Here is a 113331-nt window from a genome sequence, read left to right as displayed (position 1 = left end):
GCTGGACTCCATCTTGGAAAAAAGTCGTGCATGTGTGTTGGGGAGGGTCCTAGGGCAGGGCAGGTGTGGAAAAAGAAACCAGATTAATTGGCCAAAGGTAAGCAAAGACCTGGAAGAAGTGCCCTGTCTAAATGACTTAACTGCCATTTTACTGCGCTCCTCCTCATTAGTGGGGACACCCACACCCTTTTTCTCTGGGTGTGCATCTCTGTCTTGCTAAACAAACTGTTTCTCTGTGTGCTCTCCCACTTGTTGTTGTGCTCTGTCTCTAATAATAAACTTTGTACCTGTTTTTATAGTTTTTGCCTCCATGAGAAACGCATTTTTCACTGGGGGCAAGAGGCAGGGGGTATGGTGGCTAGGATTCCTGGTTTTCATCCAGGCCGACCAGGTCCGATTCCTGGACAGGGAATTAGGATTTTGCTTCATGCCACCCCTCACTGCTGCCTCTGCAAGATCAGTGCTAAAAGACAATCAAGTTAATCTGCCCCCAATCAATATTAATTAAAATACTAAAAGAAACCAATAGGGTTACCAGAGCCCACACAATATGAAGCCAAAAGTGGGGGCTAATATTCAGGGGATAATAAAAACAATAATGGAGATATTTTCCCCCCTAGGGTAAACTGCTCTGGGTTTAACGTGTGCAGTCAGAAAGAGGGCCTTTGTTGAAAGCTTTGTGTAAACGTCTGGAAACATGATAAATTGAATCCTAAAGTTCTAGAACATAGAACTCCTGATTTTCAGTCTAGTTGAAAATCTACTTGCTGATATTAAAAAAAAAATCAAATTAAGAAAAATGTATCTGGGCAAATTAATTTTTGATACAATTTAGGTGGCAGACCAGTTCTTTGGGGGAATTAAAAGCAGGTATCTTTGTCTTGCAAATCTCTACAAATCAGAAATGTAAATATAGCCCACAATGACCTGAGACTGAGCCTAATTAGCTCAATCAGATAGAACCTGAAACCAAAGAGGGTGGGGGGAAGGGAAGAAGGTTTTAAAACTCAAACTATAGAAAGGATCCTTCACCCAAAATCTTAATTCACAGTCTCCGTAAAGATTTATTAAGGACAAATACAAACCTTAAAAATTTCCTCCACGGGACTTCCCTGTGGTCCAGTGGGTAAGAATCCATACTCCCAATGCAGAGGACACAGGTTCGATCCCTGCTCTGGGAAGATTCCCACATGCCACGGAGCAAATAAGCCCATGTGCCACAACTACTGAGCCTGTGCTCTAGAACCCACGAGCCACAACTACTGAGCCCATGTGCCGCAATTACTGAAGCCCACGTGCCTAGAGCTTGTACTCTGCAACAAGCCACCGCAATGCCTGCACACCTCAACTCGCCACAACTAGATAAAGCCCGTGCACGGCAATGAAGATCCAACGCAGCCAAAAATAAAATAATAACAATAATGCCTACATTTAAAAAGAAGCTTTAAAAAACAGCTTTAAAAAAATTAACTAGGTTTATTTGGTAAGCTTAATTATTGGGAAATGTCAAATAAATGGTAATAAACCTTCTTAGGTTATATTGTATTGGTAAATGTCATTAATATAGATACCCCCCAAATTATATGGAATTCAAAAAAATCTTGTATGTCCTGTTATCAGTCATAATTCTAGTTATTATCTTAAAGTGTTGTATGTCACAGAAGTAACCACGTTTCTTTGTTAATTGCATGTAGTCAAATCTTTAAACATGCCTTTTTAAGTCTTGTGTCATTTATAGATGGTTATTGTTTTACTCTGATGCTTCAAGATCTTCAAGAAGATTCATAAAGGGGACTTTTTGACAAATAAGGTTTCTAATGACTTTTAGATCATATCACTAAACTGAGTAAGGAATTAAAAACTTTATTGAAAAACCTGATGGCTTTTTCCAGATCAGCAGGAATGAGTTGCCTGGGACTGAATGAACAGATAAATATGATTTATAATTTTATGATTTTTGGTCTGAAACATCACAGGCTTTTAATCTTTGTTTTCTAGAAAACATCTTTCCTCTTACTCTGTGACCTACAACAAGTTGATAAAGTATATCTTTGTAAACAAAGATGAAATATTTATCTTTTTCTCTCCGCCTGATCCATCCAGAATTTGGCCTCTCCAGCTGGCTCCCCTCCAGACCTGATGGCTTATCATGATCCAGATTACAACTGATTATACGAATCATTGTTTTCTGTTTTTAAATTTTTAAAAAAATTTTGGCTGCATTGGGTCTTCATTGCTGCACATGGGCTTTCTCTAGTTGTGGTGAGCAGGGGCTACTGTTGCCTGTGGTGCGCGGGCTTCTCATTGCAGTGGCTCTCTAGGCGCACGGGTTTCAGTAGTTGCAGCATGTGGGCTCTAGGACACACAGGCTTCAGTAGTTGTGGCATATGGGCTTGGTTGCACTGCAGCACGTGGGATTTTCCTGGACCAGGAATTGAACCCCTGCACTGGCAGGCTGATTCTTAAACCACTGTGCCACCAGGCAAGTCCCTAATCATAGTTTTAAATTGTTCTTTCTTTGTTGTTTTCAAAATGTTTATGCTTTCTGTCTCTTTATGCTGTACTATGACTTTTTAATGTTACTAGCTATATTACTTATATCCTGTCTATTTTATAAGAGTATTGTCTTTTGCATTACCCAATGTGTAACCAGGCCTCTGACAAAATTAATGATGGCTAAATATCTTGAGGCAACTGATCACATATATAACTCTATATAAAATAATTGTAATAGTGCAACAAGGGAATAGAAGCAACAAGGGAATATACTTCCTGGATAATAATAGGTGATTCAGAGAATCTGTGGTTATCAACAGGGCCTAATCCAAAAAAATCATACACCGAGTAGCTTATCAACATAATCCTCATCTGACCTAGGAATGAGATTTCCTAGAAAAATGGGACAAACTGGTCATGAAATTGGTCCCAAACTTTGGTCAAACTTATTACTTACAAAGGGCACTGTAAACAGAGAATGTTGCCCACCATTCCAGTTCTACAAGAAACAGGCCATTAGCCGCTGCAGTCACCCATTGGCAGTGAGCTCTGAGGTGAACTCAGGAAGCATTCTGTGCTTTGGATATTGGCCCTAGACAGTTACGATGCCTATCTAAAGAACAATTTCAATGAACTCAGATTCTTGTATCTTCCCATACAAAGAAAACCACTAAAATCGTTGACTTGAGATGTGTGTTCTTTGTGACTAGCAGTATTCTTTTGATGTTTGACTACTTTTTTTTTCCCTAGCAAAAAAACTCATCATATACATCCTGGCTCCTCCTCCCTTAGCTCTTTGGAGCAGTTCCTCTGAGGTATCTGAGAGGCTGTCTCCCAGGCTATAGTCCACAGTAAGGTCCTCAAATAAAACTTAACTTGCAGTTTTTACGTTGTGTGTTTTTCTTTCAATCAACACATTGAACACCACATTCTCATTGTTCTCTGTCAAGGGCCTTAAAAATATCACTGTTATTTTCTAAAAGAAAGAACATTCCAACCCCCCAAAGCTGAGGGATGCATCGTAGCATAAAGTACGTTTTTACTGCTAAGAGCACTCCTCCCCTTTCTGGTAAGTTAAAGCTCTGTGCCTTGGATTCCTCAACGTGAAATGCTGATGAGGGCATCTGTAGTTTTCTAGGCAGGAGGGAGGATTCGATGAGAAAAGAGACAGTACAGGGCCTCGATCACAGTCAGTGTGCCTGACATGGGGGAGGTATTTTTATTATACCACTTTATTACCGGAAGGAACTAGAAAGGTCATCTCCTTGAGTTGTACCATCTCACCAACTGGGGAACTAAGCTCAAGAGGGGAAGGAAAAGAGTAAATTAAGAGTAATGTGCTATGCAGGACCAAGACTATAACCCAGACCAGGTCTGTTGCTTTCACCACTTCCCCGACACCCTGAAATGCAGTACAAACAGGAAGTTTCATTCATTCATTCAATAAATATTTACCAAATCTCTGCCACGTGCGGAGTAATATGGTAGGACTGGGAAGGAGAACCAACAAAACAAGTGCCTGTGTCTTAGCTAGAGCTGGACCACAAAATACCACAGTCTGGGTGGCTTAAACACAGATATTTTATCACAGTTTTGGCAGCTGGAAGCCGCAGATCAAGGTCTGGCAGGGTTGGCTCCTGGTGCGAGCTCTCTTCCTGGCTCATGGATGGCTGCCTTCTCCCTATGTCCCCATATGGGCTTCCTTGGTGTGTGGGGGCGGGGAGGGGGGGAGAGGAGACGTGAGCTCACTCTCTGGTGTCTCTTCTTACCTCCTTTAACCTTAATAACTTCCTTTAAAGGCCCCATCTCCAAATACAGCCACACTGGGGGTGGGCAGTGGTTAGGGCTTCAACATGTGACTTTTGGGGGGGACACAAACATTCAGTTTATGACAACCTGCCAGACAGCTCACAGTCTAGTGGAGGAGACAGACAATAAAGGAGAAACCAATGATGGCAAATTGTGGTAAATGCCTTGTAGGAAATGAGCACAGTGCAGGTGTGGGAGGGAAGAGGCAACACATAAAAATTTCAGGGAAGGACTTTGAGGAGTTGGTGTTGGAGCCAAGAACCAAAAAGAAGAGAAGGAACCAGCTGTAGGAAAACGGGTTAAGCGCAGGGTGAGGAGCTGGCAGCTATTCTGGGCAGAACAGGCTAGGGGAGAAGGTCCAGGGCAGGGAGTGGCCAAGGAGTGGAGAGGACGATGAGTGGTGAGTACTGTCACCTGAGTGGTGAGTGTGGGGGATGCAGCCTGAGACCAGGGCAGAGACAGGTCATGACAAAGAGCTTGTCTGTTGTTCTCAGTGTGCTGGGAAGTCACTGAAGAGGTCTGGAAAGATCTGTATGGAGGCAGAATAACAAGCGAGGAGGCAGGGTGGCCAGTGAGGAGGCAACAGCTGACCAAGTAAGGGATGATGGGGGCTTGGGTAGCTGAGGTGCTGGTGGAGACAAAGAAACGTGTGTGCGCGTGTGTGTGTATGGACAGAGACAGAGAAAGGCCTAGACAATGATTATCTTGAGGAGTTTTCACATAAATATTATACGTGTATTAGGTCTAATCTCCAAAAGTCCACCAGACTTACCATGGCATTTATAAAATTGAAACCTATCCCTCAGAACCCCAAAGTGGCCTAATGGTGTATTCACATATGCAGGTATGGGCTGGGACACATTTCCAGGTGACTGAACCTGTTGGGGAGGGTGGGGCTGGGATGGGGAGAAGACCAGTGGCTTCAGCAAGTGGCTTCTCCTGGTGAACAGGAAAGAGGACACAATGGGGCCTCTCTTGCCTGTGCAGGTGTCAACTCTGTTTATCCAGTATGAGTTTCATTCAGCTAAATGTGTTTACAGAAGAAGCTAGCGATGAAGAGGAAGGTGATGAAAATAATAATAAAATAATAACAATAACACCACTACCACCATAAACAGAGCTACTATTTATTGAGCATTTCCTATGTGTCAGGTACTTACCACTCCTTATGTTATTTAATGTTCACAGGAGTCCTTTATCCTCACCCCCTCTGCCTTCATCCAGCCAGCTCTCATTTGGAAGACAGCCCTCTTCCTTGCCTAAAATCTATGTCCTCATCGTAGCCAGTGATGATGCCTCTCCCTTGCCCAAAACCTCCCCCAAGATACAATCTAGACTCCTGACCATGGCTCACAGGCCCTGCAGGCTCTGGCCCCTGGCACCCTTCCCACCTCACCCTGTTCATCCCTAGAACACTGCACCCTAGCCATGCTGACCTCCTGTTTGTTCTCCAGCAAATTCTGTCCTTTCCTCCGTGGGTACCTGTATGCACTGCTTCCTGCACCTGCATTGTTTATCCCCTGCATTTTGCCTTGCTGGTCTTTAAGCTCAAATTTCTTCTCCTCCAAGGGCCTCCCCTGACCACGCTACCTGAGGCCAGTCATGTATGCCTAGTTACCCTCAGTCACTCACCCCGCTGTTTTCCCTCATGTTGCTTCTCCCAGTTTGTAATCATCTTGCCTTTATGTACTTGCTTCCCCGTTGTTGTTTATGTTCTCTCACTAGAATTTAACTTCATGAAAGTGGGAAGGCCTTGGTCACCTCTGTGTCCCCAGTAGTAGGCTCTCAAAAATATTTGATGAATGAATTATTCATCATTTAATGAATGAATGAATTATTCATCATATTATTATTCTCATTTAACAGATGAGGAATACATGTCAGAGAGGTGAAGTGTTTGCCTTTCCTACACTAGTTCACTTTGGCTACTGTAAGAAATTGCCACAAAGTTAGTGCCTTAAAACATTACAAATCTATCCTCTTACAGTTCTGGATGCCAGAGCCTAAAATCAGTTTCAGTGGGCTAAATTCATGGTCAAGAAGGACCATGTTCCCTCCAGAGGCTATGGGAGAGAGTCTGTATGCTTGATTTTCCAGCTTCCAGAGCTCCATTCCTTGCACTCTGTGGCTCATGGCCCCTTCCTTGGTCTTCATGTAGTGTCTTCCTTCTCTAACTCTGCTTCCATCACATGGTTTTCTTCTTTTTTGTCTGTAGTCAAATCTCCCTCTGACTCTTATAAGGATAACTGTGATTACATTTAGTGCCTACCCAAATAATCCAAGCTAATCTTTCGATCTCAAGATTCTTAATCACATCTGCAAAACCCAATATAAAGCAATACTCACAGATTCAGGGGATTTGGACATGGATATATTTGGGGCCATTATTCACCACATCACTGTTACATAACCATTCCTCCAACCCAGATCTGAGTTCAGAAGCAAGCTGTTGACCATTAGGCTGTGGTGTTTGCATACAAGTATTTATCTTACCTGGCTGGGTTAGACTACCTAGCACACAACAGTGCACAGGATTATTGCCCATTTCGTGCTCATCAGATACATATAACAATCTCCCTTGGGGCATCAGAGTTTTTCTTCCTCAGTGAGGACTAAAGACCCAGATGTGGCCCCTGGGCCAACCTACTTTCCTTTATATTTACCCAAAGAGGAGACCACTGATGGCTCTGGCTCAATAAGACTTCTTCCTTAGTTCCTTACCTACTACTCGATTTTGTGGGTTTTTGGTCCCTTTCTGCTTCCCTTTCTGCCTCTTCTCCCCCTATCCCTCTCCTTCTTTCCTTTTTTCTTCTTATTCTTTTTTTTTTAATATTTATTAATTTTTATTTTATTATTTATTTTTTCGCTGCATCATGTCTTAGTTGCAGCTTGTGGGATCTTTCATTGCAGCATGTGGGCTTCTCTCTAGTTGTGGTGTGAGTGCTCCAGAGCACACGGGCTCAGTAGTTGCAGTGCGTGGCTTAGTTACCCTGAGGCATGTGGGATCTTAGTTCTCCGGCCAGGGACTGAACCCACATCCCCTGCACTGGAAGGTGGATTCTTAACCACTGGACCACCAGGGAAGTCCCCTTTCCTTCCTTCTTTTTTTTACCTCTTAGATATCACAGATTTGTAGTACTTGGAGGCAGAGACTAGTCTTTTCATTCTACAGCTTATGAAATTGAGGTTTAGAGAGGGGCAGTGAACATACACAAAGATGCATTGTGTCTGGGATAGAGCCAGGAATAGAACCCAAAATATGGTTTCCAGTTTAGAAATTGTCTACCAAAACCTGACATTGTCTTTAAAAAACCTTTTTATTATTAATAGATTTTATTTTTTAGAACAGCTTTAGGTTCACAGCAAAACTGATCAGAAAGCAGAGTGTTCTCATATGCCTCCTGATCCCAAACACTCAGTCTCCAGCCTCCCCTACTATCAACATCCCTCACTGAAGGGGTACATTTGTTACAAGTGATGAACCTACATTGACACATCATCATCACCCCCAAAATCATAGTTTACATTAGGGTTTATTCTTGGTGTTGTACATTCTATGGGTTTGGACAAATGCAGAATGACACGTATCCACCATTATATCCTTAAACACAATAATTTCTCTGCCCTAAAAATCCTCCATGCTCTCCCTCCCGCCCTCCTAACCCCACAGCAATCAGACAAGAAAAAGAAATAAAAGATATCAAATTAGAAAAGAAGAGGTAAAATTGTCATTATATGCAGATGACATGATACTATAGAGAACCCTAAAGACGTCATACAAAAACTACTAGAACTGATAAATGAATTCAGCAAGGTAGCAGAATACAAGATTAACATACAGAAATCTGTTGCATTTCTTTACACTAACAGTGAAATATCAGAAAACACTGTTAAAAAATCACTTTAAAAATTGCATCCCAAAAAAAAAAAAAAACTTGGAATAAACCCAACCAAAAAGGTGAAAGACTTATATGGTGAGAACTGTAAAACATTAATAAAGGAAACTGAAGATTATTCAAAGAAGTGGAAAGATATCCCATGCTCTAGGATTGGAAGAATTAATATTGTTAAAATGGCCATACTAACCAATCTAAAGATTTAATATGATCCCTATGAAATTACCCATGACAGAACTAGAACAAATAATCCTAAAATTTATGTGGAACCATAAAAGACCCAGAATTGTCAAAGCAATACTGCAGAAAAAGAACAAAGCAGGAAGCATAAAAAGCTACAGTAATCAAAACAGTGTGGTACTGGTACAAAAACAGATAGATGGATCAGTGGAATGGAACAGAGAGCCCAGAAATAAATCCACACACCTATAGCCACTTACTCTTTGCCAAAGAAGGCAAGAATATACAGTGGAGAAAAGACAGTCTCTTCAGAAAGTGGTGATGGGAAAGCTGGACAGTCTCATGTAAATCAATGAAGTTAGAACACACCCTCACACCATATGCAAAAATAAACTCAAAATGGCATAAACACTTAAATATAAGACATCATACCATAAAACTCTTAGAAGAGAACACAGGCAAAACATTCTCTGACATAAATCATACCAAAGTATTCTTAAGTTAGTATCCCAAGGCAACAGAAATAGAAGCAAAAATAAACAAGTGGGACCTAATCAAACTTACAAGCTTTTGCACAGCAAAGCAAATCATAAACAAAACAAAAACATAACCTACAGACTGGGAGAAAATACTTGCAAATGATGTGACTGACAAGGATTTAATCTCCAAACTTACAAACAGCTCATACAACTCAATAACAAAAGAACAAACAACCCAATCAAAAAATGGGCAGAAGACCTAAATAGACATTTCTCCAAAGAAGACATACAGGTGGCCCACAGGCAAATCTGGAAAAAGATCTGACACTCAATAAGTAGGTGTTAAAGGAATGAGTCTGGAGGATTCTGGTTACTCAGAAGCTTTGAGGAACCCTCTCCTGTCACGTCAATCCATTGAGAATTGTAATACCAGACAGAGACCGAGCCATCATGCCTTGCAAACTGCTTCAGCAGAAAATGTGTAGGAAAGCACAGTAACTACCCCATAGCAAACGTCTGCTGTATAAAGGAAGCAAGCAATGGAAGTTTTTTACATTTATGAAGAAGACTTTTCCCAGAAGGTTTTTGTCTCCTCCCGTCAGATGTCAAATACTCACAAGCATATAACTGACCTATGTAAATACAAATCAGGTACAGACAGATGAGAAAATCCAAACAGCCAATAAACATTTGAAGAGGTGTTCAACTTTATGGAAACAATGAAATGAATTTTCTTTTTCTTACCAGTCAGATTGGTAAAAATAAAAAGTAAAACACAAAAGAGCTTTAACAATAGCAGGTGTTGGCAAAGGTGTGAGGAAAGGAGTCCTTTCATACTCTGTTAGAAATATAAATTTGTAGAGCCACTTTGGAGGACAATTCAGCAGTAACTTTTTTTTTCAAAAACTCTTCCAGAAATTCGGATGTCAAAGGTTCAGTTAGTCATATTGTCAGGGAACTCTTGCCCTGTCAACATGGGTCCATGCAAGGCTCCTACCTGGGTTTACTCATTTATCTTACCCCTTTATTTATACTAGTGGTTTGAACAGGGGGCAGTTTTGCACCTCCCAGGAACATTTGGCAATGTCCACAGACAGTTTTGCTTATCACAACTGCTGCTAGCATCTAGTGGGTAGAGGTCAGGGATGCTGCTAAACATCCTACAATGCACATGACAGTTCCCACAACAAAGAATTATAGAGCCCAAAACATCAATAGTGCTGAAGTACAGAAATGCTGATTTACACCAATCCTTTCCCTATCATAAGCAACAATTCTGATCTATTTAGTGTACATTGCCTCATATTTACTCTTCTAATGTGTCTGTTGCTGCTTTGTTGCTGTGTATGGTTAATGTAAATGGTATTATGTTAAAATCTCATTGTTTCCTGCTTTTTTAAAAAAATTTATTTATTTATTGGCTGCATTGGGTCTTCGTTGCTGCTCACGAGCTTTCTCTAGTTGCAGTGAGTGGGGGCTACTCCTCATTGTGGTGTGTGGGCTCCTTCTTCATTCATCTGCTGATGGACACTTAGGTTGCTTCCATATTTTGGCAATTGTAAATAATGCTGCTATGAACATTGGGGTACATGTATTTTTTCTAATTAATGTTTTTGGTTTTTTTGGATATATACCCAGGAATGGAATTCCTAGGGCATATGGTAGTTCTATTTTTAGTTTTTTGAGAAACCTCCATACTCTTTTCCACAGTGGCTGTACCAATTTACATTCCCACCAGCAATGTACAAAGGTTCCCTTTTCCCCACATCCTCTATGGCTGCTTTTGAGTTATAATGGCAGGGTTAAGTAGTTGCAGTAGAGGCTGTATGGACTGAAAGGTTAAAATACTTGCTATCTGGCCCTTTAAGAAAAAGTTTTACAACCCCTGGTTTAAAGCAAAAATAGCAGCAATGTATCATGAATTTATAGCATACATAAAAATAAGTATATGATGAAAGTGGCTCAAAGATGGAAGGGAGGACTTGGTAGTATACTACTGTAAGCTGCTTATACTACATATGAAATTGTATATTATTATTTAAAAGTAATCTGTGATTAAAGATGTATATTATAAACCACTGGGCAACTACTAAAAGAGGTAAACAGAATAAGACAGACCCTTAATAAATACTCAATTAATCCAAGAGGAAGCCAAAAGAAGAAATGGCAAAGAACAGATGAAAAAAATAGAAAACAATTAGCAAAATGTTAGATTTTAGTCCAACCATATCAGTAATCACATTAATTATAAATGGTCTAAACACACAAATTAAAAGACAGAGATAGTCAAATTGGATATAAACACAAGATCCAACTAAACGCTCCCTACAAGAAGCCCACTTAAACTATAAAGACATAAATCTGCTAAAATTAAGGGGTAAAATATATTTCATACAAACACTAAAGAAAACTGAAGTGGCTGTATTAATATTAGATAATGTAGACTCCGGAACAAGGAATATTGTCAGAGATAAAGAAAGACATTTTATAGTGATTAAGTGGCCAGTTCATCAAGACAAATCTAAGTAATGTAAATGTGTATGCATTGAACAACAAAACTTCAAAATATATGAAGCAAAAACTGATGGATTTGAAAGAAGAAATAGAAAATTCACAAGTATATTTGTAGACTTCAATACTCCCCTCCCAGTAATCCATACAATTGATGGAAAATCAGTAAGGATATAAAAGACCTGAGCAACGCTATGAATCAACTTGGTTTACTTAACATTTATAGTATGTTCAGTCTAACATCAGCAGAACACACATTCTTTTCAAGTGCACATGCATGCACCAAGATAAACTATATTCTGGGCCATAAAACCCACAAATTTATAAGAATTGATATCATACAAAAAGAATGTTCTCTGACAAAAGTGTAATTAAAGTAGAAATCAATACCAGAAAGATATCTGGAAACCCACCAAATATTTGAAAATTAAAGAACACATTTCTAAATAACCCATGCATGAAAGAGACAGTTGTAATCATAATTAGAAAATATTTTTAATTGAATGAAAAGAAAGCACATGTCAAAACGTGTGGGATCGGTTAAAGCAGGGTTTAGAGCAGCACTGTCCAATAAAAATGAGTCACAAGTGTAAGTCAGGTAATTTTAATTTCTCTAGTATCCAGGTTAAAAGAAGCAAAAAGGAAACAGGTAGAATTTATTTTATTTTAATTTTTATTATTTTTTAGTATTTATTCATTTGGCTGTATGGGTCTTCGTTGCTGTGTGCAGGCTTTCTCTAGTTGTGGTGAGCGGGGGCTACTCTTCATTGTGGTGTGTGGGCTTCTCACTGTGGTGGCTTCTCTTGCTGTGAGCATGGGCTCTAGGCACGTGGGCTTCAGTAGTTGCAGCATGCGGGCTCAGTAGTTGTGGCTCGTGAGCCCTAGAGTGCAGGCTCAGCAGTTGTTGCACATGGGCTTAGCTGCTCCGCAGCATGTGGGATCTTCCTGGAGCAGGGATCGAACCTGTGTCCCCTGCATTGGCAGGCAGATTCTTTTTTTTTTTTTTAAGCTCTTTATTGGAATATAGTTGCTTTACACTCTTGTACCAGTTTTTGAGGTACACCAAAGTGAATCAGCTGTATTTGTACATATATCCCCATAGCCCCTCCCTCCCACGACTCTCTCCCACCCTCCCTATCCCACCCCTCTAGGTCATCACCAATCATTGAGTTGATCTCCCTGTGTTATGCAGCAGCTTCCCACTAGCTATCCATTTTACAGTTGGTAGTGTATCTATGTCTATGCTACTCTCTCACTTCATCCCAGCTTCCCCTTTGCCCCCCACCCCAGCCCCATGTCCTCAAGTCCATTCTCTACATCTGCATCTCCACTCTTGCCCTGTCACTGGGTTCATCAGTACTATTTCTTCAGATTCAGTGTATATGAGTTAGCACACAGTATTTGTTTTTCTCTTTCTGGCTTACTTTGCTCTGTATGACAGACTCTAGGTCTATCCACCTCATTACATATAGCTCCATTTCATTCATTTTTATGCTCAGTAATATTCCATTGTACATTTGTGCCACATCTTCTTTATCCATTAATCTGTTGATGGGCATTTAGGTTGCTTCCACATCCTGGCTATTGTAAATAGTGCTGCAATGAACATTATGGTACTTTTCTTTTTGGTTTATGGTTTTCTCTGGGTATATGCCCAGGAGTGGGATTACTCGGTCATATGGTAGTTCCATTTTTAGTTTTTTAAGGAACCTCCAAACTGTTTTCCATAGTGGCTGTACCAACTTACATTCCCACCAACAGTGCAGGAGAGTTCCCTTTTCTCCACACCCTCTCCAACATTTATTGTTTATAGATGTTTTGATGATGGCCATTCTGACCAGTGTGAGGTCATACCTTATTGTGGCTTTGACTTGCACTTCTCTAATGATTAGTGATGTTGAGCATCTTTTCATGTGTTTGTTGGCCATCTGTATGTCTTCTTTGGAAAAATGTCTATTTAGGTCTTCCGCCCATTTATGGATTGGGTTATTTGCTTTTTTGGTATTAAGCTACATGAGCTGCTTGTATCTTTTGGAGATTAATCCTTTGTCCATTGCTTCGTTGGCGAGTATTTTCTCCCATTCTGAGGGTTGTCTTCTTGTCTTGTTTATGGTTTCTTTCACTGTGTAAAAGCTTTTAAGTTTCATGAGGTCCCATTTGTTTATTCTTGATTTTATTTCCATGATTCTAGGAGGTGGGTCAAAAAGAATCTTGCTTTGATGTATGTCATAGAGTGTTCTGCCTATGTTTTCCTCTAGGAGTTTTATAGTGTCTGGCCTTACATGTAGGTCTTTAATCCATTTTGAGTTTATTTTTGTGTATAGTATTAGGAAGCTGTCCAATTTTCCCAGCACCATTTATTGAAGAGGCTATCTTTTTTCCATTGTATATTCGTGCCTCCTTTGTCAAAGATAAGGTGCCCATATGTGCTTGGGTTTACCTCTGAGTTCTCTATTCTGTTCCATTGATCTACCTTTCTATTTTTGTGCCAGTACCATACTGTCTTGATCACTGTGGCCTTATAGTATAGTTTGAAGTCAGGAAGTCTAATTCCACCAACTCCATCTTTCCTTCTCAAGATTGCTTTGGCTATTTGGGGCCTTTTGCATTTCCATACAAATCGTAAGATTTCTTGCTCTAGTTCTGTGAATAATGCTGTTGGAAATTTGATAGGGATTCCGTTGAATCTGTAAATTGCTTTGGGTAGTACAGTCATTTTCACGATGTTGATTCTTCCAATCCAGGAACATGGTATGTCCCTCCATCTGTTTGTGTCGTCTTTGATTTCTTTCATCAGTGTCTTATAATTTTCTGCATATAGGTCTTTTGCCTCCTTAGGCAGGTTTATTCCTAGGTATTTTATTCTTTTTGTTGCAATGGTAAATGGGAGAGTTTCCTTAATTTCTCTTTCTGCTTTTTCATTGTTAGTGTATAGGAATGCAAGAGATTTCTGTGCATTAATTTTGTACCCTGCTACTTTACCAAATTCATCAACTAGTGCTAGCAGTTTTCTGGTAGAATCTTTAGGGTTTTCTATGTATAATATCATGTCATCTGCAGAGTGACAGTTTTACTTCTTTTCCAATTTGTATTCCTTTTATTTCTTTTTCTTCTCTGATTGCTGTGGCTAAAACTTCCAAAACTATGTTGAATAATAATGGTGAGAGTGGACACCCTTGTCTTGTTCCTGTTCTTAGAGGGAATGCTTCCAGTTTTTCACCATTTAGAACGATGTTGGCTGTTGATTTGTCATATATGGCTTTTATTATGTTGAAGTAATTTCCTTCTGTTCACATTTTCTGGAGAGTTTTTACCATAAATGGATGTTGAATTTTGTCAAAAGCTTTTTCTGTGTCTACTGAGATTATCATATGGTTTTTATCCTTCAATTTGTTAATATTGTGTATCACATTGATTGATTTGTGTATATTGAAGAATCCTTGCATCCCAGGGATAAACCCCACTTGATCATGGTGTATGATCATTTTAATGTGCTGTTGGAGGCAGGCAGATTCTTAACCACTGCACCACCAAGGAAGCCCCATAGAATTAATTTTAAATACTATACTGAACAGAATATATCCAAAATATTACTGTTTTATGTGTAACAATACAAAAATTATTGAGATATTTTACACTTTTTTACTGAATTCTCAAAATCTGGTGTTTATTTTACATTATGGTACATCTAAATTCAGACCAGTAACATTTCAAATGCTTAATAACCACATGTGACTACCATATCAATGCAGGTTTAGAGGATACTTTATAATATTAAATGCTTATATTAGAAAAGAAGACAAGTTTCTAATCAATGATCTAAACTCCCATGTCAAGAAAATAGAAAAAAAATTTCACCCAAAGTAAGCTGAAGGAAAGAAATAACACACAAAAGAGAAGAAATCCATGAAACTCAAAACTGTCAATGAAACCAAAATTTGTTTCAAAAAAATCAATAAAAGTGATAAAGCTCTATCCAGACTGATCTTGCTTGCACACAATTCCAGAAAGTTCATGGATTATTGTTCAGGATCTCAGATTAAGCCTTTTAAAAATAGAGGGCCGGGTGTTGAACTTACTTCCCATCCTGATCTAGAACTTTCACTGTTTTTAGTGCTTGAAGATATTATGATCATTTCTTTAAGCTGACTAACGTCAAATCTGATTCTCCTGGTTTCTGACAGTTACCCTCACCTGGGGACATCTGTCATCTGGATGGTGATGTTCATTTTCTATGTACATCTGTTGCTATTAACACCACCCACCCTCCATCAATTCCCTCTTCTTTTGGTGCAGATCCCCATTTTTGATTTGCGGTACCATCCCTCATTCACTGCATGGGCATCTTGGTGGCACTGTTAATCAGAATGCCCCAACCTTCCTTGCCCAATGGATGAGCATGTGGAATTGGACTCTCTCTCCGTAGAGTCTGTGTCTTGAGCAGAGAGGCCAAGGACAGAAAACAGGTGGAGGAAATTTATCCTAAAGACAGTCTCCTTATTCCTCTGACTTCAATCTTAGGCTCCACCTGGTTTCTGTCTTTTTCAAGATCTGCTTCTTTAGCTTTTCCTTTGCCTCTGTGAGCTACCCCCAAACCCCTCTGTTTTAGCTTAAGTTGGCCAGACTTTCATTCAGTTGTTTGCCACCAAAGAACCTAACTGATGAGGTCCTCTTAGGCTCAGCTTAATTCTACAAAGACATGCTCTGCCTGGAATTTTCCTAGGGAGGTCCTGGTGGAGTGACAGGAGAGAAGCAAGGCTGTCTGCCTTTTACTCACGTCAGACAGGTGACAGCAGTGCAGACACTTGGTATCTGGGAAACAGCGAAGTGCACAGTGATCTCCAAGGGGACACAGAACTGCAGCGGGCAGGTGGGGTAAATATCATCCAAGGAGTGGAGCTTGACATTCGAACAAGCTGTAAAGGCAAAGGAAATCAGGAAAGATCCATTTGCAGATACCAGCAGCCTCTGGAGGACCTGCTGAGGACTAGCAGGGAAACCAGAGCATAAGGCAGAAATTGGGAATTGCCAAAACTGTCTTGAATAATCCCTTAAACACCCTAAAATACAGTAATGTGTTTAGAGGCCACATAGTAGAAAATATTATAGACATGTCTCTAGGCACAAGAGTCTCACTCTGTAAAGGGCATGAAGGGACCAAGACCTAATAGAGAAGATGTGGATCGACATTTCCCATCTCAACTCCTTCAGAAACATCTATTCAATGAATGGGGTGATGGGTGAAACTGCCTGCACCTCAGAAATAGCTCCCTGTCTCTTTCATAATTGAATTTGCATGAGATCAGAGAATGTATAATGTGTATGTTGGAAAAAATGGATCGAGTTTCAGGAGACTTGAATTCTAACTAGCCTCTACCACTATCTAGATGACTTTACTTCCCTGAACTTCATTTGCCTCATCTGTAAAATCAGGATTACTCTGTATGTGCTAAAAAAGTAGGGGCTGGAAATGATGGTCATTGAAAGTCTATGATCACAAAATGCTTACCACGTGGAACTCATTTTATTGAGTAGAAAATATACATTGCTTTTTGGTGGACACGAGTCTGAGAAAAGATTGGTGACTATGTTACTGTAATGCTCAAAAAGCCTTTAATGGTATCTCAATACTACAGGAAAGAGTTCCAAACTTGAGCCTGGGATTCAAAGCCCATTGTATTTCAAGTCTAATTCCCACTATCTCATCTCACAATTCAGGTAGTCCCTCCCTCTGAATCCATCTCATGTTCTCAACACTGCAACCAGACTAGACAATTAAGAGGCATTCCCTGAGCATGAGATACACCTTCACAGTCAGTGTCTTTGCACATGTTCCCTCTGCTAATAATGCCCTGTCCCTCCATTTGTAACCTGTCACACTCCTGTTCATGGTTCAAGTCTCAGAGGCTTCTGTAATGCCTCTCTTTCTGTTCCCTGGTCAGGATTAATTCTTCTCCTTTTGAGTTCCCTTTTGAGGACACTTGGTCCTCACCCAGGTTACAGAGCATCTCACATGGACAATGAACTGGCTGTGTATGTGTCAGCCTTTCCATGAGGCTAGGGAATGTGGCCAAGTCATGTCAGGATCCCTTGACTTGGGCCTTAGCTATGATAAGGACAAATGAGATCAAGTAAACTACTTAGTACATGGGAAACACTCAATAAATACTTACTATTTTTTCATCTCCTTCTTATTAATGATGAGTATGAATTACTCATAAAACTAAGTCCAAGTGATCACAGTATATTTTTCTAAACATTATCTATTTACACATTAGATTAGGAATGTGAATTACTGTTCTTAGGGCCATTAACTTACAGTAGCCAAAAATCAGTTAGGGGGTCATTCACAAGAAAAAAATGTATTTGGTTGAGATTTTCCTTTTTATTAAAGAAAGAGGAATGATGTGTATGGTATTGCATTTTGGGGGGAGATAAAATTAAGAACTAACATTTACTGAGCTACTTCTATGTGACAGGCACTGTGGTAAGCAATTGACTTAGATTTACATAGGTTTTTCTTTTTTAAAATTAATTAATTAATTATTTAATTGCCTGTGTTGGGTCTTCGTTGCTGCATACAGGCTTTCTCTAGTTGTGGTGAGCAGGGTCTACTCTCGTGGTGCGTGGGCTTCTCACTGAGGTGGCTTTTCCCCTTGCAGAGCATAGGCTCTAGGAGTGTGGGTTTCAGTAGTTGCAGCACATGGGCTGAATAGTTGTGGCTTGCAGGCTCTAGAGCACAGGCTCAGTAGTTGTGGTACATGGGCTTAGCTGCTCCACGGCATGTGGGATCCTCCCAGAGCAGGGATAAAACCTGTGTCCCCTGCATTGGCAGGTGGATTCTTAACCACTGTGCCACCAGGGAAATCCCTACATAGATTATTTCTGACTACAACCCCATGAAGCAAGTACTGTTATTATTATTTTTTTAGTTGAAGTAAAGAAAATTTACAATGTTACTTTAGTTTCAGGTGTACAAGTGATTTGATATTTTTATAGATTATACTCCATTTAAAGTTATTATAAAATACCGGCTCTCATCCCTGTGTTGTAAATTACATCCTTGTAACTTATTTATTTTAAACCTAGTAGCCTGTACCTCTTAATCCCCTACTCCTATATTGCCCTACCCTCTTCCCTCTCCCAACTGGTAACCACTAGTTTGTTCTCTGCATCTGTCAGCCTGTTTCTGTTTTGTTATCGTCATTCATTTGTTCTATTTTTTAGATTCCACATATAACTGAAAACATATAGTATTTGTCTTTCTCTGTCTGACTTACTTCACATAATACCTTCCAGGTTCATCCATTTTAAGCAGCCACTGTTATTATCCAATTTTACAGGTGAGGAAGCTGAGCCTTTGATAGGTTAAGTAATATTACCAAGGTCATGCAGCAAGCAAGTGGGGCGCATGGACTACTTAGCTTTAGGTCTGACTGACTTCAGAAACCACACTCTTAATCATTTCATAAGGGCTCAGAGAGGCAGCCTCTCCATGTGGCAGAGTTCTGTTACCCACACTCTCCTTGTCAATGATGTGAAATATGTGAGAGAAGTTGGAGTATTTCCTGGAGCATCAGAATTTTGACCAGAGTGGTATGAGTCCACATGGACTTCCCTGTGGGCCCGGGAAAATTAATAGCAATCACCACCCGATCACATTTGTAGAGCTTATAAAGCACCTTCATAACCTTACCTCTCAGGATCCTCACACCAACTCCTGGCCCTAGGCAGACAGCTCTCAGCTGTAGCTTACCATTTGAAGCTTCCCGCATCAGTCTTTAAGGACCGAACACTTTCAGTTGTATTCATCCGATGCACAGGCAGCGAGGATGTTAATATAAGGGCATAAAGCAGGAAATAGAATACAAGAGGGGGTCCATGTGCCTGAGACCCTGAGTGCTTTTGGAAAGTCAAGATGGTGAGAAAAAGGGAGAAGTGGCTAGCTACCCTATAGTGATATCCACTCACCACCCTTTTTGATGAGTCCCATGCCCTGCCTGCTTACTGAGAAGTTGTAAGAATGTCTATTAAATGATCTGTGGTCCCCAGATTTGGCTATAATTATTATATGCTTTAATAGACCCCAGTTGGATTAACTGACCCAGCAACCATCACCCCTTCAGTTAATAGAAGTCCCCCTGTCCCCAGCCTCAGTTTACTAGGTTCAGGGTACCCCCTCCCACTCCAGCAAGGGATGTGATTCAGGCCTGGCCACTCAGCATATTTTATCTACAAGCCATAGGACTGGTTCAGAATGAACATGTGACCCTAGCTGGGGGGTCAGAATTAATCCCAAGGATTTAATGGACCATTTGACATAGAGAAACTCTTTACACAGGGGCTGATGAAAGAAAGGCCTATGACTGAGGTGTGCTGGCAGTCATATGCCACAGTATACTGTATGTGAAGAGTGTACCTGAACAAAGTCCATGCAGAAGAACAAACCTGAAAGATGGAGGGAGACTAAGTCCTTGAGTAGCTGGATCCAGCTGTGTCTGAAGTTGGATATATGCATGGACTTTTCTTTTTGTTTTAAAACTTAGGCCCATTTAGATGGGATTTCAGTCACTTGCAAAGGAAAGAGACCTGACTAAATACCAATCAAACCTCTTAAGAATCATTTAGTCTAATCCTTTTGTTTGGTAGATGGGGAAAATGACAGGAGAAATATCTTGCCCGGAACACAGGACATATAATCGCTATGTTGCACAAGAATCCAGGTCTCTTGAATTATCCAGCCCACTTCTTTCCATGGTGCAGTTTCCTGGCATCCCTTCTCTATGCAGCAGACTTAATTCTCAATCATGTCTTCCCTCTGATGAGGGGAAGCCAGCCCCACCCTGCACATCATCCTTCTGGCTCTGAGGCCTGGACTCACTCACTAGCAGTTGGGTAAGTGGATAGGGATGCTCACCTGGGTGGTGGCCCCAAACTTGATGTAGCCTGAGGCCCGGAGTCTCATGCACAGGGTGGCGATCACCAACACCCCTCCATACAGAATGAGTGGAAACTGAGCATGGTCCCATATCTTGTTTTCCAAAGGCAAAATCTGTGAATGGAGGGGCCATAATTACTCAGTGGTCCCCATTTATATAGAGACCCCATTTACCCATTGTTTAGCATTCTAAATTCATTCATTTCAGCCATCAAAAAGCTGGATAGAGGGAACAAAAAGAAAAAAAAGAAAGAAAGAAACTGAAACAGGGAATTCTCTAAGGGAGAGAGAGAAACAAACTCCAATGTGTGTCACCACTAGGTTCAAGACACTACTGCATTACAACAATATCAATTACTAAAAAGACCTTAGGGGTCTTCTAGTCCAGCCACCCACAGGTGAGTATCCTCTTCCATGCTCAGGAAAGGCTCTACTTCTGAGCAGCTCTGTGGCCAATGCATGATGACAATGATGATGATGCTAGTTGCTACAGAAAATTACTGTTAAAATGTATAAGCTGTGTCTTTGCAGTACTTGTGCTTCTGAGCTCAGACCGACCCAGGGGAGCACCATCCCTAATTTTAGGTCTGGAAAGTGACTTAGCAGCACAGGTGTGCAGGCTGCAGTATAAATTTGGATTCCTTTTGTGTAGGGGTAGAGGGGAGAGGCTCTTACACACCAGAATATACAGCAGCTCTTGTGCAAAGGATGGAAAAGGAACATAGATTGCACTGGCACCAGGACTGAAGAAGCCTGTTTCCTTATTTGTGGTACGAGTTAGTTGTCTAGAAAACTCTCTATGTGCTCATCCTTTATTCCAGCTCCAGCTGTCTGTGATCTATAATTCTGTGTCTCAGAGTGGGAATGTGGGGGCATCGGCTCTGAATAATGGTTCAGACAGCCTTGCTTGTGTGTGTGTGTGTGTGTGTGTGTAGGGAGGGAGCAGTGGGGGAGTTGGTGGTGGGGAGACCCAGAGACAGTCCTGTCAAAGGAGAACTGAAAAAGGAAACTGTTTGAAGATAAAAGAGGAAGACCAGAAGGAGCAATTGAGAGGCAGAATTTTGTCTGGAAGCTGGGAGATGAGGGCTTAAGCCTTGGCTTTAGAATTTAACAGCCTTATGCTCTTTGACAAGCTATGCTGCTTCCAGACATTGTTTTCATTATCTGAGAGTGGATGGGAGCACATGCATTTAGTGCTCATTTTTTTCCAAAATTTTTTCTCATGCTGGATTAAAATAGCTCTAGCACTCAAATGTGTCCGTTAAGAGCATACCATAAAGTAAACAGATTTTTTAACATGGTGTTTAATACGTTGTTTAAATAGGTTGACTTGGCAGGGGTTGTCATAGTAGAAGTCTTCACTTCTCCCATTTTATAGATGGATAAAGTGAGGCCCACTGAAAAGAAAAGATTTGTTCAACATCCCACATCTTTCCATCAGAGAGTTTTCTACGGCATGTTAGAGCATGAGGGAGCTAGGTGGCCGGAGGTGCTTAGCCCTCTCATCTGATGCCTTCACTTTATAAATGGGGAATGTGAGGCTCAGAGAGACTACCAGCGATCATATTAATAAGGTTCATCATCTAATACTGATAACGTGAGCAGCTAACGTTTCTTAGGTCTGTATGATGGACGAGGCAATGCTTTAAATGTACTGTTTAATTTTTACCACAATCCTACAAACCAGGGATTATTATGTTTATTTTAAGTATAAAAAAATAGAGGCTCAGGGCCTCTCTTGCTTTAGTTTCTCCTTCCATAAAATGAGGAAGCTGGATTGAAACAGCATGTCTGAAACTTCAGTCATTTATCATATATGTGTCCTACCTATATTATTTTTCTCATCAAGTCAATATTTAAAAATTAAATTTTAAAAAGAAGAATTACAGTGCAATTCTAAGTTGCCATGCATAGAACAATTAGCACAACTACATAATTAAGAAAGTAAACAAACATTACCCATCTCCCTGCTAAGTTCATCACATGTACCACCAGAGGCATGGAGACACTCTGGAAAACGACTAAAGTAAAGGGCTTCCAGGTGCAGTCCTATCTCTGACTCTCTATGAATACAGAATCCTGGAGACTGGTGAGGCCTGACATTCAAGAACAATGCTCTTTAAGAGACATCAGCCATGAAAGGGGACACCACTAAAACTCTGGTGTAAACAAGATGACCTCCAGGTTATGTACAACAAATAGGACTCCAGGAGCCTCCAAAGGTTCTTTATTCTTTCTAGGAACAGGAAGATACTTTCGCAGCCAGGGGAAAGCTAAGCAGCTGACCTTCTCCTGGGGGGGTTTCCATCGCTGCTCAGGCCGTGGGGTCCTTAGGAGATAGAGGCTATCTGAAGAGTTCACACACAGCATCCTTTCCTTACCTTGCTTTTGGCTCTTGAGAAGGATAAACAGTGGCAGCTATTTCAACTCAACTCTTTGGCATTCAACAGGCTTTGGGTCCAGTAGCATTATTGAGGGCTTGGAAACCATAACATGCAGCTATGAAGTGCTTTGGAATGTTGTGACTCAAAGTATTGTTGGAGGACCAGCAGCGTTGGCCTTACCTGGGGGCTTGTTAGAAAAGCAGAATCTCAGGCGCCACGCAGACTGCTGAATCAGAACCTGCACTGTAACAAGGCCCCCAGGTGATTTGTGCACACGTCGGAATTTGCTCTGAGTTGCTGCTGATGCTGGTCGTCTGAAGACCACACTCTGTATAGCAACACTTCAGAGTAGCCACCCCCATACTTGGCTGATCATCAACATCAGCCGGGGAACTCTAAAACCCCCAGATTCCTGGATTCCAAATTCCGAAGATTCAGATCCAGTACAACTAAGGCAGGGCCTGGGAGTCTATTATTTGGCAAGGTCTCAAAGTGATTCTGAAGTTTAGCCAGGTTTGGAGGAGACAGTTTACATTTAGGGAGAACTTACTATGTACCAGGCAGGGGCCTAAGCTCCTTACATGTATTAAGCCATTTGATCTTCACAACAGCCTTAGGAGATAGTTACTAGTATTAGTCCCATTTTCCAGATGGGAAAACTGAGGTTCGGAAAAGTACAGTAATTTGCCAAATCTTGACGTGGTGGAGCTATAAATAGAATCAGGTAACTTGGCTCTAGAGCAGGGTTTCTCAGCTTCAGCACTATTGACATCTGGGGCTATCCTGTGCATCACAGGATGTTTAACTGCATCCCTGGCTTCTATCCACTAGTTGCACCCCCTCCCACCTGTGACAACCAAAAATGAATTCACGCATTGCCAAATGTCCCGCAGGGGCGAACTCATTCCTGATTGAGCACCACTGCTCTGGAGTTTACACTTGTATTCACTAAACTCACTTTGCTGCCTCTCTAAGAACCACTGGGTTCTCACCAATAGTTTTTCACCACAACATCCTAGCAAAAGAGGACTTATTAGCCCCATTCTAAAAGCATGACTTATCCAGGGCCACACAGCTTGTGAGTTACGAAGCTAGGACTCACAACCACGTTTCAAGCCTCTCCAGACATGCTGGATGTCTGGGGTAAGTTTTTGTGCCTCTTGAAGGAGGAAAACTGAAGGCTAGAGATGGACTCTGCCCAATTTTTATTCCTGATTTATTTTTTCTTTCTTCAAGGCTTGTCATGGATGTCTACGGGATTATCTGCTCAGAAACCCTCCCCTCATACCTGAAGTGACCTGACTGCACTTCTGTATTAGTTGTGGTTCCTACCAGCACTTCCCCAGCTACAGTTCATTGGTTCAGGGGTGGCAACTGACCCAAGCTGAACGTAAGTCAATTCCTTCTCTAGATTATTGGCACCAGGCCGATCATCAGATTAGTTTCCTTCTGGTGCCTAAAATGGTAAAAGGTAAAACTTAAGAGCTGAGGACAGAGCTCGTTCACATCAAAAGAAAGGAATGAGGCCAATACCTAGAGCCAACCTGAGCAGAGGCACTGGAAGCCCCGATGTGACCTGACGCCTGGGTGTGTCTGCTACCACACCTACCACCTCAGGATCCTTCTTGGAGCTTGACCGTTCCATGAGCGTTCCCAAGATCCTTCTCATACAGTCTCCTTTTGTTCCCCAGTTACTTCAGGTTGAGTTGAATGAGAGTTCTTATTACAGTTTTCCCATAAAAACAAAATACCTACTTGTTGTGGGGGAAAACACCCTTCTTATTATCAGTAATCTGCTAAAATTTTGATCTGTACAAGCATGCTTGATAATCAAGTTCCTATTATTTTGAATTGGAAAGATTATGTCACATGACACATCAACCCCAAACACACAGCCAATTTTTGAAACATAACTAAAACTCAGTAAAATGTCTATATGTAAGTAATTAACTCATGTTAGGCTATAAATGCTTACAATGTAATATTGAACACAAGTTAATGTACTTGTTACAAGAAGTTGCTTTGTCTACAGTAACATCTTCCACATCTTCTTTGTGGACATTTGTTCTGTGTTCTAAGCTGTCTGTGTGGGATTCTAACATTTGGCTGTGTCTGGAATGTAGGACAATATAAGAAATACCTCAAGACATTTCTCACAGATTTTGTTAAACCTGTTGGACTGAGTCAGGGGACATAAATGTAAATGTTTCCTAAACAAACATTGTACAGAAATATTATAAGGGGAGAGATACATTTATTCTATTAAGTTTGGGCATTAAAAAATAGAGAAATGTTCTATTAGGTCTTGACTTAAAAAATTATTCACAACCGAAAAGTTGAGAGTTATGTTTTATTCAGTGGGAATTTTTAGGACTTCAAGCCGGGGAGTCCTACAAGCACCTCAAGTAACCCTGAGGAAACTGCTCCAAGGAGGTGAGGTGGGGAGCCAGATTATATAGAAGTTTTGCAACAAAGGGCAGGTAGTCTGAACATTGAAAGATTACTGTTAATTAAAGAAAACCAGATATCCCGGTTAAGGAATTTAGAACTTTTCTATGTATGAGAAGATGCAGGAGTCTGGGCTCACTGAACTAATTCCTTTGTTATGCACCTCAGCTACCTGGGGCCAGTGTCCTGTGTTTTCACACCCTGAGTTTCCTCAGGGCTCACTGTAGGGGTTGGCTACAGTCTGATGGCTGCTAGATGGCAGGCATTGTTTTCATCCCTGAGTCTCCTCAGGGCTCACTGGCTGACACTGGATGGCTGCAACTGTTGATGACTGTGACATCCTTTGTTTAAATATTACATTTATCACCAGTGTGTAAGCAGGCCTCCAATAAAACTGATGATGGCTAAATAGATCACATTTATGACTCTTCTGAAATAATTGTAATAGTGTGATTACAGGCATGCGAAGAAGCAACAACGGAAAACATTTCCTGCATCATAGTAGAAAGAGGCTCCAGAGAATCTCTAATTATCAACAGGGCCTAATCCAGAAATTTGCACCTGGAGTGGCATATCAATAGGAATTTTTGCCTGATCTGGGCCTCCCAGCACAGTAGGACAAGATTTGGTCATGAAATGTCTCCCAAATATTGGTTGAATTCCAGACCAAGAGGAGGATCTGAGAAATGGAATATTTCCTGCCATATCAGTAAACAGAGGATGTCACAGTCATCAGTGAATGCAGCCCTCCAGTGTCAGCCAGTGAGCCCTGAGGAGACTCAGGGACGAAAACAATACCTGACATCTAGCAGCCATCAGACTGCAGCCAACCCCTACAGGGAGCCCTGAGGAAACTCAGGATGTGAAAACACAGGATACTGGCCCCAGGTAGCTGAGGTGCAATCAAAGGAATTAGTTCAGTGAGCCCAGACTCCTGCATCTTCCCTTAAGTAGAAAAAGTGTTAAATTCCTTACTTGAGCTATCTGGTTTTCTCTAATTAACAATAATCTTTTGATGTTCAGACTATCTGCCTTTTGTTACAAAACTTCTATATAACCTGGCTCCCCCTCTCCCCTCCTTGGAGCAGTTTCTCACAGTTATCTGAAACACTGTCTCCTGGGCTGCAGTCCTCATTTTGCCCCAAATAAAACTTAACTCACAACTCTCACACCGTGAGTTTTTTTTAAGTCAACAGGTATGGGGACCATGAATAAGGGACCCAGAGCGGACTCCTCTCGTTTGCCTGAACTCTACAAGGAACCGGAGCCTTAGCACCAGCAGAGGCCCCTTGTGCCTATCCACTTCCTCGGAAAGTCCAGACGAAATTTGGGTAAGTCTCTCCTGGTTCTCAGATCTCTCATGTTGGTTGATGATCTTGAGTTTTGTTTGGTGGTGTATAGCAGGTACCTACCCCTGTCCAGTTGAAAGATACAGGGTGGGGCACTTGGCCGAAAAATACCAGGGAAATACCCACCCAGGTAAAAGATACTGGGGGGGGGGGGGGGGGGAGGGGGGCCTGGTTGAAAGATAACAGGGTTTGCTCAGTTGTAGGAGATTGAGTAGTCTTGGCTGAGTGGTTAGGTAAGAGGATGATCTGACGCTTTTCCTCAATTGAGCTGCCTTAACAGAATTTGTCAGGATAAAAGTGAAGATACTACATGAGAGCATTGCTCTAAAGAAAAGGGACAAGAGTCCTCCTGGCCAGTTATCGCTTTCTCAGGCCACTGACAGATTTATGGGAGTGGTAGAGGCAGAGGCCTCATAACATGCAGTGGTCCCATAGGGAAACCCACTCATTAATTAAAGCACGTGCCCATTCAGGGGTTGCGGATGAGAACTGGCCATTCAGCAATCCAAGTACCCACGGTGGTCTTAGACCACTGAAGAGAGGAACTAAACACGTAATGTTACTGAGTCCAAGCTCACTCTGCTCGCCACACAACAGGCCACTAAATCAGGAGACAAGGTGTTAAGGCAAGGAATAACGACTTTCTTTGGAAAGCCAGCAGACCAAGAATATGGCAGACTAGGGTCCCCCAAAAACCATCTTATCGAGGTCTGGATGCCAGTTTCTTTTATAGAATAGGGATGGGGAGGAGGTGAGGAAGTAAAGTAAAAAGGCCATTAGTTTTGCCTGGCTTGGCCAGCATCGGGGAGGGGATGTGTTAATTTCTTCTTTTCTGCAGCCATTCGCAAGTGGGCAGGGTCAGGCTCTCTCCTTGTTTAACATTCACGCATAGGGGCAGGGTTCCCTGAAGCAGGCCATTATATATATGATTATAATAACAACAGCAATGAAAAGCAAAGGTTAAAGTCAAAGAAACAGATTCAACATGCAGTCAAAATTAGCTCTTCCATACCACCAGAAAACTACTTGAGCTAATCAATGAACTTGGTAAAGTTGCAAGATACAAAATTAACACAAAGAAATCTCTTGCATTTCTACACACTAACAATGAAAGGTCAGAAAGATAAATTAAGGAAACAATCTCATTCACCATTGCAACAAAAAGAAAAAAATACCTAGGAATAAACCTGCCTACGGAGGCAAAAGACCTGTACTCAGAAAACTATAAGACACTCATGAAAAAAATCAAAGACAACACAAACAGATGGAGGGATATACCATGTTCTTGGATTGGAAGAATCAATATTGTGAAAATGACTATACTACCCAAAGCCATCTACAGATTCAATGCAATCTCTATCAAGTTACCAATGGCAATTTTTACAGAACTAGAACAAAAAATCCTAAAATTTGTATGGAGACACAAAAGACCCCGAATAGCTAAAGCAATCTTGAGGGAAAAAACTGGAGCTGGAGGAATCAAACTCCCTGACTTCAGACTATATTACAAAACTACAGTAATCAAGACAATATAGTACTGGCACAAAAACAAATATAGATCAATGGAACAGGATAGAAAGCCCAGAGATAAACTATGGTCAACTAATCTACGACAAAGAAGGCAAGGATATAGAGTTGAGAAAAGACAGCCTCTTCAATAAGTGATGCTGGGAAAACTGGACAGCTATATGTAAAAGAATGAGATTAGAACACTCCCTCACACCATACACAAAAATAAACTCAAAATGGATTAAAGACCTAAATGGAAGGCCAGACACTATAAAACTCCTAGCAGAAAACATAGGAAGAACACTCTTTGCATAAATCACAGCAAGATCTTTTTTGATCCACCTCTTAGAGTAATGGAAATAAAAACAATAATAAATAAGTGGGACCTAATGAAACTTATAAGCTTCTGCACAGCAAAGGAAACTATATACAAGATGAAAACACAACCCTCAGAATGGGAGAAAATATTTGCAAATGAATCAATAGACAAAGGATTAATCTCCAAAATATATACACAGTTCATGCAGCTCAATACCAAAAAAACAAACAACCCAATCCAAAAATGGGCAGAAGATCTAAATAGGCATTTCTGCAAAGATATACAGATGGCCAAGAGGCACATGAAAAGCTGCTCAACATCACTAATTATTAGAGAAATGCAAATCAAAACTACAATGAGGTATCACCTCACACTGGTTAGAATGGGCATCACCAGAAAATCTGCAAACAGTAAATGCTGGAGAGGGTGTGGAGAAAAGGGAATGCTCTTGCACTTTCGATGGGAATGTAAATTGATACAACCACTATGGAAAACAGTATGGAGGTTTCTTGTAAAACTAAAAATAGAGTTACCATATGACCCAGCAATCCCACTACTGGGCATATACCCAGAGAACACCATCATTCAAAAAGACACATGCACTCCAATGTTCATTGCAGCACTATTTACAATAGCCAGCACATGGAAGCAACCTAAATGTCCATCAGCAGATGAATGGATAAAGAAGATGTGGTACATACATACAATGGAATATTACTCAGCTCTAAAAAGCAATGAAACTGGGACATTTTTAGAGACATGGATGGACCTAGAGACTGTCATACAGAGTGAAGTGCGCCAGAAAGAGAAAAACAAATATCGTATATTAACACATATATGCGGAATATAGAAAAATGGTACAAATCAACCAGTTTGCAAGGCAGAAATAAAGACACAGATGTAGAGAACAAACATATGGACACCAAGTGGGACAAGCGGGGGCGGGGGGGGAGGGGTTGGGGGGATGAATTGGGAGATTGGGATTGCCATACATAACATTACTAACGAGAAAAAAAATATCAAACTGCACACTTAAAAAAAAAATTACCTCTTCTCTGTCACAATAAGAGGGTTGAAATGACTCTGGGGTAACGCCTAGAGGAGTTAAGCTCACAAGTAGCACACTGGCCCACCACACAACTTCATTAGTAAACTTTATCCCTGACAAATTCAGCTTAAAATGGGAAACAGAATCTCTCAAACACAGAAATGAGGGGCACCAGAAAACCAACCTCCGACTAACACCCCAGCCAGATTCATGTACAACACTGTACGGAGCTCATATTTACAAGTACCCAGTTAATTGGGGAAATTATACTAAAGGAGATCTCAACCTAAAATGGCCAAATTGGGGTTCTACTGATATTACAGAATTGCTATTTTTGTGCGCATGGTTAGAAAAAGCCAGCCGTAAGATCAACTAGACTGAATGAAATTGCTTACTTTGATTGGTACCTAGAAGCTTCTAAACGAGGAAATGATAGAGTAACATTTTGAAACTATCATAACTAAAAAAGGCTGCTAGCACTTTGTCTTTGACTCTATCTCTCCCTCTGCTCCTCCCAGGTATCCTTTACTTTCTGAATTGCCTGGCCCTGACACTCTCTTTTCCTCTTCCAACTCTTCTGCCTCCTGCTGCTCCCTCTTCCCCAGCAAAAGCAGATAAAAAATCAGTAGTGATTATACCTCCCTTTAAGGAGAAGACTATTACATGGAGAGGTGAACCATCTTCGGTGCTTTCCCACACACCCTGAATCTGAACAGAACTTAGAGCCTTGGCTAAGGAATTTCCCCATCCAAGTCAAGATCCATTGGGATTTGTTAAGGAATTTGAGATAACCATCTGGACCTAGGAGCCCAGGTTTTCAGATCTATATCAGTTAGTATTTACTTAATTGGAAATTAAAGGAAATCTCACCCTAAAAGTGAGGAGGCCCTTTCATTGTGTACGCAGTTAAGGTTAAAAAGCTGGCTTGATAAAAACACCTTTTCAGAATTTTGACTTTAAACAAAGGCCTTCTGGGAGAAACTTGCATTTTTCTTCCTGTGCCTTTGAGATGTAAATGCTCTACTTGATCTTCCTAGGATGTTCAGTATGTCTATGCATGTATGTACATGTTTTGAAAATTTGACCTCTGCCATGCTATTTTTGAGAATAAACTCTCCGGATTTCACTTTGGTTACATCCTCCCCCACTCTCTTATGGGGAAGGCTCTTGAATCTTAATGGTTTGAATCACTATAAATATACATATACTTCATTAATGGCCAAATGATAGATCCTTTTAAAATCAGAGAAACTAACAAATTGGTGAACCTAGAGCACTCTCATTATAAACAACTGTTTTATTGGTAACTATAAAAAAATCAAATTAAAGGTGCAGAAAAGAAATATATCTAATGATTAATTTAAGAAATTCTTTAGTTTAAAACGAGTAAGGAAAACTGGTTTGGGAAACATCATTCGTGGTCTTTGCTTTCCCTCAATGGGTCTTACAGATGCTAATAAAAACATTAGAATAATTAATGTTAACAGGAAAAATTTCCTGTAAGGAAAGTCTAGATACTATTTCCACAAGGTAGAAATTTTAAAGGAATTATCTCAAATAAAGAAATCTTTAGATGATTATTTAAAATGGGATAAATAAAATGAACATTTATGTGATTAAAACACAAGGTTTTGATATTACTACACTGCCTAAGGTTAAATGGGCCAAAAGGGACCCCCTATTAGTCCCCAACATTAAAAGCCAAACAAGTCTGTTCTGTTTACCCCAGTTTTAGAATACACTTAAGGGCTAAGAAAAAAAAAAATTTTTTTTTACACTGAGATCCTGACCAACAATTATTTGGCACAACAATTAGGGCAAAGGGTCTGAGTTCCTTGGCTCAACCCCACTCTAGGGATCCCAGAGCCTTTTATATAAAAATAGATTAAATGGACAGGGGACAAAAAAAAAGAGAAAATTCTAGAACTTCTCCTGTACGCTTGAGTGGATCCTAATAAAAAGTAAAGTTAAAGGTATAAAGTTGACAGAATTGAGATAAAAGTATATAAAACTGGTATATTTAAATGGGCTTTATATAAGATGGATACATCTCTTTTGTTTAATTAGATTGAGGGATAGGCATGTTTCACTGGAAAATACTTTCCCTACATGGTACTGTAATACAAGGCATATAAATCTGCCCCTCAGTTAATATTAACTGAACATACTAAAAGACATCAAGAGCGTTACCTGAGCCATACAAATAGTAAGTAAAACTGGGAACTAACATCCAAGGGCTAATAAAAATAAAAATAGTGATTTTGCTCTGGGTTTAACTTTAAACTTAGAAAGAAGGTCTTTGCTGAATGCCTTACACCAGGGCTCCCCAACCCCGAGGCCGCGAACTGGTACCTATTAGGAACCAGGCTGGAACCAGGCTATGCATACAGCAGGAGGTGAGTGTTCAGTGAGAGAAAAGCTTCATCTGCCTCTTCCCGTTGCTCTCTGTTGCTTGCATTACAGCCTGAATCATCCCCCCACCCCGTGGAAAAACTGTCTTCCACAAAACCGGTCCTTGGTGCCAAAAAGGTTGGGGACCGCTGCCTTATACAAATCTTTAAAGGCACGATAAACTCTAAAGTTCTAGAACCTAGAACTCGTAAAATAAATTTTATGAGTTTAGTTAGAAATCTTGTCATTGATAAAATCTTTTACTATGATTTAGGTGACAGACCTGTTCTTTGGAAAACTAAAAGCAACTGTCTTTCTCTTGCAAATCTCTACAAACCAAAAATGTAAATACAGGCCACAAGGATCTGAGATTAAGCCTAATTAGCTCAATCTGGCAAGATCTGAAACCACATGGGAAAAAAAAATGGCAAAGTGGCAGTTTTAAAATTCAGACCATTAGGAATACTCCCTCAGCCAAACTTTACGAATAGTAAAGCCTTAGTCATCTGAGCAAACATCTTTAATGTATTCCAACTGCTCTTTGTAAACTAGTAAATTTATATTGTAATACCTGATTCATAACTAAGTTTTTTTTTTAAAAGTGAAGCCATTAGATCTCTAGTTTTGCCTGTTTGTGTCTATGTACACATTACACATATGAGATAGCTCTACCTCTGGAAAGTATTATCAAAATTGAATTTCTAAAGAGCTCTATTTAATTTTAAAAGAAAGTGCTTACAAATAAAGAAACCAGCCAAAATGACTTTCAGGTTCATGAGAACTGGGACATATTCAATATTAAGTTGATATCTGGTGTTAAAGTTTATTTGTTGATCTAATTAATATAGACATGTCTTTAGAGTCATCAGCATTAAGTATAATTCTTTATTACCTAGGTTTAATAGAAGTCAAATAAGACCTTACTATATCTGTTGCAAGGAAAATAACCTGATATGCTGAAACTTTAAAGTAAATGTAAATGAGATAAGAGCTTTTGGGTAAACTCTTTAATTATATTTTAGAAATGTCTACTTAAGATGATCTTTACAAATATTTGGTAACAAAGTTCTAGAGTTGTGCTAATTTAAGTGATGGAAGTTTATTAAATAGCTAGATAATTTCCAAAAAAATAAGATACTGAGACAATTACTAAATAGAGAAACTAAAGGTATTTAGGACTACTAACGAAAACGTTTGGTGCCACCTTGAGATGTTCTCTATAAGAAAACAAATGTTTTTAGAAATTATCACTGGCATTTATGTCCACTAATCTACAGAATGCTAATGTAAAAGTTCAAAACTGCCTACCTCTTAACTTTCACTAGAAATTAATGTTTTTAAGAGTTGAGGATTCTAATTAAAACATGTAATTAAAGATAATAGGAATAATACGGAAACATTTTAGCGTACAGCAGGAAAGCAGAATGTGTGTTTTCAGTAAAGAAGGTATGAGGAATGGAATTACGTTTTATTGAGGGAAAAGAAAACAAATATGTCTTAGGGCTGGTTGGTTTATTTGGATAAAAAGATAAGGGACAGGCTGATATAAATACAGAAAGTGATGAAAGGTTGTGGGAAAAAAACTTCAGTGGGGAAGAAAAGTTTTATACATGGTCAGGATTAACCAAATTTAGACTGAAGGTAATTAAGTATATAGATTCTGTTGTTAAGTAAGCTAGTACAAGATTGGAATTTGAACAAAGTTTCTTAGAGTGCTCCTTTTTGATAACAGATTGTGTGAGTTTCTGTGCCCTTAAGTAATCTTTTTGTGACTTTGGCTAAATGAATAAGTATTGTTTCATAGTGACCTGTTATGTTTTAAAATATTTTTGATATTTTTAACAAAATTCCCAAATATTAAAATCCAACTAAAGCTCTTTTAGCCTCCAGCTGACTCTGGGATGCTTTGAAGGAACATCTCTGAGACATCTTAGGAATGTTAAACTAAGTTTATCTGGTATGTTTAATTACTTCAGAAACATTGTCAAGTGATTGGAGATAAACCTTAGGTTATAGTGTATGGATGAATGCCATTAATATAGATATTCCAAAATTTATATGGAATTCCTAACATCTGATATGCCCTGATATAATGTTACCAGTCATAATTCTAGTTATTCTAAAATGCTATTTGTCACAGAAATATCCAGGTATCCTACTAATTGCACTGTGCTCAAATCTTTAACCATGCTATTTTAAGTTTTGTCCTGATGCTTTTACAAAATGAAAATTTTCAAGAAGACTCACAAAAAGAACTTTTTTAAAACAAACATAAATTTCTGATGGCCTTTAGATAACACCACTGAACTGTGTAACAAATGACAGAAAACCTGATTACTTAATCCAGATCAACAGGAATCAATTACACGGGACTGAATGAACTGATGAATATGATTTATAACTTTTATGACTTTAGGAAATGTAATAGCTTTAATCTTCATTTTTCAGAAAAACCTTTTCTCTTATGCTATGACCTACAAGTTGATAAAGTATACCTTTGTAAACAAAGATAAAACGTTTATCTTTTTCTCTCTACCTGATCTTGCCAAAATTTGGCTTCTCCAGCTAGCTCTCTTGTGGACTTGATGGTTTATTACAACTGGATTATAACTAGTTATACTAATCATTGCTTTAATTTGTTCTTTGTTTCCAAATTGTTGATGATTTGTGTCTCCCTGCTGCACTATGACTTTGTCGATATTACTAGCTGCATTACTTATATCCTATTTTATAAGATTGTTGTCTCTTAGAGTACTCAATATATAACCAGGCCTCCAACAAATTTGATGATGGCTAAACATCTTGAAAAAATAAATCACATTTATGACTCATAAAATAATTGTAATAGTGTGATTCTAGGTATGGGAAGAAACAACAAGGAAAAATATTTCCTAGATCATAGTAGACTAGTTAGACAGAGGATCCAGAGAATCTTTAATTATCAACAGGGCCTAATCCAAAAATTAACACATGGAGTAGCATATCAACAAGAATTTTCTCATGATCTGGGATGAGCCTCCCAGCACACTGGGACAAAATTTGGTCATGAAATGTCTCCCAAACATTGATTGAATTTCTGACCAAGACGAGGGACATATAAATGGAATATTTAAACAAAGGGTGTCACACTCATCAGTGATTGCAGCCCTCCAACGTGAGCCGGTGAGCCCTGGGGAAACTCAGGATGTGAAAATATAGAATACTGCCCCCAGATAGATGAGATATATATCAAAGGAATGAATTCAGTGAGCCCAGACTCTTGCAACTTCTCATGCATAGAAAAGCTCTAAATTCCTTAACTCGGGATATTTGTTCTTTAATTAACAGTAATCTTTTGATGTTCCCAACTACCTGCCCTTTGCTGCAAAACTTCTTTATAACCTGGCTCCCCCCTTGCCTCCTCAGAGCAGTTCTCTCAGGGTTACTTGAGATGCTGCCTCCCAGGCCTGAAGTCCTAAAAATTCCCGCCGAATAAAGCATAACTCTCAACCTTTAGGTTGTGAATATTTTTTAATTAGACAAGTGATTGATGGAAACTAAACTTTTGGTGGTGAGCAGAAGTTGAAATACAATGTCCTATATGTGAAACATATAATATTATAAATCAGTTCCCTCAATAAACTGAAAAGAATTTTAAATAAATAAATTAAAGGAAAAAATAAATCTACCTCCTCTTTTTTTTTTTTTTTAAAGAGGGTTGAATTGAGAAGGAAAAAATAAGATTGTGATTCTGCTGTGTGGATCAGAGGACAATACCCAGAGGAGGGGGGCTTCCCCAAACTTCTCTGCTAATGATAACCTGTATTTACAGCCGCTCCCCAGCACTAGCACCACTGCCTCAGCTCCACCTCAGATCATGAGGCATTAGATTCTCACAAGGAGCGCGCATCCTAGATCCCTTGCGTGTGCAGTTCACAGTAGGGTTTGCGCTCCTATGAGAATCTAATTCTGCCACTGACCCCACAGGAGGCACAGCTCAGGCAGTAATGCGAGCGATGGGGAGCGGCTGTAAACACAGATGAAGGTTCACTTGCTCACCCGCTGCTCACCCTCCTGCTGTGTGGCCCAGTTCCTAACAGGGGGGTGGGGACCCCTGATTTAGATATAGAGAGTGGAGGAGGAAGGACACTGCGTGTGGGAAGAACAACAGAAGTAAAGGCTCAGCAGTGGGAAAGAGGAGATATATCTGGGAGCACTAGAGAACTCAGATGTTTTGGAGCATAGGACACATACAGAAGAGAAGTGGAAAATCAGGTTGGATGGTAGGTGGGGGCCAGGACAGCCAGAGTCTTATGAGCCAAATTAGAATATATTCTGTCCAATAGGGAGACCTTAAAGATTCTCAAGTAGAAAAGGCTTGCTTGGGTTTTATCAGCTGCTGCTTTGAGATAAGGACTGAATTGTTTAGGCTTTCAAAAGCAATGGCTCAATTGTTTAGACTTTCACTAACTTGGCTGACTGGGAGGGAGCTGCTCAAAGTTCAGTCTGGGGTATCTCCTGCCCTCTTGCGTTTCTGTTCCAGGGCTTTGCCCTACTTGTTTACCGTTACCTACCACAGACATGAGGAACACACAGAAGAATCCCAGCTAGTCCACAGGCAGGAGGAAGAACATGATTGTATGTGGGTGCTGGGAGGACACTATTTGTTATAAAAAGAGGAAAGGCAGAGAGAATATGGGGCCACCCATTGTGCTAGAGTTATTAACCTCTGCCTCACCTGTCTTGCCTGGGTGCCCTTCCCAGGGTAGCCCTGGCTACCCACAGCCACAGGTAGGAGGCCCTGTGGCAGCTTCAGACCTCCTGCTGGTCAAGAAGAGGCAGGAATGCCCTGGCAGGCTCTTTTCACCTGTGTCCCATGGAGAACCACTGTGTCCAGGGAGTGATGGAGCCGAGGCCCTGCCTTGGCCTCCCTATCCCATTATCTGCTGCCCAATCTCATCTGCTTGGAGAAGGAAGGCTCTGACCCCTGCAAATTCTGACTTGGACACTGAACACTCTGCTCAGTATTGGCCTTCCTTTCCCTCATGGAATGAATCTGTTTCTTCTCTTGGCTCTCCAACCTATGATCCATGCAGCAGCTAGAGTGATCTTTTAAAAAATGTTGATTATATCATGCCCTTCCTCTGCTTACAACCCTTATGGGGCTTTCCTCCACTCTTGGGATAACATTCTAGTACATGATTGGCTCCGGCCCACCTTTCCCTTCTTTCCCTATACATCTCTTCTTCCTCACTCAGCATGCTTCACCAGCTCCTGGAGGACTCTGAGCTCTTCCCACTTCATGGCCTTTTGCTGATACCACTCCCACACCTCTTCAAGTGGTTGGCTTTTGTCCTTCAGATCTTGGCTTAAACTTCATGTCCTCAGACAGGTTTTCCCCACCCCCTTGGAGCTCTTATCCTAATCCGTAATTATACATTTACTTCTTTTCTTATTTATTTTCTGTCTCTACCGCTAGGTCATGAAACTCCATCGAGGTAGGGATCATACCTGTTTCATCTCCTTAACGCCTAGCATGGTGCCTGGGCTATAGGGAGTACTCAGGTGACACCTGTTCAGTAAGTGGATGAATGAATTAATATGTGAATGAGATGCTGGTTTCTCAGTGAATGCACTGAGCTTCTAAAAAGTACACAGGATGCATCTGACTTTGAGTCCCTGCATGCTGTTCAGGGTCATGAGCCATCTTATACAGCCCTGGGCCTCCTGAATCTGGCCCCTCTTCCCTTTGTGCTTACCTGCACCTCCTAGCTTCTTGGTCCTGGCTGCTGAAGCCAGTGGCGCTGAAGGGCCTCCATCTCCCATATCCTACACTTTGGTCCCAGCTTGCCTTGGCCCTAGGCTCTTTTTGTTTAGGCCAGTCCACAAGTAACAGAGTCAATAAGGATGAGTCAAGATGTTTGCAGAGTACCTCAAATCACATGGCTGATTCAAGACCTGACCTCAGGTCTCCTGGCTCCACAACAGTGATTTTCCTATTATACCCTGCTGCTTTCCAGACACCACACAAAGCGCTGGTCTTTGTGCTAGCAAGGAAGATTATCACACGCGCTACCCCTTGGTACAATGGCTTTTACCAGGAGTGCAGGGGTTCATACTCCTAAGGGCACATCAGAATTTCAAGGAAATGAGAAGTAATGTGACTTTTTATATATCAAAAAATATAGCAGTGATGAATGCTTATTATATTGAATAAAAAGCTTAGAAGAAATGGTACAGAAGTATATACGTAAAAAAAGAACAGCCCTATTCATACCTGCCTCCCCACTTCATCCCAATCTGATTCTCCTTCCCACTTCTTTCCTACTTTTAACAGTGTGGTGTGATTAAGTCTAGACCTTTTAAATATATTTATAAACATTATGTATAATAATTTATAATATAAATAGGTTATTTTTAAAATAGGTTATTTTAAGACTCCTGTAGAGTTTTAAAAACATATTCAATAGTATTTTTAAAATTGTGAGTGTTGAAAGTGAAAAAAGGACACTACTTTTGTGATGGGACAAACTCTCGGCTGACGGATCACGATCCAGGGGCCTTGTTCTGGTATGTGTATAAAGAGAGAGAGCAGGACACCCAGCAAAACCTGGTAGGAGAACTAAAGCAAAGGAAGTCCTGTTCGTGAGATGGCTTGGAGGCTCTCACCAGCAGCAAAAGTGGTGGGCACAGTTCTCTAGGACACCCATGTGGTGCATGGCTACAGCCTACCACCTACAGGCAAACAGGACCAAGCTGGAGATGGGAATGTGGGCAGAAGGAAGGGGGTTGAGTAGGTATATTAGGATGAAAAACATAGGACAAAATGGATTTGTGAAGACAATAAGAAGACAAGCCACAGACTAAGAGAAAATATTTGCAAAAACATATCTGAAGGGACTTCCCTGGTGGCACAGTGGTTAAGAATCCGCCTGCCAATGTAGGGGACACAGGTTTAATCCCTGGTGCAGAAAGATCCCACATGTCGTGGAGCAACTAAGCCCATGCACCACAACCACTGAGGCCCGAGCACCTAGAGCCCATGCTCCGCAGCAAGAGAAGCCACCGCAATGAGAAGCCTGCTCACCACAACAAAGAGTAGCCCCCATTCACCACAACTAGAGGAAGCCTGCACGCAGCAACGAAGACCCAGTGCAGCCAATAAATAAAATAAATTTAAAAAACGCATATCTGAAAAAGGACTGTTATCTCTCTTAAAACTCAGCAATAAGAAAATGAACAACCTGATTTAAAAATGGGCAAAAGACCTGAACAGACCTCTCATCAAAGGAGGTATACAGAAAGCAAAAAATCATATGAAGAGATGCTTCACATCATATGCTATCAGAAAAATGCAAGTTACAAAAACATGGAGATATCACTACACACCTCTCAGAATCACAATTTTCCTTTTCCATGAGATAAAGAATTGATCCTCTCAGAGAAAAAGCAAACATTAATCATTAAACTTTGCCTACAATTTCATGAGGTTTATGGAATTCCTAAGAAGACCCAGGGAGACTGGTAAGATGAGAGTCATTGTTACCCAATAATTGTGCTAAAAATAATAGTGGAAACCAACCATTTAAGTGTCAAGTATTCTACTGTTTATAAAATAACTTTGCATACATTACTTAATCTTTCCAATAAGTAGGCTGTCAATCCCGCCCCCCAACCCTCCTTTTTTATTTGGCTGTGCCACGTAGCAAGCGGGATCTTAGCTCTCTGACTAATAGGGACAGAGTAGGATAGTTACACAGGTAGTTGTAGAAGTCCCAGTAGTAGGGAATTATAGATAGAGAGGGAAACGTAGGGAGCTTTGGGAGACCACTGTAAGTTAGTGATCACTCAAAAAAGCTATCAGAATGTCATGGAATGAGGCAGGCTTGCTTAACTATAAAGTCATAAATAAAAGCATGAGATATGCCCCAGGTCATTAAGTGAAAGAAAAAAATGAGGCCTGCATTCTGCTGGTAGCATTCAGAAAGACAGTGATCCTTAGGACCAAGGACAGGAATTTAAGGGAAAGGTGACATTCCAAAGTAGGAGACCCTCATTATACAGACACCTGAGATGATTCAACATGTTTTAGATACATTACCACCCTTCTCCTGATTTGAACAAGTGCTATGACAGTCCTAGTTTGACCTCATAGGGTCAAACACTCTCCTACCTCATACAAAGGAGGAGCCAGTGATGTAAGCCTGATGTCTACTCAAAGAATGAGGAAGAAGGCGGTCTTTTCCCCTCCCCCACTTTCCTTCGATTGTAAAAATGTAGCCCACTTAATCCACAGAGCAGAGCCCCCTCGCCTGCCTGCCTGCATCCCTCATAAGCATCCTACATTAACCATCTACTTCTTGCCTATCACTTTGCCTCTCACTGAATTCCTTCTGCTCTGAGACATGAAGAACCTAAGCCTCAGTAAGCCCAGACACCAGGTGAATGATTCTAATTAAAAGATCGTGGGTTCAAGTCCCAATCTGAGTTTTGCCTGGGTTTGAGTCCCAGCACGTAGGTTCCAGTCCCAATCAGAGGTGCGTGGTTTCACGACCAAGGATCAAACTCGTGCCCCCTGCAGTGGAAGTGCAGAGTCTTAACCACTGCACTGACAGGAAAGTCCCTCAATACCCATTTTTATAGGTGAGAAAACTGAGATTCAAAAGAGCCAGGGAAGGCAGTGACTGTGGCAGGTTTCTTTTAGGAGGGCCACGGGATATACACACACAGGCACTTACACCCCTTTATACAGTATTAAACTCACTTCTACCTTTATTTTTTTAAAGAACAAGATTGTGCCTATCATTGCATAATAGATGTGGCTCACTCTTCATTCTTTTTACAACTGTGGTAGCATTTGTTAGAGGCTGTATCACGGTTTATCTAGCCAGTCTCCTACTGGTCAGTATTTTGGTTGTTTCCCATCTTTTGCTACTTCAAACCGAGCCAAAGTGGGCAACTGTGCTCATATGATTTCTTGTATATATGAGAACTTGCCTGTGAGATACATTCTCAGAAGTGGGTTTAGGAGGTCAAGGGCATGTATTTTTAAAGTTTTGACAGTGACAAATTATACCCTCTAAGGGGTAGCACTCATTTGCTTTCCACAAGCAGAGGGTGAAAGGGACCGTTTCTGCCTGTTCTGGCAGGCACTGGGTGCCACACTTCTCGCCCTGGATCAGTCTGTGAAGAGTACGGGTGGCAGCTCCTTGTGGGGCTGCTTTCCTGGACTTGGTTCCTTATTCCTCACTTTGTCAAGGATCTTGTCAGACAGGAACCTGTCTGAAGGTGAGAGTTAAGAGGTCAGGGCCCGGGAAATTATGTCTTGGAGAAGAGCCTGAAAGGACTCTGTGGAAATGAGGACAGCCAGACTCATGTCCTGTCTCTCCTTGAAGGGCTGTCATTAAGATAAGGGAGCAGATGGTGCCGTGCATCCAGGTGGGGAGAAGGTCAACACTAGGTGGATAGTATGGTGTAGCAACTTTCATATTAATCTAAGAAAGCCCTCAGGGACATAGAGAATCCGCTAGTGGTTGCCAAAGGTGAGGGGTGGGGGTTGGGAGAGGGTTGGATTGGGAGTTTGGGATTAGCAGATGCAAACTGGTATACATAGAATGAATAAACAACAAGGGCCTACTGTACAGCACAGGGAACTATAGTCAATATCCTGGGATAAACCATAATGGAAAAGAATATGAAAATGAATATATATACGTATAATTGAGGCAGTTTGCTGTACAGCAGTAATTAACACAACATAATTAAACTATACTTCAATTAAAAAATTAAAAATAAAAAGCTCTCAGATCTCTCCAACATTGTCCCTAGAAGACTTCTGGGGTAGTGAGCTTCCTGTCAGTAAGAGTATTCAAGCAGAGATCAAGATATGCAGGAGCGGGTTGACTGGTAGTTTCTATTCCCACATCTTTTTGGTATGTTTTCCACTACTGCAGAGGCTGGAAAGGGAAAGGTTAGTTACATCTCCTACACTCTTGGAAGCTACAGTTCTGGCTATAAAACAGGAAGGTCAAAAGGTGGCAGAAGATATCTGCTGCTTCAGGCTGTTTTCTCCTGTCAAGAGAAACTGTAAAGAGAAGGGGTTTTTCTACAGAGTCATCCTGGCTCCGTTCTCAAGGGTGTCTAGAGGTGTGACACGGCAGGTCCCAGTTCCAATCCCTGGGACAGAGCTGCAGCCTTGGGCTGCTGACCACAGTGGTTCCAGGGGGGTCCTGCTTCCCTGCCTTCCTGATTTCGGGGGAGGTGGTGGCTCCCCTGGTGCCACTTCAAAGGCATTGCTCTGGGAACCCCTCCCGTAAGTCCAGTCTACATCCCCCTCCTCCAATCATCCTAATGGCTCTGTAAGCCCCTAATTCCTATTATGAAATCTATTTCTGGCATCTTCCAGCCTAAAAGACTAAGTTACCTACCCTAAACCCTGACTGATGGGAGGCAGGGATGTACGAAACCTCCAATGTAGTCTCCCACTCTCAATTTCTGTGACTTCTCCACATTGTCTCATGGCAGAAAAAGCAGCCCTCAAAATCCGGTGTTTTTACTGAGAGACACGTGGCAAGGCTGGCAGGAGAAAGGGTGGCCCAGCTCCCACCTCACTTCCCTGGCTGCATCTCCAGGCCCTGACTCACCCAAGCAGAGGTGAGTTTGTGTCCCATGGCTCTCCCAGATCTATTCTCTCTTGTTCACTTGGTACGGATGCTAAGTCTGGCCCTGACTGTACTCAGGGTTCCAGGACAGGTGGCCTGACCTTAACTTGGGAGTTTTCTGGGGATACGTAATAAAGAACATTTCCTTCCTCTACTGCCTTGTGGGCTTTTGAGGAGAAAGCTCCCCATGAAATGGGTAAAGTTGTGACAGAAAATTCACAGGATGCCAGAACCGGATTTAGCCCTGCCCAGGATCTGAGAGAGAAATCCCTGCTATAAGTGCTAACCACATGATGCTTAATATCCATTGTCTCCTTTAGCCCTCTCAACAACTCTAAGCAAATAGGACTTATTCTCACTATTTTACCTATGGCTCAGAGATGGGAAAAGCTTGCCCAAGGTCACACAGCTAACACGGAAGTTGCAAAAGCAGGATGGGAATGAGTGTGTTCTTCTGCAGTCTTAACAACACAGGTTGTCCAGCAACCTCAGGAGCCAAGTTCAATGTTCTCTACCCTCCCATAAAACGCTTGAAGGTTTCCTCCTCCTTGTTGTTTTACAATCTTTCCAACAGACAGTGGAAAATATGTACTACATGGAAATTAGCATATTTTCACTATTTTAGTTTTAGAAATTTACCTCTAGGATATAATAGGGAGTGTTCAAACATGTATGTAAACTCAAGGGTACTCATTACAGCCTTAGTTATACTTGTAAAATTATAAAGTAAGCTGTCTCTCAAGTCGTAATGCTAGGAAATTAATGATATATTTATCCAACTGAATTGTATTCAGGTATATACAGCAATTATATTGAAATTTTTAAAAAAATTTCATTTATTTTTTTTGGGGGGTACACCAAGTTCAATCATCTGTTTTATACACATATCCCCATATTCCTTCCCTCTCTCAACCCCCCACCCCCACCCTCCCCGTCCCAGTCCTCTAAGGCATCATCCATCCTCGAGTTGAACTCCTTTTGTTATACAGCAACTTCCCACTGGCTATCTATTTTACAGTTGGTAGTATATATATGTCTATGTTACTCTCTCACTTCATCTCAGCTTCCCCTTCACCCCCCGCCCCCCCAAACCTCGAGTTCTCCAGTCCATTCTCTGCAACTGTGTTCTTGTTCTTGTCTTGTCACTGAGTTCATCAGTACCATTTTTAGATTCCGTATATGTGAGTTAGCATACAATATTTGTCTTTCTCTTTCTGACTTACTTCACTCTGTATGACAGACTGTAGGTCTATCCACCTCATTACATGTAGCTCCATCTCATTCCTTTTTATAGCTGAGTAATATTCCATTGTATATATATATGCCACATCTTCTGTATCCATTCATTTGTTGATGGGCATTTAGGTTGCTTCCATGTCCTGGCTATTGTAAATAGTGCTGCAATGAACATTATGGTACATGTTTCTTTTGGGATTATGGTTTTCTGTGGGTATATGCCCAGGAGTGGGATGACTGGATCATATGGTAGTTCTATTTGTAGTTTTTTAAGGAACATCCAAATTGTTTTCCATAGTGGCTGTACCAACTTACATTCCCACCAACAGTGCAGGAGAGTTCCCTTTTCTCCACACCCTCTCCAACATTTGTTGTTTCCAGATTTTATGATGATGGCCATTCTGATCGGTGTGAGGTGATAACTCATTGTGGCTTTGACTTGCATTTCTCTGATGCTTAGTGATGTTGAGCATCTTTTCATGTGTTTGTTGGCCATCTGTATGTCTTCTTTGGAGAAATGTCTGTTTAGGTCTTCTGCCCATTTGTGGATTGGGTTATTTGCTTTTTTGGGATTAAGCTACATGAGCTGCTTGTATATTTGGGAGATTAATCCTTTGTCTGTTGTTTCATAGGCAACTATTTTTTCCCATTCTGAGGGCTGCCTTCTAGTCTTGTTTATGGTTTCTTTCGCTGTGCAAAGGCTTTTAAGTTTCATGAGGTCCCATTTGTTTATTCTTGATTTTATTTCCATGATTCTAGGAGGTGGGTCAAAAAGGATCTTGCTTTGATGTATGTCATAGAGTGTTCTGCCTATGTTTTCCTCTAGGAGTTTGATAGTGTCTGGCCTTACATGTAGGTCTTTCATCCATTTGGAGTTTATTTTTGTGTATGGTGCTCGGAAGTGTTCTAATTTCATTCTTTTACATGTTGTTGTCCAATTTTCCCAGCACCACTTATTGAAGAGGCTGTCTTTTTTTCCATTGTATATTCGTGCCTCCTTTGTCAAAGACAAGGTGCCCATATGTGTTTGGGCTTACTTCTGAGTTCTCTATTCTATTCCATTGGTCTTCCTTTCTATTTTTGCGCCAGTACCATACTGTCTTGATCACTATGGCCTTGTAGTATAGTTTGAAGTCAGGAAGCCTGATTCCACCAACTCCATTTTTCCTTCTCAAGATTGCTCGGGCTATTAGGGGTCTTTTGCGTTTCCATACAAATCGTAAGATTTCGTGCTCTAGTTCTGTGAAAAATGCCATTGGTAACTTGATGGGGATTGCATTGAATCTGTAAATTGCTTTGGGTAGTACAGTCATTTTCACGATGTTGATTCTTCCAATCCAGGAACATGGTACGTCCCTCCATCTGTTTGTGTCGTCTTTGATTTCTTTCATCAATGTCTTAAAGTTTTCTGCATACAGATCTTTTGCCTCCTTAGGCAGGTTTATTCCTAGGTATTTTATTCTTTCTGTTGCAATGGTGAATGGGAGAGTTTCCTTAATTTCTCTTTCTGCTCTTCCGTTGTTAGTGTATAGGAATGCAAGAGATTTCTGTGCATTCATTTTGTATCCTGCTACTTTACTAAACTCATCAATTAGTGCTAGCAGTTTTCTGGTAGAGTCTTCAGGGTTTTCTATATATAATATCATGTCATCTGCAAAGAGTGACAATTTTACTTCTTTTCCAATTTGTATTCCTTTTATTTCATTTTCTTCTCTGATTGCTGTGGCTAAAACTTCCAAAACTATGTTGAATAATAGTGGTGAGAGTGGACACCCTTGTCTTGTTCCTGTTCTTAGAGGGAATGCTTTCAGTTTTTCCCCATTGAGAACGATGTTGGCTTTTGGTTTCTCATATATGGCTTTTATTACGTTGAGGTAATTTCCTTCTATGCCCATTTTCTGGAGAGCTTTTATCATAAATGGATGTTGAACTTTATCAAAAGCTTTTTCTGCATCTATTGAGATGATCATATGGTTTTTATCCTTCAATTTGTTGATATGATGTATCACATTGATTGATTTGTGTATATTGAAGAATCCTTGCATCCCAGGGATAAACCCCACTTGATCATGGTGTATGATTTTTTTAATGTGCTGTTGGATTCTGTTAGCTAGTATTTTGTTGAGGATTTTTGCATCTATATTCATCAGTGATATTGCTCTGTAATGTTCTTTTTTTGTGACATCTTTGCCTGGTTTTGGTATCAGGGTGATGGTGGCCTCGTAGAATGAGTTTGGGAGTGTTCCTCCTTCCTCAATATTTTGGAAGAGTTTGAGAAGGATAGGTGTTAGCTCTTCTCTAAATGTTTGATAGAATTCGCCCATGAATCCATCTGGCCCTGGGCTTTTGTGTGTTGGGAGATTTTTAATCACTGCCTCAATTTCCATTCTTGTGATTGGTCTGTTCATAGTTTCTATTTCTTCCTGGTTCAGTCTTGGAAGATTGTATTTTTCTAAGAATTTATCCATTTCTTCCAGGTTATCCAATTGATTGGCATATAGTTGCTTGTAGTAGTCTCTCATGATCTTTTGTGCCGGGATCAACTCGGCGACTCGAGGTGAGTGACGGGTGCCGCAAGCTTGAAGAACACACAGACACAGACTGAAGAGAAAGATGGGACCGGGGGGCTCAAGACCTCTAGGATCAAGAGCCTTGCTGATTGATCCCATGTTGCTTTTATTGAGTTCTCGGCATAGTCTAAGGGTCTGACACTCCCAGGTTAATCCCATAAACAATCAAAGGCCTCACATGACTGGGGGCAATGATCTTTGTTTGCCTCCTGGGTCCTGATTTGAGCTGGGTGTGGAGAGCAAAGCAGCCCTGGGGGAAGGAGACCTCTCTCAGAAGGATTAAGGGTCTGTGCCCCACCCGTGTTGGCCCCTCTGTGACTGTGCCTGTCTTAGGTTGTTCCTCCCTTGAGGAATCTTACCCGTCTCTGGCTAACCAGTCATCCTCCAGGGCCAAACATGGTGATATAAGGAAGGCTCTATGCACCACCCCTGTTGGCCCCTCTGCGGCTGTGCCTGTCTTAGGTTGTTCCTCCTCTGAGGAATCTTACCCATCTTTGGCTAACCAGCCATCCCTCAGGACCAAACAGGGTGATATTAGTCTCCATGCCCCGCACCCTCAGCTCCTCCACTGCTCAAGCAGGACATTCTGAATCCCATCACTCGGCCCACATACTTCAACATTTTCAATGTTTCAAAAAGGTTCCAGAATGTCTTCCCACACTTTTGTATTTCTGAGGTGTCTGTTGTTACTTCTCCTTTTTCATTTCTAATTCTGTTGATTTGCATCTTCTCCCTTTTTTTCTTGATGAGTCTGGCTAATGGTTTATCAATTTTGTTAATCTTCTCAAAGAACCAGCTTTTAGTTTTATTAATTTTTGCTCTTGCTTCCTTCCTTTCTTTTTCATTTATTTCTGCTCTGATCTTTATGATTTCTTTCCATCTGCTCACTTTGGGGTTTCTTTGTTCTTCTTTTTCTAATTGTTTGAGGTGTAAGGTTAGGTTGTTTATTCGATATTTTTCTTGTTTCTTAAGGTATGACTGTATTGCTATAAAATTCCCTCTTAGAACTGCTTTTGCTGCGTCCCATAGGTTTTGGGTTGTTGTGTTTTCATTGTCATTTGTTTCTAGATATTTTTGATTTCCTCTTTGATTTCTTTAGTGATTTCTTGGTTGTTTAATAGTGAATTGTTTAGCGTCCATGTGTTTGTATTCTTTGCAGGTTTTTTTTTTCTGTAATTGATATCTAGTCTCATGGCATTGTGGTCTGAGAAGATGCTCAATATGATTTCAATTTTCTTGAATTTGCCAAGGTTTGATTTGTGACCCAAGATGTGATCTATCCTGGAAAATGTTCCATGTGCACTTGAGAAGAAAGTGTATTCTGTCATTTTGCGATGGAATGTCCTATAAATATCAATTAAGTCAAGATGGTCTAATGTGTCATTTAAAGCTTGTGTGTCTTTATTTTCTGTTTGGATGATCTGTCCATTGATGTAAGTGGGGTGTTAAAGTCTCCCACTATTATTGTGTTACTGTTGATGTCCCCTTTTATGGCTTGTTAGCATTTGCCTTATGTGTTGAGGTGCTCCTATGTTGGGGGCATAGATATTTACCATTGTGATATGTTCTTCTTGGATGGATCCCTTGATCATTATGCAGTGTCCTTCCTTGTCTCTTGTAATCATCTTTACTTTAAAGTCTAATTTGTCTGTTATGAGTATTGCTACTCCAGCTTTCTTTTGACTTCTATTTGCATGGAATATCTTTTTCCATCCCTTTACTTTCAGTCTATATGTATCCCTTGGTCTGAAGTGGGTTTCTTGTAGGCAGCATATAGAAGGGTCTTGTTTTTGTATGCATTCAGCCAGTCCGTGTCTTTTGGTTGGAGCATTTAATCCATTTCCATTTAAGGTGATTATTGACATGTGTGTTCCAATTGCCATTTTCTTAATTGTTTTGGGTTTGTATTTGTAGGTGTTTTCCTTTTCTTGTGTTTCCTACTTAGAGAAGTTCTTTAGCACTGGTTGTAAGGCTGGTTTGGTTGTGCTGAATTCTCTTAACTTTTGCTTTTGTGTAAAGCTTTTGATTTCTCCATCAAATCTGAATGAGATTCTAGCTGGGTAGAGTATTCTTGGCTGTAGGTTTCTCTCTTTCAGGACTTTCAGTATATCCTGACATTCCCTTCTGGCCGGCAGAGTTTCTGTAGAAAGGTCAGCTGTTATCCTTATGGGTTTCCCCTTATATGTTATTTGTTGCTTTTCTCTTGCTGCTTTTAATATTTTTTCTTTGTGTTTAATTGTCGTTAGTTTGATTAATATGTGCCTTGGTGTATTTCTCCTTGGGTTAATTCTGTATGGGACTCTCTGTGCTTCTTGGACTTGGTTAATTATTTCCTTTCCCATGTTGGGGAAGTTTTCCACTATAACCTCTTCAAATATTTTCTCAGACCCTTTCTTTTGTTCTTCTTCTTCTGGGATGCCTATAATTCGAATGTTGGTATGCTTAATGTTATCACTGAGGTCTCTGAGACTGTCTTCTATTCTTTTTATTCTTTTTTCTTTTTCCTGCTCTGTGGCAGTTATTTTCCCCATTCTATCTTCCAACTCACTTTTTCATTCTTCTGCCTCAGTCATTCTGCTGGTTATAGCATCTAGAGTATTTTTAATTTGTTATTTTGTTATCCATTGCTGTTTGTTTTTCTGAGTTCTTATGAACTGTTTCTTGTACTTTCTCTATTTTGTTATTGAGATTTTGTATCATTTTTACTATCATTACTCTAAATTCTTTTTCAGGCATTTTTCCTATTTCCTCCTCATTCATTTGGTCTTGTGGGTTTTTTTCCTGCTCCTTTGCCTGCATGGTGTTTCTTTGTTTCCTCGTGGTTGTCCAAATTTTTGGGGTTGCTTGTCCCAGTGATAGAAGTGTTTACAGAAGACTGTCCAAGCCTCAGACTAATGTCCGAATGTTGGGTTAAACAAATACTAAGTCTAGGAAACGCATACATATATACGACACACAATTACTGAATCCATTAGGACATAAGGCTCTGGAAAGACCTGACAGAAGAACCCCAGTATGCTATCAGATATTCAAAGAGAAACCCAACAGAAATTGACAACGGAAACAGAACAAATCAGAAACAAAAGCAAAAACAAACAAACAAACAAATAACACCTTACACATACAAACACTAATCCAGGGAGATTTTGTAAACTAGGATCAAATATAAAAAAGAGCTAGAGTACCACCAGACAGAATGGTGATTCTCAGAATGAAATTATACAACTGTACTAAGAACTAAGATAAAGACAAAAACCTAATATTAAATACCAAGGCGGTGTGTCATCTGGAGAATAGAGCAAGGAGTCTGAGCAGATCGATAGTGTTGCTTATAAGTATGTTAAGATAAAATAAACCGCCCCAGGCAGGTAGATACCTTACTCTTGAGCTCAAGCACCATGTGGGTGAGGGGTCAGGAGTGGCCATGGGTTCTGCAGGGGTTGAGCAATCACAGGTGTGGCACGCAGGAGCTGCAAAGCCCAGCTCTCAGCTGCTTGAGCCACAGCAGGCTCAGGAGCTGAAATGCTGCCCTGCCTGCCTATCCTGCTGTGATGTAGGCTCTGCTCCTTGGTAAGAGTAAATGGCCAAAAGCATGAATGGATGGACAGATGGGCTGCTCCTACCCGCCCGCCCCCCGCCCCCCCAGACAGCTCATAGTTGCTCTACGAGTCTGTTCTTTCCCTTCCTCCTTCTGGCCACAAATACTGATGAAGTACCCCTGTGCTGGCCACTCTGGTGGGTGCTGGGGACCCACGGGTGCCAGGGTGCAGTCCCTGCCTTCCATGAGCTTAGCTGGAAATCATGAATATCAATCAGGGTTTCCCATAAATAAGTGAAAAATTTTCAACTGTGATAAGTGCTCTGAAGGAAAATTTTAAAAGGCTGAGTGTGTGTAACAAAAGCAGCTACTCTTTTTTTTTTTTTTTTTCATTTTATTTATTTATTATATTTTTGGGGGGTACACCAAGTTCAATCATCTGTTTTTATACACATATCCCCATATTCCCTCCCTCCCTCGACTCCCCCCCACCCTCCCCGTCCCATTCCTCTAAGGCATCATCCATCCTCGAGTTGAACTCCTTTTGTTATACAGCAACTTCCCACTGGCTATTTTACAGTTGGTAGTATATATATGTCTATGCTACTCTCTCACTTCGTCTCAGCTTCCCCTTCACCCCCCGCCCCTCCAAACCTCGAGTTCTCCAGTCCATTCTTTGCATCTGCATCCTTGTTCTTGTCTTGTCACTGAGTTCATCAGTACCATTTTTAGATTCCATATATATGAGTTAGCATACAATATTTGTCTTTCTCTTTCTGACTTACTTCACTCTGTATGACAGACTGTAGGTCTATCCACCTCATGACATATAGCTCCATCTCATCCCTTTTTATGGCTGCGTAATATTCCATTGTATACATGTGACACATCTTCTTTATCCATTCATTTGTTGATGGGCATTTCGGTTGCTTCCATGTCCTGGCTATTGTAAATAGTGCTGCAATAAACAAGCAGCTACTCTTATAAAGGGGGTCAGGAAGGTTTTCCCGAGGAAGAGGGAAGTCCCCTGCACAGCAATGTGCTCTTCACCCTCCTGCGCTAACAAAATGTGGCTTCCCCCTGAGGTCGCTACTTCCTCTGAAGGCCTCCAAGAGAGGGCCGCTTTCTTCTCCCCACTCGTACCACGTGGCCAGGAGCCGGTGAGGATCCTTGCTCCTTGTTGCTTTCCTCCCTCCTCTCTAAGACAGCTGGCTCCTCTGGAACATGTGCCAGCAGACCACAGCACCTCTGCTTGCTGCGGCACGCACAGCCCTTGAGGCCACTCCCCTCTTCCATCTAGCATCTTCTCTCTCTCTCTTTCTCTCTCTCTTTTCCTATCTCTCTACCTCTACCATTTCCCTAGGATCATTCTTGATGAGTTTAGCCACATAAAGGAATCACCTGTGCTCCAACCTCTTACATCCTTGTCCACCTTTGCTTCCAAATAGTTTGTCCACCACACACCCGCTCCCACCATCATACCCTAGACTTTCTCATTATCAAAACCTGCACCACTTTTTTTTTTTTAAGTTTTATTGAAGTATAGTTGATATACAATGTTGTGTTCCAGCACCACTTTCAAAGTCTCCATTTCAAGCATCTCATTCTCTGGGTGGCTTGCCAACTCCTACTGGTCCATCTCACATCTGCTAGTCTGCAGACCCTAACAGATCTTTGACCACATCAGGGCCTCTAGTCTACCGATAGTACTCTGCAACCCATCCACTGCTCTTCGCCCCATCATAGCCTCACGCCCCTTTTCACCCAATGATGGGTCAATTGTGCAGTCTCTCTGCCATACACTCTCATCCTTCCTGTCTCTCTCTTTGTATTGTATCCACCTTCCAAAGCCACAACACTGACCGGAGGCACCTTTGCCTCTACTTTGAGACTACACCCGAGCAGTTGAAGTGGCTAGACAACAAAAGCCAGATTTGCCAACCCGTCACATCTTAAATTTATGAAAACCTCAGGTGGGTCCAAGCACCGCGGGGAAAATCTATTCTTTGTCTTATTTATGTTGCACTTCCACTCCTCAAGAGGACTATTTCCTACCTCTTCTCTCAGTTCAAACCTCCACTAATCTCCCTGTTTCACTGTCAGCGGATGACACTCTTCTTATTTCATTGAGAAAATAGAATTAATCAGAAGAGAAGTTCCTTATCCTCCAGCCACTAAATCTAACCACTGACCTGTGTCTGAATACATATACAAGGCTTTTTCTCCCATGAAAGTAGCTGAGCCATCCTCATCCTGTCCCAAGTCCCTTTACCTTGTGCACTGGATCTCATCCCCTTTCCTTCACCTCCTCAAGAGCCTTCCTTCTGCAATGATCCTTCCCTCCCTTTTGTATCATCAACCCTTCCCCTTCTACTGCATCATTCCCATGAACGTACAAACATATCATAGTACCTTTAACCTCTTATCTCTCTGCTCCCTTTCATAGCAAAATGCCTTAAAAGAGTTGTCTCTACTCACTCTCTCCAATTTCTCACTTTCCATCCTCCTGAAACTACCTCAGCTGACTTTCATCCTTATGACGTCACTGAAACTGCTCTTGCCGGGGGCAATGATGCCTCCTGCTGCCAAATCCAGTGGCTAAACCTCAGTCTTCTTCTCACTTGTCTTGACAGTAGACATTTCAGTCTCCCCACCCCCACCCCCCCTTTTTTGGGCTGTGCCACGTGGCATGTGGGATCTTAGATCCTCAACCAGGGATCAGGGATCAAATTCGCGCCCGTTGCAGTGGAAGCACAGTCTTAGCCACTGGACCGCCAGGGAAGTCCTCACTCCTTATACAATTTTCACTGCCATGGTGATAGACTGTAAGGTGCCACTTCCTTTGATATTTATGGTATTCATGCCCTGGTTTATCTCTTCCTCTTGAGTGCGGGTGTGACCTGTGCTTGCTTCTAACCAATAGCACATGGCAAAGATGATGTAATGTCACTTTCATGACTATATTATATCATGTAAGATTTTGTTTTACTAGCAGACTCCAGAGACTTCAGAGTCTAGTTGGTGTTAAAGAAGTGGTCATGTTAGGAGGCCCATATGGTGAGAAGCTGAAGGCCAGCAAGAAGCTGGAGCCCGCAGTCCTACAACAGCAAATGAACTGACTGTGACAAAAATCTGAGTAAGCTTGGAGGGATATTGTTTTCTAGTTGTGCCTTCAGGTGAGACTGTGAGCCCTTATAAGCACAGGACCCAGTTAAGCCATGCCTGTACTCCTGACCCACAGAAACTGTGAGCCAACACCTGGTTGCCAGGTTGCAACCTGTGAGCATAGGACCCAGTTAAGCCATGCCTGAACTCCTGACCCACAAAAACTGTGAGACAATAAATGTATGTTATTTTAAGCCACTAAGTGCGTAGTAATTTATTACACAGCAACAGGAAACTAATATAACTACTCATCTTTTTTATATGGTTATGTTTTTTCCATAATGGCATCTTATATTTTTAAAAACTCAGATACAATTTATTTGCATATTAAACGGGTACCATTCTGTACCTTCATATGGCAAATTATGACCACGGAACCCTAGGGTCTAAGTGAGGGGTCAGAGGAGAACCTAGAGGTCCTCACACTTCTTGCCAAGTGTGACCCTGACCATATATAAAATGAATGGGAGAGTTTCGTGGCGGTGCAGTGGCGGTCCACGGTGGTCCACTGCCGCAGCCTGGGTTCAATCCCTGGTTAGGGAACTAAGATCCTGCAAGCCAAGGGCCACGGCAGGAAAAAAGAAAAGAAAAGAAAAAAAGAGAATGGGCTGCAGCAAACTATCTCAAAGAAACTCTCAAGTGTAACACATAAAGATTCTGTGGCTGATTGAGGGCCCATCCAGTCATCTTTGGAGGGAGGGATGTTGCTGAAGCAGGGAAAAGGACTCACAAAGCTGAAAGATTTGGGGGATGAATTTCCTCCCCTGTTAATTTCATGGGTGAGAAGCTGAAGCTCGGATGAAAGGGACTTGCTAGTACATGGCAGAGCTAGCCTCAGCCCTTCCCTTTGGGCTCCTACATCAGTGTTTTTTTCCAGTGGCAACAGGAGGTACTTCTCTCTTCTAAGCTCTCCCAAGCTCTCCCAGGTCCTTTGTTACCATTGTGAGGTAACCCCAAGTTCTGCCTGCCCTACAAATGGGGCTTAGTGGGTTTGCTCCAGATCTCTTAGAGTGCCTGGACCCAACTCTGGGACTATCCCTCATCCAATGCTGCCTTTTCCTGCGTTATTTCAGGAGGACCTACCAGTTGGCGCCATCTTGTGCCAAGACTGAGATCAAGGAAGCTGTTGGATGAGTAAGTGGTTAGGGGAGGATCTGTGGGTAAGACGGAAGCTGTAAGCTGGTTTCATGTAGACTGGAAGCTAGAGCTTTGGGGAATCTGAGCCCAGTAAGCCCAGTAAGTGTGGAGGCTTCCCACCACACACTCTTACTTTAAAAATTAATATTCACATTTTAAAAAAGATGTCCATAGTTAAATCCTTAATTTTTTTTTAACCAAAAGGACTTTAAATCTAGAATCTCCTTATCTGACCCTCTCCATTTCTCTTTCTAAGGCTATCCTTTTTTTTTTTAATTTGTTTTTTGTTTTAGTTCTTTAGTTCTCCAGCTCTTTGTGTAACATACTTTAATGATATTTCTCAACAAATCAACATGATGTTAGATGAAAATTTACACCTGTCAACCTCCCCTTCTCCTCTCAATATAGTTATTTCACTTTTAGTTCTTTTATACTTATCTTTGTACTTTTTAAAATTATATAAGCATAAAGATAAACTTCATATAAATTATAAACAGTATCTGTGTTAGTTTCTTATTGCTGCTTTAGCAAATTACCATATATTTTGTGGATAAAACACCACAAATTTGTTATCTTACAGTGCTGGAGGTCAGAAGTCTTAAAATCACGATGTTGGCAGGGCTGTGCTCCTTCTGGAGGCTCTAGGGAGAATCTGCTTCCTTGTTTTTCCAGCTTCTAAAGGCCTCCCACACTCCCTTGGCTTGTGGCTCCTTCTCCATCTTCAAAGCCAGCAGAGTAGCATCTTCTCTTCTCTGATCTTCCTGCTTCCCTCCCATAAGAATCCTTGTGATTACATTAGGCCCAACCAGGATAATCTCTTCTTGTCAAGATCTTTAACTGAATCACACCTGCAAAGTCTCTTCTGCCACCTAAGGTAACATGTTCATAGGCTGTGGGGATTAGGACATGGACACCTTTGGGGGCCACTATTCTGCCTACTCCACCATACACCCCGGTTTACCTGGAATAGTCCCACTATATGCCTGGTGTCCTGGTGCAAATATTCATACAGCCCCTTTTATTCTCGAATATGTCTCCACTTGAACAAAAAATTATAAGAATGCCTTACTTATCCAATGTTTCCCAATCTCTTTTATACCATAACACATGTGAAAAATGATAACATTTATAGATCCTCAGGATAAAAGAACAACACTCCTCATGACGAGGTAATTGTCTCAGAAGCTCCAGCTACCTTAGGACCCACCTGGCTGCTCCAAGGGCAAAAGTATCAATATGTCAGTACCCCTATAACCCATTTATGGTACCCCACTGGCCACTGCACATCACTGGAAAGTCTTCCTTACACTAAAGCAATATAGTATGTTTTAAAGCCTCTTCTTTTGATATGCTCCCTTGTGAGCAGCATTTGATTCCAAGGAGTGTACCTGGGTTCTCATACACATGCCCTGACACTTTTGTCACTGCAATTATGCCTGCAGGTTAGTTCAGGTTGTCAGACTAAAGATGTCAGATTAAAGACTGAAAAGATGTCAGGTGGGCATCCTTTCCCATATGCCCTTTGGTTCTGTGTCCCCACAGAATTCCCCATCCCTTACGCATTCTCCCTGGTGTTGGTGTTGGTGGCAGAGCAGTCCCCTTGGATTCTCTGGAGGGGCTTTTGGACAGCTTGCAAAATGTTTCTCTGGGTCTTCAGAGTGCATGTCTCCTAACTTTGTAATACATTTTTTTGTTTTCCTTTAAACATACTTCACTTACCACAAAGAAACTGGGGTAAAACATTTTACCATTACCTCCTTTCTAATCATCAAAAGTCACAAGAGCTTGGCTCAGAAGCACAGGATATGGTACCAGCACTTTTCCTAGTACCTGAGCTGCTGTGTGTTCTCTGAGTGGGGTCCTTGCTTTAATGGCTGCTTTTTATTCCAACCGTGTTGCTAATCTACTGAAGAGGTTTGCACGCTCCTTGGTTATCAGCGCGTCACATCATGATGCTGTTTGGCTTTCTTTACAGCAATTTCTAATTTCTATAGCAATTTCTAATTTCCACTCCAAAATTAGGAATTTTTAAGTTAATTTCTTGGCACTGTGCCACTTAATGAATTCCTGAATCATACTATTATGGCTTATAGAATATTTTAAATTACACTAACAATTAGCTGCTAACCACAGCTAATAAATTACTCAATCCACCCACAGAAGTTCCATGTGAACAGCGGCATTTCTCTCTGGCTTCCGCCAAAAGCAGGTGGGCACTTCTGTGTCCCAGCCAAAGTGCAGAACAGTTTATAGTTCACTCTTCTGAACGTCCGTTGGGCCATTATGAGATATCTCATTAAAGTTTAAATTTGGGTAGGATTCTAAATACTCTAAATTCTGCATATGAAGTAGAACTTTATTAACATTTTTATACCGCACCATCTTAAATACATGTAATGCAGGTATGCATACAGATATATGTTGTATATCTGTATATGTATGTGTATATATATGGATATATTTATATGTATATATGTATATATGTTGTGTACCCTGGGTGTTTTTGTTTTTTCCTTAACCAAATGTGCTCATTCTACGTGTGCTACTTTGTAACCTCCATATATGCGGGGGCCAAGGGCTTAATGCGGGGGCCAAGGGCTGAGAAGTCAGAGCCAAGAGACACGTGATGTGTGTGACTCTGGGTGTGTTGTCCCTCCTCTCTAGGCCTCAGTTTCTCCACTAAGGATGACAGGTTGGACTCACTGACCCAAGGGGGGCTTTCCAGCTCTGATAATCTAGAGTCAAAAGAAGGCTCCCTGGAAGAATCCCTCATTCTCTTTATGTCTAGGGACGTAAATAGAAGAAAAAGAGAAAGGAGAAGGAAAAGAACAACTACACGAAGAAAATAGGAAGAAGCGGATACGTGTTGATAAAAGAAGCGGAAAGGAAAGCAGCAGCAAGATGCCTAGACTCACCCAGTGTGAGTATGGACTTAATTCATTAAAAAATAGGTTTGAACTCACGAAGTCTTTGAAGAACGCCCTCTGTGGAGTTATGCAGAATTTGACTCCTGGCTTTGTCACTTAACATCCGCCATAGTTTTCCTGTCTCCTTGCCTCAGTTTCATTTCTTAAGTGGAATTAAAAATAACGACCTCATAGCATCTTAGGGGGCAGTAAATGAGCTTGTAAAGCACATAGCAAGTACTCAGTGAATCAGAGATCTTACTACCATTGTCATCACTTTTCCTGGGGTCCTTCTGATACCCTGGAAACAGGGATTCTCCTTGCTTTAAGGTGTCTGTAGTTCCCACTGCCCCTTCCCATCCTCATGAGGCTGAACAACTCCAACTCCTGAGGGAAGAACCCAGGGAGGTGAAGCAGGCACGTTCCCGCCATGCTAACCAGGTCTGCCCCTCCACTGGATGCGGACAGTGAGAGTAGAGAGAATCACCTCGTGTGTGGGTATACTGATCTACAGTGCGCCAAGTGCTCTGACACCCGTCACACCCCCTTCTGGCTGAGAGATGAGGAGGCAGAGGCTCAGGGAGGTTAAGCCTCAAAAGGTCATGTTATGTGCCCAGGGCTGTAGGAGGCTGGGAAGCTGTATCTCAACAGGTTTGCCACAATACCCATAACCTGGGGTGGGGTTCACTCAGCTTCTCCAGGGAGGCTGGGCTCCTCCACGTCTCTCTGCCCTTCGATGGCACTCCCCACTCTCCTGTTTCACTAACCGGGGGTGCTGCTGAGTGGTAGGTGTGGTGAAATGGTTAAGTATGTGGTCGCTGGAATGCTGGCTTCGGCCCTGATCAGCCATGTGACCTTGAATGTCTTCAATCTTTCCAAAGCCCACTTCCCTCATCTGCAAAATGGGGATAATGCTTTATGCCTAGAATGAGAAACTGAGACAGGGTTTCTTGAGCAAGCAATGTACTGAGGGAGTGTTCTCAGGAGAAGGGGTGTGAGGGAAGCAGAAGTGAAGAAAAAGGGAAAAGCTAAGTGAGGATGCAGTCTCAGCTGGAGACTAGCTTCAGTCTAATCCCATGCGGAGCTCTGGAGCATCACGGAGCTGGTCCCACCTTAAGGTCAGGGGACTGACCTTTGGTTCCCATCCCCCTTAAGTAATTAGCTGTGGACTGCACTTCCCCCCATCAGTCATAGAGTGTGATGAAAATGGATTGGGGACTCAAGGGATCCTGAAAGAAGAGATGGAGAGGAAAAGGGGAAACAACAGGACTCATATGACATATACAATCAGTAAATGGGTATCTTCTCCTTTTTATGCAAAAGGCTGTATCACCATTCTCTTCATTTTTTCCCTTAGGAGCATAACTGGAATTTGCTTCAAAATAATTTAGGGTGCAGGGGCATTGGGTGGGAATAGATAATCGGCGGGGGGTGGGGGCGGGTGTTGGGTTGGGATACAGATAAACAATGTTGGCCAAGAACTCTCTCCAAACAAGAGTTGGTTTCACTCCCAGTACCCAATCAAATCTGCTCTTTTAAACACCATCAATGGTCATTTTCTACTAAATACAATGGTCTGTTTTCAGTCCTCATCTTATGTGACCAAGCAGTAGCATTTGACTAGGTAGTCCCTCCCCTCCTTGAAAAACTTCCTTCACTTGGTTTCCAGGACACCACCACTCCTGGTTTTCCTCCTAGCTCAGTGACCACTCCTTCATGGTTCCTTTTGCTCCCTCCTAGTTATCTTTCTGTCCTCCCCTAGACTTGATTTTTGGATTTCCTCTCATATTTATTTGCACTCAATTCCTTGGTGATCTCATCTAGTCTCTTTGCTTAACTACCATCAATATGTAGACAATGGGACCTCCTAGGTGGCACAGTGGTAAAGAATCTGCCTGCCAATGCAGGGGACACGGGTTCGAGCCCTGCCCTGGGAAGATTCCCCATGCCACGGAGCAACTAAGCCTGTGCGCCACAACTATTGAGCCCATGTGCTGCAACTAGTGAAGCCCACGCACCTAGGGCCCCTGCTCCACAACAAGAGAAGCCACTACAACGAGGAGCCTGCGCACCACAATGAAGAGTAGCCCCCGCTCGAAGCAACTAGAGAAAGCCCGTGTGCAGCAACGAAGACCCAACGCAGCCAATAAATAAATACATTTATAAAAAAATAAAATAAAAAAATAAACTTCAGGGGATGATTAAAAAAAAAAAAATATGTAGACAATGGCCAAATTGTCATCTTTAGGTTAGACCTCTCTCCTCTCCACAAGCATCCCAAGGCCTACCCGACCTCTTCCCTTGGATGTATAATAGACGCTTCACACACGACAGTCTCCCCTTGCTCCCCACCAAAACCTGCTCCTGCCATTGTCTTTCTGATCTAGCAAAAGGCAACTCTATCTTTCCTGCTGCTCAGGCCAAAGTATTTGTCTCCTCTCTCTCATACTCCACTTCCAGCCCATCAACGTGTCCAACCTATCACAAAACTATTTTCAGAAATTGACCACCTTCACTGCTGTCACTCTTGTCAAATCATCAGAATCTTATCCTGGCTTCCTGCAACTGCCTCCCTACCGGTCTCACTATTTCTGCCCTTGCCTATATCAACCCAATAGACAAAGCATCCTTTTAAACCCAAGTCAGATTATGGCACTCCTCTGCTAAAACTCCTCCAATAACTTCCCACCTCACTCAGAATAAAAGCCAAAGCCCTTAAAGTGGCTCACAGAGCGCTATACAATTTTCACCCATTCATTGTTGCTCTGACCTAATCTACTCTTTCCCTAGTTCTCTCTGCTCCAGCCCCAGTGACCTCCCTGTCATTCTTCAAATGGGCGAGGCACACTCCCACCCCAGGGCCTTAGCATACACTATTCCCTCTGCCCAGAATGCTCTCCCAAAAGTCCACATGGCCTGTTTCTTCACCTACTTCAGGTGTTTGTTTACATTTCACCTTCTCAGTGAGATTTCTTGACTATTTAAAAAGGCTGTAATCCCTTCCCTCTGCCCCCAGACTCCCTCTTCCACTTCCCTGACTTATTTTTTCCCATAGCAGATACACCTGCTGACATGATACATATATATAGTTATTCTTAGTTATTTTTGTTGACTGTCCCCTCCCACTGAAACACAGGCTTCACAAGAACAGGGATTTTTGTCTATTTTGTTCACTGTTGTATTCCTTAGGTCTGGCACAAGGATACTCAATAAATACTGATTAAAAAAAAATGAACATATTTTCTCATCCTCACCTTCTTGCTGTTCTATTTGATTCTTAATTTCTGTTACTATATTTTACATTTCATATTTTAATTTTAATTTAAAATTAATTTTAAAATATAAAATTTATATTTTAATCTTTCTCAGAATATTCTTTTTTAAAGCACATTGTTTTTATTTCATGACTGCAACCTCTTTTCTCTCTGAGGTATTTTAGGGCAGCATTTCTCCAACATGAGGGAGCATCAGGATCACCTGGAGGGCTTATTGAACCATAGATTGCTGGGTCCCACCCCTGGAGTTTCTGAGGCAGTAAGCGTGGAGTGGGACCCCAGAATTTGCATTTACATTAAGGTCCCAGGTGATGCTGATATTGCTGCAGGGACCACTGTTTGTACTTTTATGTTTTGCATAGTTTCTTCCAAGGTGCTTTCATGTTTTTGTGCATTTGATTATTCTTCTTAGAGGTTTTTCTCAGGTGTCTGGTCATTTCTTTAAAATTGTTAAATTAACCTTTTAAATACAACAAAGGTCACATATTTTAATTGTCCAGGTAATGGCTTTTGGCCAACGTATAAGTCTATGTGGCCATCATCCCAATCAAGATATAGAATTTTAGCACTGCCCCAGAAAATTCTCGTGTCCCTTTGCTGTCAGTCCTCACCCCACACATCCCAAGCGACCACTGATCAGCTTCTGTCCCTAGATCAGTTTTTGCTTATCCTATATGTTTATATAAATTGAATCATACAGCATGCAGTCTTTTGTGTGTGGCTTCTTGTACTTAGCATAATGAGATTCATCCATGGTTTTGCATGTATCAGTAGTTCCTTCTTGCTACATATGCCACAATTTGTTTACCAATTCATCTATTGATAAATATTTGAGTTGACTAATTTAGCTTTATTAAGCTGTTTGCTGTGAACATGTGAGTACAAGTCTTTGTGTGGCTCACAGCCAGGACCAGGGTGAGGCAAGCCAGGAAACCTAGGTCACAGCATTTAAGGAGGCCCTCACTCTTGTGTATATATAAGTGCCAGCTTTGCACTTGCACAACCCTGAGAGCGAGTCCCCCCTCAAATTTTCCATCCAAGGGACCAGACCCTTGGCCCAGCATGGATGTGTTTCTGTTTACCTTGGGAAAATACCTAAGAGTAAAACTGCTCCATCATAAGATAGCTATGTGTTTAACTTTACAAAAAACCACCAAGGAGTTTTCCAGAGTGGTTGCACCATTGTACACTCCCACCTGCAATGGATGAGAGTCCCAGTTGCTCCATATCCTCACCAACACACGTGTTTCCAGTCTTTTCTCCTCTGTTGCCGCAGATGGATTGCTGCAAACATGGCTCATCTGTGCAATTCTTTCTGTCGTCCTCATCTTCTTGGCTTTCCTGATCCAAAGGAGACTGAAGAGAGTTTTTGTTGTTAGTCTTGCTGAACTGTCCATGCGCGTTGTTTCAAACAAAACGGATACAGCTGTGCAGCTCTGAGCGAGCTCTTCACCTTCAGGAAGAGTTTTTATTGATGCTTTTCTGAGATCTGCCCCCGCCCCCGGGATCCCTTCACTACTCTCTGAGTTTCTTTCCCTTTCTCCCGCACAGCTTCTGTCTGATCTCAGCTGCTTTTGTTAGCCCTTACACGTATTTTGGTATCTGTGGATTCCATTTCTCTTCTGGCTTTGCTGTAAATAGAATTTGCACAGTTTTTTTCCTTTTTGCTTTTGTATAGTTTCTAAGAGTAAGAGTCAGAATGGTTATTTAGACAACCATTTTGCACTGGAAACCTTTATATTTCTGAGTAAACAGTGGGAGCAGAGGTGATTTGTATACTGGGGAAAAGTTATCTGGGAAAGATACAGAGATGTTACTGTATGCTAGTTTCTAATTAGGGTGGCATAACGATAAGGTTGATAGAGTCCTAACGGTATCTGAAAATTGTGCAGCCTTTTTTAAAGGGTCTCTCTAATAAGGGTGTAGTGGTCACTGCAGAATGAAGAACCTGATCTAGAGTCAATGCATCCCAGGTGCAGACGGGGAAGGCAAATTCCTACCTGCATCAGTAATTCCAACAGGTAGCTGTGTGGACAACACAATAAGCTCTGCCTTTCTGGGGTAAAAACATTAGGAGGAGCCTTAGAATCTATACAATTCGAGGCCCAGAGGTGACCTAAAGGGGGCATTCCTGGACTTGGGCTCAGCAGCATTCCAAGCACAGCTGCTGGCACTGAGCAGTCAATGGACTGGGGAGTTCTACCAGGGATGAGATGAACTCATTCCTCCTTGTATTTTGACCGAGCATGAATCTACATTCTTTTCTCTTTCCCTGATGAAATGAACCAGCTGGAGTAGATTTTTTAAAACATATAAATAGGTTATAGAACATATAGAGATTTTAAACATATAGACATAAAGTAATATGTGTTTATGAAACAATTTAGACAGTACAGACAGCAAAGAATAAAAGTCTTAAGCAAAACAGTAAGTACTGGTATTCATGATTCTAAATTTTACCACCACACATCTGTACATGCGTATATATAGATATTTCTATAAATACATAGAAGAGAGTTTGGAAAACAATACTCACATGCTGGTAACTGTAACTCTTTGAAGAGGAGAGTGGATTTGGGATAAAGGGAGTTTTCACTGTTTATGTACTTATATATTGCCTCACATTTCTAATAAGACTAAATTACTGTATTACATAATTTTTAATGAATATTTTAACAGCTTTATTAAGCTGTAAGGTATTAAGCCTTTATTAAGGTATAATTTACATATAATAAACTGCACATATTTAAAGCGTATAATTTGATAACGTTCAATATATATATTCACCTGTGAAACCATCACCACAATCAAGATAATGAACGAATTTGTCACCTTGAAAGTTTCATGTCCCTTTATAATCACCCTCTCCTCGCCTGACTTCCCCAAGAATTCCCAGGCAACCACTGATGTTTTCTATCTTTGTAGATTATTTTAAAATTTCTAGAATATTATATAAACAGAATATTTTTTTCCGGCTTGTTTCACTCACCATAAGTCCGATCTATCCATTTTGTATCTATATAGTTTGTTTTTGCTAAGTAATTTTTAAAAATAAAATCTGCTAGGAGGAGGAGGAGGAGGAAGGAGAAGGGTAGCTAAGACATACACCTCAACCATACTGAAATGTTGTCATTCAAAAATGTTACTTAAATTTTTAAAATATATTAAAAATATAGTGTCGCCTTACCTCACACTCCCAATTCCGGTCGCAGCCACACATTTCGGTAAACGTCTAAAAATATGACTAGAGTTTTGAAAAGATGTATTATTTCTCGATTATAAGAGCAACATATGCTCTTTAAGGATACAAATGCGCAACCTTTCACAAGCCCACAGCTCTGGGGACCGCGCTCTCCGACTCCCGGCTCGTGGCCAGGGCGTGGATATTCAACGCCCCAACTCCCACGAGCACCGTCCTTCCCGCAGTGGCAGCTCCCTGTCGCCAGGTGGTGCTGCGGGGCCAAGCCCCCGAGCCCGGCAGGAGGGGAGGAGCAGCCGCGCGCCGGAGCACGTGACCCGGGCCTGGGCGGGGTGGGGCGCCAGGGTCACGTGACGGAGCCCGGAAGTGGCTGCCCGGGCAGAGGAGAGTGGGGATGGCTCAGGCCCCGCGCTGAGGAAGGGACAGGTGCGCTGCGGCGCTGAAGCGGGAGCCAGAGCCGGAGTCGGAACCCGAGCGGTGAGTCCGCGCGCTGATGGGCTGGGGCTGGCGGCGAGTCGTCGCCTTCTGCTGGACCCACGTTTCCTTCCTCTGGGCTCAGGGGATGCTCCGGGTCGGGCACCGACCGGCCTGGGTCCGAGGCTGCTCTGCTCCCGGGTCACAGGTGCCGTGCGATGCGGGCACCCTTCCTGGATGAGGGGAGCTGGAAAATCCCTTGTCCTTCGCGCTGTGTCCCTTGACCTCCCCGTCCTGCTTGACAGGTGTGGAAACTGAGGTGCCGAGATGGAAAGGATCACCGAAGCGAGCAGCTAGGGCTTCTGCTGCGGTTCCTAAAAGGGTCCGGACGTCGCGGGCAGGTGACCCGCCAGCTGCGGGAGCCCTGCTAATAGCGGGTCTTTGGGTCATAGGATACCGGAACTACCAGGACTCTGGGAAATTATCTTTTGCAGCCCCTTTCTAGAGCTGTTGGGGACCTCTAGGTCTAAGAAGGGGTAGGGGTTTGCCTAAGGTCATCCAGTGAGTTAGTTGCACCTCTTGCGACTAGAGTCCAAGTCTCCCTGAGCTCCAGCGGCTTTTTGCTTTTCGCCACACTGCCTCCTGCAGAAAACTTGACAGCTGAAAAGGCACTCTGTTCCTGTCCCCTTCTCTTTCATTCCTCTCCCTTTTTTTCGCTCTGCATTCTCCATCGCCGCCGGGATCGGCTTGGCTCTGGGTGTGGTTCCCTGATTCTGTGTTCACCGATTTTTCTGCACTCTCATCATTCTGAAGGTTTTGTTTCTAGCCGTCCTGCGATTTTGTGTAAGTCATACCAAAATATGAAATAAGCGGAGTATGCTCCTGGGAGGGTAGGTTGTGGAGAGCCCTGGCATTAACTTGAAGAATGTTAAGACCTTTGCTTTGTTTTTAATGTAGCTTGTCAGAGTTGGGGAATGCTGATTATTGGGATGGATGTTTTGCAGTTATTTGAGGCTTGCTGAAACAAGTTATAAGCGTGATATAGTGGAAAGAACAGAGGTTGGGGAATCAGGAGATTTTGTTCTAGTTCTGACACTTGCTTTGCAACCTTGGGTGACTCCCATCTTTGCTTGGGTTTAGGTTTCCCAGTTTGTACAGTGATGGGGTGGAATCCCTAAGGTCTCCTGCTCTGACATCCACTGCATATCAGTCTGTTTGTTTTCTAATCAGAGAGATTTTTCCCCCCTGTGCATAGTAGTATTTGCTTTGCAACAAGGCTTAATACACTTGTCCAGGAAGCGGTTTCCCTGCTTGTTTCTAGGTTGCCATGAAATCCACCTCCTCTTTCTTCCTATCTCTGTGTTATATCTAAGCTAAATGCTGATAGCTGAAAATAATTTTGGCTTTTATTATTTTAAATATGATCAAGGTCCTCTTTGATTCTTGTCAAGAGACTAGTCTACAGTAATTAACGTGATTGTACGTTTAGAGTGTGTTTTTAAAAAAGATGTTCTTGAAGTCAAGGGGACACAAAAGGCTTCATCATTCGCTCTGAGTTTGAGACTGTTTGGGGTGGAGGCCTCATGCAACAGAGCCTGCGCTGATGATATTAAGTCTCTCTCCCTTTGTCTTCTGATTGTGCCATTTATAATTGTCTGCTCTTGAGTCCGTGTTTTCCCTTTAAAGCATGTATCTGTTCATTTGGCCTCAGCCCTGTGGGAGCTTGAAGTGCTCAGAGCTTTCTCTATTTTAAAGGCAGTGTAAGGAGGTGGATTCCATTTCTTTTGTAATGTTCTGGAGACCACAACTGGGACCAGTAGATGGAAGTGCCATAAGGGAAGTGGTTTTTGCGTGATCATAAGAACTTTGAAAGAATTAGCTCTCTAGCATGTTGCAAGACAGAGCATGGCGGTCCCTATCGCTGGAGGTCATTGTCACTGGGCAGTTACTTTCGGGAATGTTGTAGATTAGGTCATTGTGTTGTTTGGAGGGTCAGACTAGATAAAATTTTAAGTTTCCTTCTAACTGAGAAGTTCTGTGAAATTCTAGGACTGGACTTGTTAGCATGTGGGGTGTGAGGTAGAGTAGATGGAGCAGAGGTCCACTTTTGTGAATGCTTCATTTCCCCCTTTGCTCAGATAACAATTCTCATGTTAAATACTCCTGCTTTTTCTTTCTTTTCATCCCTCCTCCCTTCCCCAGTGAGTGTCTCAGTTTTTTAAGTTCTTGATACCTCTTCCAGGGTCAGATGCTAAAGAGTCATTGCTGTTAATGATATATTCCTTTTTTCCGCCCTGACCTGAAGTGAGATCCTAGAACTGGACTGAGTGGACTTTGGTTTCTACTTTTGCTAACTGGTCCTCCTAATTTCTTCCAGAAGTGTGTGACTACGCACTAAGTCCTAGACTAGCTTTTCTCTTTTTCCCATAGAGGAAGCTCACATCAAGTCTTAACCCAAATCTTGGAGAAATCCTGTACCTCCTTACTTTGGCCAGGCCTTACTGGGTCTGAGCACACAAAGCTAGCCTCTATTTAATGACTGTGGGGTCCAGTGGATAGGACATTCTGTGTAATCCAAAAGAGACACCTCCTGATGCTGTATTTGGTGCTGCCTCTTCTTTTTCCTCCCAAACATTTCTCTTGGAATCCTTGACACCCAGGGCCAGTTCTCAATGACCCTGTCTAGTAGGAAAGACTCCTCTGTGCTTCCCTTTTCCGTGAAGTTCAGGGATCTGTTCCCGTGGGTTACTGGTTTGCTCTTGGCACATAGATCACTGTTTCCAAGATGGGGACCTGGCTCAGCTCTCCAGAGTGATGGAATGGAGGAAGTCCTGCAGGCGCTTTATTTGTGTAGTGACTCCCTGACTTGAACTTCTGACTTCCTGTCCTTGAGCTTCTCTCTAGTAATAACGCAGTTGCTGCCATTAATGAAAGTCCATTATATACCAAGCAACATATTTAATATCTTTTCCTTCTACCTTCTTAACAGTACTGTGACGTAAGTATTCTTAATGACATTTTTTTAGGTGAGGAAACTGAGGCACAGGGAGATTAGGGTCATACAACTCATGTATGTCTCTGAACTCATGTACTTTTTATTATGCAGGATTCCCCCTGTAGACCTAATCCTGCCCCAGTTTTGTTCTCAGGGAGACTTTAGGGAGAGTAGGTTGTGTGTTAGAAAGAACACTGGACTAGGAATCTGGTATGCTGGATTCTAATCCCAAACTGTTAACCAGCTGGGGCCTTGGTTTTCTCACCTATGAATGGGAAGCTGGAGCTTGGTCACCTGTCAGTGATGCCTGGTCCTAACATTTAGAGATTTTTATGAGTGTGGGTAAGAAAGTGAGTGTGTTTGCTCATTCAGCTGCTCCCGTGCAGAGCCTGCTGAGGTCAGCAGCTGTTTTGCAGCTGCCCTTGCACCAGACTCTCTCAGGCAGGAGTCTCAAGTTAGGGAATGTACTTCTGTGGTAGATTAGATGGAGTCCTATCTGATGTCCTCTAAAACAAGTCATGTGGATGTCAGAAATTTTCACTTCCCTGCCTGTAGACCGCATATAAAGAACACAGTCTGTGTCCTTGTTCAGGTTTTTGAAATTCCAGCAACAGAGAAGAGAACGTATATCTAGAGAATTCGCTGCTTCTCTGGGTTCCAGAGAATGTAATTGTTTCAGAATAATAGGTAGCACTTTTAGTCTGCATATATCACCAATCCATGAACTTTGGTAGGAGGTGAGGCCTGGGGTATACCTACCATAAGATCATATATATATGTGGTTTTTTTTGTAGTGCTTTATGTAAATCTGCATGTAATCAGGATCATCTAAGAAGCTTGTTAAAATTAAAATGCTCACGCTGAATCAAATTGGGCCCAGAAATCTGTTTGGTTTTTTTTCTTTTTTAGCAGTTTTACTGCGATAAATTCACATAGCATACTATTCAGCCATTTAAAGTGTACAATTCAGTAGCTTTTCTATCGAATTCATGAAGTTGTGCAACCGTCAACACCATCAATTTTAAAATGTTTCATCACCCCAAAAGAAACTATGAACCCTTTAGCTGTCACCCCTTAATCCCTCCCAACTCCCTACCCCAAACTCTGGGCAACTACTCATCTACTTTTTGTCTATAGGTTTCCCTATTCTGGACTTCCATATGAATGAAATCATACACTATATGGTTCTCTGTGACTGACTTCTTTCCCTTAGAATAATGTCTTCAAGGTTCATCCATATTGTAGCATCTATCAGTATTTCATTTCTTTTCATTGCTGAATAATATTCCATTGTATGGATATACCACATTTCATTTATCCATTCATCAGGTTTCTCCCCCCCCATTTTTTGGCTGTCAGGAATAATGCTTCTACATTTGTGTGTACATTTTTCTATGGACATAACATTTTCATTTTGGTGTGTACCTGGGAGTGGAGTTGCTGGGTCATATGGTAACTATGTTTAACCTGTCGAGGAACTGCCAGACTGTTTTCCAAATGACTGCACCATTTTACATTCTTATCAGCAGTATAAGAGGGAATTCTCTACAATTTCTGGGCATCCTTGCCAATAATTATTATCTGTCTGATTCTAGCCATCCTGGTGGGTGCAAAGTGGTATCTCATTGTGGTATTTGTTTCTCATTTACCTGATGGCTAAGGATATTGAGTATCTTCTCATATGATTATTGGCTTTTTTCACATCTTCAGTGAAATAGCTATTCAGATCCTTTGCTCATTTTTAAGTTGGTTTTCATTTTATTATTGAATTTTAATAATTTATATGTTCTGATCACAAGTCCCTTATCAGAAATGTAATTTGCAGAAAAATTTTCCCATTCTGTGGGTTATTTTTCACTTTCTTGGTGGTATCCTTTGAGGCATAAACATTTTAAATTTTGGTTAAGTCTGATTTACATATTTTTTCTTGTGCGTCTGCTGTCATATGTAAGAAACTCTGCTTAATCCACAGTCACAAAGGTTTATGCTTATGTTTTCTTCTAAGAGTTTTTATAGTTTTAGCCCCTACATGTAGGTCTGTTTTGAGTTAATTTTTATATGTGGTGTGGGGTAGAGTTCCAACTTCATTCTTTTGCACGTGGATTTCCAGTTGTCCTGGCGTCCGTTGTTGAAAAGACTATTTTTTCCTCCACTGAATTGTCTTGGCACTCTTGTCAAAAATCAATTGACCGTAGGTATGAGTTTATTTCTGGACTCTAAATTATATTCCATTGATCTATATGTCTGTCTTTATGCCAATACTGTATTGTCTTGAGGTTACTGTAGCTTTATATTAAGTTTTGCAGTTGGGAAGTCCTCCAACTTTGTTCTTTTTTTCCAAAATTGTTTTGGCTCTTTTGGGCCTCTTGAATTTCCATATGAATTTTAGAATTGGCTTGTCAATTTATGCAAAAAGGCAGCTGGGATTTTGATAGGGATTCAGTTGAATCTGTACATCAATTTAGGGAATATTACCATCTTAACAGTATTTTGTCTTATAATTCATGAATATTGGGATTTTTTTTCATTTATTTAGGTCTTCTTTAATTTCTTTCAACAATGTTTTATAGTTCCCATATACAAGTTTTACACCTACTTGGTTAATTTTTTTTCCTAAATATTTGACTCTTTTCAATGCTGTTGTAAATGGAACTGTTTTCTCAATTTTGTTTTCAGATGGTTCATTGAAAGTGCATAGAAATACAACTTATTTTTGTATATTGATTTTGTATCCTGAAGCTTTGCTGAACTTACTAATTCTAGTAGTTTTTAGTGGATAATTTTTTGTGTGTTTATAAGTCAGCCTTATAAGTATTGTTTAGATTTTGGTGATGAAGCTCACACCTTAGTACTGCCTTTCTCTCCCTCCTCCCTATTTCCCTCCCTGACCTTCTGTGTACCCTGAAAGAGACCTACAAACTCTATAAATGGATTCTCCTTTCATTATTGGAATTCATCCTGTTTATTGTACTGAATTTGGAATAGAATAGGTCTTAAATAATACCTTGAGAACATTTTAGTATTTTCAAAAGTGAGTTAAAAAATGAGTTTAGTATTTTTCAAAAGTATGAGTCTGATAGGTGAGGGAAAGATGCTCTTAAAGTTTTTCTTATCAGTGGTCTTTGTTGGAAATTAAAGAAATATAAAATAAAATAAATACAAGGAGCCATCCATTTATCAGAAATAGCAAAAATAAAAATGATAAAATCCGGGAATTCCCTGGCAGTTCAGTGGTTAGGATTCCGTGCTTTCACTGCCAGAGCTTGGATTCAGTCTCTGGTTGGGGAACTAAGATCCCGCAAGCTGCTCAGCACAGCCAAAAAAGAAAAAAAAAAAAAAAAAAAAAAAGCTAAAATCCGACGTTGGCAGGGTTATGAAAAGATAGGCATGTCCGTATATTGCTAGTGACACTGTATGTTAGTTCAATCATTTGTATGGTCAGAATCATAAAAAAGCCTGTTCATCTAGCTCTACTCCAAGGATATGACTTGAAAATTAAAAACTATTTATAGGATTTTTTTTTAGCTATGATATAAGCTAGGCAAAAAAGCAGATGCTCAAAATCCAACAATTGGGAGCTAGTGAAGCAAATTATTTTATTAATATAATGATGGACCATTATATTACAACTAAACATCATTAGTGTGTGCACTGTGTAGATTCAAGGAAGAGTAGATATGAAATAAGTGGAAAAAAACTTAAAATAATGAGAATATTGATTAAAAATAGTTTAAGGAAAACGAAGAGCATTTATCGAGGTTATACAAATAGTTGATATTTCAGTGCAATTTTGGTTGACTGTACACTTGAAAAAAATATATATGTATACATATATTTGCACCAAACATGGAGACTTTTCTTACTTAGTACACTCTTTTGAGTCTGAATGTCTCCTGGAGATTGTTACGTTGTGTTGATGGGCCACACGTGTTATATAAACTCTGTTGTTCTTTGTCTTCAAGAACCTGAAGGACGGGCTGGTCTTGAACTCTTAAATATCACATCCCTCGTTTGGACGGTTAATAGATTCTATTAAAATCTCCCTTGGGGCATGAGTTGGCAATTACAACACTAGAGGGTGGAAATCAGGTTTCATCACAGAGAGCCCAGGGCAAGGTGGCCATGGAGGCTAGCTCTCAGTTGGGGACAGCTGGAGAGAAGAGGGGGAGGCCTTGTTGCCAGAAAGAGCCCTAGAAGGCCCTCCGAGGAGTGACCGCACCCACCCTCCACCGAGCTTAAATCCTGCTTAGCAGCTCCGAGGAGGGCTTCTGCTTGGAGCTTTCCAGGGATAATGAACGCACCATCTCCTAGAGCCATCCATTTAGACAACTTTTGATAGCTGTCTTCCTTATGTCTAACTGAAGACCTGCCTCCCTTTACTTTGCACCTGCTGATCCTGTTTCTGAGTAATCTTTGAGGCTCCACAGAACGAATCTGATCCCTAAGACAGCTTTTAAAGACAGTTTTTATACCTCCCGAGTTGCCAGACCTCCAGGTTGAACCTTCTCAGGGTTCCAACCATTCCTCATTTAGCTGGTTTCCTTCCCCCTCATGACTTTGGTGCCGACCCCTGGCTATACTGCAGTTTATCATTATCTCCTGTATAGCATGCTGCCTGGGACAGAGTACAAGGTATGGGAAAAAAAAAAAAAAAAAAAAAAAACCAACAAAAAACCAGCCTGTCATTTCCCTGGGGTTCTCTCTTGTAGTGCAACCAAGAATTGCATTAGCTGAATTGGCATCTATTATGATATCATTGATTTCTGTTGAGCTTATCATCAACTAAAACCCATAAGTAGTTTTTTTTTTTTTTCCTTTTTCAACATGTGCACAGTTGCCAAGCCACATCTTCCACATCCTGCAGTTGTTCATTGGACTTTTGATCTATAGATTTCAGCTTCTTTCTGAGCAGTTTTTAGTGATAATCTGATGTGGGTCACAACGTAAAGAGGCCTCTTTATAGTGTTTGAAATAAATTGAGCGTCTGTACCAAGTAAGCAAGGGTGATTTCTCGGTTGATGGGGAGGGACTGGGAACTTGTCAGTGCCTGTTTTCTGTCCCTCTCTCTCAGTAAAATGCAGGGTTAACCTGGAAGGCTCTGTTCCTCAGATGCTTTTGGTATGTTGGAAGAGACCAGAAATTAGCTCTTGTCAGCATAAAGAATTACATTAATTGATTCCTGAAATATTGGAGCTGAGAGCTGCTGAGCGATGGTTTAGTATTCTTCCCCGCCCCCGCCCCCACCCCAGGCCTTTAGACAGGCATAGAAACGAACTTAATCACTTCTGCCTGAATAGCAGCTTTCAACTGTTCATATTAAAATACTAAACAGATTTTTTTCCCCTGGCTTTCTTATGAATGCAATTGCCCTAGAGCGTAGATGACTTCTTGAATTCCTCCGCCATGTGAGTAAATGATGCCCTCTTAGGTATGTAGCAAAGTCAGCTCTGGTGGTGAAGTGAGGCAGGATCCTCTCTGGGACTTCCATGCCCTTCACTGGCTTTCTGCCAAGCACTTTCCTTGTGCAATTACATGGGGTCCTTCCTCCATTATAGTTGGCGGGAGAAAGGAAATCACCCTTTGATCACTCAGGTGCTAGGTGGGGTCAGTTTCCAAAGAGTCCCTGGGACTGATGTCTGGGAGCACTTGACACAGAGCTGTCTGTTCTCTGGCAGCTGGTGTTGGGTGTCAAATGGGACACTTGTGTTGTGATGACCATTGGAGGTCTTGTCTCTTCACCAGGCATCTGAGATAGCACATCAGACTCAAGGTGGGCATCTAGTCGTGTGCTGGGGGAGAGCCCCTTATAGGCAGGTGGTTGTGCCAGTCTCTCAAGTGCCCAAAGGATTTTTATTTGTAATTTTTTATGTTCATGGACGCTTTTTCCTTACTTGATTGCAGATTCTTGGAGGACGTTGACTTTCTTTCATTATGATATTCCGTCACTGCAACTGGCAGTGTATTTAGTAGGTGTTTCCAGGTTCAGGCGGGATGTCAGGATGTATGTTTACTGCTTGGCTGCTACCTGGCTGTAGCAGAGCAGGTCCCTTCACCTTTCGGGGAATTGATTCTTCATCTGTAAAAAGAGCAGTTTGGAGTGACCTCCAAAGGCTCTTTTAACAACAGTCTCTGGAATTCTGGGAGCCTACACAGCTCTCAAAATGTATCCTTATAGTGTATCTTAGCAAAGTCCTTGTTTTTCTCTTTTCTGCTGTATAATTACTAAAAAAGTCCACCCAGGGGACACCACCCTCACCATCCTTCCTCAGCACACAATAGGAAGGGTTTCTTCTTTTACCAGCTTAAAAAAATTGGCAAATCTGTAAACGTAAAAAGGGAGAAGGGTTGTGGAGGGGAGATGCTGTGACAAGGGCCAGTGGGGAGCACCTGCCGTGCTCCTGATCTTCTGAGCTGCTTCCAGCTGCCATTTCTCAGTATTCAGACTGGTTACAAGGAAAGAGTCCTAGGATGAGGGAATGAGCATCATTGATGACTTCCAAAGGGTATAGGACATTCCAGAGGTCATGGCAAAGAGAAAGAGAAAGTCATCTGTGGCTCTGGGAGCTGGTGGTGAGTTCGAGCAGAGTTAGGTGATCTGGAAGGGACTTCTGGAGTGCGAGATTCTTTCTGGACCGAATGCAGAGGAAAAATAGAATACAGCTAGGAATATTTAGGTTGCCCTCCTCTGAGAGCTTGCTCTTGGGAAAGATGGATGTAGATACAATGTCACTATTGTCCAGGGCCCTAGAAATTAGCTCAAAGGAAGGGGGTGTTAATTCCAGCCTAAGGAAAGGGAAAGCTACCTAAAAGTGCCTGTCTGCATCTACCGCCACCCCTCCCAAGCAGTGCTTCACGTTTGCTCTGTCCAGGTGTGCTGGAAAGTTTAGAGATGTGTGAGTGAGGCACTGACTAGGTAGGTTGGAAGGCAGAAGCCAAGTGCGCTCAGCCCGCCCTTGTGTACTTTGTACCTTTTTTACTTCTCTTGGTATCAGGCACCCTTGTTGTACTTAATCCATAGTGCAGCTGTCACTGAGCTACTGTGTCAATGGCTGCTGCTGCCCCAGAGCTGACACCAGGCTTGGAGCTAAAGGCCCCAGCCACTGGAGGTCTCAGCACCACCCCTGTCCCCCCAGTTACCATGTCCACGCAGAGACTTCGGAACGAGGACTTCCGTGACTACAGCTCCACTGACGTGAGCCCCGAGGAGAGCCTGTCTGAAGGCCTGAACAACTTCTCTTCCCCAGGATCCTACCAGCGGTTCGGGGAAAGCAACAGCACAACGTAAGTAGCTCTTCTGTCTACCCTTTTGGGTGCGATTCATATTCCTTAATTCTGTATTGTAATGTAATCTTGCTTAGAATTATTTTTGCTCCCCTATTTTATCAGTTCCCTACTTTACAGATGAAAGTAAGATGTAGAGATTGGGCGAGTAGTGGTGCTGAGATTTGAGCTCCTTGTCTGCCACTCTCTAGTCTATTTCATATTCTTTGTTCATTTCACCTGCGTTGGTCCCAGAAGGCTGGTGCAGAGTCACAGACTGAACATAAGAAAAACTTCTAGAGAGAACATTCTCTTAATTTAGAATCATGGGTCATCTGTGCTAGAACCTTAAATAAGGCCTCCAAGTCCAGTTGGAAGCCTCCTTTACAAAGTCCTCCCCAGACTTCTGTCCCCATCACCAAACAGGCGGGGCATTTGGCGGAAGAAATAGAAAGAGAGAGGAATAATGTCTTACAAACTTAAAAGATTCAAGGGGTTGATAAAGAAGAGGTGATCTGCTTTGCATGCCCTTGGGAGGGCTTACGTCTTATCCCTGGAAACTAAATTCCAAGTCTCATCTGGGTGAGTTTTTGGCCCTCTGTGGGCCTCAGTTTTTTCAAATGTAAAATAAAATTGAGGACCCCCCTGTGAAGCTATGTTGACTCACCGTTCAAATGAGAAGATTCAGAGGAGGGTTTTCTACTCCACTGAGTTGTCTGACTCAGTTCTGAAAGGCAGGAGAGCCCTGACATTTTCTCTGGACCCCAGCATCCATCTGTTGCAGTCCTTCTGTTTATTCCTCAAGCTTTGCCATCAGCCTCTCTGTGCTGCCTTGTGGGTTGGGTGTGACTTACTGAGGGATCCATTATGGCCTTGACTCACACGGTCCCCTGTGACCGCCCAAGGAGACCATGGGAGCTTCTCTTGGAGCTCCTTACTGGTGAAGCCCCCCTGCCGGCTGCGATCTCTCCTGGTGCAAGGCATTTTCTCCAGTGAGCTCAGAACTAGAGGAGATGGTCTGCCCACATTATAAGCCCCTCTCCACTCCCAGCTTGTTTTCTGCTCCTAAAGATTCAGTCTCCATAGCTTTTTTCTGCTGTGGCATGCTATTGTCAATCCCCCCCGCCCCGCCCCCACTTGCTTGCAGCGTTAGCTGAGGGAAGGGATTGCTTAGGCCACAACTGGCGGGAGTGAGGACTATCTTTCCTCTCTCTTTTCTCCAACCTCGTCTACCTAATTGGCTTCCCCCGGGTAGAAGGAGTGTCAAATGCAGCAATGACATGTGATAGCTTCCCTTCAGAAGTCACTCTCGTTACTGTGAAATGCTCCTTCCAAGCGTCTCTCTCTCTCTAGTTTCCTTTCCAGTCTTTGCTCCTCGTTCTTAGGCATCAGCTTGTCTATGCAGTGCTTGCCATATGGGGTCTAGATTTTCACTTTTATTTTTGTCCTTTCTTTTTTTATATTATTATTTTTTGGCCGTGCAGCTTGTGGGTTCTTAAACCACTGGACTGCCAGGGAATTCCCTAGATTTTCATTTTTTTTTGAATTAATTAATTAATTTATTTATTTATTGGCTATGTTGGGTCTTCGTTGCTGCACGTTGGCTTTCTCTCGTTGTGGTGAGTGGGGGCTACTCTTCATTGTGTCACGCGGGCTCCTCATTGCGGTGGCTTCCCTTGTGGTGGAGTACGGGCTCTAGGCATGCAGACTTCAATAGTTGTGGCACACAGCCTCCATAGTTGTGGCTTGTGGGCTCTAGAGTGCTGGCTTAATAGTTGTGGCGCAAGGACTTAGTTGCTCCGCAGCACATGGGATCCTCCTGGTGCAGAGATCGAACCTGTGTCCCCTGCATTGACAGGTGGACTCTCAACCACTGCGCCACCTAGGAAGTCCCTAAATTTGCATTTTTGACGGGACTTCTCTGAAGTTTAAAACCAGCCATCTAGCAACATCAGGATAGTAGCTCATAGTAGCTCATTGTGTGTATTGAAGATGATGCATCGCTGTTAGCTATTCTGAATATCTCTTTTTTTCCACTTTGGATTATAACTAGTAGTCAACCCCAGATTATCTCCCCTTGTTTGCTGGAAATTGACCAATTGGAAGATATGTCTCTTGTCCTTGCTTTGGAACATTTTCCAGGGTGTACTTTTTCTGAGGGCCCGTCCTGCCCTGACATTGTGATACAAGGTAGGTGACCAGGAAAGCCCCTCTGTAAGTGATGGCAGGTATCACAACCCCATCACAAGTGGTTCTGGGAAAAGTACTCCTGTGGGACTTGGAGGGTTGGTTGAGTATTTGTCTGGAGCCTGGATCCACACAAGTGTTATGTGTAGCAACGTGCTGGGTATGATTAAGTATAAGCTGATTTGGGACCTAGTTAGCTGTATGCAAAAAGTATTGGGGACAAGTTTTTGAGCTGGGTTCCTGTTTACTGGGACTTGTTCCACCATGTTATCTAGTTTGCCAAGGAACAAAGTATGTGGAAAAAGCACATGGAACAAAGTACAAGAAGCAAAGTATATGTGTGCACACGCCAGGCTCTTCTAGGGGTTTAGGGCTCTGTAAAAATCCCTCATCAGGGGTGCAGGTGTGAACCCCAGATGCTTCCATGATGATGTGTTTGGTAAGGTTATTTCCTAACCCTTGATGTTACCAAGCTGTTGACTGCTTTGATGACAGCCTCGTTTTTCACTCTTTCGGGCAAAGGTTTTCTTGTTGCCCTATTGAGCTACATTATACTGCTCTTGATGGAGCTTTGACACTTTTTCCCCAGGCTGGCAGGCTGAGAAACCAGACTGAAACTGGTCTTCTGTAGGTTATCTGGAGCAACCATTTGCAAAGTATGGTCTTCAGACCCTTTGGGGGTCCCAGGACCATTTTAAGAAGCCCATAAAGTCAGAACTGTTTTCCTAATAGTACTAAGATGTGATCTGTCTTTTCGCTGTGTTGACATTTGCACTGATAGTTCAGAAGCAGTGATGGGTAGGATTGCTGGTGTCTTAGCGTGAGTCACGGCGGTGGCACCAAATTATGCTGGTCCTCATTGTATTTTTCACTGTCACACATACACAAAGAGTAAGCCGGTTTCACTTAAGCACGTCCTTGATGAAGCAGTCAAGTTACTGATTTTATTAAATCTCGACCCTTCAGTACACATCTTTTAATATTCTGCAGCATTAAATGGAAAGTATACATGAAATACTGCTACTGAACAACTAACAGACTGTAGATCATTCAGACCTGACTACTTGGCAGACATTTTCTTGAAGATAAAAGGAATGAGACTTTCACCTCAAGAAAAACAATCAGTAGTATTTGTTGCCCACAATGAAATTTGAGGTTTTGAGCAAAATCAGACAAAAAACCCTCACGTCCAGCACTGTGACCATGACAGCTTCCCTCTACTTAAAGACTATTCTGATGACATTAGGGATGATATTAATGAATGTGTTTTTTTTGATATCGTGTAATGAAATGTGCCGGCATTTGGAAGATCCACAAAGCTCAGGGAACCAGTATCTCCCAGATGGCCAAAGGGTCATGTTAGAAAACTGTGTGTGGGTAAAAGATCCATTCAAGGAGCAAGATCACCAGTGGGTTTTCATGTGATACGGGATGGAAAGGTCGGATTCCATATTACAGCCAACTTCTAAGAAACTACGTGTGTCGAATTTTGGTGTGGTATCGAAGAAAAACTATCACAATTGTCTGAAGAGGCTATTAAGATACATTCTAACTATATGTCTGTGTGAGGACAGATTTTCTTCAGGTACTTCCACCAAAATAGCATATCACAATAGGTTAAATGCAGGAGTAGATAGTCCCGCTGTCAAGTAAGACATGGAAGAGATTTACAAAAAAGTAAAATAGTGTCCTTCTCACATTTTATTTTTTGGAAGATGGAGTTACTTTTTGTTAAAAAAAAAATTGGTAATTATATTAACATGTAATAAGTTTATTGTTATTTTAAATTAATAAATATTTTAAAGTTTCTCAGTTTAATTTATAGTATATATATCAGCAGACATAATCCATATAAGCAAAAACTATGTGGGATCCCCAATAATTTATGAGTGTATAAAGGGGTCCTAAGACTACAAAAGCATAAGAACTACTGATTTGGATAGTAAATAGGCTACAGAGATTTGCGAGGCTTATTTCTCCTTCCCACCCTCCCGTAGTTAAGACTCTGCAGTCCATGAAGTTGATTTTGTGATAGCTCATATGGTTTTGGGTAATCTCAGCTTGTGGCCATTGATTCAAAAACATGATCTTGGTCAATTGCCTAGAATCCTGGTGTTTCAGAGCTGAAGTATGCTGTTCTGGTCCAATCCCCTCACAATACAGATGAAGGGAAGAGAAGGGAAGGGGATTGTCGTATGGTGTTAATGGCAGACCCAGGGCTGGAGGGACCTGAGCTCCCATGAAACCCAGCTCAGGGGCGTTTTGGGGAGGCCTCTGGTAGGCAGGTGGTTTTGGTACAGTGCTTACCTTTGCTCTTAAGTGGGTTAAACATTTGCCAAGGTGGAAATTTGATTGGTGCATCATCCTGCCCGTAATCTCCTGGTCCCTGGCCACTGATAATGAGGGAGTCACCCCTGGACCCTTACAGTCCCTCACTTTAATCCAGGAGAGCACTCGCCTCTTCTCATTCAGATTCGAAGCAGGTTTCTTGATCTTGCCTGAAAAGCTTCGGGGACAGTAGGGAAGGTCAAGAGATTTTCTTCCTGGAGGTAGAGGGAGAAAGGTTACCAAAAGTAAAATTCCTTTCCAGAGAGTATAGATGGGTCTTATTTATTATGGTCTTGACAAGTTAACACATGATTTGCTTTCAGTTTCTACTGAATTGCAGATTTGAAGAAATATGTGGAAGCATCATTTAGGAAGTATTTAGGTTACTTGTGCAGAAGAATTTCCGGACAGTGCTGGGGCCAAATCCTGATTGAGACTGTGATTTGGGGCAAAGTGGTACCATGTTTGGTCTTTTTCGTTTCCTGCTGGAGTCACAGAGGATGGAAAATGCTGAAGATGAGGCCACTGACGTCAGTCCTTTGAGGAGTTCCCATTCTGTATGGAATGCCCACCCTCACCCCACCTGAGTGGCCATGAAGCCCCCACGCTCCTCTGTGTTGGTGCCCATGCCTCTCTCTGGACACGTGTTCCCAGGCTCTTCTTTCCCATCGGCACACGCAAAAGCCCTGCCGGCCGTGCTAGGCTCAGCCCAGGTCTCTCCACGCTACAAACCCTCACCTGCCTCCCCCTCCCTGGGCACTGTTCCTGGGCTCTTCCTAGAACAGGGATCTTTCTACCTTGGGTGGTTGTTAATGTGTCTGCCTTATTTTCCTGGAGACTTTTATTAGTTTCTAGGGACCAGGGTCCGTATCTGGTTCATGCTAATTTCCACCATGGCATTAACACAATGTTTTACACATTATAGATGGTATTTGTTGAGTGGAAAAATAATGAGGACATGTGAGAGGCTTTACAGTTGCAGCCTGAGGGGGACAATCTGTACAACAGACAAGGGAAAACTCTGTCCACAAGGCAGAAGTATAAAGTAGGTGACTGTCTGAAGAGGGCTTCTCCAATCCTAGGACTCTTTGGCATTTGACTTTTTTTTTTTTTTTTAATACCAAGTACACCAGGGACTGGCCTTTTGTGGGACCATATGACTTTTACTCTGTTCACTTTGCATAAAACTTTCTGTTAGGGGTTTGGGGCTTCTATTTTTTATTTCCCCTGTTCTTTTCTCACACCGGTGTCTGTCCTTCTCAGTTATGCTTGGCATCCTCTGTTGCAATTCTGGATCTGAGTCTTAACAGCGAAAAGCTCTTGGATAAAAACCAAGCCTGGATATACCAGGGGCCAGACCCCCAGTGCCCCTCCAATCTAGTCTCCAAGAGAGGTGGACTCTCAAAGATGCCTCAGGGAATGGAGTTTATAGCGCAGTGGCTAGGAGAGTGGGCTCAGGGGCTAGACAGCCTGGGTTTGAATCCAGGCTCACACTCAGGGTGTGTGGCCATGAGCAAGTTACTACCTCGTGCCTTAGGTGACGTTAATACCTGTCTCGTAGGATTGTTCTGGAAATGGAATGAGATGATGCATGAAGGCACTTGGCACGGCGCTAAGTGCTCAGTAGATGCTAGCTCTCATGGTTCACATGCCCTTGTCTGCCTTCTCCCCACTTCAGATGGTTCCAGACCCTGATCCACCTGTTAAAAAGCAACATTGGCACAGGACTCCTGGGGCTGCCTCTGGCGGTGAAAAACGCAGGCATCTTGGTAAGGTCTGCATCGGTGCGGGGAAGTATTATGACGAATTTTAGGAGATGGTGGGGTTTTGTTTTTGTTTTTTAGTTGACTTTATGTAAAACATTTTAAAATGGGAAGCTTTTTCAAATTCAGGTGAGAAAAAGCAAAGTTCAGGCGTCCATTCATCTAAAGATATTTGTGGAGGATCTTCTGTGTGCCAGGTGCTGTTCTAGACTCTTAGAATATTATCAGTGAATAAAACAGACAAAAATTCCTGCCCCCCATGGCGCTTACTTTGAGGCAAGGAGGAGGTACTTGAAATGTTTCTGGCAGTTTCTATCAAAAATATTAACTAATGAAGTAGACACAGAAGTCTGTCCATTTTCTACACAGTCCTTCCATGCCTTGCCCTTAGATGGCCAACTCTGAGAATTTTATTTTTTTCTTTCATGATTCTCCCACTATAGACTGCCCGTGCAAGGCCATTCTGGTTTCCTTTGCAGTTGGAGATAGCTCAGAGACGGGGATGGTCCTCAGCTCAGGGCTGTCTTGTGGCATTGCTCCAGAGACAGCTCTCCCCCTCCCACCACCCCTTAGCCTGTCTCTTCTTCCTCAACACTCCCAGGAGCCTTCTGTTCTGCTGATTGGCAGCAGTGTCAGGACAGCCTTATCTTGTGTCATTCTCTTCTGGGAGGTTGATTGTCTAGAAGGCCTGCTGAGGTTCAGATGGTGCCTGTACTATTCAGCTTGTCTCTGAGCACGTTCGTCCCTCGCATGCTGTGCAGGAAGTTCTGTCATTGGACAGTACTCTAGTAATGTTGTGACCATTTGCAAATCCAGTTCTCATTCGACTTGCTTGTCTTTCCCTGTCTCGCCTGCAATGCCTGTCCCCAGATGGGTCCCCTCAGCCTGCTGGTGTTAGGCCTCGTGGCTGTGCACTGCATGGCTATCCTGGTGAAGTGCGCGCACCACTTCTGCCGCAGGTGAGAGCCCTCCGAGCCACCTCTCAAGTGGGGGGGTGTCCATTTGGGTTCTGTTACCAACACTGAACGTGGGCACTTAACACAGGTCACTCTAGACTCTGTGCTAGCCGAGGTTGTCACAGCACTGCCTTTCTCTGGCGATTTTTGTGTCCTTTTTTTAGCTTCCTGTCATCTGTTGCACTTACATCCAGTGGACAGAGACCACATTCTGGTTTTACGTGCTTTGTAATATTTACCCCATTGAGAAGACGTACCAGGTGGTTGTTAATTATAAGGAAAGTAACTGTCCCATTGACCTAAGACTTCTGCTTCTTGAAAGCATCAGACACGGGGCTCAGTGGTATGTCTGGGGTGGCAGATGGGGAACCGGCTGACGTCTCCGTGAGCTGTGTTCTGTCATTGTCGTTGTCTGACCCTTGCACTCTTCCCTTCCTCTCCCCACCCCCCACCCCCCGCCACCCAGACTGAACAAGCCCTTTGTGGACTACGGGGATACAGTGATGTATGGCCTGGAAGCCAGCCCCATCTCCTGGCTTCGGAACCACGCACACTGGGGAAGGTAATGGGTTTCCTTTTTCTCTGTGGCTGTGGCCGCCTGGTGTGGGGGCCTTCAGAGAGGGAGGCGAGGTGTGGGAGACGATGCAGCCAGCAGGAAGAACATTGCTTGGGTCTGTGGACTTGAGTTCTGGCTCAGCTCTGCCAGTGGTGATCTGTGTGACCTTGGGCTGTGTGACCTCTCCCTTCCCTAGGTCTCCGTTTCCTCACTGGCAAAACATGGGGCCTGGCCTGGAAGATATCTAAGGGTCTTCCAGCTTTGACAGCCTATAACCAGTGATTATATTTCATCCCCTCATTCGGTCAACAAATATATTTAAGCACACTCTTTTAAGTGGAAATCTTAAGAACGAGAGATCAGGAATAGGATATACAAGTAAAGAGAGAGTGTCATGAGCTAGAAATACACCCCAGGGACTCTGACGGGGAGGAGCCCTAAAGATGCCCTCGTCCACTGTGCCAGATGAGAAGTGCACATGATAGGTGCTTTCATGGCAGTGCACTGGGCAGGAGAAGGAAGGCTTCAAGGAGGAAGTGAGGTGAACTGGAACAAATGGGTTTGTTAGGGAAGGAGATGTTTCAGGAGCTGATGTTTTTCTCAATGTGGAAATTGAGAAAAATATTCTATTATTTGCTTCCTATTTGAGGAAACGGTGCATTTAGATGTAGAAAATCGATAACATGAAGGGCTGAATTCTTTTTTTTTTTAATCCTTCTTCTTAAAACGAATCACATAAAGTTATATTCTCCAGAAAAACTCCTTTTTGTGGTCATAGGCAGACTTTTACATTCACACGTAGTTAGCTTCTTCCTGTGATGCAGGATTATGTAATTCTTTCAGCAGAATCGTTTTCTGTGCCTGGGAGAAGCCAGATTGCCAAGTGACCACGGTTGGTTGATTGTTGGTTGTTGGTTGGTTGTTGGTTGATTCTTTCTTCTCCTCTCTTCTTCTCTCCTCTCCCTTTCTTCATCTCTGTTTTTTCCTCTCTCTCCCCTCCCTGCCTCCCTCCCTGCCTCCCTCCTTCCTTCCTTCCTTCCTTCCTTCCTTCCTCTGTTAATAAAATTAATGTGTGGTCGTGGTGGAAAAAAAAAACTTTTTTTGGAACAACACAGAAGAACATAAAGTGAAGAGTAAAAGTATATATCCTGGTCACAGCTGCATGGGTTTTTTTTTTTGGAATTTTCTGAATATGTACAAATATACACACATTCTTAACATTTTTTACACTAATTACCATACTATGCATATTGGCTGGAAACTTTTTTTTTTTTCCTCTTAAAGGTCTTAGGCATTTCTCTATCAGCACACATAGATTTTACATATTCTTTTTACCTGCTGTATACTGTTTCATCTCAGAATGGCCTATAATTTAATGATTTTCCTTTTGATGACCCCTTAGGTTGTCACCAGCTGTTGTTGTTGTAACTGCTTCAACGAGCAGCCTGTTTTGGTACATCTATTTCTGCGTCCTTACGTGAGAGTCGCTTGGTTCTTAGATCCAAGTTATAGAAAGAGACCGTGAAGGGGTCCACTTCTTGGGGTTTTATGCTGAGGGCTCCCTCTAGCTTTAGAACAAACAGTGTGAGATGGGATAGGAGGGCCATGGGGAGGGGGTAGCCAAAGGGCTTGGCAGTGGTCCTGGTGTGTGTGCTCCACTCTGGCCAGTCCAGTCTCGGGACTGTCTCGGGCCTGCCTGACCTTATACAGCATTCCTGACACGCAGCCAGAAAGGGGACCTTGGGAACCGCCCGGCACCTCCCTCATCTTTCTCCGAGGCTCTAGACCAGTGGCACGTGGCACACTTTCTCCTCTTGCCAGGGCGCACTCATCCTTGTCACCTGGTGGGAAGGGTCTGTGATGGCTTGGGGAAGAGCACTGTTCAGAACCCCGTGTCTCCGGCAGTCTTGCTTTCTGTCGTTACCATCTTTGTCTTCCTTCCTTCCCCACCTGCAGACACATTGTGGACTTCTTCCTGATCGTCACGCAGCTGGGGTTCTGCTGTGTCTACTTTGTCTTTCTGGCTGACAACTTTAAACAGGTAGGCCCTGGTAAAAAGAGAGAATGGCAGGAGATGAGTGGGCTTTCTCTTGAGGATCCCTCCCAAGCCAGTTTTGTTCAACACAAGAACTGACATACTAACACTTTATGCAGAACCGTGTCAGTATCATTTGATTTTATCCAAAGACCCAGGGCGTGGCACTTCCCTGGTGGTCCATTGGTTAAGACTCCACACTTCCACTGCAGGGGACACAAGTTCGATCCCTGGTTGGGGAACTAAGATCCTGAATGCCGTGTAGCTCAGCAAAAATAAATTAAATAAATAAATAAATATTTAAAAATTAAAAAAAAAAAAACTTTATAAAGACCCAGGGTGCTGAGAAACCTCAAGATGTCTTGCTGTCCTCCTGTCTTTAGGTGAGATATGATCAAACCCAGCTCAGACAGTTGGGTGGCTAACGATAGTTCTGAAGATCTGCAAAGACAGGGCACCAGCTTTCTATACAGCCTTATTCACACACTGAGCCTTTAGCCGCTGGTGGGACGGTCCCTGGCCGCTGTCATTTGAGAGGCTTTCTCTGTGGCTTTTCTTCCCCTCGTTCTAGGTGATAGAAGCGGCCAACGGGACCACCAACAACTGCCACAACAACGAGACGGTGGTCCTGACGCCCACCATGGACTCAAGGCTCTACATGGTCTCCTTCCTGCCCTTCCTGGTGCTGCTGGTGTTCGTCCGGAACCTCCGAGCCCTGTCCATCTTCTCCCTGCTGGCCAACATCACCATGGTGGTCAGCCTGGTCATGATCTACCAGTTCATTGTTCAGGTACGACCCCAGGCTCCCCGCTCCACCTATTAAATAATCAGAGAAGCAAACAGAGTGAGTAAGTGGTACATAAATAGGGGTCTGTCACTTAGCAGCAGTGTACTTAGGTGAGGGTTTCTCAGCGTGGGCACCGTTGACATTTGGGCTGGTTGGATGGCCCTTTGTCATGGGGGCTGTCTGCATCGAGGGATGTTGAGCAGCATCCTGGTCTCTACCCACTAGGTGCCAGTAGCAACCCCTCCCTGAGCTGTGGCAAACAAAAATGTCTCCAGACCTGGCCAGACATCCCCAGGGGGGCAGAACCACCCCCACTGAGATCACTGGTTTAGACTTTTTCCCAGTCAGATAATACTATGTGATCATTATATAAGATTGGAAAATAGAGAAAAATATTAAGGTGATTCTTATATATTGTAGGATTTATATTGTTATATTAAGTAATGTAAGACTTGTCTTTTTTCTTAATTAATTTATTTATTTATCAGCTGCTGTTGGGTCTTCGTTGCTGTGCACGGGCTTTCTCTAGTTGTGGGGAGTGGGGGCTACTCTTCGTTGCAGTGTGTGGGCTTCTCATTGCTGTGGCTCCTCACTGTGGCTTCCTTTGTGGCAGAGCACAGGCTCTAGGCATGCGGGCTTCAGTAGTTGTGGCACGTGGGCTCAATAGTTGTGGCTCGCGGGCTCTAGAGTACAGGCTCAGTAGTTGTGGTGCATGAGCTTAGTTGCTCTGCAGCATGTGGGATCTTCCCAGACCAGGGCTCAAACCCGCGTCCCCTGCATTGGCAGGTGGATTCTTAACCACTGCTCCACCAAGACTCGTCTTTTTGTATAACATTTTATAATAGGGACTATTATGTTATTATTTTACCACTCCAGTTTTATACTTATTTGTCAGAATTGTAAATCTGGTGATTATTCCACCTCACATAGCCCATGTGGGCAGGTCTGTGGGGAGGTGCAGGAGAGGACATCTGTATGTAGAGGGGTAGAAGATCAGGCTAAGGAAAATGTGCCCTTAAACACTGGTTGTTTGTAGATATTTTGCTAAGACTTGAGGAAAGGAAAAAAAAGAAAGCAGGTGAATAAAAAGATAACTTTAAAAAAAGGTATGTAAATGTCATTCCCCAGATAACTCATCAATATGTACTTATTAAAATACAGACAGCACACGTACCTGTTGAACGTCCCGTCCCCACCCTGAGTGTCCTCTGCTCTGGGACCTGCTGCGTGTGTTTCTAGGTCCTATGAGCACATTTACACACTGTATTCCTATGTAGAGAAATATATAAAGCAAAAATTGATTTTGAGGGGTTTTTTTAATGTAATTTAAAAAATTATTGTATGTAGTATTCATCTGCATTCTTTTTTTCTTCGACAGTGCCTCTGAAGGCTTTCCATTTTGATATACCTGGTTTTACCTCATTCTTTTTAATTGCTAAATAGTATCTCAGAGAGTAGATGTGCCGTAGTTTCATAGTTTATTTAACCAGTCCCCAATCAGTGGCCTGTCAAGGAACGTCTCATCTTTAGTGTCATTTCAGTATTATGACAGTGAATATCCTTATGCCTCCCTTCGTGTGGACATGTATAAATACTTCTCCAAGATAAGCACCTGGAGGTGCTAGAGACGCAGTTGTTGGACGATGTGCACTGTAGTATTTTCTGTATTGCCAGGTTGCTGTTTTCCAAAAGCCGTTTACCAATTTCACATTGACTCCCTTCCACAGTTCGTAAGCATCCCATGCTAGCCACACTGGTTGTATCAATCTTTTTAATTTGGGTCAGTCTGACAGGTGAACATTATCTCGTTTTCACAGTCTGCTGAACAGTGACCTGGTTACCCACTGATGAGGTTTCTAGGAGAACAGTGGGTCATAAAATGCAGGACTTCCTGTACTGAGGAAATGACATAATGAATTTAGACTAACATTGTAGTCAGTGAGCATTCACTGGTTTTTCCTTCTCCCCATAAGTGAGGTGGGTAGCAGATATTGACTTTTCTCCTGCAGAACTATTTTCTAAAGCATGAAATAGACAGCTGTCCATGTCCCATTTTTTTATGGGACTAGAAGGAGGGCTTGTGAACACATGAATGACCATTTCCAGAGAGTTTCTTTCCCTATCTCTGGCCAATTAAGTTAAAACAAGGAAGGGTAAATAAGTGTATGATTTAACTTTGTAGTTAGAGATCTCGGTGCCTAGGACACACCGTGGTGAACATTAAAGACAAGGGGAGTGAGGCCAGCTCATGTAGACACTGCATTTAATTCAAACCACTGAAGGTAGTTGGACTGTGGTCGTTGCTGTGATCAGAGGTCAGGGATGGGAATATGGGTTCCATAGCATCTCAGTCCCCCTAAAAGCAGTGTCCGGCCAGAGCATTGTCTATGCCGAAAACAACGTGTGCTTTTGGACGAGGCAGCCCTGCTGATTTCCTGAGAGCGATTCTGAGCCTGCCTCTGCGCTCAGCCAGGAGGTGTGTTGTGCCCCGGTAGCACTGTCTGCCGGGGCTGCAGGATGGGAGAATGGCGGTCTGGCTGTGTGTCCAGCAGCTTCATTTTGACATGATGCAGAGCTAAAGATGTCCCTCTGGGTTGTTTTTGTTGCTGCTGTTACTACTGTTGCATCTTGATATTTTGCCTTCTTTACCTTGATAATTCCCCTGTTGTTCAAAGTTCCTGAATTTTCACCTAATCTGGAGTGTGTACATGACCGATGCTCTTGCGCCTCAGGCTCACATCATTGTAGGAAGTCGTCTGATGCCTTCCACCTGAGCAGGTCTCTTCATCACATGCATGACGAATGGCACAGTTTTGAGCGGAGTACCTTGCCCAGAGGGGCCTTCCAGTCAATGTGTTATCACTGCATATCCTAAATTTTTTTTTTTTTTGACTGCACCGCACAGCTTGTGGGATCTAAGTTCCCGGGACTAGGGATTGAACCCGGGCCACGGCAGTGAGAGTTTGGAGTCCTAACCACTGGACCGCCAGGGAATTCCTTGATTCTGAGATGTGTTTTTTCACAGTTAATCACGTTTCCAAAATTGGAGTACATCTGACATTCCTTATATGCATTTAAAAGCTTTTTTTAAAAAGCTGTTACAATTATATGATAATGTGGCACAAATGAGGAGATAATATGTTGAAAGGGAGCTGATTTTAATTTGTACATTTCTTTGCAAGTTAAAGTTTTTCTCTTTAATTGGTTGGGGTATGAGGCGGTAGCAGTCATTAAGTTTGTAGAGTTATACATTCCTTCTGCTGGTCTCATTCACACCGGTAGCCCCAGACGTGTATTTTGAAATTCCCTCTCGGATATCTCAGTGTGATCTGATGTATGACCCTGGGCAGTAGTTATCCACTAACCCACACATGGCTCCTGTTTTCAGAAACTTTCTTTACACTGTGACTCAGGGATAATTACAGGGAGATCTCACTCTCGTGTTTCATCAGAGAACAAAAATATTTGCTCGTCTTGTCTTTATTCCAGGAACTGAAATGCTTCTTATAAAGAGCCCTAACTGATTTCTTAGCAGGGGCTCAGGGAAAAAAAAGCCTTTTAAAAATTCTTTTTATTTTAGGGAGACTATAATATCATTGCTTTGAAATCTTTCAAAAAGAAGCCTGTTACAGAGATGAATAGTAGATCTCTTTTTTTGTTCTCTGATATTATTCTGTCACACTGTTAGAACAGACCCCATATCTCTCTAGAGACCTCTGTAGTGAAATCAGTTTTGAAACATTGTAAAAGGCAGTCTTAAAGTCAGTTTTTAATCTGAAAGCCAAATTCTGAAAGGATGGCAGCTTCTATCCGCTCTGAGTCCTGCTCCTTCGATATGGTCCATCCACCGGGGAATCTTGCCCATTGGTCAGCCAGGTGGGTACATATTAATGTTGTGCCTGCAGTTATCAATTGCCTTGGTTTTTATTTGCCTTCTTTTTAGAATGCTGTTTTTGCTATTTTTTCCCCCATATGTGCCGATACTCCTGTTGTGTGCCTGTCAATAATATTTTCCAAGTGCTGAGAAAAAAGAGAAAGTGCTCGTCTAAAAATCTACCACATTTCCTTCCAGCTTTATCTGTGTGGAGTGTTTATGTAGCTGTATCCTAGTGAATGTATAAATTTAAAAAATATTTTTCTCACTATTATTTTCATGTACTACTTAGTTATCCCACTTTTTACTTTTTAAATAGTGCATAATGTTCTGTGGTTTAGTTGATGTACGGTAAACTAACTGTTCAGATGTTTGGGAACATTTAGGTTGTTATTACTTACTGTTAAAAAGCCTTGCTCAACATTTTTCATATTTTGATAATTTTTTTCTACTCAGATTATATTTCTGGGGATGGGATTACCTAGTAAAAGAATGTGATTCTTTTTATGCAGTCTTTAACATTTGAGTTTTTAATGGTACTTTGGGCTAGTCTTTCACCAAAGTAAGTAGGGTTTTCTCGGCTTGAAGGAAAAAAAGAGAAAGGCTAAAAATGACCTCAAATCATGTGTCAGATATTAGATTTTCTCCCTTTAGAGAATCTTGGATTTAGGAACGTTTTGGCCTATCTGATGCTGGGGTTGAGATCACAGATCTCTGTATAGCCTTTGCTCTGTTTGTTTTCTCTCTTTCAGGATATCCCAGACCCCAGACCCCTCCCGTTGGTGGCATCCTGGAGGACCTACCCTCTGTTCTTTGGCACTGCCATTTTTGCATTTGAAGGCATTGGGATGGTAAGAGTTGCTTTGTGATTCTCTGGTGCCCTGGGTGTCCTTGAAGTCTGCTTTAAGGAATGTGGGGGAAGTGCTGTTAGACATTATCTTTTGAGTCTTATTGGCCAGTTAATGAACAGCATTTCAGAGGCTCCACTGAAGTTTCCCCAGCTTCAACTTTTGGAAATAAGTTGCATGTAATTTGAGAATGTTTCCCTTCAAGCCCCCTGTGTTGCACACTCATCTCCTGTGTGTGCAGTAAGCGGCAGCTCTGGGCAATTCTGAACGCAGGGTCTAGAATCAGACTGACTTGGAGTGAGTCTCAGCTCTGCCAGAGAGTAGCTATGTGACCATGTGCGAGGACTTGCCTTCTCAGAGCCTCCATTTGTTTGCTTCTGAAAAGTGGGCTTAATGTTTAGTTTTTGGGGTTGAATGAGATATGTGTAAAGTGCTTTGCACAGTCCCTGACCTATGGTGAGCATTAAATAATTTTTATTTTCATTAATAATACTGTTGGTTTTATTGTTAAATCAGTAAACATATGAATGTATTCTCTGCCCTGAATAATTATTGAGCTGTAGTTTCCTTGTATAAATGAGTAGCCTTTACTCCTAGCTCAGCTTCTCCGCGTTGGTGCTCTGATTTCACCAAATTCTTCTCCTAAAGAGAGGAATTTGTCACTCAGGTGTATCTAATTTGTTCTTATTTGTGTTTTTCATAATAATGCTCCAGAATTCTTCTCTGAAGAAAGTTATTAGCTGGCCAAGGGCTTAGGAAGTGGGAATACACTTCTCCTTTCATGGAATATCTTTTTGTCCCCATTTGATTTTCCTGTCACCTTACACACATTTAAGAAAACCTAGAAGCTGGACATTTTTGTCACAATTTAAGGAATTGCCCCGCGGGTGTCAATGGAGTGTATTAAGGCTCTAACACCACAGTGGAGGCTTTTTGAGTGATCGTATATATGTGGTTGTCCTGTGGTTAAACTCTTCTCTGTGCCCGCTCTGGGGGCTTCTCATTGCCCAAGAAGAATGTCTCACCTTGATTCACAAATGTATATATTTTCCCTGCTGCTGGGGCAGAGGCCTGAAGGAGCCCGTATTATAGCAGGAGAAAGAGGTCCTGAGCCCTCGGGACTGGGAAGAGGAGGCTGAATGAGTGTGGAAAGATGCCCAGGGTTCTTAAGGAGCTTGTGCTAAATTTATGAGTGTTCCCTAACAGCACAGGGCAGAAATTGTTCTTTGCATCATTTCATTAACTAAGACTTGGCTACGGAGTCATTCTCTAATTGTCATTACCTTAAGATTTGTCCCTGTTTTCTCTTTTTACAATAGAGACACGACTGTTTCGACTCTTAGTTTCAATCTGAGGGCTGTTGGGCATGACTGGGAAAAGCACTGGACTCACAGGGGTTTCCTGTGCTCTCTTTGTGTTTGTACCACTGGCCCAGGCTGGCTGGCCTGGAGGAGATGGGCGCCCTGCCCTCTGGTGCCCAAGACTCTCCATAGAAAGAAACCGAAGGGAACCTAGAAACTGTTTTTTATTGGATGTGTGGATCAACTGAAGCTTGACCCCTTGAGCTGGTAGGGGGGATGCTGAGGGCCAGTTGGAGATACAGAGCAGTGATGCACCCTGGAGCCCCGGGCCTGCAGCAGGCTTGTGGTATCTGCCATCTGCCTGGTGTGTCTGGCTCAGACCTGTTCTGCCTGGTGGCTGCCAGGCCTTCAAGGAAAATGACTGTAATGACAAGATTAAAGATGGTTGGGGGTGGGGGGGGATAGTTAGGTGTTGCCCTGAGTTGCTTTTCCTGTGTGGTTGACAGAAGATTATGAAAGTTGTCACAGTCACACTTGGTCTTTTCCCCGTCCCTATATGAACCAGTCTTCATAAAGGGCCTTTCCTAACAGTATGGAGGTTCCTCAAAAAACTAAAAACAGAGTTGCCATATGATCCAACAATTCCACTCCTGGGCATATACCCAGACAAAACTACCATTTGAAAAGACACATGCACCCCAGTGTTCATTGCAGCACTGTTTGTAATAGCCAAGACATGGAAGCAACCTAAATGTCCACCTACAGATGAATGGATAAAGATGTGGTTTGTGTATATGTATGTACACACACACACACACACACACACACACACACACACACACACATGCCACACACACACAAAATGGAATATTTCTCAGCCATAGAAAAAATGAAATAATGCCATTTGCAGCAACATGGATGCAACTAGAGATTATCGTACTAATTGAAGTAAGTCAGGAAGAGGAAGACAAGTACCATATGATACTACTTATATGTGGAATCTAAAATACAATATAGAGAACAGACTTGTGGTTGCCAAAGGGGAGGGGGGAGGAAAAGATTGGGAGTTTGGGATCAGCAGATGCAAACAAGGTCCTACTGTATAACACAGGGAACTATATTCAATATCCTGTGATAAACCATAATGGAAGAGAATATGAAAAAGAATGTATATATAACTGAGTCTCTTTGCTGTACAGCAGAAATTAAACACAACATTGTAAATCAACTATACTTTAATAAAATTTTTGAAACAAATTTTCATAATAAAAATTTTAACCATTAAAAAAAAAATAAGGGGCCTTTCCTTGGCTTTGGCTAACGTTAAAGAAAGTCCTGTGCTGTGAGTGAGGAGGCTGCGAGGATCGGTAGTTTGAAATAGGAGTCTGGAAACTGGGTTTTGCTATACATCTTCACAAGCCTCAGTCTCCAGGGTCCTATTAAGTCGTGCCACCCCCAGCACCTCGGTTTCTCTAGCTTGGAGGTTTCACTTGTAACTGCTAGTACCCCCGCTGTTTGAGGTAAGGAAACAGTGTTTGGGAGCTGGAGTGGCAGTTTTTCCTGACCTGTGTTTTGCATTCTTGGGACAGGTTAGCAGAGCTATAATCTCAGGTGAGGTACAGCTGGCCTGGGCCACCTCCAGTGTCTCTTCCTTGTTGTGCCGGGTGGGCATGATGCGAGAGGGCTTGCTGGGTGCCGTGCCACCTGCATTCAAGGGGCAGATAGCACTCCCAGCCCACAGGGATCTTGTAGCCAGAGGCAAAGAGCTGGTCCGCACCAGGAGTCCTGGCTTACGGGCCTGCCCGCCCTTACCTCCTAGGACCTGCTGCTTAGACAGCAGGCTCCAGAGCTCCTCCAGCTCGGTGAGGATAGCTTCTGATGAACACCTGGCATTTGCCTGTCTAGTAAAGGACAGATGTGCTTTGGGGGAATTCTGGGGATAAAGAAGTTTACTCTTTTCTGAGAATTTTACTTTGTGGTTGTTGTTGGCCATTGATGTTGCTTTAATCCATGCTTTCTCTTCTCTTACTACTCTCCTAGGTTCTGCCCCTTGAAAACAAAATGAAGGATCCCCGGAAATTTTCGCTTATCCTCTACGTGGGAATGGCTATCATCACTGCCCTCTACGTCAGCCTGGGGAGCCTGGGGTACCTGCAATTTGGCGCTAACATCCAAGGCAGCATAACCCTCAACCTGCCCAACTGTTGGTACGTAGGGGAGGCTGGAAGCCTGGGAGCACTGAGTTGTTTAAAAAATTAATGAGGGTCAGAATGTGTCTTTTTCCTCCTTATCTCTTAAATCAGCCCGGTTCACTTTAGCCCCCCCTTGCCACCTGCCCCCAGGCCAGCACCATCCCTTCTTGGCTGCCCACCAAGCCTTTTGGCTGGTCTCCCTGCCTCAGTCTGACTCTCTCTCCAGATCTCTTCTCCCCCTGTTACCCGTGTGAGCCATCTAACTCCCAGTCAACTCATGCACTCCCCTGTTGAGAAGGCTTAAAGGCTTTCCTTGGTTCTTACAATAAAGAGGAAACCCTTAGGTGCAGTCAGGGCCACTCAGGCTCTAGTCCCTCCCCCACCTAATTCCTTCCCAGTGAGGAGGACTTACCCTGGGAGTCTCTCTGTTTGAGAAACTTCTCTGATGTCTCACTCGCTGCAACTTCACGTCTAGGTCAGTGGCCCTCCTGTCTGCTGCCCTGGGGTCCCGTGAGGATCCTGTCCTAATTCTTTTTCCATTGTGTTGTAGTTGTCCGTTTACCTGTACTGTGATCTCCCTACATTGTAAACTCTGAGGGCAGCAACTTCTTCATTTTACCCAGTTCAGTTCTTCATTTTACCTGAGCCCCTGGCACAATGCCTGGCATACTATCAAAACCCAGTGAAAAGTTTTTGAACGAAAAGGAGGACTAAGTGCTGAGACTGTGAGGCATTTATAAATGAGGAGAGGTTACCAGGAAGCCGCTGAGGCACAGAGGATAGAGGTGATCTGCCACGTCCCAGCTCTATGGCCTTGGACAGGTCACAGCTTCTCACTGCCTCAGTTCCCCCTTTCGGGAACTAAGAGTAGTCATTTCTGCCAGGATTGTCTTGAAGATCAAATGATATGTGTGAGCTTTGTAATACTGTCCTGGCACTATGGAGAAGTAGGATGATGTGTGAGCTTTATGCTTTGTTTGGGTGAGTCATTCTGATGGAGATGGACGGTGCATGGATTGGCTGATCTACTGACTGATGGTGCCATTTTTCCCCAGAGAGCTGAGCCCAGAAGGGTCAAGCGTCCCATCCATTGACTGTGAAGCGTTCCAAATAGACAGGGAGAGAGAAGGGCAAATCTGCCTGGTTCCCAGCTTCTGCTGTGCCTGTGCCGTGGCTGTCACCCACTCCATGTGCAGGTGCAGATGAAGCCTCTCGCTGTGGACCAGGGATGCTCCAGAACCCTTCCGTATCTCACTTTCCCTAAGTTGTGGTGGCTGTATTGTAGAGAAACACCGAGACATACTGAAATGCCTCCTAAAAACATAGATGTCACAGGGTGTGTCCTCAGCAACAATTCTTTTCAGAAGATTAAAATTTCATTGCAGAGAGCAGCCATGAGCAGATGCTGAGAAGCTTGTCAAATGCCCTAGGGGTCAGAATAACCTTTGAGGCTGGCCTGGTTTTAGATCTCTGATTGGTGAGGCATTGTACAAGGACAGATTGAGAAAATTGAGAAAAATGTTTTTTCAGTAGTATCAGTGTTTAGCGCGGGACACCCTAATCAGCAGGGCTTTGGGGACTAGATTTGTTGTATGACCAGCCAAGTGGTAGCCCTGAAATGGGCTGTTGTTTTCTGAAAGTCTTTCTCTTTCCCTCTGATGCCTGCTTTTAAATTTCCAAATATTCCTGCCCCTTTCAAGAGAGAAGAGTCAGGTGGTAGCTTGTATAACTGAAGATAAATGCATCAGAAGTGACAGAAGCAGCCACGTAATCTGAAGCCATAGCTGAGCATCTGTCTTCTTTCCTCTGATGTTTTAAACCCAGCTAACCTAATCTTTCTGCTTCCATTAGGGTGCAGTTTATTTGGCCATCCCAGCAGTTGACTATCCTGATTCTAGACTTCCCAGCACTCCAGAAGGCTTTGGTGCTGCACTGAGTTTAATTATAGAGCCACTAGCTGCTTTTTCCCAAAGGGTTTTTATTATCTATTCTTGGAGCAAGTCAGAACTTTTGTCAACCTCAGTCTCTCCCAGAGTGTTCTCCTGCTCATAGCTTAGAACATCTTCTAGGTGTTAAGTTCAGCCATGGAGGAATTCAGTGCACATCATGCACAATATAATCACCGCTTCTAAATAGATTTCCAACAAGGGAGGAAGACCCCTGTTTCTCACTGCGTAATGCATGAGGGTCTTGTTTAAAGTAGAGCTTTGCTTAGGTTCAGGGTGGCCTTCCCTTTAATGATCATCTCAGATCTGTAAATACTTACTGATCAGACCCTTTTTCCTACTCTGCATAGTTCTAGGCCTGGGATAAGATAGTGATGTCCCATGGTAAGTTAGTGGTCTCCCTGAGAAGCTACCCGTGAAGCAGTGGTAGGGTAGTAGCCCTAGTGGAATGGAAAGATGGATTTTGCTCCTGTCTCTTTTTCTGTGTGGTCACCGTGTGACTAGGGAGCACTGAGTTGGATGGGAAGGATATAAATAGGCTTGTCGGATTTACACTGTATTTTTAACAGTTTTTATTTTTGAAAGGATATATGCCAGTGGAAAAAGAGTCCAAATGTTCAGAGGCGTACGGAAAATGTAAAACTTCCACTTGCCTCTCCAGGACCCCAGTTTTACGATTTTCCATTTCAGAGGCAACCATATTAGCAGTTTCTTATGTTTCCTCCTGGAGATATTTGGTGTATATAAGAATGTCACATGTATGTATGTGTGTGTGAAGTGAAGTGTTTTTCCCTCTTTTTCCTTTTTTAGACGGTACCATACTGTCGACACTGTTCTGCTTCATGCTTTTTTCACTTCATTGTATATCATGCAGCTTGTACCATATCAGCACCTGAAGTTCTGTCTCCTACTTTTTCTCAGTTATATGGGGGTGGCATAATTTATTTAACCAGTTCCCCACTAATTAATATTTAAACTCTTTTCAGTCTTTCAGACTTGAATGATGCCGCAGTGACATATTTTTTTAAGAATTTTATTGAGATGTAATTGACATACAATAAACTACATATATTTAAAGTGTACAATTTGATATTTTTTATTAGTAATTTATATGTGGCAATCCCAATCTCCCAATTCATCCCACCCCAACCCAACTCCCCTCCCTGCCCCCCTGCTGCTTTCCCCCCTTGGTGTCATATGTGTGTTCTTTACATCTGTGTCTCTATTTCTGCCATGCAAACTGGTTGATCGGTACAATTTTTCTAGATTCCACATATATGCGTTAATATATGATATTTGTTTTTCTGACTTACTTCACTCTGTGTGACAGTCTCTAGGTCCATCCATGTCCCTACAAATGACCCAATTTCGTTCCTTCTTATGGCTGAGTAATATTCCATTGTACATATGTACCACATCTTCTTTATCCATTCATCTGCTGATGGACATTTAGGTTTCTTCCATGACCTGGCTATTGTAAATAGTGCTGCAGTGAACATGGGGGTGCATGTATCTTTTTGAATTATGGTGTTCTCTGGGTATATGCCCAGTAGTGGGATTGCTGGGTCATATGGTAATTCTAGTTTTAGTTTTTCAAGGAACCTCCATACTGTTTTCCATAGTGGCTGTATCAATTTACATTCCCACCAACAGTGCAAGGGGGTTCCCTTTGCTCCACACCCTCTCCAGCATTTACTGTTTGCAGATTTTCTGATGATGCCCATTCTAACTGGTGTGAGGTAATGCCTCGTTGTAGTTTTGATTTGTGTTTCTCTAAAAATTAGTGATGTTGAGCAGCTTTTCATGTGCCTCTTGGCCATCTGTGTGTCTTCTTTGGAGAAATGCCTATTTAGATCTTCTGCCCATTTTTGGATTGGGTTGTTTGTTTTTTTGGTATTGAGCTGCATGAACTGGTTATATATTTTGGAGATTAATCCTTTGTTGATTCATTTGCAAATATTTTCTCCCATTCTGAGAGTTGTGTTTTCATCTTGTATATAGCTTCCTTTGCTGTGCAAAAGCTTTTAAGTTTCATTAGGTCCCACTTGTTTATTTTTGTTTTTATTTGTATTACTCTAGGAGGTAGGTCAAAAAAGATCTTGCTGTAATTTATATCAAAGAGTGTTCTTCCTATGTTTTCCTCTAGGAGTTTTATAGTGTCTGGCCTTCCATTTAGGTCTTTAATCCATTTGGAGTTTATTTTTGTGTATGGTGTTAGAGAGTGTTCTAATTTTATTCTTTTACATGTAGCTGTCCAGTTTTCCCAGCATCACTTATTGAAGAGGCTGTCTTTCCTCCATTGTATATCCTTACCTCCTTTGTCATAGATTAGTTGACCATAGTTTATCTCTGGGCTTTCTGTCCTGTTCCATTGATCTGTATTTCTGTGTTTATGCCAGTACCATATTGTTTTGATTACTCTAGCTTTGTAGTATAGTCTGAAGTCAGGGAGTCTGATTCCTCCAGCTCTGTTTTTCCCCCCCCTCGAAACTGCTTTGGCTATTCAGGGTCTTTTGTTTCTCCATACAAATTTTAGGATTTTTTGTTCTAGTTCTGTAAAAAATGCCATTGGTAGTTTGATAGGGATTGCATTGACTCTGTAGATGGCTTTGGGTAGTATAGTCATTTTCACAATGTCAATTCTTCTGATCCAAGAACATGGTATATCTCTCCATCTGTTTATGTCATCTTTGATTTCTTTCATGAGTGTCTTATAGTTTTCTGAATATAGGTCTTTTACCTCCTTAGTTAGGTTTATTCCTAGGTATTTTATTCTTTTTGTTGCAGTGGTGAATGGGATTGTTTCCTTAATTTCTCTTTATGATCTTTTGTTGTTGGGGTATAGGAATGCAAGAGATTTCTTTGTGTTAATTTTGTATCCTGCAACTTTACCAAGTTCATTGATTAGCTCTGATAGTTTTCTGGTAGCATCTTTAGGACTTTCTATGTATAGTATCATGCCATCTGCAGACAGTGACAGTTTTACTTCTTTTCCAATTTGGATCCTTTTTTATTTCTTTTTCTTCTCTGATTGCTGTGGAAAGGACTTCCAGAACTATATTGAATAGTAGTGGCGAGAGTGAACATCCTTGTCTTGTTCCTGATCTTGGAGGGAATGCTTTCAGTTTTTCACCATTGAGAATGACATTGGCTGTAGGTTTGTCATATATGACTTTTATTATGCTGAGGTAGCTTCCTTCTGTGCCCACTTTCTGGAGAGTTTTTATCACAAATTGATGTTGAATTTTGTCAAAAGCTTTTCCTGCATCTACTGAGATGATCATATGGTTTTTATCCTTCAGTTTGTTAATGCGGTGTATCACATTGATTGATTTGCGTATACTGAAGAATCCTTGCATCCTTGGGATAAATCCTACTTGATCATGCTGTATTATCCTTTTAATGGGTTGTTGGATTCTGTTTGCTAGTATTTTGTTGAGGATTTTTGCATGTAAATTCATCAGTGGTATTGGTCTGTAATTTTCTTCTTTTGTAGTATCTTTGTCTGGTTTTGGTATCAGGGTGATGGTGGCCTCATAGAATGAGTTTGGGAGTGTTCCTTCCTCTGCAATTTTTTGGAAGAGTTTGAGAAGAATGGGTGTTAGCTCATCTGTAAATATTTGATAGAATTCACCTGTGAAGTCATCTGGTCCTGGACTTTTGTTTGTTGGAAGGTTTTTAATCACAGTTTCAAGTTCATTCCTTGTGATTGGTCTATTCATATTTTCTGTTTCTTCCTGGTTCAGTCTTGGAAGGGTATACCTGTATAATAATTTGTTCATTTCTTCCAGGTTTTCCATTTTATTGGCATATAGTTGCTCATAGTAGTCTCTTATGATGCTTTTTATTTCTGTGGTGTCCATTGTAACTTCTCCTCTTTCATTTCTAATTTTCTTGATTTGAGTCCTCTCCCTCTTTTTTTTGATGAGTCTGGCTAAAGGTTTATCAATTTTGTTTATCTTCTTAAAGAACCAGCTTTTAGTTTTATTGATCTTTGCTATTGTTTTCTTTGTTTCTATTTCATTTATTTCTGCTCTGATCTTTATTATTTCTTTCCTTCTACTAACTTTGGGGTTTTTTTGTTCTTTCTCTAGTTTCTTTAGGTGTAAGATTAGATTATTTATTTGGAATTTTTCTTGTTTCTTGAGATAGGATTGTATTGTTATATACTTCCCTCTTAGAACTGCTTTTTCTGCATCCCATAGGTTTTGAATTGTCATGTTTTCATTGTCATTTGTCTCTAGGTATTTTTTGATTTCCTCTTTGATTTCCTCAGTGACCTCTTGGTTACTTAGTAGCATATTATTTAGCCTCCATGTATTTGTATTTTTTACAGTTTTTTTCCTGTAATTGCTTTCTAATCTCATAGCATTGTGGTTAGAAAAGATGCTTGATACAATTTCAGTTTTATTAAATTTACCAAAGCTTGATTTGTGACCCAAGATGTGCTCTATCCTGGAGAATGTTCCATGTGCACTGGAGAAGAAAGTGTAATCTGCTGATTCCGGACGGAATGTCCTATAAATATCAGTTACATCTATCTGGCCTATTGTGTCATTTAAAGCTTGTGCTTCCTTATTAATTTTCTGTCTGGATGATCTGTCCATTGTTGTAAGTGGGGTATAAAAGTCCCCCACTATTATTGTGTTACTGTCTGTTGCCTCTTTTATAGTCGTTAGCATTTGCCTTATGTATTGAGGTGCTCTTTTTTTTTTTTTTTTTTTGGCACACGGGCTTAGTTGCTCCATGGCATGTGGGATCTTCCTGGAGCAGGGATAGAACCCATGTCCTCTGCATTGGCAGGTGGATTCTTAACCACTGTGCCACCTAGGAAGCCCCATGGTCCTTTTATATTGGGTGCATATATATTTATAATTGTTATATCTTCTTGGATTGATCCATTGATCATTATGTAGTGTCCTTCCTTGTCTCTTGCAACATTCTTTAATTTGAAGTCTGTTTTATCTGATATGAGTATTGCTACTCCAGCTTTCTTTTGATTTCCATTTTCGTGGATTATCTTTTTCTATCCCCTCACTTTCAGTCTGTATGTGTCCCTAGGCCTGAAGTGGGTCTCTTCTAGACAGCATATATATGGGTCTTGTTTTTATATTCATTTGGCCAGTCTGTGTCTTTTGGTTGGAACATTTAATCCATTTTACATTCAAGGTAATTATCAATATGTATGTTCCTATTACCATTTTCTTGTTTCGTGTTTGTTTTTGTAGGTCCTTTTCTTCCCTTGTGTTTTCCACTTAGAGAAGTTCCTTTAGCATTTGTTGTATGGCTGGTTTGGTGGTGCTGAATTCTCTTAGCTGTTGCTTGTCTGTAAAGCTTTTGATTTCTCTGTTGAATCTAAATGAAATCCTTGCTGGGTAGAATATTCTTGGTTGTAGGTTCTTCCCTTTCCTCACTTTAAATATATTATGCCACTCCCTTCTGGCTTGCAGAGTTTCTGCTGAGAAATCAGCTGTTAACCATATGAGAGTTCCCTTGTATGTTATTTGTCATTTTTCTCTTGTTGCTTTTAATAATTTTTCTTTGTCTCTGATTTTTGTCAATTTGATTACTGTGTGTCTTGGCATATTTCTCCTTGGGTTTATCCTGCCTGGGACTCTCTGCGCTTCCTGTACTAGGGTGGCTATTTCCTTTCCCATGTTAGGGAAGTTTTCAACTATAATCTCTTCAAATATTTTCTAGAGTCCTTTCTCTCTCTTCTCCTTCTGTGACCTCTATATGTGAATGTTGGTGGGTTTAATGTTGTCCCAGAGGTCTCTTAGGCTTCTTCATTTCTTTTCATTCTTTTTTCTTTATTCTATTCTGCGTCAGTGATTTCCTCCATTCTGTCTTCCAGGTCACTTATCCATTCTTTTGCCTCAGTTATTCTGCTGTTGATTCCTTCTAGTGTATTTTTTATTTCAGTTATCATATTGCTTGTGTCTGTTTGTTCTTTAATTCTTCTAGGTCTTTGTTAAACACTTCTTGCATCTTTTCGATCTTTTCATCCAGTCTTTTTCTGAGATCATCTTCACTATCATTATTCTGAATTCTTTTTCTGGAAGGTTGCCTATCTCCACTTCATTTAGTTGTTTTTCTGAGGTTTTATTTTGTTCCTTCATCTGGTACAAAGTCCTTTGCCTTTTCATTTTGTCTGTCTTTCTGTCCCTGTGATTTTCATTCCGCAGGCTGCAGGATTATGCTTCTTCTTGCTACTGCTGTCTGCCTTGTGGTAGATGAAGCTATCTCCATATTTTTCATGTAAGTTTATGTGTGTCTGTGCAAGAAGATCTACAAAATAAATCCCTAGACCTAAAATTGCTCGTCCAAAGGACACGTGCATTTGTAACTTGGATAGATATGACCAAATTGCCACGGGACAGTTTTGCACTCTCATTGCTGGTGTATAAGTGTGTGGAGCCAGCTCTGAATGTGTCTCGGCTCTCTCTGCAGGCTGTACCAGTCAGTGAAGCTGCTCTACTCCATTGGCATCTTCTTCACCTACGCCCTCCAGTTCTACGTCCCGGCTGAGATCATTGTCCCTTTCTTCGTGGCCCGTGCACCCGAGCATTATGAGCTGGCAATAGACCTGTCCATCCGCACCATGCTGGTCTGTCTGACGTGTGAGTAGAGGACAAGATCATTGCCTTGTCTCTTTTCTCCCCAAGGTTCCCCAGTCCCCAGGGCTTTCATGAGAGAGAGCTTGTGTCATAGTGAAATGGCCAGTGCTGTGTGAGCAGGGAACTTGGAGCACTGTCTCAGCTTCAGAGTTGAGGCACGTCCATGGAAGGAGTGAATTGATAGATGTGCTCTAAAGGACATGGGAATGGAAACGGTGGTTTATTTATAGATATGGCCTAAAATGCAATGGCAATGGTCATGATTCATAGTAAACATGTGCAATTACTGTTCCATATGAAATGTGGCAAAAATTTAAAAGAGAGCTATTTAACCCATATGCATAATGACTATTATAGGTTACTTTGATAGCAAGTGTAGATTTATTTGTTTTTTCAAATAATTGTTTTTCCAGTGTGACAATCTATTCTTTGGATTTCATTTCCTTGGTACTATTCTAGACACTTGGATGTTGATCTTACTAAAATATGTTTTTTAGAACATTTCTGTTGATTAGCCTAGGTGTTTGATTTATCACTTTCTGTTTTATTCCTCTTCCCTGATCACACATCCAGGAGTGTGAGTTGCGAGATGAGATATCACCCTATTTGCTCTTGATTAAAACTGGTATAAGTTCAAAAATAAAAATAAATTCTTTTTTTTTTTGAAGCGTCTGTGAATTGATAGAATAGAGAATCCTTGAATAATTTGGTCTGTAATATCTAATTTAAATTTCTAGATGATTTGCAACTTCTTTCCAAATTGAATGCTTGGATCTTAGATTTCTTTTTTTGGCAGTTTAGCTTTTTTTTTTTTTTTTTTTTTTTTCTGTTTATTCTTTTGGGAAAAGAAACGTCTTTCTTTATCATATTGAGACTTCCCTGGGACTTACTTTAAATTATCCAGTCCAAGCCTCTGTCTTTGGAGTAAAGATAGATCTATATGCTTTTTTTAATTGGGCCAGAATGGAGTGTTTTAGGGATGAATGATGTGAAAGTTGTCTAGTGTATGCTCATAGCCTGGAATGTCAGTAATGACTTTATTGGTTGACTATTAGCAAGAGGATGGCAGGCAAGAGGCTGTCCATCCTTTCCCTCCACCAAAGCAAATGTGGGGAGCAGACTAGCACCCATCCTGGAATGGACCTCCCCAAACCACCTACAGTTGTCTTCCTGATATTACTTCTGGGACAGTGGGTGGAAGCTCAGTGTCCTGGATCTGCATGGGAAAAACTCACTGGAGCTGAGGAACTAAAGACTGTCTCTCGACTTTCTGATTTAATCTTGGGCAGCTCTCCTGCTGAGGATTTCTTAAAGGGTGGACCTGGGTAGGAGGGTGGATACCTTAGATTCACCAGCCCCAGAGAACTGATGGCAACCAAGAATCTGACTTCTTATACCCTTTATTAGACAGCCTTTCCAGCTCTCTCCTACACCAGCCTAGAGAAACAGCCCACTGCCTGCAGGCCACTGCTGCCCCAAAGCCAGTGAAAGGAAGGAATGTGATACAGCTTGGTTTTCCAGTAGATTTCCTCAATGTGTGATAAGATAGGGTGTTTGGACTCTTCTAGATTTTATTCGTGTCTCCTGCTGGCAGCTCTGGAGGCTTTGGTCAAATATGTATGTTTCCTCTGTGGGTGGATTAGCTCTGAGTGTTGAAGAGACAGCTTCCATGCAAAAAGTGTTCATAGTGTCAACTCTCAGGGCCCTGATTCTTGAATCCAAGGGGTGTTGGAAGAAAGGATAGGGATAGCTCAATAATTGTTTCAGAGTGGTTCCTCTAGAGAAAGGAGGTCTGTCTAGGTAGAATGTGCTGTCTGTGCCAGAAGAGCTGGGGCACTGAGCTGGCCCTGTCTCCTCTCACCGCCCCATTTTCTTCTCAAGCCTGGCTCAGCCTCCAGTAGCATATGTCTTGCTTCCTGCCAGGTTCCTCTCCACCGCGCCCCGCAGGAGCCAGCAGTCTGATTCACAGACCTCATGCTATCCTTAGATACCTTTTGGTTTTCACTTCACTTTTCCTGGCTCTGTCTGTGGGTCTCATCTCGTGTCTATAGCATGACGCTCAAACGACATGAGCTGCTTTTGATCTTCAAGTGCATTGGGTTGTTTTTCCCTTCTCCTGTGATCACTTGTGACTTAGCCTTGCATTGTCATCCCATTAAAGGGTGCAGTCCCTTCATCTCCTAGCTGTCAGCTTCTCTTACTTTCCCTGGAGACTTTGAAGTAGTTGTGGGATTCATGGGAGGCATTGTACTGTAGCTCCAACTTAATTGCACTTATCTGAGTTTGTTTTTGTTTCTCTGTACCTTCAGATCCTTTTGCAGAAAGTTAATTGGTATATGATTTTAGATCTTTGATGTAACTGATTGTTTTCAATTATACCCATAAATTTTATTTTTTTTGTTTTATTTTTATTTATTTATTTATTTTTAGTTGGAGTCAGTGCTTACCCTATAGCCATGGATTGTTTTTTTTTTTTCCTTTATATACCCATAAATTTTAATGGCAGTTTGTTTTATTGCTATTTTGGGTATTTTCTTGTCCTTTTCCCTGACTTTCTCTCCTTTTCCTCATCCTCCATCCCCAAGGGAAGCAGGAGAATTTGGTCCAGCCTCATTTTTTTTCCACTTGGAATTCAACTTTCTCACCACTCTTCCTCCTCTGCCAAAGATGGCTGTGTCTACTTTTTGATGTTTAATTTCACAGTGTTGGAGAGGAGAGGAAGGGCAAATATGCACATCAGAGGTTGGTGCTCATTTTCTTATGATTTCATTGGGACAGCAGTTACTTCCAGCCCATATGTTTGGACATACAGACTTAGCAGGTCACCTTATGTCCAGACGTTGTGTAAAATGAGAGGCTGGAAGAGGCGTGCTTCACTTGAGGGTGGCTGGGGGTGTATGAAGACTAGTTTCTTTGGATTCCTTGAGGCCCTAACCCAAGGGTCCCTAACCCCTGGGCCACGGACTGGTAGCGGTCTGCCATGGCCTGTGAGGAACCAGGCCGCACAGCAGGAGGTGAGCATCTACCGCTCTCCTTTGCTCCCTATTGCTGACGTTACCACCTGAACCATCCCCACCCTGGCCCCCGCACCCCCTACCCCCACCCCCCATGGAAAAATTGTCTTCCACGAAACCAGTCCCTGGTGCCAAAAAGGTTGGGGACCGCTGCCCTAACCTGTCCTTCAGTGGTTCGAACTGATTCTCTGTGGCATTTGCCACTTGAAACATTTTATTTCAGTTAGTTACGAGAATGTCACAAACCTGTTGCTGAAGATAGAATAACAATAAAGCCATCTCCATTAGGAGGCCTGTTTAGACTAGAATGTAAAACATTCCAAGCAGCCAGACCCTTCAGAGCATGAAGTTTCCAGGTCTAAACAAAACACATCTCAGTCTTGCAGCCATAAAGAAAAAGTGCAGCAGCATTAATTAGCTGTACACTGTGCCCACCATGGGGACAGTCACAAGACTTCAGTTTCTTCATTTGTAAGATATGAAAGGTATCAGATCACCTCATGTCTAAATTTCTGTGATGCTGCACAACTACTTTGAGCCTGATTTTAAATTTTTACCAAAATATTGCTTGAAAAAAGAAAGAATGTAAAAACGTCTAAAGACTGTCTAGATCTGGTGTAGGTGCAAATGAAATTCCCAATATCCCAGTGAGTTAAAATAATTTTTTTTGCATTTTACCTTCTGTGTTAATCCTCACGGGCGCTTTTGATGGCTAGTTGCAATCCTAGTATACACAGAACTTCGTATTTTGCATTTTGTTTAAAATTACATCATGAATATACATATCCTTCATAGCTATTTTTATGACTGCATAAAATTGCACTTTATTGGTGGATCATATTTACTAAACTACTCCTTTAATATTGAACATGTAGGTTGTTTCCCTTGCTTTTGTATTTTTTAAAAAATTTATAGTTCTGCTAAATGAAATTATACATTCTGTCCAAGATAGTTACTATTTAAAGGCAGATGTCTAGCCATTTAAGAGTCGCACAGGTGGGCCTCCCCGGCATCGATCATAATAAACAGCAGTAAGCACTTCTGGACACAGGACCTGTCAGTGTCCAAGGGATTTCTGTCAGTGTGTGTTTGTCTCTTAAGTGCTTTCTCTCCTCTTGTGCATGAGTCAGCCCTTTTGGTTGCTGGTCTAAAACCACAGGCTCCAGAATCCCAGTCGGTTCCTTCTCTGAACTGGCTGTTGGCCTCCTGCTGCTTCAGCAGTTAAAAGGGAACATTTTTAGTGTCTCTTAACCCAAAGGGGAGATGTTTTGCAATACCATTGGAGCCCTCTTAACTAATCATGTGGTCTGGTTGTCCTCAGAGCCCCCTTTCTGTACCTGCCGCAGCTAGGCTGCTGAGGAGGGCTGGCAACTGCCAGTTGGGTCTTCCTCTTTGTATGGGGTGCTCTTTTTGTGGTGGAGTAGGGAGAGGGTATTCCCAGATGGCTGCTTCCTGAGATCTCTGCTTCTAGGGTTTCTCTTTCTAGAGGGCTTTAACTCATGGAGTAAAGATGTTCAGTGCTAGAAGAGGTTTTAGTTGCTCCTGTATCTTTCCTAAGTTACCTGATTCCCACCTCTAGAATTAGTGAAAACTATTTTGCCATATTTTACCTGGTGGTACACAGATGCCTTGGCTAGTAAGCCCTTGGTTTGGGTCCCTTTCTCTTCCTCTTCCCCCAGCATATTAGAGGGAGGCTCACCCTTCCTGCCTTCTCTGGCCCCCGTTATCTTTCTCCAGTGTCAGGCTATATTTAGGATTCAGCTGTGTATCCAGTCCAGCTAGGATGGAAAGACGGTCCTCCCTTTGTAACTGTGTGGTCCTGGCTTTAAAAGAAAAGTTTTGCCCTTTAAAAAAATACTTCTATTAAGGACATTAGTGCTAAGCATACTTATCTTGTGTATCTGTTGTAGTAAAAATAAGAACAAGTTTTTAGTTTGCTTTTTAAAGTCACCATGAAATGGAACATCTCCATCCAATCTGAGAAAAGATTCTCATCTCACAAGCCCCTGTTTCTGTTTTCACTTAATTCTTATCAGAGTGGTGCACTTGTGACTTCGGTTAACTCGTATCATGAAGTACCCATCTGTCCTCCGGGCTAATATGAGAGAAGGAAGGGAGAGGACAGACTCTCAGAGCTGGGAGGGGCCGGGCAGGTCCTCTGACTTATCTCCTCATTGTCTCTGATGAAAAACCTCTCTTCTGTTGAGTGGGCTAGAGCATCCTGAGGACCAGGAGGAATAACTCACACTCCCTTTAACAGTACAAAACCAGGCGGGCTGGAAGCTACATTTTTGGCCCAATCATGTGTTCTTAGAGCGGAATCCCGACTCTGCTGTGCCAGTCTGGAGCAGCACACGGTGCATCACTGTTGACAGTGAGTTGAGGGACATATCCCAGAATATATTCCTAAGTGACTAAATATGCATTGCGCAGTTCCTTAAAATTTCAGTCAAGTGTGACTTGAGCAATCATCCAATGTTAACATAATCACCGTACTTCATGGGTAAATGAACTGAGGCTCAGAATGGGAGCTGATTTCTCCCCAGGTCACACACACCCTACTACTGAGCGGGGGCAGGTGATGCTGTTAGCTAACACTTATGAAGCACATGTTATGTGTGTAGTACTCTAAGTTCTTTAAGTAAATGATCTCATTTGACCATCCCTTTTTAGCAGTATGGGAGATGAGTCTTGAACAGATTAAGTAACTGGGTGGTCAGTGGTGGACTGGAGCCTAGGTTCTGAGTCCAGACCCTTAACCACACTCCTATACCAGCCTCTCCCAGGCTCAGGTCTGATGGCTGCCTCAGCTGTTTCCACCCCACTGCTCGCCCAAAATGAACATCTGGAGCCACCACTATGTGGTTAAACATTAGGCAGAGAGAGACCCAGACCCCAGAGAGGGCAAGTGTGTTATTCCAGGTCACACAGCAGATCAACTCTTATTGAGCATCAGGTTATCCGTGATAAGAATGCCATTTTGTCATCAGCCTACAGACACTTCCAACTTTCCTCCAGATTCAACCCTGAAAGTTTAAGGGACATCACCAACTCTATTTACAGCTAAAGGCTGAAACAGACTATTTTTAACTTGCAGAGCAAGTTAAGAGCTTATGCTTTTTGTAGACTTTCTGAAGGCTTCAGAACAGTGAGGGTGTTCACGGATAATGATGGTTGAATAAAGAAGAAAGAGAGACGAGGGGATTTCCCCAGGCCCGTAAAACCCTGGGCGGCAGAGGCAGGTCTGAGACTCATTTTCCTTGTACCCCCTTTTGTTATCCAGGCTTCAAAACCCTTGTCTGGGGCCCTCTACAAAGCAGAAAGAGGTCAGGGCTGACCTATACTGGATTCTTTTTTTTTTTTTTTTTAAATAGCTTGCAATCTGCTCCACTGACTTTTTTTTAAAAAATAAGTTTATTTATTTATTTGGCAGCTTTGGGTCTTTGTTGCTGCGTGCGGGCTTTCTCTAGTTGCATTGAATGGGGGCTCCTCTTCTTTGCGGTGCTCGGGCTCCTCATTGTGGTGCAGAGCATGGGCTCTAGGCACATGGGCTTCAGTAGTTGTGGCTCATGGGTCTAGAGCTCAGGCCCAGTAGTGGTGGCTCACGGGCTTAGTTGCTCCAAGGTATGTGGGATCTTCCCAGACGCTGTGTCTCCTGCAGGCGGATTTTTAACCACTGCACCACCAAGGAAGACCCTATACTGGATTCTCTACCGCATGATTGTGGTGCATCCCTGGGAAAGCTAACCCAAAATCTGCCTCCCCCAGTTCTTCATGGACAGGATCTTTCTGCTGATCAGCCAGATCTCCCATCTTCCCTCCTTCTGCACGTGTCATTCTGTATTCTCTTGATCATCTGGTCTGTGATGTGACCATACCAGGGGCTTGAGGTCCTGGACTCTGGTCCTGGACTCTAGTCCCAGCTCTGTCACTTTCTATCATTTAAATTCTTCAAGCCTCTCCTTGCACAGGGACCATAACAACATTGTGGAGTTCTGTACCTGTGCGGAGTGGAGGCAAATTCAGCTCAGTGAATAGATGCTTCCCAGTGCCGTCTACTAGACAGTAGATGTCCTATGTGATGGGAGTGCTCCAGGTCTGTGCTGTCCAGGACAGTAGCCACTAGGCAGAGGTGGCAGTTGAGTCCTTGCAATGTGGCCAGTGTGAGTGGGGAACTGAAATCATTTAGATTTAGATAGCTAGATAGCTAGTGACTGCGGCGTTGTCAGACAGCACAGCTGCAGAGTGAGTGTGAGGCAGGCGACGGGACTCTGCTTCTCCTGTGCTAAATCCTGGCTCCCAGCGTTCCTCTCCCCTTACCGCACGGAGTGGTATTCCAGTTTAAAAGTGCTTCTCATGAAACCTGACCTCTAAATGCAGCCCACTGCTTTCATCTGGTGCTCAGCCAAAGAAGCAGCAGTCAACTCAGACAATCCATCAGGAGGGTAAAATCAACTGCCTTGGACTAAGACGTCCTGGCCTCTCACCACTGTGGTGCCTTCTTCAGAGCAATGTAACTACGTTTCTGCTTTATAAAATAAAGTTAGAACTGAAACCCCCGTGTCCACTGTGAGTCTCTCCTAGGGATCAGTGAGGTAATAGACGTGCCCTGGATTGCTGTCTCAATGCCCAGGACCTCTGGCTGGAGCCTGGCAGCAGAGAAGACAGTCCATCAAGATACATTTGATGAGTCACGAGTTAACGATGCACTTTCCATAAGCAACAAGATGTATATATATATACACATGACAAATGCTATTAACTGTGCCCGTTGTACACCAGGACTTTAGCTAAGTGCTTGTGTAACCTCCTTTGATCATCACGATGTCTCTGTGATGTCAGAAGTTTTCGTATCCTTGTTTTGCCAATGAGAAAACTGGAAAATAGAAAGGAGCCAGGTGTCATTCAAGGCAGAGCCAGGGTTCAAACACAAGTGCCTAGTTCCAGAGCTCATAATCCTCAATAAACCTGTGAGACATTGGCCTTCATCCCCCAGTGGGGAGCTGAGTTAGGTGGGAGCAGCGGGGTCAGTGGGCGCTGGAATAAGTGTGGTCAGTGGAGCCTCCTCCCTTTGGTTTTAAACGGCACGGTCTGCCCAGCTGGCCGGCGGTGCAGTGTTGGTGTGCTCTGGAAGCCGGTGGCGTTTCCTCATGCAGCCCCCGTTCACCTGTGTCATCAGTTGCACCTTCTTCATGTGCACCTAGGCTAAGTGTCAGGTGTGGGGGCCACTGGCTTGTCCTGGCCCAGGGACGCCGTCATTAATGGGGTCCTTGCTCCTGAGGTCAGCCTGCACAGACTTGCTTCTCTTTTCCCTGTATGAAAATGCTCTACACGATGGGGCTTACACGGGAGTGTTTCAGAGGTTTGTGTTGGAGGTGCCCTCAGGAGTAAGAAGATGAGCAGTCACTGAGAAAAGGTCCACCTCCCCTTCTGCTCTCCACTCGCTCTCCTTTGGTAGGACCAGGTTGCCCTGGAATGTAATTTGGTTCCTTTTCCTCAGAAAGATGAAAGTCAAGGACTGTGGCAGGAGAAGCTGGGGGATCTGGGTTCCAGTCCCAGTTCTGCCAAACTTGCTGCGAAACCCGGGTCATGCCACATCTCTGGGCATCTGTTTTCTCATCTGCAGAGCGAGAGGTTGGACTGGATGATATCTCAGCTTCCGTGGAGCTCTCCATTCTAGGAGAAGGACACTTGCTAAATTTGCTGAACAGTGAGACAGTCGCTCCCAGCTCTGGGCCGTCATCAACAGGCGTGTGCTCTCTCCCACAGGCGTCTTGGCCATCCTCGTCCCCCGCCTGGACCTGGTCATCTCCCTGGTGGGCTCCGTGAGCAGCAGTGCCCTGGCCCTCATCATCCCGCCCCTCCTGGAGATGGCCACCTACTACTCAGAGGGCATGAGCCCCGTCACCATCATCAAGGACGCCCTGATCAGCATCCTGGGCTTCGTGGGCTTTGTGGTGGGGACGTGTGTGACCCTCTACGAGCTGATCCAGCCGAGCAGTGCTCCCATCTTCATCAACTCCACCAGTGCCTTTGCATAGCGGGCTGGGTGCATTCCCTGCACGGCCCGCTCCGCCCTGTATGTTCCCCAGCACCTGGCCCCAGAGCCTCAAGTAGGGTCCAGGCTCTGGGGAAAGGCAAGGTTGCCGTCCAGATACCCATACGTGGCACTTGGGTACCCTGAGCCAGGTAGGAATGAGGGCAGGGCAGAGGGTGGGCAGTGGATACGCAGGAGGTACCTCTAGGGGCAGTGCTGTCTCTGTTGATTTGTACTTATTTTAACCTGGAACTTTTCAATTCTTCTCCCTAATCATGCCTCCTCCCTTACTGCCGGCCTCTCTCCTTCTGACCCACCTCACCCAAGTTATTCTGTTGCACAACTCACTTTATTTAAAATTTTTAGTGTCTCCCACCTCATGTTTTCTCCTTGCCCGGGCCAGGCCTAGATGAGGTAAGTGGGAATTCCCCACTTTGTCAAGCTGGGCCTGTCTCTCACCTCTCTCCCATATATTTTACCTCCGTATTCTCTTAACTGTTCAAGTCTCCACCTAGTAGTGGAGCCTACCTAGTAGTTTAAAACCAGCCCCCAAAGCTGGAGTTTTTAGCCTTTACTCTCTCTGGCTGGCTGTGACCCTCGGCGACACTTCCTCTTCTCCAGTTTCCTCGAGTGGGTCACGATACTGTTATCATCTTAGTTGCTTGGACTCCTGAAAGATAGTAAGTGCTGCCAAAATTGAAAATACTTTTATTTTATTTAAAAATCAGCTTTTGTTTTTACTGTCTCTGGATCTGGGGCTGTTATGAATTATTCCTTCCTCGGTAAACTCTTACTCAGCTTCTCCCTCTGAGAAGAAACTTAGTCCAGGAGGTGTCTGCTTAGACCCTCAGCACCCTTGGCTCAGGACCCCAGAGCTTTTCATCAGGGTCATCGAAGTGTGGACCTCTGTGGGGGGCCACGGACTTTGCCTCCCATCCACCAGCCCGATCTCCTACTGAGAAGACGTGAAGGACTCGGGAGATGTTTGCCAGTGCGCAAGGCCAAGGGGAAGGATGGCCACATGGGGCATGTTTTTCTCCCTAGGAGGCTTAGAAAACCACCGCTTTGTGCGTCCAGGCCTGTTTCCCAGCCTCAGCCCTGGATGGACAGGCGGCACGGCAGCGTGCAGGACTCTTGCTGTGAACGAGAACACGAGGCCAGTGTGCACAGAGCGTGTGAAATTCAGTTCCTACAGTTTGCAGCAGCTGGTCCAACATTACGCGTGGTGCTCAGTTGTCCACAGTCCCCGGAGGATGGGGAGGATGGGGCAGAAGCGGTGCCCCACCCTGAGCTGCCTCGAGGACCTGGACTTCTGAAGGAACTGCTTGGTTGGGACTTCGGTCTCCTGTGTTCTGAACACTAATGTGCCCTTGTCGCTCCCCCTGCATGCCTCCCTGGGGCTCAGAAAAGAAGCAGCCTCGGGGCTGACTCGCCTCAAGGTCAGCCTTCAGGTTTGGGGACAGACTGCAGAGAAGGCAGGGGAAGGTCCGTTGCCTTGCTTTCAGCTGCCTCTTCTTCCCTCTTGGTGTGAGAAGTATTGCAGAGGATGTTCATTGACTCTCTGTCTCTTGAGCTGTGTGTGTGTGTGTGTGTGTGTGTGTGTGTCTGTGTGTCTGTGTGTGTGTGTGTGTGTGTGTGTGTGTGTGTGTGCGCGTGTGCTCCTGCATATGTAACAGGGTCCTGTTGTCCTCCACTCCTGCTGCCGGGCTCTTACCTAAAAGCGGGGAGAGCGGCACCACTTCATGAGGGATTTTGCTTTTGTGTTTCACCAAAGCTCCCAGGGGCTGTGGCTCACTCGTGCAGCCCCCGCTTTTCCTTTCTCTTCTGTTCCAAAGCCAGACTCTCTCGTTGCAGTGACTCCTGACCTACCTAATAATTTATTCACTTAGGAAGATGCAGTCAGTGGTGATTTGGTCTCCCTTAGGGAAATGACACTTTCCCCCACCTTTCTGCTCTTTGGTGGTCATTCACAGGTGCTCACATGACCAGGTTCTAGCTGGAGGTGGCAGCAGCCCTGTCCTCTGAAGCCTCAGGCTTCCTAAGTAACTGCTCGTTACCAAAGTGTAACTTCAAGAACTGTCAACTCCTGTTTGCAAGCCTGGGCTCCAGCAGTGCTTCCGTAGTGGTCCTGAGAGTTGTTTCCAGCGAGAAGGTGCAGGCCGGTAGAAGGGGGTCAGACATGTGTCCCACCCACAGCTTCCATGATGGACGCTTCTGTGCGTTCAGGGTGCTGCTAGAGCCAGTCCTGTCCAGGTGGATCATGAAACCAGGACTGTGGTGCTGGGACCTGAGGACTGGATGGCACAATACTGAGGTCCTCTGGCATCCAGTCTGTTGCTTCAGAGCCCCTGCCCAGGGAACGTGGTGTGTAGGAGCGACAGCTCTAGCCTTGGGGCTTCGGGAAGGTGGCTTGGCCTGGCCTTCGTCCTGTTCATTTGCTTTCCTGTGCCCTTGTTGCTTTGACAGCCCGATCACATGGCTGCTTCAGGAGACCCAGGCAAGGCGAACCCCTTGGGGACCTTCCCGTTCATGCAGTTGTACAGCAGGTAGGTGTTGAGTAAAGGGTCGACCAGAAGGCCGAAGTGAAGGAAGCCCTTCCTCTTCTGGAAGCAGCCTGAGGGTCCAGTTCAAGGACGCTTACTCCTGTGCTGTCCTCGGGGCTTCTCTGCCAGGGAGCCCTCCCTGCAGTGCTTTTAGGAACTGGCAGAGCCTTCCCAGTGCTTTTAGGAACCAGCTGCCCAGCCTCCTCTTGGGCCCTGCTTTAGTCTCTGGTGAAAAGCCCCAGCGTAAGTAGGAGA

General features: G+C 42.6%; 1 protein-coding gene across 2 annotated transcripts; it reads left to right on the top strand.

Annotated features, from left to right (window-relative positions):
- The first annotated feature begins 63777 nt into the window (after positions 1-63777).
- Positions 63778-112137, top strand: SLC36A1 (solute carrier family 36 member 1). 2 transcript variants are annotated; one of them, XM_057730633.1, is made up of 11 exons: positions 63778-63900; positions 73966-74113; positions 80286-80376; positions 81241-81329; positions 81793-81888; positions 83839-83923; positions 84489-84707; positions 89331-89429; positions 92768-92934; positions 101316-101485; positions 110266-110680. In XM_057730633.1, exons 2-11 carry the CDS (start codon positions 73971-73973, stop codon positions 110535-110537), a joined length of 1431 nt encoding a protein of 476 aa, XP_057586616.1. In that variant the 5' UTR covers positions 63778-63900; positions 73966-73970; the 3' UTR covers positions 110538-110680. The 2 variants fall into 2 exon arrangements, with proteins under 2 accessions (XP_057586616.1, XP_057586625.1); XM_057730642.1 differs by lacking the exon at positions 101316-101485 and having other exon boundaries at positions 110266-112137.
- Positions 112138-113331: the final 1194 nt, after the last annotated feature.

This window comes from Hippopotamus amphibius, chromosome 1 (genome assembly GCF_030028045.1).
Source record: "Hippopotamus amphibius kiboko isolate mHipAmp2 chromosome 1, mHipAmp2.hap2, whole genome shotgun sequence".
Lineage (NCBI taxonomy): Eukaryota > Metazoa > Chordata > Mammalia > Artiodactyla > Hippopotamidae > Hippopotamus > Hippopotamus amphibius.
The sequence above is the reverse complement of the archived record's forward strand: the minus strand, read 5'-3'. Positions and strand labels throughout refer to the sequence as shown.

Bases quoted from the DNA above. Each gene is read 5' to 3' on its own strand.
- SLC36A1 (XM_057730633.1), top strand. From the start codon at position 73,971: ATGTCCACGCAGAGACTTCGGAACGAGGACTTCCGTGACTACAGCTCC. The intron at 83,924-84,488 runs GTAGGCCCTGGT...CCCTCGTTCTAG, and splicing joins TGGCTGACAACTTTAAACAG to GTGATAGAAGCGGCCAACGG. The intron at 89,430-92,767 runs GTAAGAGTTGCT...CTACTCTCCTAG, and splicing joins CATTTGAAGGCATTGGGATG to GTTCTGCCCCTTGAAAACAA.